General features: G+C 38.3%; 1 protein-coding gene across 4 annotated transcripts; it reads right to left on the bottom strand.

Moving 5' to 3' along the window:
• Positions 1-21,090: 21,090 nt before the first annotated feature.
• Sgf29 (SAGA-associated factor 29) lies at positions 21,091-114,681 on the bottom strand. 4 transcript variants are annotated; one of them, XM_067147919.2, is made up of 6 exons: positions 114,522-114,681; positions 95,271-95,445; positions 75,152-75,286; positions 65,156-65,437; positions 42,341-42,572; positions 21,091-21,980 (listed from the first exon to the last, which is right to left on the bottom strand). In XM_067147919.2, the coding sequence occupies exons 2-6, from the start codon at positions 95,310-95,312 to the stop codon at positions 21,790-21,792; spliced, it is 882 nt and encodes a 293-aa protein (XP_067004020.1). In that variant the 5' UTR covers positions 95,313-95,445; positions 114,522-114,681; the 3' UTR covers positions 21,091-21,789. The 4 variants fall into 4 exon arrangements, with proteins under 4 accessions (XP_067004020.1, XP_067004021.1, XP_067004022.1 ...); XM_067147920.2 differs by having other exon boundaries at positions 65,156-65,434; XM_067147921.2 differs by having other exon boundaries at positions 75,229-75,286.
• Between the last annotated feature and the right edge of the window lie 446 nt (positions 114,682-115,127).

Here is a 115,127-nt window from a genome sequence, read left to right as displayed (position 1 = left end):
GTTTTTTGATATTGTTACCTGTGGAGAAATGTCCAAACTTCTTGATGAATGGCAAACAAAACAAGGAGAAATTCACTCAGGTTAGGAAACTGCACAATAACAGAATTACATAATATTTCGGTGGTGACATCTTCTGATTAAAGTTCCAAGTTCGTGTAGTTTCAGTTTTCGTTCATTAGAGGAGTTCATTAGGCGCTAATTTTGAATGCGCGATGTTGAGGTGTACCTCCCGGTACACCTATCATAGGGATGGAAAATTCTAAATTCCCATGGAGGGAATTAGATATTTTTCACCAATAGAGCATGTCAAAAACATATCAGATGTAAGGCTTTTCAGGCGTTTGCTCTATTAACCAGCGTTTCGTCTTAGGTCTGACATTAGACTCGTCAGAGTGGGATGTTAGGCAAAGATATCAAGGATAATTACTTGTAGAGTGGGATGTGTCAGACCCTACCCACTAATGCTGGGTGTATGCAGGTGAGATCAGAAGCCTATATGTGAGGCACAGTCTGATAATTGCATACGGGAGATTAATCTTCACAATGGACTTATTACCCGCCTAGCAATTCCGAATGGAAAATTCTAAATTCCCATGGAGGGAATTAGATATTTTTCACCAATACAGCATGTCAAAAACATGTCAGATGTAAGGCTTTTCAGGCGTTTGCTCTATTAACCAGCGTTTCGTCTTAGGTCTGACACTAAACTCGTCAGAGTGGGATGTGTCAGACCCTACCCACTGACGCTGGGTGTATGCAGGTGAGCTTATCAGAAGCCTATATCTGAGGCACAGTCTGATAATTGCATACGGGAGATAAATCTCCACAATGGACTTATTGCCCGCCTAGCAATTCCGAATGGAAAATTCTAAATTCCCATGGAGGGAATTACATATTTTTCACCAATAGAGCATGTCAAAAACATATCAGATGTAAGGCTTTTCAGGAGTTTGCTCTATTAACCAGCATTTCGTCTTAGGTCTGACACTAGACTCGTCAGAGTGGGATGTGTCAGACCCTACCCACTGACGCTGGGTGTATGCAGGTGAGCTCATCAGAAGCCTATATGTGAGGCACAGTCTGATAATTTTCCCTGGAAGTACCTACATAGGAAAGGCAGTTTTAGAAATAGCAACAATTTAGATGTACCTGTGCCTTGCTACAGTGACTTGTCAGCATGAAAGGCCAACAATGTGGCAGTGATATTATACAAGTCATGATGTGCCAAAAGAAGTCTGTGACTAGGTTTGCTCAGTGTTTCACATATGCATGTAAATACAACATAGTATGCTGTGTGGTATAGAAGTTATAATGGAAGATAATACCTGGACATGCTCCATAGTGTCTTAACATAATGTCTGAATGATGTTTATTCGAAATTCACTACATGACCTAATATTTTAATACAGTATAGTCTCGATTATCCGACCTAAACAGGACCTGGAGTATGTCGGATAATACAGAATAACTTTGAAAATGAACTAAAACAAACAGGGAGACTATACTGTATTACATGTTTTACGGTACTCTATTTATTTACTTATCAATTCAGTTGTACAGCAGATGCAGTATTGAATGAAAACATTCCAAATGTCTTACAAAAAGAAACTTGTCAACAATGTCTGCTTGCCTGCTGATTCACGTTTTCTTGGTGTGTGATCCCGCCATCGTCGATAATCCTTCACTGCGAGTCATTGTTTTCTCCATTTGTTCTGCAATGCCTCGTTCTACTTCATCATCCTCATTTTCGTTAGCATTCACAAAACCAATAATATCAGTGTCAGTTAGTTCAAACAGCTGATCTTGTGCACACCACTTAGATCTCTAGTCATAGCATCCTCACAGCCAGGAATGCAATTCAGTAAGAGAACAATATTTTCCATGTCTTCTTGTACCTCCCCTGTGAACCATGTGACCTCGCCGTGGTGGGGAGGCTTGCGTGTCCCAATGAAGCACGTAGCCAAGCTGTAGGAGCAACCGTATCGAATGGGTATCTGTCAAGAGACCAGACTAACGAATGGTTCATCGAAACGGGGGTAGCAGCCTTTCGGAAGTTGCAAGGTTGGCAGTCTAGATGATTGATTGATGTGGTCTTGTAATAATGCTTAACATGGCTTAGCTGTGTTGATACTGCTACACGGCTGAAAGCAACGGGAAACTACAGCCGTAACTAACTCCCGAGGACATGCAGCTCGTTCTGTATGAATGATATACTGATGATGGCTTCCTCCCGGCTAAAATATTTCGGAGGTAAAATAGTCCCCCATTGGGATCTCCGGATGGGGAATACACGAGAGGGCGCAATCATCAGGGAGATGGATACTGACATTCTGAGAGTCGGAGCGTGGAATGTTAGAACTTTCATTTGTTGTGGTAGGTTAGAGAATCTGAAAAGGGAAATAGATAGACTAAAGTTAGATGTAGTTGGTATAAGTACATTGTCAGGAAGATCACAATTTTTGGTCAGATGACTAGAGAATTATCAACACAAATTCAAACAGGGGAAATGCAGGAGTTAGTTTAATAATGAACAAGAAAATAGGGCAGTGGGTAAGCTACTACAACCTGCATAGTGAAAGGATTATTGTCATCAAGATAGACACCAAGCCAATATTCACCACAATAGTGCAGGTCTATATGCCTACTAGTTCAGCGGATGATGAAGAAATCAAAAGATTATATGAAGAGATAGAAGATTTAATACAATATGTAAAAGGTGACGATTATCTAATTGTTATGGGAGACTGGAATGCAGTGGTAGGCCAAGGAAGATTTTTTTTTATAGAGGCTTTACATTGCACCGACACAGATAGGTCTTATGGCGATGATGGGATAGGAAAAGCCTAGGAGTTAAAATGAAACATCCGTGGCCTTAAATAAGGTACAGCTCCAGTATTTGCCTGGTGTGAAAACGGAAAACCACGAAAAACCATCTTCAGGGCTGCCGACAGTGGGATTCGAACCCACTATCTCCCGGGTGCAAGTTCACAGCCGCGCGCCTCTAACCGCATGGCCAACTCGGGCCAAGGAAGAGAAGGTAATGCAGTAGAAGAATTCATGTTGGGACAAGGATATGGAAGAGGAAGCTGGCTGGTTGAATTCTGCACCGATCATAATTTAGTCCTTGCTAACACTTGGTTCGAACACCACAAACGACAGCTGTATACATAGATAAGACCTGGAGACACTGGAAGGTATCAAATAGACTTCATTCAGAAACCAGATGTTGGATTGCAAGACTTTCCCCAGGAGCAGATGTGGACTCTAATCACAATCTGTTGGTCATGAAATGCTATCTGAAGTTGAAGAAATTGAAGAAAGGAAGAAATGCAAGGGTATGGGATCTAGACAAGTTGAAAGAAAAGAGTGTGAGGATTTCTTTTCAGGAACATGTAACACAAGGACTAAATGAAAAGGCTGAAGGAAACACAGTAGAGGAAGAATGGACAGTCATGAAGAACGAGATCAGTAAGACTGCTGAAGAAAAGTTACAAAGAAAGATCAACTAAGAATTAATGGATAACTCAGGAGACAAATGACGAAAGTACAAGAATGCAAAAAATGAGGGCAGAAAAGAATACAGGCAAATAAAGAATGAAGTAGTGTTGCTATAAAATGCAGGATTGCTAAGGAAGAATGACTGAAAGAGAAGTGCAAGGATGTTGAAGGTTGTATGGTCCTAGGAAAGATAGATGCTGCATACCTGAAAATCAAGGAAACCTAGAGGAAAAATAGGTGTATGAATATTAAGAGCTCAGACGGAAAACCACTTCTAGGGAAAAAAGACAAGTCAGAAAGATGGCAGGAAAATATCCAATAGTTGTATCAACGTAAAGAAGTAGATGATAGGATTCTGTAACAAGAAGAGGCTGTTAATGCTGATGACATAGGAGACCTAATTTTGAGGTCAGAATTTGACAGAGCTTTGAGAGACCTAAGTAGGAAGAAGGGAATTGATGACATACACTCAAAATTACCGACTGCCTTAGGAGAAACCAGCATGGCGAGGTTATTCCGTTTAGTGTGTACGATATATGATACAGGAGAAGTGCCACCCAATTTTTAGCAGAATGTTGTTATACCTATTCCCAAGAAACTCGGTGCTGACAAGTGTGAAAACTACCGCACTATTAGTTTAGTAACTCATGCCTGCAAACATTTTAACACGTATCACTTACAGAAGGCCAACGGCCGCAGCCGTGTTGAAACACCGGATCCAATAATAATAATAATAATAATAATAATAATAATAATAATAATAATAATGTTATTTGCTTTAGGTCCCACTAACTACTCTTTTACGGTTTTCAAAGACACCGAGGTGCCGGAATTTAGTCTCACAGGGGTTCTTTTACGTGCCAGTAAATCTACCGACACGAGGTTGACATATTTGAGCCCCTTCAAATACCACCGGACTGAGCCAGGATCGAACCTGCCAAGTTGGGGTCAGAAGGCCAGCATTTCAACCGTCTGAGCCACTCAGCCCGGCAACACCGGATCCCGTGAGATCTCCGGAGTTAAGCAACATTGGGTGTGGTCAAGGTGAAGAGTAAGGGAATGGAGGAGCGGAAAGGAACTGGCCACCCTACCGTAGGTAAACTCCGGCTCAGGCACACCTTTGCGGAGGTTCGAACCTGCCTTCGGGCAGAATACATCCATACCTTACCTTACTTACAGAAGAATGGAAAGACAAGTTGAAAATGAGTTGGGAGAAGATCAATTTGGCTTCAGAAGAAATGTGGGAAAACATGAAGCAATCCTCACTTTATGTCGAATCTTAGAGGACCAAATTAAGGAAGACAAGCCCACATACATGGCATTCGTAGGTCTAGAAAATGTATTTGATAATATTGATTGGACCAAGCACTTTGAGATTCTGAAGGTGATCGGGATCAGATACCGAGAAGGCAGAATTATCTACAATCTGTACAAAAATCAGTCTGCAGTGATAAGAATCGAGGGCTTTAAAAAGAGGCAGGAATCCAGAAAGGAGTGAGGCAAGGCTGCAGTTTAACCCCACTCCTTTTCAATGTTTACATAGAACAGGCAATAAAGGAAATCATAGAGGAATTTGAAAAGGAATCAAAGTCCAAGCAGAGGAAATCAAATCCCTGAGATTTGCTGCTGATATTGTTATTTTATCTGAATCTGAAAAAGATCTGGAGAAATTGCTGAATGGTATGGACAAAGTTTCGGAGAAGGAATACAAGATGAAAATAAATAAGTCCAAAACAAAAGCAATGGAGTGCGGTTGAACAAGGTCAGGTGATGCAGGAAATATTATGAAGCGTGTTTTTTAAGTAAGGTCCGTTTTGTTGTAGACACTAGTAGTTCGCGCGCATATCGCAACGAGTGAGTGTGTCATGTACCGGCATGCTTCGGGAACAACTGTACTCAGTTTCAACTCTATAGCTAACCTGTACGGTTCTGTTCTGTGCTTTCAAAATGTTTAAGACTATCAACTCGCCCGCCACGTGTGAGGTTCGGTCAGTAATATGGTTTTTGTCAGCAAGGAACCTGTCTGCTGCAGAAATTCATCGACAGATTTGGGAAGTGTACGGTGATACTGTTGTGAATGAAAGCAAAGTGCGTAAGTGGGTATGACAATTCAAAGATGGCCGTGACAATGTCCATGACGAGGACTAGTCCGGTCGCCCTTCTTCGACTACAGACGATTTGGTGGCTTCAGTTGAAGCGAAGATTCGTGAGAACAGGTGCTTCACAATAACAGGACTCTCGAACGAATTTCCTGACGTGTCAAGATCAGTGCTTTACAACATTGTTTCCGAACACCTAAGGTTTAGGAAACTGTGCTCCCGTTGGGTCCCAAAACTTCTAACAGAAGACCACAAAAACCAAATATTTGAGTGTGCGATGAAGTTCTTGACTCAATATGACGAAGAAGGTGACGGCTTCTTGAGTCAGATCATAACTGGAGACGAAACATGGGTTTTGCATATCACGCCCGAATCGAAGAACATGGAATGGAGACACACACACACTCGCCTGTAAAGGTGAAAGCCAAACAGACTCTGTCCCAGCGCAAAATCATGGCGTCGATGTTTTGGGATAGGCATGGTGTTTTGTTGGTCGACTTCATGCAACGAGGAACCACTATCGATGCAGAAGCATACTGCCAAACCCTCAGAAAGCTACGCAGAGCGATTCAAAACAAAAGACGCGGCATACTGACAAAGGGAATTGTCCTCCTCCATGACAATGCAAGACCTCACTGCAGGTCAGACCCGCGATTTATTGGACAGTTTTGGCTGGGAAGTTTTAGACCACCCACCCTACAGTCCTGATCTTGCGCCGAGTGATTACCATCTGTTCCTCCACCTCAAACATCACCTCAGTGGCAACTATTACAATGATGACGACGACGTGAAAATGGCAGTGAACTCTTGGTTATTGGAGCAGGCGGCAAGTTTTTATGAAGGTATTTTAAAATTGGTTACGAGGTATGATAAGTGTTTGAACAATCTTGGCAACTATGCCGAAAAATAGAGTGAAGTATGTACTTTCTGAAAATAAATTTTTCCTTTTTTGAAATAACCTTTTGTTGTTTACTTATTTTCAAATGGATCTTACTTAAAAAAACATGCCTCGTAGATTAGGAAATGAAGTCTTAAAGGAAGTAGTGTAGATGAGTATTGTTACTTGGGTATTAATATAACTAATGATGGTACAAGTATGGAGGACATAAAATGCAGACTAGTATAAACAAAAATGGCCGTAAGAAAAGAAATTTATTCACCTCAAACATTGAGATAGGAATTAGAAAGATGTTTTTGAAGACTTTCGTCTGGAGCGTGGCATTGTATGGAAGTGAAACATGGATGAATAACTAGCTCAGAAAGAAAGAGAATAGAAGATTTTGAAAAATGGTGTTAAGAGAAGAATGCTGAAGGTGAGATGGGTAGATAGAATCACGAACGAAAAGATATATTACTGAATCGAATTGGTGAGAGGAGGTCGATTTGGCTAAATTTAACCAGAAGATGAGATAGAATGATAGGGACACATTTTAAGACACCCAGGATTTGTACAGCTGGTTTTTGAGGGAAGTGTAGGTGGTAAGAATGGTAGGGTTAGACCAAGGTATGAATATGACAAGGAGATTAGAGCAGATGTAGGATGTAGTAGTAGTTATCTAGAAATGAAAAGGTTAACACAGGGTAGTGTGTTATGGAGAGCTGTATCAAACCAGTCTCTGGACTGATGACTCAAACACACATAAATCATTAAAGCTACAATACACTGTAATGCATTTTCAGTTCAATGACTTATGCCACACCCTGTATAAACATACAGACCAGATTACCATACCATGAGCAACAAACTTTCAATTTTTTTAAAAATTTTAAATATTTCATATCATAATTATGTGTAACTTCACAGTGCCATTATCATTTCAATTGTATTTACTAAAGCCGCAGGAACACACATACATTGACCAATCAGTGTGGGTAGAAGAGACAAGGACATAAGATTCTCCTGTTCTATGGCCTTCAGTAAAGACCTTAGATGTCCTGACAACACACTGTCAGACTTCATTAAGGGATATATATGAATGTGTCACTACCTTTCAGATGAGAAACTGCAAAATACTGGGAGCGCAGCATTCAAATAATGCAAGCATGCATATTTGCAAAGGCTGAGTAAGCGAATGTAGGGATGCAGATAATTATGCAAAGATCCTGGGGAAACCGATAGAGATACTTTCTAACATTTAGAGGTATGTTTCAACATCTATTTTCCAATTGAACAATGATGAGTAAAATGACTTTGTGATGATCTTGTACATTTTTTCCAGTATATTTATCCATTTATTACAAAAGCATTTACAAACAAATCAATCATCACATTATGGAGAAAAAGATTTATTTTTCTACAATAAATATTAAAGGCTGCCAAAATTACAGTCAGGACATACAGTTAAAATGAACTCTTCATACAAAGAAACCAGTGAAAGGTATCTATTAACAGAAATACACAAGTCATTTTATAGCAAGGAGAAATATCTTACAAAATATTTTTACAATATGTTAATGAAAGCAGAAATTTAGGTGCAATGCACATACAGAATATATTGCTCTTTTTCAAGTCTCTTCCATGTAAACATATCAGTGAAAATTGTTGCAGCATGTGTGATCACTAGAGGTCACAACTGAACACTAGTCTTCTCTATCTTGTATAATTTCCATGATACCAATTTAATATATAATTTTAATAATACTACACAGCAAGAACACATGTTTCTTACAAGACCCAGGTGTTCATTCCTTGTAATATTTACCTTGAAATGGAATGGGGGCACATTCTTTGAAGTATTTGCAAAAATAGTCCCAGATGTATGATGATGCTAGTCTTCTTGGTAATAGTTCACAGGATTACCTATTACAACACTGTCGTCATAGGGCCATGAAATGTCCCATCACACTTCCTTATGACACTGTGCAACACACACATTGCTTGAATGATCATAACTTTTGAAGGGTCACAACATATGGAATATTCAGGGCCCTGAATTTCAATGTCAGCATACCGAAAGCACATTCTATGAACTTGCTCTGAAATAATAAGTATTATTCTGCATTCCTCCAGGTAGTGGAGCTAATTCAGGTAAATGGAGATGTTCTTGTTGCACAGCTTGTCCAAATCCACCCTACTGAAAAGCCCGTCCATCACTGTTTTGTGCATACTCACCAATATCTACAGACACAAATAGGTCATCCGCATGTACTACAGCTAACAAGAATCCTTTACAGTTCACAAAGACAGAATCTAAATTTGGTGGGGCTTTTATTGAAATATGTTTTCCATCTATACTCCCCGTACAATTGGGAAAATTCCACATGGTGTAGAAACATTGAGCTATACCGATCCATGTCTCTGCACTAGGTGTAAGCATGAACTCTGACTAGCTGTTTTCCAACATAATCTGAGAGGTTTCATGCGCAATATTCTGTGTTGTGGAGTGTCCTTTCAGGAAACTGAATGATAGAGCTTTAAATGAGCATCTAGTTGCATAATAACTGTAAATATATAAGAAATGCTTAGACTACTATGTTGTTATGTATTCATGCTTTTGTGAAATTTTAAACGACTTGATTTTTTTATTTTATCGATGTAATATAGAGATACTCAGCTGGCCACCCACTGAGGCTAGCCCAGTGCGGCCGGGCTGGTGTGACGTAAATGCGGCAGCTCATGTAGTATGTATATGTCACAGTGAAGTGAGAGAGTGAACACACTTAGCAGGAAAGTGAGGGAGCATTGATGTTCGATTGTGATTATGAAGCTCTCCTCCACTACTCAGCGAAGTGCTGATTGGGATACATTATTTAAAATAAAACTCTGTAATCGCAACAACAAAACATGACCTTTCCAAGATATTCCGGTTTGATTTATACTGCGCTCGATATAAACAGTCGGTTTTATTTTCTTATATATATTCATTCAAAGAAAACTGAAACGTTATCATTTTTGTGTTACAATCTACAAAAATACAGGGTTTAAGCATACAAGCTACGAGTTACAATTCCTTGGAAGGCAACGACAGTATTTTCTATTTAAAAAAAGTAAAATTCCTGTTATTCATTAAGAAAAAAGTAATATAATTACATAATGCAACAATGACTTTTGCACAGTGTTGTGTGACTTTCCCTGTTCATTGACTTTCTGAAAATAGCATTTAAAATTTATCAGGCTTCCGGTGATAATAGCTAGCCCCTAAATGGCTAGAGGGAGTTTCATTACAAGTGAGGACATAGATATTTACTATCCAAGATTAAAGTACAACAACGTAAATGTATCTACCAAATAGATATACACTAAGCCTTCAAATAAATAACTTTGTTGATTTTATTCCCGGTAAGCACGATTGGATTGTTGGTGAGTTTATCAGATAATTTAAACCCAAACAACCACAAGCCACAGCTTATCCACCTTAACTCCATATTATAACTGTTTTAAACTGCCTCTTAAAATGTAATAGTGAAACTGTAATTCATTGCATACATTATAAGAATATTTTAGGTTATAGACCTAACTTTTTATTGTATCCAGTCAAAATACATAAACTGCAATGAACATAAATTATTTTTTTACAACATAAATTGAAAATAACATGGATTTCTGTCCTCTTTCTTTCATTACTTTCTACCTCTATTTCAAACTCTGGTATCGCAGCAGTGATCGAGTGACTGGGAAAACTTCACTTAACTTTCATGGCCAGTGATGCAGCCACGTCACTGTGTTTGAAAAGCATACACTGTGCTCGATGCCTACCATCCCACCCACTTACAGTGGTGGGCACCTCGTAGGGAGGAATGCCCAGCTTGAGCACCTCTGATGTAATATATATCATTGATGTTTCAATACCTATGTTGACTGTTTTGGTTTTCAGAAAACGATTGCAAGAAGTGGTGGAAAAATATTAGGGTACGGTACTCCAACTATGATAAGAAAAGAATCCAGCCACCAGATTCTGGAGTTAAACCGATTAAGGAATATTACCTGCACCACATCTAAAAAACTTTAAGTATTGCCCTTGCAAAGGCAACATACCGCTGAAACAAAATGAGGAAGAGGATAATCAAGCGATCTCCAATGAAGAAGGTGATGAAAATGAAGAACATGATCAGTGGCTAGAAGATGATCTACCCCAATCTAATCTTTTGGTAACATCTCCTTTTGCTATCGTTCCTCACAGAAAGCGTTCTCCACCAGCAACCAGTGAGAGATGTAAATGAGACTGCTTACAACAACTTTGAAGAAAGAAGAAAATGTCTATCAAAGAAGAACATTGCCAAAATCCCTGACTCAGACATGACATTTATACAAAGCATTTTGCCAGACATGAAATTCATGAATGTTGATCAAAATCAGAAATTTAAAATAGGAATTCTTTACTTAGCAGAACAAATTCTTGAACAATGTGCCTTTAACTAGTCCAAACATGTGTAGTACGTTATACAAACATGGTGAGAAATCCTACAAAAATTCTGGACATGGTCAATTTACAGTATATGTTCAATTCTTCATCATGTCGAGTATTCTATTCTTCCTTTCCTTTTTTCAACCATAAAGGGTGCAGTCAACACATCATCATCATCATCTGAAGAAGACCACAAGAAAGCTATGTGACGTCTAAGTGTTTTCGACACTTCTACATGCTTTGTTCACATCATGTCCAAGTCACACCTCCGCCTATCATATGAGCCGCATCTTCTCTGTGTGCATTGAACCTCATAAAATAATAACAGGTAGTAAATAATTATCATTTATTTTGATATTAATAATAATAATAATAATAATAATAATGATAATAATTATGGAGTGTAGCCTCTGGAGAGGCCTGATGCAGGTCTTTCAAGTTGACACCTTATAGGTGACCTGCATATCTGTTGTGAGGATTGGGGGCTATCTATGATGCATTCTAATGCATTAAAAAAAAAAAAAAAAAAAAAAGAAAACACACAGAGAGCCCCTGAGCCATCGGAATTGACCAATGAAGTTTAAAATCTCTGACCCGGGTGGGAATCGAACCTGGGACCCCTTGGACCAAAGGCCAGCATGCTAGCCATTGAGCTGGACACTTATTTTGATAAAAATATATCAGGGTTTTTCCTATAACAACTATAATTCTGAATCAGACCATGGATTTTGAATAACTGAAAATACTAGTTGCTTTATGTCGCACTGACACTGATAGGTCTTATGGCGATGATGGGACAGGAAAGTGATAGGAGTGGGAAAGAAACAGCCGTGGCCTTAATTAAGGTACATCCCCAGCACTGAATAACTGAAAATACAAATACAGTTCAACCTGACTTATACGTATATCAAGGGGAGCAGAAAAAACTACTTGTAACTCAGAATTACTTAGAAATCAGACTTACACAAGACATCACATATTTACTGAAAAACCAATGGAATAGACCTACATGTGTAAATCCTTTTTAAATAATAAACACATTAAGACAGAAAATATTATTATTTTGAACTTGGTCCAGCCTTACAGAAATCAGATAGTTTGTCTTGTTTCACTTTTCTTGCATTAAGAGTATAAACCTCCTTTAGCAAACTTAGTAATGAATTCAAAGCATTTTCACTACAAATTTTAGCACTGATGTAACGCCTACATACATCGATTGCACTTAACACTTCACTCAGTTCAGGTGTTTCAAAATTCAAGTTGTTATCTCCATCTTCAATGTCACTACCGCTTGTAACTGGTCCATCACCACCGCGTTGTTGGCATACATCAGCAATAATCTCTTCATCCGGTAGTTCTCCACATACAACCAGATTATCATCGAAATATACAAAAGTATCGAATTCTACACGCTTCGGTAGCGTTAGCTCATTGCCAGGCAAAACTTCTTCCCCATAATCATCATTAGAGGCAGCCTCTTCTAATAAGACACCAGCTTTACGGAAACAGATGCTGGTTGTGGAGGATGACACTTGCTTCCAGGCAGCCGAAATAAATTCCATGGCTTGTAGCAAATTAATGGAGAGAAGTTCATTTCCTGCATCACTCACTGTTATTAAATTTCGAACCAGCATTTTTCTATAATGCATTTTGAAATGTGCAATGATGCACATATCAAGCGGTTGTAGAACACTGGTACAGTTAGGAGGGGAAAATTCAACTCCGACATTCTCCAGAACGATTTGAGGTGGATGTGCTGCACAACGATCCAGAAGAAGAAGGATCTTCTTCTGTTTCATTTTCATTTTAATGTCCAGTTTTTCAACCACTATTCTATTGGATTCATTTTCCGTAGTTTTTGTTTTCGCACCCTTAAAACACCTCAGATTCTTTGATTTTCCTATCACAAGTGGAGGAAGTTTGTCAGATGCATTGGTGGCGAGAAGTACTGTTACACGAATTATACTTTTCTTCCCTCCATGGCATGAGTCACCTTTTTCAGCTAATGTTTTATTAGGAAGAGGATTGTAGAATAGGCCGGTCTCATCACAGCTGTACGTGTTTGGAGGCTGATAATCGCTTACGACGCCCGGCAGAACCTCTTCTTTCCAGTGTTGCACAGTGACGTCGTCCACGAATTGTTCTCCCTTTGATTCCTTGACGATCTTTAAATCCTTGCAACCATCCTGATGAAGCCTTGAAATCATCAGTGATACTCAACATTTTAGCTAAATCTATCGCCTTTGCCTTCAGCATGTTGCCACTAATTGCTAGAGCTTCAGCCCGCTTTTGCTGGAACCATGTGAAAAGTGCTTTCTCCAAATCTACGTACCATCCTTCTTGCTGACGGCTGCGCTTTGCTGATTTTGAACCCAGTTTTAGGAACTCATCCAAAATAGCGTTTCTTTTACTGATGGCTGTACATAGCGCGATCTAAGTAATCCCTAAGTCTGAAGCAATTTCCATTTTTGTTTTGTGTGGATTAGTGTCCACTTCTCGTATAACTTTTCCTTTTTCTGTTCTCCATGGCTAATCAAAAGCAACTGAATGATAAAACTACTGTTCAACAGTGAACACCAGATACCGGCGCCGTGGACATTTTACTTCTCCATTGTTCCCACGAAAGAAATTCTCATATCCAAACAAATTTACTGTATATTCTTTTGTTTCCGCTCCAAAACCGCCCACTTTGTTTATAATGTATCTTAATATTTGGCGGCGTGTCAAAAACGACAAAGGTAGAGGAGTGAAGCGGACTCACCTTTGTTAAGCCGCCAGTAAGTAAGCGTCAACAATGTCACTCAGCGAAACTCTTTGTGTTCTGTTTCAGCACCGAAACCTGATCGCTCTACTTCCGCCTATGCTGGCAAAGAGGAAACTTCATAAATACAGTAGTTAAAAAAAGCATTTTCTCTTTACAACTACGCAAAACTCAGTTATATTTCACCGACACTTAATACGTATAAAAGCGAATTACGTATAAACGGATTACATATAAATAAGGTTTAATTAACACGCTTTTAAATTATATTTTGCCGGGACCAAAAGGAAATTATGTACAAATACGAGTTACGTAGAACAGAGTTACGTATAAAGCAGGTTCAACTGTAATCATAACCGGGTTTCACCCTCTCCCTTTCTACTACTGTATGCCACGTCATTCATTTCGTCTCATTAACTCCTCTGAAGAGGGTGATGTCAGGAAGGGCATCCAGTCATAAAAAAATTGCTATGAGGATTCATCTCACTTCATACCCGACTCCGTAGAGAATTGAGACTAGGGTTGGACGTATGTACATTTATTATTAACTTATGTGTCACATGATTTTCTAGTATTTAAGATGATTAAAAGCCGAAAACCATGCTGGGATTTGACCTTCCATCCTTGAGCATAGGATGCATGAACGAAAACAGACTCTTCCTCCCATCTCACTAAGAATCTCCTGCTGAAATGTTCTTCCATAACCTACAGATCCTCTTCTAAACAAAAGACATTTTGCCCTCAATTTCTATCAACCTCCACAAGTAAATCGCTTAAGACCTGTGACATTCATCAAAGTGATACCCAGTTTCAACATATCATAATAAGAAAATGTACACTATCCAAGGACAAAATGATTGCTCAACCAGCAATGTTTTTACAAATTCTAGATCAAGAACTGGGCTGGTTTCCATTAAGCACTCACTTCCTGTCCACACAGACATATAACAAGAAAAGCACATAATATCACAGTCATTCTCCATTCCGTTGTACATTCACTCCCAAAATTCTTCTTGTTGAGTTGAACTGCTGAAGACATTTATAGATCTGATTCAATGTATTTTCCAGCAGGAGAGAATCTGCAACTGCACATCAGTTCACTTCAAGTGCAGGGACAGGGTCTGAACATAATATCACAACGGACACCATTTTCTGTATTTCCTTCCATGACTAACCTCTTCCACACCTGTCCTCAGTGTTCTACCAATCTCCAGAATGCTTGCCAGATTACAGATTATTTTGCAGAGGACTCTTCCTCTAACCAGACCCGTCATTGAGGGGTAGTGTTCCTGCCTCTTGAATGCCAGCCAGGTCAGGGAATTTTTACTTGGATTTGAGGGATGCTTTAAGGTTCACTTAGCCTAAGGAAGAAGAATTAAGGACCTATCTGACTGTGAGATGATGGCCCCGGTCTGGAAAGCAAAGAATAACAGTCAGGAGTATTCGTTCTTCTGACCATGCATCACATTGTAATCTGCAGATCTTCAGGTTAAGCAATGCTTGGTAGGCCAACAACCGCCAGGGCTGTAGTGCCATGCAGTTTGGTTTGGACTCCTTCTCTTTACTGACTGATGAAATCATTCTTTGTGTCTATTTAATCTCCTCTAAGTGTATCTTGCCGACATCAGTTGCTCCCTGCTCTAAATTTCCTTATTTACCTTGGGTGCTGAATTATAGAGAGAAAAAAAAAAAGAGAGAGAGAGAATACAATATCAATGAAGGTACAGAACAAGGAATGGAGAAAGAGATTTGTAATCAAGATTACATGAAATCGAGAAGGCACTTGCAAGATATGTCCATAAAATAAGTCCACACTAACAAAAGGTACTTACAAATATGACCATATACTACAAAGTTCGTTGTTTAAGGTCCTGCGTTCAACCGGTCCAAAAACTGAAAGTCCTACTACAAAGTTGTCCACCATACAATGACTTCTTATGTACAAAAAGGTCCAACATATGAAATGGTCAGAAATGAACAGAATTACAAAGATGAAAATGACATTCCACCTTATCTAAGAGTCATCTAAAATATTTGAAATTACATATTGACCTTCAAGAGGACGATCTACATGAAGATGAATTAAAGCTTTCTATCAATATAAATACATCAAAGTTTATTAAATACTAGTATGAAAGCCTGTTCACCAACCAAAATTACTATGTGAGAAGTAATTTAAAATTTCAAATGACGATGTTGTATCTTATGAATAAAACTTGTACTAAGTCGGCAGTCATACCATATAATCCCGAATACCACCTGCAATTTTTTCCCCAAAATAATGGTTCTAAATCTTGCGTGCGGGTCATATTCAAGCCGTTCATTCTCGTAAATATTTATTACGTTTACATGGAGTACTGAAATAGATTTGAATACGGTTATCGTACTCAATATACTACATGTAAACGGGCATTCACGTCTTGTTGTGTTTTAGTTGCATTCTAGAAAACAAGATCGATTTTTTTTCAATACTGCTACAGTGGCATGTAATCGCGAAATGTAAGGTAATAAAATATGGTAAATCAAAGAATATGGGTAAATATGAAAGCCGCTGCTGCGGATGCTCGATAGTCATTTGTTTCACAAGTGTTGCTGGCATACTGGGTGAGCGAATAGCTGATCTTGCGGGATATCGTACTTTGTGAGAGTCAAAACTGTTGGTTACGGAAGTCTACCTCACTCACATTCGAGTTCCGTATCTGTCCCGTGAAAGTGCTGTCTCGACAGTAAGCGATGGATTCAAAGTGTCTGCGGTCATTTACTGTGCGAGAGAAACTTAAAGTTGTAAGTGAAGCTGAAATATACGGAAAAAAGTGTCGTTGGCAGAAAGTAAGATATTGATGAATCGTGTATTCGTGATTGGCAGAAGAAGGAAAAACTTCTAAAAAGTAACGGCGATCGCAGAGCATTCTGCGGGCGGAGTGCAGTGTTTCCGGAAACTGAAGACTGATTCCACAAATTTGTGATGGAAAAACATGAGTTAGGATATGGTGTTTCTAGTGAAATGTGTCAAATGAAAGCACTAGAGATCTCAAAAGAACTCAAAACACAGGGTTTTACTGCAAGCTGCAGATGGATCCGAAACTTTTATCGGAGAAAGGGATTGTGCATTCGGAGACGTACGTCTATTTCATAACGTCTCCCTGGGGCGTATGAAGAAAAATGAATGGCCTTTTAGCATCACATTATTCATTTGAGGAAGCAAAATTCTTATTTGTTGTCGCAAATTGGGAATGCTGACCAGACACCTGTCTATTTTGAAATGCCGTTGGAAAATACAGTGCATACAAAGGGTTCTAAAAGTGTAACCATCAGAACAGGTGGTAACGAAAAGCAACGATGTACGGTAATGTTGTGCGTATTAGCAGATGGAACCAAACTCCCTCCATATGTGGTTCTGAAAAGGAAAACACTTCCAAAAGGAAACTTGCCGTCCGGTGTTATTGTTAGAACACGAGTCCGGCTGGATGGACAGTGCGTTAGTTGAGGACTGGGTGAAGTGCGTTTGGCAACATCGCCCAGGAGCTTTGTTACAAAAACGAAACATGCTTGTGTTGGACAGTTACCAAGGACATACAACTGACGCCATAAAAGATATGATGAGGAAAGGAAAAACCGATCTTGCGATAATTCCCGGAGGACTCACCTCTATTCTGCAGCTGCTGGATGTGTGCGTGAACCAGCCTTTCAAAACTACAATGAAACAGTTGTACACCGAATGGATGTCTGATGGTGATCACGTGTTAACATTAAACAGACGCGTGAACAGGCCTGAAGTGGGACTAATATGCAGCTGGATCAAGACCGCATCGGCGCGCATTCCCAATGATCTAGTATCCAAAAGCTTTAAGAAATGTGGAATTTCAAATTCAGTGGACAGTAGTGAGGATGACTATTTGTGGAAAGATGCCAGCGACGAAAGTTTTTATGGTGAAACTTCAGATGACGATGGTGAATTGTGAATGATCCGAGTACTAGTACTGTTGATGTAGATGTTGATTCCCATAGGGAATCAGAAATAATTGTTCCGAATGAGTAAATTTATAATACCAATATAAATGGTCCGTTATTGGACATTATAAATTTTCCAGCTAACTCATTCCTGGTTGCCAGCGTTTCGCCCCCGTGTGCTAGGCTGGGCTCATCAGTTGGTACCTAGCACACCTACCAAGACGCTGGATAGTGCATACCTTGGAGGCCACTGCGTAGGCTAATTGTAGCCACCGGCAGTGCCAATGCACTATGAGAGACATTGTCTCATTATCAAAAATTGATGCCTGCTTGGCCATCAGATGATGTAGATGTTGATTCCCATAGGGAATCAGAAATAATTGTTCCGAATGAGTAAATTTATAATACCAATATAAATGGTCCGTTATTGGACATTATAAATTTTCCAGCTAACTCATTCCTGGTTGCCAGCGTTTCGCCCCCGTGTGCTAGGCTGGGCTCATCAGTTGGTACCTAGCACACCTACCAAGACGCTATGGGAGTCAACATCTGCATCATCTGATGGCCAAGCAGACATCAATTTTTGATAATGAGACAATGTCTCTCATAGTGCATTGGCACTGCCGGTGGCTACAATTAGCCTACGCAGTGGCCTCCAAGGTATGCACTATCCAGCGTCTTGGTAGGTGTGCTAGGTACCAACTGATGAGCCCAGCCTAGCACACGGGGGCGAAACGCTGGCAACCAGGAATGAGTTAGCTGGAAAATTTATAATGTCCAATAACGGACCATTTATATTGGTATTATAAATTTACTCATTCGGAACAATTATTTCTGATTCCCTATGGGAATCAACATCTACATCATCTGATGGCCAAGCAGGCATCAATTTTTGATAATGAGACAATGTCTCTCATAGTGCATTGGCACTGCCGGTGGCTACAATTAGCCTACGTAGTGGCCTCCAAGGTATGCACTATCCAGCGTCTTGGTAGGTGTGCTAGGTACCAACTGATGAGCCCAGCCTAGCACACGGGGGCGAAACGCTGGCAACCAGGAATGAGTTAGCTGGAAAATTTATAATGTCCAACAACGGACCATTTATATTGGTATTATAAATTTACTCATTCGGAACAATTATTTCTGATTCCCTATGGGAATCAACATCTACATCATCTGATGGCCAAGCAGGCATCAATTTTTGATAATGAGACAATGTCTCTCATAGTGCATTGGCACTGCCGGTGGCTACAATTAGCCTACGCAGTGGCCTCCAAGGTATGCACTATCCAGCGTCTTGGTAGGTGTGCTAGGTACCAACTGATGAGCCCAGCCTAGCACACGGGGGCGAAACGCTGGCAACCAGGAATGAGTTAGCTGGAAAATTTATAATGTCCAATAACGGACCATTTATATTGGTATTACTAGTACTGTACCGATTTATTTACGATTTTTGTGATGATTTTATTAATTGTAAGCTGTTTGAATTTATATTTATGGTATATTTGAAGAAAATTAAATAGGTATGTAAGTTATTTGATTTTTTACTTTTTTTTCTGTAATTTTCCATCTAAAATTTAGGGTGCGGGTCTTATTCGGTGGCGGGTGGTATTCGGGATTATACGGTAATTACTGCAGATGATGACGTCAATGTTGCTACTAGCGTCAAAATGACAATCTCACTTCACTGAATGATTTTTATTGAGAAAGAACCAAGAATGCAGAATTCCCTCTTGACCAAATAATCTCTCTGCCATGGAAATAGCAACAATGAAACATTCATGATCAAAATTGGTTAGACATCACTCCAGAAACTCAGTGGCAAGATTTCTATCTCGTGGTTACAGATGGAGGTAATATCGTTGGATTGCCAGAATGGTGATCATTGTATTGCTTTTAAAACCTCTATCTTGTGCCAATTTCAGCCTTCTAGACGTTCTCAATTTCTTAATATTGCCATGGAATGCGACACAACAGAGCACAGTCGACTTATTGCGTCTCCACAGTTAGCTCAGCGCTCATAGATCAAACTTGAGCCAATAGAGCTGTGCAGAGTTGTGTGGATCAACGTGGTGAAGATGATATAATTTCGCTGAAAGAAACTATCGTTCTTCAGAAAGTTCAAACATACTTGTTGTGAGAGGTTCATTGTATTTCACTTGTAAAGGAGAGATAATAAGCTATTTATGATTGCTGTTTCAATTGCTGAAAAGTTCTCATTTTTTCAATATTGATGTGAAAGACAGTTAGAGGGATATATATTTATAGATAGATCTTAAACGTATTCCATATTTTCCCCATGTTGGACATTACCTTATCAAAATATGACATATGGATATTTTGTATTACGGATATTTCAGTTTAACTGACCTTTTACCAACAAGGATATTTTAATTCTGGACCTTTTTGAATAGGGTAATTTTAAGGAAGTGAGTGGCTTCCATAGGGGCGCATTACCAAACAGTGGACATCTTCATATAGTGGACCTTTTGAAAGTGCACCATATCTCTAATAACTGACAGAGGCTACCAAGAAAATGAAAAAACTGAATAATAACAAACCTTACAAATTAATTAGAAGAGGGAGGAATGCCCTGCCAACCTGGGCCCAGCATACGGTACGCCAGGCTATGCCTGTCACAAGCCAGGACAAAGAGCAAGTGACAGAGGTAACACATCTTTCATAAATCATAGTCCAGCGGGCTCGGCTGGTAAAACCTTGTAAGGGCCTCTTGCTAGGGTTATAGTGAAGTCGTTAATGTCAACTTTGGTAGAGAAGGAGAGCTTCGGAATTGTGCAGTTGGACGCCAAGGTATTTCAGTACTCAATCTGCTGCCTTGTAGATGAAGCTAAGGGAGTTCACCCTGACAAAAGCCCTTGGCTGTGTTAGGCATAGCAAGTCAGCAGAAGAGGAAAAACAGGGATTACTTTCAATAATACTACAACAAGTCTCAAGATGAGGCCTATTCATTCCCACACCCAGCCTGCTGGAGTAGAGAATCAATGATGATGATGAGAAAAGTGCACAAAAAGATGCTGACTGATTTTATAAAACTCTCTTCTCTATTTTTTTAAGGTAAAAGAAGCTAAAAATACTGCAGTTACAGGATGTACAATGCATGCAGGACATATATATAATTTTTAATTGAGGGGCCCAACATTGGTTACCAGGTTGCTGAATAAGAATGGTTTGTGTATCAGAACAAGAACATTTCTGGCATATTACTATTACAGAAGGAGAAGGGAAAATTAACATATAGGATGAGAGTGCATGATATTCCAGTGACTATCCAGGGTTGTTTAAAACATCTTCAGAGTACTCATTTAAAAGGAAGTGTGAAGAAGGATGTTCTAGGTATGGCTGTTACTAGCTTGCTTTCATTCAACATACTCCCAACAAGGGATGACAGAAAGTAGACCAATCTGTAATAATTATTGAACTTCATGACTGTTGCATTTAACCTACATGGATGCATTCTTTATCTATTCTTTTTGTACACATTACTTAGGACATTGTGAACTTAAGTCATTAAGGGTCAAGTTTCATGAATTTAGCAAATAACTTGGTAAATTTGTAACAATTTCCTTTCCAGTCATTATGAAGATTCTAGAACTGAAGCCCTGAAGTTCGTATGTCTGCTATCCATAGCAGCAATACAATTTTACGGTACGTAATGGAAAGGGACTACACACTAGATAGGAACACATGATGTACGAATCAGAACTACAAAACAGGAGTTCTGATCCCTGCCTTGGTGCGAGAAAACAACAACATGTACCAACATTAAAGGTGAATCATGACCATATTCAGTGACTGAAATACACTACATGTTCACAAGGTAAAACCTGAGTACTATATAAAACTTTAAAAAGTTGCATATGTATAGCTCTTTTAAGTTCATTACATGTTCATCACCAAACAAATTCCTCATCATTCTCACATGTTTAAAAAATGCTTGTCTTCACACGATCAATAATTTCTCCTCACACTTTACAATACTGTCTAACAAATGCACTTTCAAGTTCTAAGTTTCCATGCCCTCGTTTCATGCAGTTCAAAGTAAAGCCGATGATGGCTTGCTTTCTGCTGTTTCTAATTTGGGTAATACTTCTGGAGTTGTCTCCATGGCGGACTGTCACGGCTGGCCCTTCCCTTTCTTGTCCTTGATGGAAATGACATAGCGTTGGGCTACTGTTAATGGAGGAGAGAAGCCATCTGCGTAAGAAGAATCTTCAAAAAGAACCTCATATTCTTCTGTTGGAGTGGTAGGAAGCTGATTAACAACAGCCTTATAAAAGCATGTTGTCTGTGGATAAAGTGCCATCACTGTGAAACATAACATGATAATAATTAAACATAATTTTAATAAACAAATTTTACTCCATTAATAAAATTACACTTGAAAAATAAAAATTTGTTGTCTTAAAGTTTTCTTGGTATAAAATTCTAATTCAACATTTTCCATTATGTCTTACTACTGCTTCTCATATGTTAGGTCAGGAGAAATCCTGCTACCGAATGTGACAGTACACGGTAAGACCTGCGACTGTGTGGCCGAGGGTTGGACGGCCAGTACTAAACCTGACAACCTAAGGGTGAACGAACGGCTATGGGTGGAAGAGTTCCCCTTAGGAGGTTTGATGAAACCTTTGTGTAGGAAATGACACATGAATTCATCAACGAACTGCTGCCTTGCAGACTTGGCAGGGACTGCTAACGGCTAAGAGAGAAAAAAACCTCGACAGAAAAATCCTCTTCAATGATAGGCCTAGCAAGTCAACTGGAAGAGTACTTTGCAAATTGCTTTCAACCAAGAATGAGCCTTGGAATGAAAAATAACTCAACTAAAGACCAACCTTCAAGTACTTCTGGAAATAATGATGACTCAAAAGAGTCCGTAGTTCATCCAAATAGTATAAGAAACACCAAAAGGAGATGAAATAACAGAAAAGCCAGCCTCACAGTTGCTACCTTGAACACATTAATAATGAATGGTTGATGATGATGATGATTGTTGTTTAAAGGAGCCTAACAGCTAGATCATTGGCCCCTAATGGTACGAGATGGAACAAAAGGACATGATAATTAAAATTTTAAAATACAGTATATCCAATGACAAGAATTTAAAATAATGATGATGAAAAAAGATTATGAGATTAAAACAATCAGTGGATCTAATTAGCAATACCTTTTTTTCCTAACGAAATTGCACCGGGAGGTACACCCGCCCTGTTTGTTTAAATGAACTGCCTTGAAGAATGCTATCTACCATCTAAAAGTCGCAACAACTAATACAAGAAGTTTGGACTTTCTCTACAGATGTTTCTACTAAAAAAACGTATGCTATGCCCTCTAGTGTGATAAGGAACTATTTTTTTATTTTAAGGTTTACTACACTGAGTTGATTATTATTTGTTTTTGGTGTGTTAAAGTTTACAACACTTCGATCTCTTCTCGCCAACTTAAGATGTTGGCCAATAGAAAATTTTGTATACCGGTATTTATTTTTTAGCCAATCAATCTATGTCTAGTATTTATTTAATCACCCAATAAGAATTGGGGGTGTGTCGGGCCTTAGCCAAGAGCTCTCTCGAATCTTCCTCTCAGGTATAAAAGCTAGCACCTTTTCGACCAGATGGTCTTATTCATTGATCCAGTCTACTGTGTGTATGTGGAAAATGTATAATGTCCAATAACGGACCAACTACATTGGTATTATTAATTTACTCATTCGGGACAAATATTTCAGGTTCCCTATGGGAATCAACATCTTTATCATCTGATGGCCAGGCAGGCATCAATTTTTGAAAATGAGACAAAGCCTCTCATAGAGCATTGGCACTGCCGGTGACTCCAAGTAGCCTACGCAGTGGCCTCCATGGTATGCACTAGCCATGTGTCTTGGTGGGTGTGCTATTTACCAACTGATGAGCACAACTTAGCACACGGCGGCGAAACGCTGGCAGTCAGGAATGAGTTAGCTGGAATATTTATAATGTCTGATAATGGACCAACTATATTGGATCTCAGCTTGCCGGGAAGTGACCCACGCACTGTGATTTCGGAGCCGTGTCCTGTGGCACATATGAAATGAGACATGTAGGATCAAACACCGAGACTGCAACGAACTGCCACAGACTTAAAGTACTACTAAGGTGCGCCTTCAAAGCCAGTTCGTCTGGCATGAACTCTTCTGCCTCCAAGACCGTTGGGAAATGGGAGATTAACGGATTCCTCCTCTGCTTGTTTTGCCATTGAGCCAAACACTTGTGATGTGTTCCAGTGTTATTTCCTACACTGAGAGGACCATCAACCTACATAAAGGGGTGCATCCACCCAAAGCTGTTGACCCCTTTAGGGAGTCGAGTTATTTACCACCACTCGACACTCAGCTTTTCAATATGGAATAATGAGGATAGTCTCTTGCAACTCAGCGTTCAGTCGGTGACTGTACGGACTTACTCCATTACTGCAGCGGAATATCCAGCCAGACATTTACTGCATCAATGTATGCTGATGCTATTAACATTTTTTATGTCAGTAATACTGTTGATCATTTAATCTTGGACATGAATGCAGATCTTACACTTCTAAATAGCTGGTTGATGTTAAAAAGTTATCATTACACACCAAATAGATGGTATTTATGATATTTCATAAACCTAGAGCAATCATGTCTATTTCTAACCAGATACTAATTGGAAACAATATTATTCAGCCAGTGTACAAAGTAAATTTCTTGGACTTGAGGACAGATAACGACCTAAGTTGGAAACAGCGTATTTCTAGTTTATGTGATAGGATTACTCCAATTATTGGTGTGTTTAGGCAACTCAAAGGAATCCTATCAGTTTCTGGACAGACATCACAGTATTATTCTTTCATACATTCTCACATAACTTATAATTTTCATTTGGGATCACAGGTGTAAACAGATTTGAAACCACTGAAAGTTCTACAGAATAGGGCCATTAGAAATTTGTTAGGAGCACAGTATTTAACACCAACTAAAGTTCTTTATGACCTGCCTAGGATACTACCTTTGGAATTAGAGATTAAGTTCAATATCGATATTTTCAAAAACGTTGACAGTAAAATTCATCTATTAAAGAAACTATTTAAAATAGTTTATGCTGGGCCCACCTTGTCAATACACTTTTTCTTTAATAGATTCAGACAAGTCAATAAGGATAAAATAAATACCTATTATAGTTAAGTTTATCAACAATCTAATTCATAACAATCATATCATACAATATAATAGAGATTTACATCAACATGACTGTACTGGCTGGTACACCTATACGCCACACATTTGAATTTTCCGCCTTTAAGTACTCCTCTACTGGAGAAACTCTGAACTTTAACAACTGTATCAACTCATAAGTTTTCTCAGATGTCACTGCAGTAAATTTTGTGATTACGAAGTTGTCAGTACTATGTGGAGTTCAACTTGTTTTGTTTTCTATTGATCAAGAAGTGTGGACATTCTCTGATAGATGTCTCTACAAAAAACTATGACCATGCACCCTGGTGCAAAGTGGAAGAACTTTATTTGAAGAAATTTTGTATTCATAAGTTTGTTCTTTACTAAATTTCGTTCTTTCATTTGTGGGTTGGCAATATAAATCTTTTCTTTCCACCAGTTTTGAAGTTAGCCAATCAATTATTTCTGTAATTAATTTTTGACCAATCGTGTCTTTCTTCTCCAATTCTGATGTGTAACTTTTAGCCAGCCAATAAACGACTGTGGGTGTGTCTTAATTATTCATGAAAGGTCTCGAATCTTCCCCGAGAGTATAAAAACTGCTGATTTTCCTGTCTCTCGGCCACTCGAACATCTAGCCTAGTGTATGGAAGTGTAGCAGGAGGCGGGAAGCGCCTCTTTCATCCGGCAGCAGCTCTTCAACAAGGTAATGGCCACTTAACCATCTTTATTTCTTGCTAGCTCAGCAGTTTAACCCGCGGGGAAGGTCCGAAACCTTTATTATGTAACCTATCTTGAAACATGTAATTTGCCGTCGCTTTTGTAAAACTTCACATATCTTTAACTGTAAAACGGGGATAGAGAGTGCTTTACCCTCTTGAGCTCCCCTTCATTTTTGGTTTGAGGTGACTATGTTTTGTAACTGTTTCTTCCCTTCTGTAATGTATTAAAGTTTTCTCATAAGAGTCACCTCCATAGTTTGGGATTAGCCCCTGTTTCTTCGGCCTAGTGCCTCTTAGGTTTTAAAAAGGTTTCATGCAGGAGTGCAAGTACACGCCTCCATTCTGTTTTGCATTTTGGGCCATTTACTTAACCTGTTCTTTTTCAACGAAGGCCCAGTAGGTTGGGTACAAGATACCCCCGTTTCATTTGATGTAAGCTGTGCCTTGATGGCAATTTTGTGTAAAAGTCTGGTATTGCCTTTAATAGGCTTGAAAAATTGAGAGCGGGTCAGCTCTTTCTTGTATTTTGGATATGTGCCTCTAGGAGGCTTGACATTGCCAGGTGGGAGCAAGTGCTCCATGCAATAAGGGGATTTCTGCCCTTTGGTAATATGTGGTTGTGAGCTGAGAGCTCAGGAATTGTAAAAAGGGGGCTTGAAGCCCAGATCGTTAAAGTATCTCTAAATCTTGGCTTTCCTGGTCTTGTACCTGATTTGTTAACTTGTTGTTATTTGTTGAATGTTCAAATTTTAGGTCAAAATTGTTAAGTTTTGCTAATTTTGAAAATATAACCTTTAATTAAATTTTAATTAATATCTCAGCTTTGTAGTTAGACCATTCCAGCCCGCACCTTCTTTCACCTCTGCATTCCAGGGTAACCCCGTAACAATGACAAATGCAAAAAAATTGAATATTTATACCTAATTAAAGCATATTTCTACAATTAATAAATTTAAATTTAAACAAAGGAAATTATTGTGTCAGTCTTACCTGGTCTAAAAAATATAGTGAAACCTCATTAGTGCATTTCTCATTAACACGTTTTCATGCTTAGCATGTCGTAAATTCGAAGCCCCAATTTACATCGTATTAAATCTATATAAAAAATACCTCTCTTATCGCATCAAGAATTTTCGCTATTACCGCTTAGTACGATCACATCTGTCCTAGATCTGAAAATGTTACTGTATTTGTCATCTCTTCTGAAAGAAACAGAGACTTCCAACTCGGGCAAGAGATGTTGCCACATTTACGTGATTACGGGAGAAGGCCTTCCTCAACTTCAAAGGATAAGTTGCACTTTCGGGGAGCAAGTTGTCAGCCTCAGGAATGTTCAGTTTTGCTTGCTCGTTAGCAGCGAGATTGCTGAATAGCAGAGTAAGCCTGTTTGTACTTGTATTTCGCATTCCATTCAGAAGGTAGAAATGTATTTTGTGTGAGTGGTACTGTGAAGTACAGCTAATATTTGTCATGTGATATGTTAGCCCATATCTGGATTAGGAACATAATTGTGTGAAATTGACTAGCGAGGTGCATATTTGTCTTGTGATAGACTAGTTATGGATACAGAAAATGTTGTAAAATTCCTTAACCCGATGAGGGCTACGCCCGCCTATAAATGCAGCATGGTTTTTTACTCTTTTGTAATTTTGCCCACACAGCATCCGTTTTTATTATTTTCAATTATATGCGAGTATCCCTCAACAATATTAAGTAAGAATGCGGATAGGTTGAAGTTTTGTCACGCCTGTTTATTAATTCTAAAAAGTCTGGTTTTACATGGACATTAATATGCCAGAAATAAGTATTTATTTCAAAATTTTATTGATATAAATTGACTCGTTCCATGTTCAAGATTGAGGTTATATGTGAGAATAATGACTATGTAAAACAAAATAGCACATTACGTCACTCAAATCGCACTTTCTACATGAGCTTGAATTTATTTATCATTGAAACGTCTAATCAGATGTTTTTAATGAAAGAAAAGCATTTTTGAGTTTAAAGACCGCAAGCACTGATTGGAGAATCAGTGTTTCATCAGCATGAATTTGCTGGTCAAATCTGATGGGCGATTGATCGTTGATCAAACACTGATTGTTGTTTATGTAACTCACATAGGATGACTGACAATCAAATCTGCATGGATTGCCAATCAAACTCCAGTCAAACTTTGATAGGGTTTTCTGCACCCGGGCATAAGAGTGTGACCAGAAAATAAGTTTAATAACTCACTGCTCCAAAATAAAAGGCTTCTACTAACATTTGTTTTAGAAAGAGTGTGATCCGCAATGTCTGCAATAATACTTCGATATTTTTGTTGGGCCCTGTGCACATGTTTTCATATTTGGACGAAGTTATGCATTCGTACAATAAACGACAATTTGCTCATTTCAGGATTTTCCTGCATTCTGGTGGCCAAGACATCAAACTTCAATATAAAAACGAGAAATGCCAACTTTCTTCATTAAAATTTCCTGTAAAATAAAGAAAAACCTAAGCGCCACACCATTTAAGTACATTACTGTGTTTTGCATTTGAAGACCAAGTATCATCTTAAAAGGCAATAGTAGACCAATCGACTAAACATTCTGCAATTGTAGACCAAAGCTGTCACTTGGTCTATAAATGCTTTAGTTCTTAATATTGATGCTTAGTTCTGGCGGGCTTTTAGTTTAGGAATGAAGGTTGTTTTACTTAATACTGTATTCGGCATCTGCATTGTTTACCAGCTGCAGTAAATTTTGGCGAGTGGTGTCAAAGAATGCATATTTCCTTCTTTATAATCCCACTTCTGTATTGTTTAGCAACTGCTGCAGTATTTACAACTCCCCTAGTAAGCTCTAAACATGCATCCTTCAAGAGGAGAGATGTTAGAAGCATTAGGAATAACTGTCATGGAAACGGTAAGATAGATTTTTCATATTCCTATTATAAGGTTTATTATAATAATAACAATAACAATAATAATAATAATAATAATAATAATAATAATAATAATAATAATAATAATAAGTTTTATAATCTGATATTTGATGTTTTTCAGTATCTTTTTTAGGCATCTTCACAAGATCTGCCTTCTGATAAAGAGCATGTTGAACACCGCGTTCAAGAAGTAACTAATCCCGCACACTTTCAAACCAATTTTCTTATACCTACTGAACGCAGCAGAGGTGTTTCTGATTTACATGATCAATTTGATCGACCTCAAACGGACAAGATTCACTGTGAAAGTAATACATTTTCACCTTCAGTCAACCAGGACCTTCTTCCTTACTCCATGAAACGGCAATATGTCGTATCCCACAATAGTTCAATTTTACAGGAGACACAAAAAACATTGCAGGATTTCAATAGTACATCCTAAATATATCATGAAAGTGTTTTCTTGATTCATTCTAGTCTAGTTTGAATGCTACACTGCCCAAATGGAATGTTTTACAATTTTCTCGAATGTACGTGGGTTATGACATTTTGAATCAAAAAATTTATAGAGAATGTGGGTTACGACGTTTTTCATGTTGTACTCTCCTACTTATTTACTGTTTCTAAACAAAATATAAACGCTAATAAGAGATAATAATGGAATATTCTAAACACATACTGCATAAAATAAAGTGGATCAATAATAAAATTCTATTTAATCGAACATGAACTAATGTAATATATTCAAAATCTCTCAAGGTTACTGTGTGAATATAATATTATTAAACTATATTGAATAATTAAACTTCCTTTCAAATAAGAGAATTAGTATTACGTAAGTAGACTATTCATTGATTAACTAGCAAAATAACACAAAGTACAAATATACCTACAACTTCAGAAATTACAGATAACTTCACACTGTTGCTTAAGGAAAGTGTTCATTCTAAGAGTTTTCTCTACTTATCAAGGGCGGAAACATTTTAAGACATTTACCTACCCTGCACAATGAAAATAACAAGAGAACGTACATTATGAAACTAGTAGTAATCTTCTGTACCAGTACTTTTAAGTCAATCACTACACTTAATCATGAGGGAATGAATCGTAGAAGGCATGGCAGTCTTTTGGAAGAAGTGATTTCAACTGCTGCAGGTGATGATACTTGTGGGAAGAAATTTTCCGTGGTTCGGTGTGGAGTGAAGGCCATTCCACTGGCATTTTCACTTCTTTCCGCGGTGGGGCAGTAATTGCCAGTCTTCTTCAAAATTAACTTTGTACTCAATATCCCAATTTGGACTATACTTGTGACATCTGATGTCTGTTACCTTTCTCTGCCCGGGCCTTATGCTAAGAAACGTGTAAAAAATTTTAAAAATGGCAATATTAGATATTTACTAGTAAGTGTTCAATTCGTACGATCACGTTGTTTAAATGCGCTAATGATATTTTTGTTTACCTGTGCAGGGGCTTCTGTGAATAATCAGTGAAAGCATCAAAGTTTATCCATTTGGCCTCATAAGGGAAAGCAAATCGTTGAAGAATTTATTTAAATGCTCCAGTTCTCTTTATGAGCTGTAGGTCTGTCACTCTTCCTGTTCTTCACTGTGACTTCATTTGAAACATACATTTCTGCTGAATTTTTATTCACCAAATTTCTCACAGAACGTTCTCTTAACCCTAATGTAGAAAGGAACATTTTCTTGCAGACAGGTTCCTGAGTACCATTCTTTAATTTCAAATAATAAAGGAAGTTAACACTTCTCCGAGATTCTTCTTCAGATGTGTATCGCCGCTTTGGTACTAATGTCTCAACATTGTTTGCAACAAATAACTTTCGCTGCTCCACGACATTATTGACCAAAATTCTTGAGATATATAATTTCGCTCCTCCTCAGAAATGTCATCACACTTTCGTTCTGCACATTTCCTACATGATTCAGAGTTGGATCTATCGCCTAACATTCTTTCATTTATGGGTTGGTCCTGTACAACATTAATCTCTTCAATCGTATAAGCTATGTATCTCTTCCCTTCCATTCGTAGCCTTTTCTTTAAATTTCTACTCCAGCACTTGCTATTATCCCTCTTTTGCTTTAAAGAAGTATCATGCAGGGAAGGATAAAATTCTGTATCAGAAGGCATATCTAGAGCATCTGGGTTAGCTGCTATGACAGAAATGTTGGTGTCTGTAGCAGAATTTTGTTCTTTCCTAGGTTCTTCCAATTCCATGAGTGCCCCTGCAATATCAGCAGCTAAAGCAGAATGTGCAGTAATGCTGGAATTATTGCAATTATTTACAGTTTGTTTGGAACAGTAACAATCTCTTAATTTCGCTAGAGGAATCAAGAACTGGAATGTCACTCATCTGAATTAAATCAAGCAAATCCCTATCATCTGCTTCCAGAACATAAATATGATTTTCTGGATATGATATTGTATTACTGCTACTAACCAAACTATCATTTGTAATACGCGACTGAATCGGTACTTTCTCAGGGACTTCAAGCATATTACACTGTGCTTGATTCCCAGGCCTAAAGTTTTCAGATATTGATATAGGTTCACAATCAGTCTTATTACGATGTAAGTGGTTTCACATGAGATCACGAGTGGCTTACTACAAAATATCTACGAAAACAAACAAAACGGCTGCCTGCAATTTGTCGTAACCCTCACATCTGTGGAATACGACATTTTGTCACTCATCGAAAACATCATCGGGGATACAACATTTTGTTTTCCTTAAAAATAAAATAGAAATATTTATCTGAGGGATATGATATTTTTACTGAAGGTAAACCCACAAGCCTGAAAATGGCAAAATGGCAATTTCGCTCAAATTGAGGGTTACGACATATTGCCGTTTCATGGACGTTATGATATTTCACTTCCAGTTGGAAAACAATATGTAAATGGTTCACCTGAAGTTGTCACATTTGATGATTTAATGTCAAATTTGAGTTCCAGTAATAGTTCTGATGGAACAGCTCAGGAATCTGTTGAAATCGAAGTGTCCAACCCTGAGCTGAGTGAATTAATAGAAACAAAATTAGGGAATGTTGGGGAAATAAGCCACCTGGCAAAGATGTACGTGTGTTAAATGAAGTGTTTTCTAATGAAAAGCCTCAGAAGACTGTGATGATATTCCACGCTTGTACCATAAGTGTTCAGATAACAGTATTCTGTCAAACAACATTTCTATTATAAATTAAATATCTCCTAGCACATCAGGAAATAACTTACGCCAAAATTGTGACGAAATGCTGGAAACTGGCATCTGCAATAATTTTGCCAAAAAAGGAGATACTGGGACACCAGATGTGGAGATGGAATTGGACACTAGCGGTGCTATTTCAGATGGCCGACCAAGAAAAGGAAGAAAGCGAAAATTTAAGATCAAATGCGACAAATTAAGAAAAGGAAGGTGAATACCAATCAAGTCTACGTCAATACTAGTGGGACCGAGCTCAATAGCTGCAGTCGCTTAAGTCTCTTATGAAGCTAGATGCCAAATTATAGCAGGAAAGCTTAAAAGGGTCAGTATTAAGCGGAAGAGAGCAGTAGGAACTGAGAAGCGGAATGCCAGAGAGTATTTTCTGTGCAATAAGAAAGTGTGTAAAGCAATATTTTTACAAACATTACGAGTTGCAAGAATTGAAAGTCTGTTAAAAGGAGAAAAATAAAACTTTGATTTCCACCTATTCAATACATTAAAAGCAATTATAATATTAGGCTCTCATCCATATTTTAATGTTTAATTGTTAAAACATAGGACATGTTTTGTTCATATTTTGAACATCTTCAGCTATAAATCTTCTTACAAGGTTAAAATGATAACATCGTTCTAGAGCTTACACTTATGGTTTGCCATTAACAAACTTATCCATAATAAACTTTAAAAACCTCTTAAATATAAAGCGTTTATATATTACGTCGTCTTATTGAAAATAATATGACTATTTATTGAGTTTGAAACTTTAAAACCTTATTCTAATAATTAAAATACAATGCCTATAGTTAGTCTCTATATAAACACATTTACAATCTGTTAAATTGCTGAATGTCTTAAAAGTATTTGTTGTATACACATTAAAACATTTTGTTACAACTGGACGTAAACGTTTTCACATGTTGTACCATATGGAATTGAAATCTTAATACACTCTCAAAACAGCTGAGTTTAGGTGTGAATATTATTCTTTTTGTCATAAAATTAACAAAAATGATGCGCATTGAATTTTGTCCTACTTTAAATATTTAACTTCGTAAATGCAGCCAAGAATAAGAGGGCTACATGAACAGACTTACTTACATAAATTTGGATGAAATTACCATCAAAGCTTGTCTGTCACCATTTGACTGAGTCCCTGCTTATGTCTATAGGATTGCCCTACACTGGTTAAAACTACAAGCAATTTGTGAATACGACAAATTGCAACAAAATATTTAAAGTAGGACAAAATTCATAACCTATAATCAACAGTGCGCATCACTTTTGTCAATTTTATGACGAAAATAATAATATTCACGCCTAAACTCAGCTGTTTTGAGAGTGTATTAAGACTTCAATTCCATATGGTACAACATACGAGAAAGTTTACGTCCATTTGTAACAAAATATTTTAATGTGTATACAACAAATAATTTTAAGACATCCAGCAATTAACAGATTGTAAATGTATTTATATAGAGACTAACTAAAGGCATTGTATTTTAAATATTAGAATAAGGTTTTAAAGTTTCAAACTCAATAAATAGTCATATTATTTTCAATAAGACGACGTAATATATAAACGCTTTATATTTAAGAGATTTTTTATTATTATAAGTTTGTTAATGGCAAACCATAAGTGTTAAGTTCTAGAACGATGTTATCAATTTAACCTTGTAAGAAGATTTAGAGCTGAAGATGTTCAAAGTATGAACGAAACATGTCCTATGTTTTAACAATTAAGCAATAAAATAAAGATGAGATCCTAATTTCATAATTGCTTTTAATGTATTGAATAGGTGGAGATCAAAGTTTTATTATTCTCCTTTCAACATTACGAGTGTCAAGTTGTGTTGTTGACAAAGCTTTTAAAAAAAATGAAGCGATGTGAAATCGTGGATGGGAGAGGGAGTGCTGGAGGACATAATAAACTACCAGAAGTATGTGAACACATTTAAAAATTTCCAAAGTACAAATCACATTATTATCGTTCTCAAACAAAGGAGAGTATTTAAGTCCAGGTACTACTCTAGATGTCATGTACGGTCTCTACTGTGACAACTATGTGAATCTTGTATCTTTAGCACTATGCAGAAAAATTTCTAACCAAGTTCAACCTAAAGTTTAAAACACTAAAGAAAGACACATGCAATACATGTGATGCTCTTATCATGAGGATAAGTAATTCATTGGGATTGGATTCTTCAGTAGCAAAAGAACATGAAAGTCATTTAGAGGAAGTAAACCTTGCAAGGAATCTCATAAAGCAGACTTTCATGCAGGCTAAAAAGACACGTTGTGAGAAACTGAATGCATTTCGTTTGATTTGGAAAAAAAAACATTACCACTCCCAAGAATACCAACAAATGTAGTGTTTTATAAACGCCAACTTTGGTTGTATAACTGCTGCATTCATGATTCTAAGGAAAAAGAATTTTGTTACGTGTGGGTGGAATGAGATGCTTAAGAAAACACATACTGACTCATGTATCACCAGACACAACACATTTGATACTCTGGTCAGATTCCTGTGGGGGCCAAATCAAAATATAAAAATACAGTAGCTTTGTTTCTGAAAACTATTCTAGAAGAACATCCTAGCCTACTGACTATCACACAACGCTTTCTAGTTCCTGGGCACAATTTCCTGAAAAATGATTCGGACTTTGGTGATACTGAGTCTGCACTGAAGTTCCAGCAACGTCTCTATGTGCCAGACGATTAAATTAAAATAATGAAGTCTTGCAGAAAGAGAAATCATTTACAAGTCTTCCAAATGGTAAAGGGAGATTTTGTAGGTACATCTGCAATAAAAGGAGTGATCACAAACAGAAAGAAAAGTGTTGAGGGTGAAAAGGTAAACTGGTTACCATTCAAGGAAATACAGCACAGGAAATCAGAGCTTCTGTCAGTTTTTGTGAAAAGTGATCTAAGTCAAGAAACCTACATGGAAATAAACATTGGAAAAAGGACTGGTCTAAAATCTTTCGGTGACAGCTTACATTTCTCAAGAAAACTGCTTAAACTGTGACCTGAAGGAGAACCAATAAGCTCAGAAAAAATACGTGATCTGAAGTCCATGTTTCACTTGATCCCTAAAGACTGTTTGGAGTTTTATTTATAGTTAGTTAGTTGTCCTACCATAGCTGATAATACTGAAGGTTTTTAAGGAGAGCCTGATTTCAAAATAACTTGTGAAGTCGTTTGAGAAGGCAAACTTGACTGTTTTTCCTACGTTGATTTTACTATTATAATTTGCATCATTTAGTTGTCAAATTCATTTTTTTTTAAAGTGGCTTTACGTCGCACGGACACAGATAGGTCTTATGGCGACGATGGGACAGAAAATGGCTAGGAGTGGGAAGGAAACAGCCGTGGCCTTAATTAAGGTACAGCCCCAGCATTTGCCTGGTGTGAAAATGGCAAACCACGGAAAACCATCTTCAGGGCTGCCGATAGTGGGATTCAAACCTACTATCTCCCGGATGCAAGCTCATAGCCTCAACTTGCCCGGTAGAACACTTATTAACACTGTTTGAACTGAGGGGTTTATATACTTTTGAGTGTATCTTGGTTTGTTTATGCGATTGTGTAACACAGGATCACACTTTGTGAGCAATCTGATGACTGCTAAACAATTTCCAATTTCTTCTTTCTGTTCCTGAAACGCTACATTATTGGATGCCAGTGTTAATGTCACATTCTATTCAAAATATGTTCAAGGACTTGTGTATGTATGTTCTCACTTTTCTTCAATTCTGAATCAATTGTGTTTTTCTTATGCCATGAACTAAAATCAATGCATGCATTCAACGTGTGTAACTAGTTTCTTGTTGCACCATACCTTTGGTTAACCATCTCCAAGCTGAAGAAGATATCTGTCCTCCCACGAGCCAATATGTTTTACAATGAACGGAGTCATTTTTTGATGAATAACACAACCATCATCATCATCATTTCCCAACTCCAGTTTTCCGAGTGTGGTGTACAAGCGCTCTCCATCTCCTTCTGTCTTCATACATCTTCTGTTCCAGTACATCCTCCCATTTGTATCCTCTCTCCTCCACATCTGATCTTACAGTCTCTATCCAACGTTTTCTTGGTCTTCCCTGTGGTCTTCTTCCTACGAGATTAAGGTCAATATATTTTCTGGCAGGTCTTTCCCTGATCATTCTCATTATGTGCCCATACCTCTGAAGTCTGCGTTTCTTTATGACACTGTTAATAGGAACCTCAATACCAGCTACTTTCCTATTCACTTCATTTCTGATCTTGTCCTTTCTAGTAGTTTGGTTCATGGTTCTAATGAATCTCATTTCAGTTGCTTGGATTCTACTGAAGTCTTTGTTTAGTAGGGTACATGTCTCTAAACCGTACGTGAGGATTGGTACGAAGTAAGTGTGGTACATGATTGTTTTAGCTTTTTGTGGTATTTTGCAGTCCCAGAGAAGATTTCTGACTTGACTGTAGAAGTTTGATGCTTTCTCTGTCCTGCTGAGTATTTCCTGCCTAAAGTTTTGTCTTTCGAAATTGTGCTTCCGAGGTACTTGAAGTGGGAAGCTGATTTGATTTTTGCTCCTTCCAGAAATATATTTGAGCTTATTCCTTCCCTGTTGATGGTCATTTCCACTCTCCTTGGTTTGCTCATCTTCAGTCCAAAATTTTTGAATGTGTTGTTCCATTCATTAAGTTTCTTCTGAACTTCAGCTTCTGTCTCTCCCCATAAAAGCACATCATCAGCAAATACAAGGACGTTTGGTTCACTGTCCATTTTCCTGATACATTTGATGACCTTGTCCACTACTATTACTCACGTTTCTTCTTTCTTCTTTGGGCACCATTTAGATATTCATTCTTAACTTAATTGGCTTCATTTTTCAGTATCTACAGAATTATACTCTGTAACCCAAAGTTTCAGTTAAGGTAATTTATTCAATTACAACATAGAGAAATATATAAACACAACCATTCTCTCCAAATTCTTTGCCCTGTCAATGTGAATTTTTTCAAATACTTAGTAGAAAAGATCTGTTATCCTGTTTAGCATCTTTAGGGAAAGGCCTTGTAGGCAGATATGAATTCTGTCTAAAAGTATTTTGTTTAGATTCATTGTCTACATCTAACTCATAAACTGCATGATCATTTGAATAATTCTCTGATATTGAGAGAACTAATCATATTTATGGTGATTTTGTCACAATCTTCTTTTTCACTTTCACCACAATCTGCTATCTGTTTCTGTATCACTTTTCATTTTAAAAGTGCACCCATCTGTGACACTGCAAGAGGGAGCACCATCTGTAACTGTTCCACTAACATCAGAACTAGGAGAAAAAACACCACTTATCTTCCCTAATTTGTTTGTTGATTTTTCTTAACTCACGTTTCTTCTTTCTTCTTTGTGCACCATTTAGATATTCGTTCTTAACTTAATTGGCTTCATTTTTCAGTAACTACAGAACTATACTCTGTAACCCAAAGTTTCAGTTAAGGTAATTTATTAAATTACAACACAGAAAAATATATAAACCAAATTAAAACAAAAGCTCTTCAAATACAGTTTTAAAAATATCACTACTCACAACTGATAAGCCCATAATTAACTTTGCACAAAGAGAGCATGTTCAAAACAGAGTCAGCTATACAAATTTCTTATTTGCATTATACACTGTTGTTGAATAAATGTGAAAAATGTAAAATGTTCAGCAAAATTTGTGCACAATACGATTTCAGGCACACTACACAAAGTATCATTTTCTAAGTAAAATATGATAGTTAGGTATCAATTTTCATTGTTGTCGTAATTTTAAAATACAGTAGAAGTCCGCTATAACGAGTACGGCATATAACAAGAACCCCGTTACAACCATGACTTTTGTCTGTCCCTTCAAAATTCCTATATTAAACTGTGTATTATCTTTCGGTTACAGCGAGAACCCTATCACTGACGCATCCGTTATTACGAGCGATTATGCACGCTCAATTCTTTATGCACCCAGTCACAATACTGCATGCGATGGATAATCTTCGGTTCCGTATCGTTTTCTCGCTATGCCCACCAGCGAGCTCTCTCGTCGACATTTGAAGGCAAGGAAGATAGGAAACTTAAAAGGGTCCACCTTTTCAATACAAAATTGTTATAGTTTATTACAACATATATTTACATTTGGAACTAGTTTCGACGCTGTTTGGCGTCATCTTCAGCCAAAATGTGGGAAATAGGCTAGCATGTAGACATTTATATACACAAGGCGTTATAATAAACATTACACATCTTGCAAGGAGATAAAAACAGGGACAAATATAGAAACAAATGAATCGTTGAGAAAGCAAAAGTTATACATATTAAAAATAACCTTAACCACACATCTTGTAGTGCGAAAATATTCGCCTTGAATGATTCCTGAATACAAAACACACGCACACACATTTCTGAAGAGCCAGCAGGCAGGAAAGAGTAAAGTGAAACCTTAAGAGTTCTTCTGAGAAGAGTTCATCATTTTTTTTTTTTAATTTTTTTTTTTTTTTTTTTTGGTGTTCCGACTAACTAATGAAGTTTCCCTTGAGTTCCTGATAAATACACACAACAGGAAATTCTCCTTCACTCTCAACAATTGCTATAAAGACCAACGGTAAATTTCATTTTAAATATTGTGCAGAGACGTGAAGGAATGATCTTGAACATGATATAACTTCTTCATTTAACCCAATTTTTTCCACAAGGTGTTACATTCAACAATACACATCTTACGAGGAGATAAAAACAGGGACGAATATAGAAACAAATGAATCGTTGAGAAAGCAAAAGTTATATATATTAAAAATAACCTTAACCACACATCTTGTAGTGCGAAAATATTCGCCTTGAATGATTCCTGAATACAAAACACACGCACACACACTTCTGAAGAGCCAGCAGGCAGGAAAAGGTAAGGTGAAACCTTAAGAGTTCTTCTGAGAAGAGTTCATCATTTTCTTTATGTTCGGACTAACTAATGAAGTCTCCCTTGAGTTCCTGATAAACAATGGCAATGTCGGAGAACATGTCTTCGTAATAACTGCGTAAATAACATGTCCAATAACTGTTGTTAACTTGTTAAAGATAAGTGCTGAATAAACGATCGCTTAATTTTAATGCTAAATACCGCAATTAAGTAAGAATGAGATAGGCGTACACCTCAAGATATGACAGAGTGCGCCATTGATTACGAGGTTAGTTTATATTTTCTTGCGTCCGTTAAATTACGGAAAGGCTATTATCATGTAAATTTGTAGCGAGAAGGTTATCATTTCTCTACTTCATCATTACAGATAAGTTAGGATATGTGACGCTATTTGAATAACAAAACTGAAACGTCCACAAAATGCGATCGATCATCTTCGGTACGGTATAGTTTTTGCGCTATGTGCATTTGCGAGCTCTCTCGTCAACATTCGAAGGCGATATTGGAGTCAATTAGTAATACCCGTCGACTGCTGTTCTCAAAAGAAAATTTGAAATGAAAGAGGGTAGCACGTTTTCGTAATAAATGCGTAAATAACGTGGCCTATAGCAGTTGTTAACTCGTTAAAAATAAAGGCTGAAGTAAATGATCTCTTAATTGTAATGGTATACCGTATACTGAAATTAAGTAAGAAAGTGTTACACCTCCAGATATGGCAGGGTACATCACTGATTTCAGAGGATAGTTTATATTTTCTGGCGTCTAGTTAAATTTCGGAAAGCTATTCCCATGTCAATTTTTAGCGAGGAGGTTATCATTTCTCTACATGTGTTTCAAATAGGTTTTCATGATACATATACGGTTAGGTTAGGTGATGGTGTTTGAAAAAGAAAACTGAATTGTTTGCCACAGAAGCCTCTGGAGTGATACCGTATTTCTCCGAATCCAAGACGACTGTTTTTTTCTCAGAATCTCATGTGAAAAATCAAGGGTCTTTTGCATTCGCGGTTTGATTAGTAATGAACACCACTGGCAACTACCGCAGTAACCACGCTGTTTCTTTTCACCCCCCCCGCGCGCGCTCACAAAACTTGTTGACAATAAACGACCACCTCTTTATCACAGGCCTACATCGCTAGCCGCGGTGACCGGTCGTACAGTGCCTATGTGTAACGTCACTGGATCTCGGGAAATAGTGAAGAGAGAATGACACTCTATTATCCTCTACAAAAACGTTTCTCAAATCTGCAGAATGGCATCAAAACATGCGAGCCTTCGAATTCTTAGAAAAGCCACGGCTACTCAGAGGCAGAGTTATAACGCGTCTGCTGTACCTGAAGCTTAGTAAAATTATGCTTTATAGACAGCAGGAGTATTTTCGTGATGGATCGTTGTATTGTAAGGATACGTGGAATAGGTATTGCAGGCAAATTTTCAATGGGTTCTCGTCGATGTTATGATGCCAATTTTAAGTTAATGGCTATTAAACACTCGGAAAAGTATAACAATTGTGCAGCCGCAAGAAAATATGGCATAGGCCTAACTAAAGCCAATATTAGGCGCTACCGTGAAGACAAAGATAGCTTAAAAATGCGTACTGCACAAAAAATTCTTTCAGTGGCGCGCACCAAGGACGCTTTAAAGAGGTTCAAGATGAAATTGTGAGGTATGTGCACAAAAATGCATGGGCAGAATTGCCATACCGCCGCATAATAAACTCATTTGTTAACTTTAGAAGTCCGCAATCAAGACCTATACATCGCTAGCGGTTGAAGTTGACCGAATCTGGCAAGCAAGACGTGCGTGTAGTGGCAGCCAGTAATATCTGACGCTGAGTGAAAGTACGGTAACAGTTTTATAGTAAGCAAGAATATTTTCCTGATGGATCGCCGTATTGTAGAGACGCGTGGAATGTATACTGCCGGCAAATTTTCAACGAGTTGCCTTCGATATTATGATGCCAATGTTAAGGTAATGGTTATTAAACCCGCTGAAATAAAGCATAACTGTACAGCTGCAAAAAAATATGGCACAACTAAAGCCAATGTTCAGCATCAACAGACTAAAAATACGTACTGTATAAGAAAGACATTCATATGATTTTACAAAGCACTGCGTACTGTATGAGAAAGACATTCATATGATTTTACAAAGCACTTTTTAAGCCTGATTAAAAATTTTTTGAAGGAAAAAGTGGGGGTCGTCTTGGATTCAGAGAAATACGGTAATATATATTTTTTCGGATGAAATTAAACACACACTTTCACGTAGTATCGGATTTTGAAAAACAACAAACAAGTAAGCCGCAGTGTGGATATTATCCGCGAAAATTCAAATTTTGAACGAACTGATTGCCATTTCATACTGAATTTAATGTGCATGGGGGTTTTCCCGACTTTTACAAAAAATCGGATATAACGACAATCCGCTATAGCGAGTAAATTTTTCGCCGTTGTGAATTCTCGCTATAACAGACTTCTACTGTAATTTGTTGCAGCTCTTTTGGGAGGAGTGTGCCACGGTTTTACTAGAGACGGCAATGGCAAGCATTATTTACAGCCGTGCTGTGTTACACTCAACACAGTGTAAAGTTCGTGCAACTTTTAGTGATAACTGGTTTTAGGGGGTTGAGGAGTAAGCTCTCCCGGTTCCGGTAATACTGCCAACTAAATGGAAATGAATTTTCTAAACCTTTATTATCTTAGGATGAGTTCTCTGAAAAATCACTTCCACAATCGCCACTGCTATCCGCAGTATTATTAATTTTCAGACATATCACTTCCACAATCGTCACTGCTATCTGCATGTCTATTTCCATGACACCGTCGTGCCTCCAGTATTCCTCTTCCAATTCTTTCACCTTTCTGCAATACCCCTCCCAATATGCGGCAGATACTAAATGGTATGCCCCGATGGTCTGTTGTCATAAGTTAACTGCTAACATGTCTCTGATAATATTGCGTCGTTTGAATTTGTGGTTTATTTTTGCCCATGCCAATTCAATGGCGTTCAGTTCACAGTTGTACGGGGGAAGACGAAGGACTATGTGACCTGTTTCACCAGCCACAACGTCAACAGCATAAATTTTATTAGGCGGCCTGTTTTCCTCAATCATGTTCAATCCAAACCTATATTTTGACTTTGCTGCATAAACAACAACAGTACTAGTACATAAAGTGTACGCCAGATGTCTCACGACGATGCATTATCAATTCATAGTTTGTATTTCAAAGGTTGCCAATACGAATCTCGAAGATAACTGAGGTCTACTGATTCAGCACTAGGGAGCCCAGGTATCACTAAAAGTTGCAAGTACTGTTTTAACTGCTGCTAGATGCAACAACATAGCAATTAATCTACGTACAAATTGAAAAAAAAAAAACTACAGTATTTTGACTAATTCTAAAACACCGCTGTGATCTGACTTTCTGATCATTTCCATTCAAAGTGACCTTAGGCTAGATATAATATATCATTTTTATTATTTTGCCCTTGAAGGCCCAGGTCTGCTCACACTGCCCTAGCGTTATGCCCTTGTGACAGATCTTGTCTTGCTTAATAAGAAAGGGTAGCATAAGAGTTACACCAAGCTACTAATACAGCTCAACCAAATTTCAGGAACATTCCGTGATGTTTTTATACTAATACAGACATTTATCGATACTATTTCTTACCAATAGATCCTTTAGGGAACAAAGCATGTGGATCTGTTTCGGGATTTGCCCTCATAAGTGGCAAAGGCACGACTCGCCGCCTGCTCATTAGTATATGTCGATCTTTTTGTTCTTCATCGATATCATCCACTTCATACTTGTTGGTGGCTGGATTAAAATTAACTACTTCTGCAAGTATCCAATTGTCTCCTTCTTCAGCACCTTTCACTAAGGCTGCAACCATGTCACCTGTCTGAATGAAAACAATGCAAATAAGTCAATCTTTAATAATAATAATAATAATAATAGAATTAACAAGATATTTTGGAGCAGAAGTATGTTATGACATAGGCTAAAAAAATTCAAGCTGCTTATTTGCTTAAGAAAAATAATAATAGGCTTGATGTCATGTAGTACTAAAGTTCAACATTCCTGATATAAAAATCTGAAAGATTGATAGAGCAAAAGTACGAAAGTAAGAGAGTTCAACAATGTAGAAGTTAAGTCTCGAGACCAGATTAGGGGATGCAAAACATTATGAATAAAGAAGTGTAACTATTCTTCTAGGTTATACATAATCAAACATAGGAAGCCAGGGTGAAGAAAAGGAACACAGTCAATCAATCAATCAATCAATCAATCAATCAATCAATCAATCAATCAATCAATCAATCAATCAATCAATCAATCAATCAATCAATCAATCAATCAATCCATGATCTGCATTAAAGGCTGTCATCCTGGTGGTAATTTATCGAACATTTCCCCTGATAATTTATTCCAATCCATCACTCCTCACGCCCACGAATAAACATAGACCTGTGATATATGAAATTGGCATCCAAATCCCTCTCATCACTTCTAGAACAGACGAACACCAAGGTACGGACCTGCTCACAAGCTGAACGCTAGAATAATCGTCTCCCATTATGATCAGCAAACACACTTAGGCCATCTCTCTCTCGCCCCTTAAAAGCCACCCCACACGTGAGACAATGGAATAGCCTACTATCATTATGACAATCAATGTGTCTCTTAAGAAAAACGACTGCTTAAATGCACTCCCACAAATAGAACAACCAAAGGGCCTATCCCTGCTATGTGTAACGCTATGCAACCCAAGAGAGGATTTAACCTGAAGGAGCTCCAAAGGAGCTTTAAAAGAGGTCCCACAAATGGAACAGAAGTCGATCCCCACTATGGCTGCTAGTGAGTATCTGACAATGACTATCTGACTGTGTATATTGTTACTCTATGGAATTTAATTACCTATGTAATCTAATTATTGTGTATTATTGTGTATGGCCAGTGGCTGCAATAAATTATTATATCATTTCTAGCCCACAACCACGCTGGATTTTCAATAAGGCCGATTCAGAAGAACTTGATAAATGTGCATGTCAAATACCACTTATACATGTAGCTTATGAAAGATTTGTAGGAGCTATGATATCTGCAGCAAAGAAAAATATCCCTAGAGGCTTTTGCAAAGAATATATCCCTGGATGGAGTGAGAAAAGTGAAAAACTTTACCAGCAATTTCTTGAGAACAGTGACCATGAAATTGCAAATCAACTCTTACAAAGTCTAGATGCAAAAGGTGGGAAAAATGGGAAGATAAAGCTCACTTGACTGCACAAAATAAAGCCAAAAAGCATGTTCTCTTATAAGGAACCTTGGAGATGGGAAAACTGCACGGATGATGTAAGAAATCCATTCGAACAAGATCGCCTCTCATATAGTCACGACTTCCAAAAGCAAAAATCTTACTAAGGACGTAAAGAAAGAAAGGAAACTCCTTAAATGTAGCTCCCCAGTGGCACAACCCAAACCATTTAGCGTGGAACAAACAAACACTACCATCAGTGACACTAAGTTAGGTAAATCTCCTGGTGAGGATGGCTTACACCTGGAGTTCTTCACTCATTATGGAGAACATGTTTGCACCTGGCTGACAAAATTCTACACTGATATCCTTGAAATCGGCCAAATACCAAAGTTCTTCAAACAGACAAAGATCACACTAGCCTGCAAAAAAAAAAAAAAAAACACCTCTTTTTGTGCAGTAAAAACGAAAATAGGTGGGTCTTATGTATTTCTTAATGCAGAATTCGAAAAAAAAAATTACTTTTGGCGTATCATGTCTGGTTTAGTGGCAATTTTACAAAATGTTATTTTGTTCTTACGTAAAATTGTTGATACTTACTATTGATTAAATATCATATATTAATGTAAATCTCAGCTTGCAAAACGTAATCATATTTTACATGCATTAAATACACATAAATGCTGCTTTGTAAACAAGTAGATGGTTTGTATTATACACTGACTGACAGAGCAAATGCAACACCAAGGAGGAGTGGTTCGAAAGGGATGAAAGTTGGGGAAAAAACAGAGACGGCACGGACGAATAATTGATGTTTATTTCAAACCGATATGCAGGTTACACAATGCGCACGGCATTGACTCAGTAGGATGTAGGACCACCGCGAGCGGCGATGCACGCAGAAACACGTCGAGGTACAGAGTCAATAAGAGTGCAGATGGTGTCGTGAGGGATGGTTCTCCATTCTCTGTCAACCATTTGCCACAGTTGGTCGTCCGTACGAGGCTGGGGCAGAGTTTGCAAACGGCGTCCAATGAGATCCCACACGTGTTCGATTGGTGAGAGATCCGGAGAGTACGCTGGCCACGGAAGCATCTGTACACCTCGTAGAGCCTGTTGGGAGATGCGAGCAGTGTGTGGGCGGGCATTATCCTGCTGAAACAGAGCATTTGGCAGCCCCTGAAGGTACGGGAGTGCCACCGGCCGCAGCACATGCTGCACGTAGCGGTGGGCATTTAACGTGCCTTGAATACGCACTAGAGGTGACGTGGAATCATACGCAATAGCGCCCCAAACCATGATGCCGCGTTGTCTAGCGGTAGGGCGCTCCAAAGTTACTGCCGGATTTGACCTTTCTCCACGCCGACGCCACACTCGTCTGCGGTGACTATCACTGACAGAACAGAAGCGTGACTCATCGGAGAACACGACGTTCCGCCATTCCCTCATCCAAGTCGCTCTAGCCCGGCACCATGCCAGGCGTGCACGTCTATGCTGTGGAGTCAATGGTAGTCTTCTGAGCGGACGCCGGGAGTGCAGGCCTCCTTCAACCAATCGACGGGAAATTGTTCTGGTCGATATTGGAACAGCCAGGGTGTCTTGCACATGCTGAAGAATGGCGGTTGACGTGGCGTGCGGGGCTGCCACCGCTTGGCGGCGGATGCGCCGATCCTCGCGTGCTGACGTCACTCGGGCTGCGCCTGGACCCCTCGCACGTGCCACATGTCCCTGCGTCAACCATCTTCGCCACAGGCGCTGCACCGTGGACACATCCCTATGGGTATCGGCTGTGATTTGACGAAGCGACCAACCTGCCCTTCTCAGCCCGATCACCATACCCCTCGTAAAGTCGTCTGTCTGCTGGAAATGCCTCCGTTGACGGCGGCCTGGCATTCTTAGCTATACACGTGTCCTGTGGCACACGACAACACGTTCTACAATGACTGTCGGCTGAGAAATCACGGTACGAAATGCGCCATTCGCCAACGCCGTGTCCTATTTATCGTTCGCTACGTGCGCAGCACAGCGGCGCATTTCACATCATGAGCATACCTCAGTGACGTCAGTCTACCCTGCAATTGGCATAAAGTTCTGACCACTCCTTCTTGGTGTTGCATTTGCTCTGTCAGTCAGTGTATTTTTAATGTATACTGAAATTCGTTAAACTGAAGCATAAAGAGCCTATTTAGTTTCGGCTGTACAGTTGCTTTTAAATGAATATAACCGTACCTTGAATAAAAATTACATGGTTAAACATACGTAGTTTTGTTACTTACATTATGTGCAGGTTAGATTCACACCTCCGTCTTTTTCTGTTTTCCGTGGAATTTCCGGGTTTTTGAAGTTCTTGAATGATCTCTAGAAGGGTAGTCTTGTCCAATCAACCAACAGTAATCGGCTATCATATTCACATCCCAACGTCCCTGATAGCATCGTTCTGCATCTCTGAGACCCTGATGAAACCTTTCACCTTGTTCTTCACTGACAGCTTCTAAATTTGGAGGGAAATAATCCAGATGCGAAGCTAAGAAATGAAGCTTAAGGCTCATATTACAATCGAGTTCCTTAAACTTAACCAACATTTTCCTTACAATTTCTTTGTATTGAGGGTCCTTAATGTTGCCAAGGAATTTAGTCACTACATCTTTGAATGCATTCCATGCCTCCTCCTCAATTTTGGTCATTGTATCTGTGAAATTTTTATCCTTTACCAGTTTACGAATCTGTGGTCCATCAAATACGCCTTCTTTGATTTTTGCATCTGATAATGAGGGAAATTTAGAGGATAAATATTGGAAGCCTAGGCTACTTTTATCTAATGCCTTGACATACTCTTTCATCAATGCTAATTTGATGTGCAAGGGTGGAAGTAGAATTTTTTCACGGTCAATAAGACTTACATTCAAGACATTTTTGGATCCTGGTTGTAGTTGTTACCTTTCTGGCCAGTTCACCGTATCCCAATGTTTATCCCGTGTCCTGCTAACCCATTCGCATAGGAAACAGGAAAATTTTGTATAGCCTTTTTGTTGTCCCAGCAACAATCCTATGATCTTCAAATCACCGCAAATTTGCCACCCATGCTCATGATATTTAATATTTTCAAGCACCAACTTTAAGGTCTCGCATTTTTCAGACATTTTTGTGGAGTGTGCAAGGGGTACGGATGCCAGAACATTTCTATTATAAAGCAAAATAGACTTTAAACTTTTTTTGGAAGAGTCAATAAAAAAAAATGCCAGTTACTAGGATCATACTCTTTCTCTCACAATTGATGTAGAAAATTTGAAACATCCATACAAAATACAAGTTCATCTTCTTGAGTGTAATACTTTTGGAATTCTTTGTCACAATTTCGGTACCAGGAAAATGTTACACCATGTGCCAACATATTCTTTCCGCACAATCTTGAACCAAGAAATTCACATTTTTCTTTGGTTAGCTCAAAGTCCCTTATCTGATCATTCAATTCCGATTGTGTGAATTTGTTTGAAGGTGTGTCATATTGATGTAGCTCGAAATCTATTTCTTCGTCGTCAGATTGCAATGCAAACAATAACAAATCGAATCACATAATTATATTCTAAAAAAAGTTGCGCGAGAACATCTCTCAACATTATATCTTACGAATTAATGCAGATACTAAAACACCAAATTGCATCAAAATTGCAAAAAAAATAGCATCATTTTCGGAATCAGGGCAGCGATTTCCATAAGAATTACATATTTTCTATTTTACCGCAAAATCATGTTGGCTAGTGTTATTGCCATACTGAAGAAAGATAAATCAAGTGAAAAACAAGAGAGCTACTGCCCTATTGCCTTGCTCAGCGTTGCATACAAACTCCTAGAAAGACTTCTGCTGAACAGAAGAGGCCTTGATATACTCAAGGAAATTCCAGTGGAACAGGCAGGCTTTAGACCACAGAAAAATACAACAGATGAAGTTATATCTCTTACAACCTACACAGAAGCAGGCTACCAAAGAAAACTCAAGACTTCAGTGGCATTCATAGACTTAACAGCGGCCTATGTCACAGTCTGGAAAGATGGAGTACTCTAGAAGTGCCTGAAAGTTATCCGGTGTAGAAAAACTGCATGACTTTTGAACACCGTATTGAGTCAAAGACAATTTAATGTACACAAGGGGAAAGATGTAAGTAACGTAAAGATCGTTGAACAACGGACTACCTCAAGGGTCGGGTCTTGCTCCTTTGTGTTTAGTTTATACATTGCAGACATGCCGGAGACACTTTCAAGGAAATTTGGATACCCAGATGACTGGTCAATAGCTGTCAGATACCAAACAGTTGAGCACACGGAAGAGACCTTGACAGAAGACCTTAAGAAGTTGACACACTACTTTAAAATGTGGTGATTATAAGCAAACACCAGCAAAAGTGAAGTTTGCTGCTTTCATCTAAGCAACAAAATAGCTAATAGGGAGTTAAAGGTGTACATGGACAACCAGCAAATGAGACACAATAGATACCCTAAATGTCTAAGGGGTCACATTGGATAGAACAATGTCTTATAAACATCATCTTCAGAATGTTGCTGCAAAAGTAAGAACGCACATCATAATTCATCAACTATGTGGAACAACTTGGGGATCTACAGCTGCAACTCTGCAATGCTCAGCTCTAGGGTTCGTATACTCGAATGCCAAATACTGTGCTGCTGTCTGGCTAAATAGTGCCCACACAAATATCATACTCAACTGAGCACCACAATGCATCTCATCACTGGCACAATCAAATCGACTCCCATACAGTGATTAAGTCATATTCCTCCTCCAGATCTCAGACATAAAGATGTTATCCTAAGAAAATTCGACAAAATAACGAACAATCCAGAATTGCCGATACATGATGATATCAGTGATACAAATACTAATTGCCTGCATTCAAGAAAATTACCAACAAGAGATACCATGACAGCAACTATCAAACTTCCGTTGAATGGCACAAGAGATTCAACGACAAATACTACCCAACAATGCCTCCTGTGAAGATGCCACCACCTGGTTTCATCCTCCCTCGTAGACTATGGTCCACACTGAACAGGATTCCAAATAACCACAGGAACTGTGCAGTCTTCCACTACAAGTGGAACAGAATTTCAACGCCCGAGTGTGACTGCGGTGCTACACAACAGACAATCCAGCACTTTATGAACAATTGTAAGACAAGAAAGTATAATGGCAGTGCTAGTGACTTTGATCTAGCGATCCCAGAAATGATAGACTATATCTAAAATTTAGATATACGTATGCAGAAGTGTAGATCCTAGCCAAGACAGACACTGTATCTCTAGCATATGATAAATAAATAAATAAATAAATAAATAAATAAATAAATAAATAAATAAATATAAAAATAAGGTAGGAAATCATTTATAAATAGTAATGTTTACACTTGTTACAGTTGGCTCTGCAAGAATAGCTATTACATGTGCACAGTAATCTCAAGGGGATTTCACGGGAGATAATACCACACACGTTCAGGCTTAGATGGCATGGCATCATACAAATATGAATGAAAGCAATGCATGACATACTCACTTAGAAAAGAAGTTTAGCATATCACCTGGCATATAATTATTCACATGGTAACACACACAGAGATGCAGAGGATGACTGATTATGCTGAGACCTTTCCAGAGGTGGAACCCATGAAGTAAATATAGGGGAAAAGGCAAGGACATTTAGAAGGAATAAGAGGATCAATGTTGAACAAATATATTTGGTTTTAAAGCAATAAATGATCCAATTTAACAGGTTCAGTATTCTTGTACAAATAAGATGCACATAATAATAGCCCAGTAGAAGAGGTTAAATATGATCTGGAACCTCTAATGTTGGAAGGACCGGGCGAGTTGGCCGTGCGCGTAGAGGCGCGCGGCTGTGAGCTTGCATCTGGGAGATAGTAGGTTCGAATCCCACTATCGGCAGCCCTGAAAATGGTTTTCCGTGGTTTCCCATTTTCACACGAGGCAAATGCTGGGGCTGTACCTTAATTAAGGCCACGGCCGCTTCCTTCCAACTCCTAAGCCTTTCCTATCCCATCGTCGCCATAAGACCTATCTGTGTCGGTGCAACGTAAAGCCCCTAGCAAAAAAAAAAAAAAAAAAAAAAAATGTTGGAAGGTAACTAATATCTGCTCTTAAATCATTAACCAAAAGACCTCTAGGACTGATGGAATTCCAGCTGAATATGGGAAGCTACAGAAGAAGGTTCAGTCAAATTTTAATAGCATTATTTCAGCAGATTTGGACCTTGAGCCAAAAGTTATTAATAACTAATCGTTTCAATAATTTCTTCTTCCTCCCTGCCTAAATGCAGCAGTGTACACAGAGGTGCCCAGAGATGTACTACCCATATTCCTGGAACACATCCCACTTGCCCTTCATCAATGGATGTGGTTCCAACATGATGGAGCCCCCCCCCCTCACTTTGGACAGAGGGTTCGTGAACAACTAGATCATTTCTGCAAAGTGTGTAGGAAGAGGAAGTCCTGTTTCATGGCCCCCTCATTCACCATATCTCACCCCACTTGATTTCTTCCCATGGGGCCACGTGAAAAGTCTTTTGTTGTACATGAATGAGACACCTGTCAAGACTGAAGAGAATCTCTTGGCAAGAATTCTCACTGCCTGTGACGCTGTTCAAACGACACTGGGGATATTCAAACGGGTACAACAGAACTTGGTGCAATGAAGAAAAGCCCGCATTGACACAGAGGGATGCCATTTTGAACATCTGTTGTAAATGGAGCAGGCTTGTGAAACTTGTGCAGGTAAACGGACTTAAATTAGTAGAAAGTTGCTAAACTTTTGACTATAGTTTCCGGAAATATGGTACCTTTCTCAAATCGATCCATTTGCCGTCCTCCATCATCCCTGAAAGTTTGTAACATCAGCACGGACACACCCTGTATACTCTCTCCTCATCTGTTCAACTTATATGCTGAATACATCATGAGAGAAGCTGGAACATATGAGATCTTTTGTGGATTTAGGATGGGTGGTCTGAAAATAAACACAAATGCAATGAGAAGAAGGCTTCCACCTAATCAATACTCATTTATTAAATTAAGAATTAAAACTACAGGACCAGTTTCGACCTTTCTAGGTCATCTTCAGCTGGTTACACAATCACATATAACATACCATGAAATCATAAAATATAACTAGATCTAACAAAGAATGTCATACGATGATAACATGTCAAAATTATTCTCATGATTGGGGGCAATCGTCGAATTGGAACTTGGTATTCGCTGTCTTTTCATGAAGAACATACATAAAAACACATTCATGAAAGTTTGGATTGTTCATAGGCATAAGTTTTTCTAAAATTAGATGCTAGCTTTGTAAAACATATAAGGTAACACAGAGAGAGCATGTGTATTGATCACAGTATGTTAGTCTTGTGGGTTACACTTCCTTGTTTCCTGAACCTTCAGTTGTACTCTGTGATAGAATCTTGTTACTCAATGTTAATTTGCCTTAATTAAAAAAAAAAAAAAAAAAAAACTTATTAGTTTTGTCTTTGAGTCTTGATAAATAGACATTATGAACACTTGATGATAACTCTAGGAAAAAAAGTGTCAAAATTCAATGACCTGCATTGCAGGTATAAATTACACTTTAAAAGGTCAGATTCTCAAGTATGAGTGTTGCGTCACCATATATATATATATATACGAAACATAAAAACACATGTGAATGCTGAAAAACAATATATGAGACTTGAGCGGAAAATGTAGATTTCTAAAGCGGGCACACATAAAATCTGTGCTGTTTGTGTTGGAAGGTAAATCATAAGGTCCTGTGTTGAATTTTGCTATATGGCATTTGACTGGAGTAGAGGCTCCTTCCCTTTGCAGTTGTGTGTAGATATAACAAATATCTGTGAAAGATAAAAGTGAAAGGTGAGTAATTCTATTTTAGTAATTGGGAATGCCTATTAGTCGTGTGGAATGAATGCGTATATGTGTACTTACTGTTGTTGTTGATTTGACGCCATTATTGTACAAACATGTATTATTACTATAAAATATTTTAACACATTTTAAACATTTTAACACATGTTTTATTCCTACAGTTATCATTAAGTGTTCATAATGTCTATTTATCAAGACTCAGGGACAAAACTAATCAGTTTAAAAAAAATTAAGGCAAATCAACATTGAGCAACAAGATTCTTTTTTTTCTATTTGCTTTGCGTCACACCGACACAGATAGATCTTATGGCGACGATGGGATAGGAAAGGCATAGGAAGTGGAAGGAAGCGGCTGTGGCCTTAATTACGGTACAGCCTGGTGTGAAAATGTGAAACAACTGAAAAGCATCTGCAGGGCTGCTGACAGTGGGGCTCAAACCCATCATCTCCCGATTACTGGATACTGGCCGCACTTAAGCGACTGCAGCTATCGAGCTCGGTGAACAAGATTCTATCACAGTGTACAACTGAAGGTTCAGGAAACAAGGAAGTGTAACCTACAAGACTACCATACTGTGATCAATACACATGCTCTCTTTGTGTTACCTTTCTTACATGTTTTACAAAGCTAGCATCTAATTTTAGAAAAACTTATGCCTATGAACAATCCAAACTTTTATGAATGTGTTTTTATGTATGTTATTCATGAAAAGACAGTGAATACCAAGTTCCAATTCGACGACTGCCCCCAATCATGAGAATAATTTTGACATGTTATCGTCGTATGGCATTCTTTGTTAGATCTAGTGATGTTTTATGATTGCATGATATGTTATATGTGATTGTGTAACCAGGTGAAGATGACCTAGAAAGGTCGAAACCGGTCCTGTAGTTTTAATTCTTAATTTAATAAATAAGTATTGATTAGGTGGAAGCCTTTTTCTCATTGCATTTGTGTATAACATCAATACGGAAATGAAACTTATTGATTATGATGAAAATAAACAACCTATGTTATGCAGATTACAACACTTTGATAGCTGAAAGTAAGGATGACCTGGAAGCTCTTGTACTGAAAGTGAAACAGCAAAGTGAGAAGATGGGACTCCATCTAAATACTGTACTTGTAAGAAAGATTCTTACAACAGGTACACCTTCAGATATCAAGATGCACGACGAAGTCATCACAGTGGTAGATAATTTTTATTTGCCGTGTTCAACCATAAGCAACAATGGCTCTAGCAGTTCAGAGATTCACCAATGATTAGCACTTGGCAGGGCAATATTCCAAGGCCTACATGAGATCTTCAGGTCATCAGATATATCTGTGCATACCAAGGTCAGAATGGTTACGATATTAGTCCTTTCCACAGTAACATATGGATGTGAAAGCTGGACCATAAAGAAGCATGACAGAAAGCATACTGATGCATTTGAGATGCATATTTTATGTATACCTTGGACAGTCACGAAGATGAACCAGTAGATCATTCAGAACAGGTGTAGCTCTTGAGGCATTTATTACAAGGTTACAACTATCTTATTCTGGGCATACTATGAAGCAGTCTGAATCCTTGGAGAAGGCAATCATGCTTGAAATGGTGGAAGGAACTCGGAGACGAGGATTGCTGGCATTGAGATGGATAGATATCAAATGAGCAATGAATGTGCCCTTGCAAGATCTGAAAGGCCTTGCAGACAACAGAAACATCTGGAGACAATGCATCCATGCAGTCGCCAGAAGTTAATGTTGACTTGATAGCACCTAGTCAAGTCAAGTCAATTCAAAGACTGCTTTACAGACAGAAGGGATTATCTATCCAAAGCACACATAAGGCAATACCTTACTGAAGAAGTCAACATGAATTCAACCTCATTTCTGTCAGAGGTTATGAGATACTGTGACAGTTTTGATTGGCCTGATGGCACGAATATAAGAGACTGAGTGGTATATCTTGGAGTTAGTACTCTTTGCATTCAATGGATGTCACCTGCGGACGTAGTACTTCTCTAATTATTTGTTTGGTCATAATTTAAGCCATCAGACTTCGTACTGGTGTCGGTGGTTTAGGAATGAACCTGTTTGAGAAAGAAAGAAAGAAAAAAGAAAGGAAAAAAGAAAGAAATAGAAACGTGCCTCGCAAGCGTACGATAAACCTGAAGACTGTCATCGGCTGTGTCCAACTTAGCAAACGACTAGTGATACTATTAAATAGCGTACTGGAAAGGCAATGTGTATTCCAATAATAATAATAATAATAATAATAATAATAATAATAATAATAATAATAATAATAATAATAATAATAATAATAATAATAATAATAATAATAATAATAATAATAACAATAACATTTCTGATTATCTTGCGAGTAAAACAAATGTGGGAAATTATTATCACAGTTATGAATTTGACAAAGTTTCCGGTCTGAGCACGCGTGTGCAATGCTTCAAGGACTCTCGCTCGCCTGCTGATGTGGGAAGTAGGTTACTGGGTCAGTGAGTCGCTAGACGTCAGTCTTCTTCGACACACCGTCCAGGCGAAGGACTTGGTTCGATAGCAGATGGTCATACCTTCCGTGGGATCTGAAGAAGTAGAACTTTGATTTCAAGTAACTGTATGCCCTGCAAATATATCACTTGGGCTATTCTGTTTGACAATGTAAGACGTCAAGTTAAGTCGGGTTTCCTTTAGTACAAATTCTTTGGACAATATTTCCAGGAATTATTAATTTTTATTGTGCAAGTTTCAGCTTGAATCCAAGAAGAAGACAGCTACAAATTTCATCATGGTGATGTTACCTAACGCTGTGTATGCGAGTGCTGAGATGGAGGCTTAAACCATGAGACCGTAGCTGACAGTGATGGGTTGAGAGGAAGTCACATATAATTGTACTATTGAGGATGACCAGCCGTCCAGCATTATGAAGACATCGTAAAGCTAAGTCGACGCAATTGTATAATAAATATCTGTTCTGTAGTGGGATAGTTAAGTAGTTAAAATTGGTTAATGGTCTTGCATTTTGGTATAGTTGTGTAGTTGTAGCACTGCCATATTGTAGTATTAGTAGATGATCTTCACATACGTTGTTTCCGTTAGAGAGGCTTGGCATAATATTGGATGGTATATGTGATTTTTGAATTATGTTCGGCGAACCAGTTCGTAATAATTTTTATGATTCCACTTTGTAAATTCATTCTAGACATGACTGGCGGAGAATTGTCTCAGAATCTTCGACAACGTAAATTAGATTTTCTCGGATGTACAGTCGTCGCACAGAATCGGATTATAATTTTAAGCAGTATTTGTTGGAGCCTCTGTGGCTCAGACGGCAGCACATCGGCCTCTCACCGCTGGATACCATGGTTCAAATCCCGGTCACTCCATGTGAGATTTGTGCTGGACAAAGTGGAGGCGGGACAGGTTTTTCTCCGAGTACTCAGGTTTTTCCTGTCATCTTTCATTCCAGCAACACTCTCCATTACCATTTCATAGCATTTATCAGTCATTAATATCACCTTGGGAGTGGCGACCCCATTGTAATAATAGCCTATATGGTTCATTCATTACATCCCTGACCCGGTCAAAGACTGGAAAACAGGTTGTAGGTTTTCATTTTTTTAGTATCTGTTGGAATATAATTGTGTGCGATCTTTAAACTTAAGTCTTAAAAAATGAGTCCATTACTTTGAATCAGAACCTGTTAACGTGGATGCAGAGGAGAAATAGTTAAATTGAAACACGAGAACCGGTAGATGGATTGGATCTTCGAGAATTCAAATATCTATATATATAAAATAAGAGTTTTGTCTGTACATTGCTCAGAATTTGAAAAGAATGGTATTTCTGTATCGGTCATGTCCACAGTAACAAGGAAATGCACTTTTTACTTTTCCGTAATTTCTGTCTGTCTGTCTGTATGTACACGCATCACTAGAAAACGGCTAAAGAGAACTTAATGAAAATCGGTATGCAAAGTCGGGGAATAAGTCGCTACAATCTAGGCCATAAATAATTTTATTTATGCTGACAGAAATGGTAGTTTAGGGAAAGGCCTAAAATTTAATTTTCAAATATTAATGTTATTAGTGGTCCTATCGTAATGAAAATTGGCATTCAAAGCCGAGGAATGAGTGGCTACAATCTACACTATAAATAATTTTATTCACGCTTAGTGAAATGGTAGTTTAGGGGAAGGTCAAAAAATTTAATTCTTGAATATTTACGTCATGAGTGGTCCTATCTCAATGAAAATTGGCATGCGTAGTCGGAGAATGAGCCATTATAATCTAGGTTATGAATCATTCTATCCACACTGAGTGAACTGGTAGTTTAGGGGAAGGCTTAAAATGTAATTCTCAAATATTTAAATTATTAGTGGTCGTATCGATAAATACTACATAATCAAAGTTGTATAGAATTAAATTTCCGACCATTTATGTCTTATACATTTTTACCGTACCGACTGTGAAAAGACAGATATTCATGAAATTGTAATTTTGTTGCTAAGTCCATATCAACGCCAAGCCACGAGAAAATGGGTTAACAGAATTTAATGAAAATCGTTATATAGAGTCGGGGAATGAGAAACAACAGTCTAAGTTATAAACAAATTTATTCACCGTGGATGGAATTGCAGTTTAGGGGAAGGCAACTAAAATTTAATTTTTAAAGGCCTATGTTATTGGTGCTATCGAAAAGTATTACATAACAAAAGTTATATTGAATACAATTTCCGATCATTTATGTTTTAATCAGTTTTACCGTACCGACTATGGTAAGAGTGGTATTTCAGAGTCGGAAGAAAACTAAATGTGAAGACCTACAATATCAAAAGCGCATAGCATTGATCAACAGTGACATTACATTGACCATTGTTTGATGTGATGTTCTTTGTCTCTTACGCTGCCTCTCAACTCCAATAGATGGGATTACTGCTGCGTACTGAGTATAACAGCCTGACCGAATATTAGCGGAAAATAGCCGGGGAGATAGAAAACTTTCTTCTTTAGCATGCCATTCCTCTGGTTCATACATTTTCTGATACAACTGGTACGTAACACACAGGTTCATCATAGTATTCCAGCTATGCGATCCCTAATCGGACGCACTGTTTTGAATGAACAGCGTGCATACTTAAGGCAGGGGCTCACTTAGTAGTAGTAGTAGTAGTAGTAGTAGTAGTAGTAGTAGTAGTAGTATGGCCTGGTATAGAATAACAATTTAGGCCTATTCCAAATTATAGCACCACAATTCACTAAATAACTCAAAATTCGACCCTGAAAAGAGCCGTTTCTTAATCAAAGCTTCTTCCTCTTTACTTTTATTAAATTCTACATTCATTTTATTCCAAACTAGCAGTAAAGAGTGGGTTTCTCCTCTTGCTTGGAGGAAAAATTTGTCTCCAAGTCAGATAGATTTTTCCGTCGCCAGTGTAGTGAATTAAGATTTTCCGACTCACCGAGCACTCCTAGGAAAAGGATTAATAGAAGGGCATAGTTTATGCCGTGGGAGTCTAAACTATTCGACCCCCTCCCTGCCGAAAAAAGATGAAGGGTGTTCATGGATCACGGCTATCTGCGGCTTTGATCATTCCAGCTCTGGAACTTTGGACTGTTAGATCGCCAGCGTAGTCCTGTTCGTTAAAAGTGAGAAAATGTGCAGTTTTTCATTTGATCGAGTATTTTATATGATATTTTTATATGACTTCAGTTAGGAAAACCACAAGGTCAGTCTCTCTGAGAATCCAATCCCGTAGCGAAGCACGGGTACATCAGCTAGTAATTGTATACGTGTAGGATTTGTTGCATGATGAGATGAATTTGTGACATCCCGGGGCGGATCACAAATGTATCGTCGTGTGGTATGGGACATTAATGTAGACTTCACGATTATTAATGTGGTAATTTGTTTAATTCTGTGTCTTCGAGAGAGATTAAATTGTAGTGCATAATGGATGTATTTCTTCAAGAGTAAAGTCACGCCATGATTATAGGAGATGATTATTGAAAAAAATGACAGTGAGGTATTGTAATATTTTGAATATTTGCGAGATTTTGGATAATTAGAGTCCGCGTATATGTGATTTTTGACTACATCTTCGAGGAACTGTGTCTAATTAGGTTATATCCTGAAATCTCCTTAATTTGTAACTTTAATATTTGCGTTAACTCACAGTGGTTCTGGAACAATCTTCGAGATCTTTCCCAAATTCGAGACCTTTCTTGAATATTCGAGGACTTTCATCCAGGTCATCTACCTGAATATTAGAAACTTTGAGGTACACTTAACCATGCTAGGAATATTCGGCTGTATTCGGATGTTATGATCATCTTCCGTGTTGCCAAATGTGTAAATATTGTAATATAGTTTGTAGATCTTATTGTAACGTAAAATTATAATCATGGTTATGGTACTTTGAGTTCATCTTGTACTTTATTGTCTCAGATGTTATTTTGCCATGTGGGTAGTGTTACTTTCTTTGATATTCGCATCCAAGAATTGTGATGTGGCATTTCAGGAGTTAGATTTTGTGTTAGGCAGACCGTTTAAAAATGATTGAAATGATACTTTCAGACTTTAATTTACTTGTTTAATTTTGCTAATCCAGTAAGGGATTGGAACTGAACAGATAATTATTTCGTTGAGTCGATTAAGTTTAAGGGGAAAATGGAATCAAATTATGTAACAATAGATTGAAACTTTGGGTAAATAATTGAGAATGTGATATAATTATCGTACAAAATTTTATTTTATTTTTTCTCTTTTCTAATATTTCAGATTGGATCGTCAGAACCCAGATCTTTCAGTTAGTTACAGGAAAATAGTTGAATTAACAAAATTATCAAAATCAATCTGTAACTTTGATTTGTTAGGGCAAGATAGGGCAAAAAATCATGTACCACCCCATTTGACTTATTTTGTTTGTATGTCAAGAGCTGTATTTTAATTTTTATAAGCAATCATTTCCACAATCATAATTTTTAAAGGATGACAAACTGAGACTTTTTTTTGTTAATAAACCATGCCATATGTGAATTTTACACTGTATTTTCTTTATTACATGCCACAATTTCAATTTATTTTCCTATGCATGCCACATCCTTCGTTATATTACTTAGGCGTCCTATTTGCGAACTGAGCACCCCTGAGGTGTCTCACAAGGAAACATCGCCAATGGTTAAATTGCCGATCGCGATGTAATTTGGAAAACACATTGAGGTACACGTAAAAACGATGTCGGCATCAATTTTGGGTGCCAACATTCATTAGGGCGTTAACTACGGGGCCTAAAAGTTACGACATTTCAAATTCCGCGCGATCAGCGATGAATACCTGCTGGCCAATGCTAAGCCTGCATACTGCGTGCTTGGAGACACGCCTCTGCACCTCCTCCCCTCCACGCTCCAATTGGTTCGCCACCGCATGTTTCCCTTCACCCCTCGCCAACCTGTTTTCTTAGCTGTCGAAGAGAACCGGTGCTACACTTTGGGTACTCTATCAGCCTTCCTCATATCTCTCCTTTGTAATTTCTACACTGTGTTAGTCAGTTAACGTTTTCTGAAAAGTTTATGAAAACGTTTGCACCTGGCGAGTTGGCCGTGCGGTTAGAGGCGCACGACTGTGAGCTTGCATCCGGGAGATTGTGGGTTCGAATCCCACTGTCGGGAGCCCTGAAGATGGTTTTGCGTGGTTTCCCATTTTCACACCAGACAAATGCTGGGGTTGTACCTTAATTAAGGCCACGACCACTTCCTTCCGACTCCTCGGCCATTCCTATCCCATTGTTGCCATAAAACCTATCTGTGTCGGTGCGACGTAAAGCAATTAGCAAAAAAAAAGTATGGTGCCTGTTGTCAATTGTGTTTTGTTTTGCTTTTCTTTTCACTATTTTTTAATGTTTCGTATAGACCAAAGATTGTTTTTGTTTACTATCAGTTACTGGCGGGGAGTTTGCCCGATGTAATGTATACGGAGTCATTTATTGTGTTGCCTTGTAATTGTTTGTTGTTCTACCAGTTCATACAATAGCCATTTAACTTTTTGCGTATATAACTGCCATTATACCCAGAAGACTGTAGTGTGATACTTTAATATCGGTACATGTTGATATCGGTCAGCCATAACGCAAAAGTACCGGTACAGTAAGACTACAGGCCTGCCTGTGATTACTGTAGACCTACTGCATATATAAATGCACACCTTTTTTATTTTTCAAGGCTTTTCGTATTACGTCAAACTTTACTACATTCCATGTCATACTCATATCAAAGTTGCCTATGCATTAAATTTATTTATATTCGACAACCATTGCTGCAATTGAAATGTGTTGTGCCTGTCACTGCAAATCATAAATTAATCGTTCAGTACAAGCACAAATAAAAACATTCTACCTATAGGCCTATTCCTTATACCAGAGTACGCAATACAGAAAATACCAGTAGTTTCAAACTCGGAGTTTATAATTGTTGTTGTTGTCGTCCGCGATGTCGTTTCGTTATGACACAACTGATAGCGTACACAAAATGCGTGGGTGAGGGGGGAAGGGGACATAAAAAGAAGATCTGGACCTATAACCAGGTTTTGATATCCCGGGGTACCGAATCTCATTACATTCAATGAGATCCTCTACCCGGGCACGTAATTTCTTTACATAAAAAGGTATTTAACGTTGTTTAAAGGTGGGAGATTTATTTAGTGGTGGGCGATTTAATTTAATTAATTCCATATGTATGTCAAATCTAAAGGACACTACCGACAGCTTTAAGGCGTTTTAGAAGTAAATAATAATTTAAGCGTAGGTAGGACGCAGTACCCTATCCCACGTTTGACCACGCCCGGTGGTACTTAACTCGGAGTTATACCCACGAATGTGACAACTCACCGGAATTAGCAGAAATGAAAATATGACGTTTGAATGAAATACGGGTATATTAGTGTGGGTTATCATTATGTGTGAAACGGACCGTTATTTAAAGGATTTCAATAATTATAATACGAAAAGAAGCAAAGTATAGAGCCGGTCCTGTTGAACAGCTAAGCAGCCGGCAAGTGCAGGGTGAAGGGAAACGTGCGGCTGCGAACCAATTGGAGCGGAGGGGGTGCAGAGGCGTGTCTCCAGGTACGCAGTGTGGAGGCTTAGCATTGGCCAGCAGGTATTCATCGCTGATCGCGTGGAATTTGAAATGTCACAACTTTTAGGCCCCGCAGGTAACGCCCTAATGAATGTTAGCACCCAAAATCGATGCCGAGATCGTTTTTACGTGTATCTCAATGTGTTTTCCAAGTTTCATCGCAATCGGCGACTTGACCATTGCCGATGTTCCCTTGTCAGCGTTCTCCGGCTATTGACTAGTATAACGGGTGCAATACATACAATATCATCAAATATTTTATAACAACAGTCGCTAAGTGACTTCTTATATCTAACATGAAATGCTGAATAAAAGATATATTACAACAATTTAATAAAGGAACTGATTTATCATTAGTCTTACGTGATACATAGTCCCTATACTCTAAATAGCTGGTCAACAAATCTGAAAATTTTTAGTCTCTAATAGGAATTTTTGTTTTACGTCGCACCGACACAGATATGTCTTATGGTGACGATGGGACAGGAAAGGCCTAGAAATGGGAAGGAAGCGTCTGTGGCCTTAGTTAAGGTACAGCCCCTCCATTTGCCTGGTGTGAAAATGGGAAACCATCTTCAGGGCTGCCGACAGTGGGGTTCGAACCCACTATCTCCCGAATACTGGATACTGGTTGCACTTAAGCGACTGCAGCTATCGAGCTTGGTCTAATAGGAATTATCACCAGGATTTACATTAGTGAAGAATGGAGAATAAGCTCCAAATTACCATAACAAAATCTGGATACATTAACTTCAATTTAATAACATGCACAACTTGGTGACACGACTGGAGGTTGCTGTCATTAGGTAGCTTAGAACAGATTCAAAATATTTGACCATTTTCGTTCCCTTAGTTGGTCCGTATTGACTAGTTTCATATAATGTACAACGGGTGATTGTTTGGTCCAGCCTGTCAATATATTATCAATATCTGACTTTTTTACAATGTTTTACATGTACATGTGTCGGGAGCCCTATCTCCCTCCATCAGCGTTTCTGTACCAATATCTATATCTTGAGATATGGGAAATGTTGATATTGATATAGAAATCACTGATGAAGGGAGTTAGGACTTCCAAAACATGTATGTGTGAAACATTGTAAAAATTCACATATTGATAATATATTGACAGGGCAGCCCAAACAATAACCCGTTGTATATTATATAGCTTACAACAGTTACTCGAATCTTCCCTCAAATTTACACCACTTGTAATCTAGTAATCTGGGTATGCAAAAGGGTTGACATCAAAGCAGTGGGGGGAGGGGAAGGGGAGGAGGGGGGGGGGGAGAGATGGAAGAATGGAGAAAAGGCATACAAAGAAGAGGAAAGTAAGGAAGACAGGAGAAAATATATGTATCTACACTGCCATCGGCACTCTTACAGGCCAGACTGCACACATGTCTGCCACTTTTAGAAGGTCGACAGTGTGAGTTTATATGAATACGGCATAAGTCTCTTATGTTCACGCTTTCGTTTGAGTTCAGGATCACAGCACACAATTACTGAACATGCACAGTACTTCCACAAAGAGAGGAGCAAATGAGGACCAGAAGAAATTTAGTGTATCAGCTAGAATAAATAAGTATAAAAGCTGTGCTGTCTCTCTCTCTCTCTCTCTCTCCCCCCCCCCCCCCCCCCCCCCTCAAAATCACTTTTGTGCCGTGGATGTTAGGAATGCAGAGGAGAACCAGCTTATTGCCGCAGTCCAATGTAGCACTTTATCACACAGGAACCGACTTTGATTTTGGCAGGTGAGCTTATATATTCTAGCCGGAAGTTTGAGAGAGGTCCAAGTGATTTGTAGCTGATTGGAAACAATCAACCTCATTGTCCGTATTGATGTACAACATAAATGGACAAATCAACAACTGTTCCACCTAATCGATCGATTTTACATTAAGCAAATTCGTAAAAATTTTTTGCTAGGGGCTTTATGTCGCACCGACACAGATAGGTCTTATGGCGATGATGGGATAGGAAAGGCCTAGGAGTTGGAAGGAAGCGGCCGTGGCTTTAATTAAGGTACAGCCCCAGCATTTACCTGGTGTGAAAATGGGAAACCACGGAATTCGTAAATTAGTAGTACATGTTTAGTTTAATCCTTAAACATCATCAGCTACAAATATGTTCAGGTGAAAATCTTAAAAACAGCTATAAAGACGAAGTCTTCATATATGGTCTTAAAAAACACCAGGTGAGTTGGCTGTGTGGTTAGGGTTATGCAGCTTGAGCTTGCATCCAGGAGATAGTGGGTTCAAGCCCCACTGTTGGCAGCGCTGAAAATTGTTTTCCATGGTTTCCCATTTTCACACCAGGCAAATGCTGGGGCTGAACCTTAATTAAGGCTACAGCCACTTCCTTCCCACTCTTAGCCATTTCCTATCCCATCATCACCATAAGACCTATCTGTGTCAGTGCGATGTAAAGCCAATTGTAAGGAAAAAAGTAAAAAAAAACACACTGAATATATGATGAACAGGGGAGGGGGAGAGGGTGTGAGGAGGGGTGACTATATGCACTGATTAAAAAAGTTTTGATCATTAAAGACTAAACGTAACAATATACCCAAACATTCGTTAAATGGGACTTAGAATGATCTCGCAATCTCAGATGGTTAAAAACTGAGACCTATAAAGCATCCTCTTGTGTCACCATATCCTTTGACAAGTTGTTGATCATCTCAAATGTGATGAGACTTGTCGTTATCATGTGGATTTTAAAACTTCATTGAGCAGTTGTTGTGAGATGTTATGTAATTGATTGTAATGGTGTGATTGTTGGTTTGCAACTCGATCTGCAACCAAGGAACGAAAATGGGAACGTGAGTGTTTGACCAGCTACTGCAACAGTAACTTATGTATGAATTGATGTGAACTCGCCCTTAATAACTGAAGTGTCCCTTTAATCTTCGCTACTTTGGGAGTGATCTCACATTCGTAGCTCCAGATTTATACCTGGTGGAGTAATGGGGTGTGTTAGCTGGAACCTGCTCGCTATTACAGGGAGATGGGTAGGGGGTGGGGGGAGGACGTATTCTTGGCCTGTTTACTGTCCGTTACTGCTTCACGAGGGGAGGAAGATACCGATTGGAAACCTGGGGACTTGAGCCATTTTTTGTTATTCACTACATTGTCGTGCTTCCTACCTAATATTTTCAAATAAATGAAAATGTGTTCATACAGGGGATCCTTATACTTGATTATATCATTCAAATTTTTATCCTTGTTGACAAGCTGTTCCAAGTAGATACCGTATTTTCTCGCACAATTAATGCCCTTGGATAATTTACGCATCCCAATATTTTAGGGTCCAAAGTGGAGAAAAAGAAATGTTCACGTATTTGACGCACCCACTTCTTCAAACATCCATCATGCAGCTCTGGATGCGTTTCGAAATAAAGATGTCCACTACTCAAGTAACAGCCTTCCTATTGCAAAACTGGGCATTCAAAATACAGGGCAACGTGCTTTTATTAGCTGGCAGGAAATCTCACTGCACTAGTTCAGTGAGAGAATCAGCCCAGAAGTGACTAGTGATGCTCTATTCCAGTCTGATACAAACATATTTTACGAGTCTTTCAGATATGGGACATTCTGTGATCTCAAAATTGTTTGGTAGTCCACAGTGAGCAAGTATTCGAGCAATACTGCATCATACAAACTCGCGGTGATCAGTTACGCCGAAACATACGGGAACAGGGCAGCGGGCCGCAAGAATTCAGTGTTGGAATGCAACGTGTGCTACCACGGTAACAGAGAGTGCACTTCAAGCGACCAACAAGTCTCGCAAAGCATTTTGCGGACCAAAAAAGCGGCAAGTTTCAGCAAGTAGAGGAGGATCTGCTTAAATATATGATTTCGTTATGCAACGTTTTTTTGGTTTCACAGCAAGAATAGGCAACTTGTTTAAGTACTGAACTTCAGTTAGAAGTAAATTTCTGTTTGAGATGTACATTTTTTGAAAGAGTATATTTTTAAAAAAAAGACAATATGGTGTAAGAATGTACAAGGAGGAGGAAGAAGTACAAATTCATTAAGAAATAATTCTTAAAACAAAACCAAGTAGTTTACATATCTTCATTTACATACAACACATCACACTACAAACTACCACAGAAACATGCTACATAACAAATAAACTGCATACCTTTGCTATATATGTAGGCTCTGCAGGAACAGCTCCACAGAGAGCAGGAGGTTTTTCACCAAGTTTCCCTACCCACAATGGTAAAGTTTGGGCAGAACTCTGAAGCATTTTCATAAGAGCCCCACGTCGTATTGTTTCTTTGTTTCCTGCATTTCTTGCCTGAATTCGCCTTTCATTCCTAATGGCACGTATCTCGTACAACTTTGAAAGGGCTCGACGAATTAGCTCTTCTTCCTGAGCAGCATCTGACAACGCTGCTGAGTACAGGCTTTTCAGTTTCTGCTATAAACAAAAATTATCAACAACATTTCACAAAATATTTAAGCTCTTTAGGGTTTTTCAATCGTAAAGTTACCAGCGTTTCACCCCAGTGTAGCAGTGGGCTCATCAGTTGGATTGCTACACAAATGAAAAAGCCTAAAAAGCTTAAATGTTTTTAACATTTGCAATCGATGAAATTTAATTTTGGTTTCCTTCTAGGAACCTTATATTTGATATAAAGGCCAAAGGCAGGCATTTATACAAGTGGAGACACATGCTTCCCCTAGTGCACTTTCACTGCATTGTTCTAAAGAGGCATGCAGTGGTGTCTGAACAGCACACTAGCCACCAGCGTCTTAGAAAGATGTAGCAATCCAACTGATGAGCCCACTGCCACACTGGTGCAAAATGCTGGTAATTCATGATTGAAAAAGCCTAAAGAGCTTAAATGATTTTAACATTTCCAATCAATGAAATTTAATTATGGTTTCCTTCTAGAATCGTATATTTAAAAGGTGTACATTTACAAAAGATTCAAATTCATTTTGATAATTTCAATGGAACAAAAGTTGGCTGTGCCAAGACTATCAAAGAGAAATACAATTACATTCATTCTTTACATTCACATATCTCTGACCTCATGACATTCATGATATCCTCTACTTTTTAAAAGTACAATCAAAAGTTCCACTTCTACAATACTAAAACAATATGTTCAATTGGGGTGACATTAACAAGTGTCAGGACAAGTTTTGTCCTTTCTAGACATCAGCTGAAAATACTTGTAAGATAGGTAAAATAGACAAGGCCACAAATACACATCAAAATATGATTCGGGTTACTGAATTCAACAAGTTTAACTACTCAAAGAATGTTCTTAAAATTCTGGAGCTCAATTGCTTTTTATTCTGTTGAAATGAAGATAAAATTGTTGAACACAAGTAATTATTTCATTAAAAGTCCGATGACTGAGTTCTTATGTTGCCATGATAATGTGATGTTGATAAACAATTGTTCAACACTTCATTTCAACAGAACAAGAAAGCAATTGAATTCCAGCATTTTAAAAACATTCTTCAAATTTTATCATGTACTAGCTGATGTACCCATGCTTCGCTATGGGATTCTCAGAAAGACTGACTTTGTAGTTTTCCTAACTGAAGTCAACATAGGTCATTACAAAAACGTTAGTAGGAATGTAGCATTTAAAAGCAATGGTATCATATAAAATACTCAATCCCATGAAAAACCACACATTATCTCACTTTTAACGAACAGTACTATGGTGCTGATCTAACAGTCCAAAGTTCCAGAGCTGGAATGACCAGGCCGCAGACTGTCGTGAACACTCTTCTGCCATTATTCAGTTAAATATGTACACTGCTCATTCCAATCAGTGCCTCAGAGTAGGGATTGAATAGCTCGAATGGTATGATGAACCAGTGTGTTACATATCAGTATCATCAGTAAATATATAAACCAGAGGAATAGCATGCTAAAGAAGAAAGTTGTCTAACTCGCCAGCTACTTTCCGTCAATATTCAGACAGGCTGTTACATCAATGTTCAGACAGGCTATTACACTCAGTACGACCGGGCGAGTTCGCCGTGTGGTTAGGGGCACGCAGCTGTGAGCTTGCATCTGGGAGATAGTGAATTTGAACACCACTGTTGGCACCCCTGAAGATGGTATTCTGTGGTTTCCCATTTCCACACCAGGTAAATGCTGGGGCTGTAGCTTAATTAAGGCCAAGGCCGGTTCCTTCAAACTCCTAGCCCTTTCCTATCCCATCGTCGCCATAAGACCTATCTGTATCGAGGCAGCGTAAAGCAAATAAAAAAAATACTTGGTACAAAGCAGTAATTCTATCTATCGGAGATGAGTGGCCACAGAAGACACAAAGCACATCACAACAAACAATGGTCAATGTAATGTTCCTGTTGATCAATTTTATGATCTTTTTATATTTTAGGCCTTCATATTTAGTTTTCTTTCGACTCTGTGATTTATAAAATTCTCAGACTGTAGTTCCTTATTCTCCGACTTTACATACTGATTTTAATTGAATTCTGTTATACAGTTATGTATAGCCTAGATTGTCGCGAATTATTTCCTGACTTTGCATACAGATTTTTATTAAGATATGACCACTAATAACATAAATATTTGAGAATTAAATTTTAGGTCTTCCCTCAAACTACCATTTTTATCATCGTGAATACAATTATTTATGGCCTAGACTGTAGCGACTTATTCCCCGACTTTACAAACCGATTTTCATTAAATTCTCTTCAGCCTTTTTCTCGTGATGCGTGTACATACATTTATATATGTATATATATAGACAGACAGAAATTTCCTCATTACTGTGGACACGACTGATACAGAAATTGCATGAAACTATTTCCACGCTTTTTACCCGTATTCAACTTACTACTAACAGTTACAATTCTTGTAACTCAAATCCGATGAAGATCGGTGAAAACTACTAACATGATGTATTCAGTAAACCTTCAATGCGCATCTTTTAATAATGTTGTGGTTTCTCAACTAAAACGAAAATACAACAAAGGAGAAAAACATCGCAAGTTTAATCTTCTAACATCACTAATTTAAAAAAAAAACCTTAGCACTAAATAGTGTTAGAAAAAACTGGGAACCTACAAGAATTTTTTTTTAGCCAAATCTTAGTTGTTTAGAACATTACTATGACTTGGATATCAATATTTTATGATCAATGTCTAGTCCATCACAGATATATTTTAATTGTTAATTCTTTTTAATTATGTGTTATTTAGTCATAATATTTTATGGATGTAAAACAATTTTAACGAACAAATTAATTATAAGAAGGTTCAATGTAAAGATGATCATTTAAAAAGGCTGAAGATGCTCGATATAACAAGCGAAACATATCCCTGTTAATGTTTGTATTATAATAAAATGTCCTTCTAGAGAAAATAAACATTTTTATGTATTGAATTAGGAGGAAAATAAAGCAAGAATTCTAACTATTGGTACAGAAATACCGTCCTTTTTAAATTCTGAGCAATGTACGTGCAAAACTCTTGTTTTATATATATATATATATATATATATATATAGATTTTAACTTAACATATTCAGTAACCTGAATCGTATTTTACTGTGTATTTGTGACCTATCTTACTTACCTTACAAGTATTTCCGGCTGATGATGTCCAAAAAGAAGGATAAAACATGTCCCGACAATTGTTACTGTCACCCTAATTAAACATCCTTTTTTAGTATTGTAAAGGCAGAACCTTTGACTGTACCTTGAAAAAGTATACTATTGACAATATGGACTTTGCAATGAAATTAATTTTATGCAATGATAACATGATAGGACTTAAAGATCAACTGCTTCAACAACTCGAACCTTAAAACTGTAACATACAGTAACATTTCCTTCCTAGTTTCTCACACTCAACTTCCAAATAGACTGGCTCTTATTCAACTTAAACAGCCTGTAACTTTAATTTCCCTGAGGGTGGGGGCAGCAGAATACATCTGTGCTATCCCCTGGCTGGCGTAAGTGGGGCCCCAGGGGTTCTCAATTTGGGAGCATGGGTGGCAACAACAGAACCCTAGCTGAGTCTGGCACTGTTTCCACTTAATTGTACTAGTCTCCTCATTTTAATCTTCCCTTTCCAAGCTCTCTTGGTCAACTCCTGTTTTCTTCTGACTCCAAAGGTATTAGGCTTGCAAGGCCTAGGGAGTCTTCTCCTCGTGCCCTTCGTGGACCAGATTGAAATTTTTGAAAGAATACATAAATATTTGCTTACAACTGAAAAACATCTTTAATTAACTAATTATTGTAAGGTCATATTTGAGTAATATATACGGGGGCAGTCTAATGAAAACCGAACACCCCCCCCCTAACACACATTCCACACAAAAGGTGGCAACACTGTTGTTATGTATCGATACTGCCATCGCTGTGGTAGGAGAACTGCAAAGTGACAACCCACAGGTGCATGCAATTGTTAGGTTATGTCTTTGTATATGCACAGACTGGTCTAGTATGTTCGTTCAGCTGTGGAAATGGAGCCAAGTAAAGAAGAGCAGAGAAATGTGGTTCATTTTCTGGTGGCGCAGCGCTATGAAGACACTTTGCAGAAACTGCAACAATGCCCTGAAAAGCTGCTGGATGAAATCATTCTGTTGCATGATAATGTTCGCCCCAACACTTTCAATCTAGCGAAGGTTACGCTTCAGTGATTTGGTTGGGAATTTTCACCTTGTGATTTTCGCATTTTTGGCGACCTGAAAAAAGACATTCATAAGCACTGGTTTCATTCGGACGAGGAAGTGCAAGAGTGGGTGCGACCGTGGATCCGTCAGCAACCTACCTCTTTCTACAAAACTGGAATTGATCATCTTGTCTCCCAGTGGGTTAAATGTATTAACGCTTTTGGTAACTACTTTTGAATAAAACCATTCCATGGCCACGTTGTAGCGGGTGTTCGGTTTTTCATTTGACTGCCCCTTATACATGAAAAACATACCATGGTTTGCGACAAGTAGGACTGTTTCATAGATAATACAGGTTTCCACGGTATGATTCAAACCCTCCATCTAGCAAATGTAAGCTCACAGCTACCTGACATGAACCATGTAACCAACTTGCTTGATCTCATGCAACATGCCACAGCCTACTGTATGTCTAAGAAATTAGCCTACTTATTATGCATGACATCATTGTCAGACCTACTTATCTCTCTCATTATATAAAAATCCTTTAGCTACAACTGACAATTTAAAACACCCCTGGGATTTGGTTCCAGAATGAAGTCTCAAAATTCTTTAATCTTGATATCTTTTATATTGAAGAAATCCACACCAAAAATAAGTAAGATGATTTTAGACATTTTCTGCAGTTGAGATTTAGTAAAAGTTGGCATATGCACTAGGCCAAATACTTCATTCATATTAACAGTAACAGATGGCACTTATTAAGAATCTTTTATTTTTGTATCTTGTTGTTAAACACTTTTTGTCTTTTCATAGACCAAGTTTATAAACAGCATTTAATTTCATCATAAGTAACATAAATTAGCTGTAACTCTACAATACACAACAAAAGTATTATAAAATAACACTAACTCTATAACATTATCATCTTTTTGTTGCTATTGGCTTAACGTCACACTAACACACCAAAGGTTTTCCGTGATGCAATATGGCTACTAGCCAGCATGACCTTGACTAAAATCACAGAAAAGTTTCCTAAGTCAACAGAAGCACTAGCAGACACACCACAGCAAGCTCGAAACTGACAAGTGATGTGCAAGGTACAATAGTACAATGGATTAGCTGACACCAAATGAAACTTTTTCTCCTGGCCTACAGAGATGTGGACATGGAAGTCATTCAATAGGTTATGCTTGAGTGTTATGAGGTGCAAAAGCAATCTTTGGAAGTGAAGTTACCATGCTGAGCCTGTCAGGTGTAATTGTGGAGTAGAGCAGACAACATCTCATTTACCCGAGTGCAGACTGTGTTCCTATGCATGTTTTATGAATAACCCTAAAAGAAACACCAGAGGAACTCAATGTTACAAACTTATGGGGAGTGGAAGTTTGAAATGGATTGTCTAAAATATATTGTACATTTGTACGATACAATTTTAAGTTATAATAATAGCCTGTAAGTTACAGTAGTGCTTCTGACATGACTGTATGGTATATATGCATACATACCCCTTAGTCCTGTTTCCTGATACGGGGTTGGGGATGAGGCAAGATGAAATTATATACCATGAATCATAACAAGCACAGTGTCTGGGTCTTGATGAAAATCATTACTGAGGGTCTTCAAGCAGAGTTTCCTAACCTTAAACATGTCCATATCTTTTCCGATTGCTGTGCAGAGCAATTTAGAATTGCTACACTCTTCTTAATTTAACCTACTTTCTCCTGGATTTTGGAGTTGATGGATTGTGGAACTTTCTTGAAACGTCACTTGGCAAGGGAGCTGTATTCGCAAATATAAAGACAGGAACTTTCCACCTAATCAATACATTTATTCTATTATAAGGTACTTAAAATATGCTAATATGTCAGCGATTGTCGAAGATGGGTTTAAGTACTAGTTTTAAAATAATCTTCTACCAGGGCATCCGTGACAATAGAATGATTGTGAGTAGCATTATCAAGTTTGCATGAGATCCTTATAAGTGCATAAAATGTCTCCTAAGAGCACCTTTGAAAGTGTGAATAGGACTTATCCCTCTGATAGTTTCAGGATACACTCTTTTTTCTTTCGATTTATCAGAACTCTTTATCTCTCGTGCAGACGGTGTCAAAGGGTGAATTATTTCTACTCCTTCCTGAAACAATCAAAGTGATAAGTGCTATTCACACTTTCAAAGGAGCTCTTAGGAGACATTTTATGCACCAATAAGGATCTCATGTAAACTTGATAATGCTACTCACAATCATTCTCTTGTCATGAATACCCTGGTAGAAGATTATTTTAAAACTAGTACATAAACTCATCTTTGACAATCACTGACATATTAGCATGTTTTAAGTACTGGTACTTTATAATAAAATAAATGTATTGATTAGGTGGAAAGTTCCTGTCTTTATATTTGCGAATACTTTAACCATCAATACGGACAATGAAGTTAATAGATTATAATAAGGGAGCTGTAGATGGTATTCGAGGAATTATTACTTGCTTGGCACTTAAAGGTGCCTAACATCTAGGTTATCAGCCAGAGGAATGATTAAATGAAATGGAAGGCAATTAGTAAAATCATGTCAATATGTTGTGTCTTGTGCCAAGCAGTTTTTTTTTTAATGCACCAGAAATTCCATAAAGGGTGTAACAGTTCTTTTCACCTCAGCTGAAGATGTTGCTGCAACGTCTAGTTGACTTAACACAAGGTGGAAAAGTGTGAAAGCAGTACCACAACACCACATATTTAACTGTTTTCACTCAGTTGAGCAGGGTGTTATCAAAACAGTGTTAAAATACCGTGGAGAGATGATGTGATGCCAGGAATGGCGCAATGCAAGCCTAGTTGGACCAGTGAGGAGAGAGAAAGCACAGGTGTAGTACAACATTACGATAAGTTGAAACATTTCAACAATTAATAGGAAGGTTTGAGAAGAAATTTGACAAAAATATTTTTACACTTGATCATAATATTCAATTCTTTAAAAAACAATCTCATGGTGTTCTTTCAAACATGTTATTGTGTTTTTAATTAATTTTTTAGGTAGAATCTGTTATTAAATATTTTCCTGTTCAGGTATTTAATTTTATTTAAACTGCATTAGTTTCAACAGACTGGAAAACCTCATAGTTATAGCATAGCGAATAGAAAGAGAAAGTGAGAGCACTTCGACTCGCTTCCCATTATAGCAATGGAGAAACTAGTGGCTACAGTGCGGAGATTTGCCACTGCAGCGCAACGATTGCTTTGGGTGAACAGATGGCATTGTTTATACTTGATGCGCACGTTTTTACTTGTAGCAGGAGTGAGTTTTTTGGGTGTAATAATTATATTTTGGAATGTAGTGAGTGTGAAAATGCTGTCGTGCTTTGTGCCCGGGTGTCGATTTGCTTACAGGTCAGGTGAAGGTAAAATGAGGAGCATTTCTCTCAGTGGGCTAGAGCGATTCCAAGAAAAGACATGCAGCTTACGTAAGTCTAGGATTTGTGAGTGTCATTTTTCGGAAGATCTTATTGTAAAGGTAGACTCGTTTATTATTAATGGGGAAAAAGTTGAAATTCCAAGAATAAGGTGGAGCTTAAAGCCAGGAGCTGTCCCTCACATTTTTCCTAACTTACTGTCCTATTTTAACAAGTCCCTGAAAATTCGAAAATCCCCATTAAAACAAGAGTTACTCAGAGAACATGTTGGCAATGACATTATTAACAGTAGTAGCTTAGAATGTAATCAACTAAATTTTCCCTCAACATCTAAAATACTTAATAGTGACGATAATGTAAAAATAAAAGAACTGGTCTCAGTTTGCCCTGTGAAGTATCTGATAGTGATGTTGATGCTTCTAGAACTATTCTAAATTTGAGTAGACAAGTTAAAAACCTTGGTAGGAATTTAATTAGAACCAAAAAGAAATTAGTTGCATGCCGAGCTAAATTAAAGCAGATTGCAAATAAAGTCAATGTGTCAAGTGAAGCTGAAGACAGTCTTAAGTTCCTTAGCAAGAAACAAAACATAATTGTGGACACAATGCTATAAAAAATGTAGCACCAGCCCGAAAGGTATGCGCTATTCTAATGAATTTATATTAGATGGTTTGCTTTTGAAAATCAAATCTCCTAAGGGTTGCCGACATTGTTTGAAACACTAGTAACTTCCTCTCCCTACCGAAACTAATTTGAGACGACTATGCAAAAGGTTAAAATGTAATTATGGTATTAATGGAAATGCCGTGAATGCAATTAAAGATTTTTATTTAAACGAGCAAGACGAAAGCAAGTGACTAAGTATACTGATTTTTGATGAAGTGAAATTGAGAGATAGTTGACGGATTTGTTGATTTAGGAGACGAAACTCCCTACGACAAGAAGAACATCCTTGCCAATCATGTGCTTGTATTTATGTTTGTCCCTTTGTTGTACAGCTGGAACCAGCCTGTAGCAGTGTACGCTAGCAAAATTGTAACTCCTGGAGAACTATTGTCAAAAATAATAATTCAGGTCATAATTCAAATGGAACAAGCTGGAGTGAAAGTAATGGATTTTACGTGTGATGGAAGTCGGTGTAATAAAAGGGCGTGGACGAATTTGGAAATTTCAGGGAAGAATGATAAAATAAAATGCTCCATTGAAAACCCGGCAAATCATCAAAGGCGAGTGTGGGCATTTTCTGATTCCGTGCATATTTTGAAGTTCATACATAATTATTTCCACCATAACATTCTTTGGCTGTATAAAGGCAAAGAGGTGAATTACAACTTTTTTTTCTCCAAGGTTTCGGACAACTAACGCTTTCGAGGGCGAGTTAAAACTTTTTGTATACGTATTAGATAATGTGAAATGCGTAATAATTTCAACTATATCTCAATACTTTGTAAGTCATTTCAGAATTACTGATGTTCAAGTCTTTTCAGAGGATAACATTAAGCCATTAAATTAGTGTGATTATCAGCTTCCTCTATTCAAATATTCCTGGATTGTACACACATGGCACATGAAAGGGAATAATTCAAAGGACATTCTGGCAACTGGAAATCTTAGAGAATTTATTTCGTGTACGTTTTGTATATTGTATTAACGTGAGCAGCGCTGTTCACCCATAGCTACACTAGCGCAGTCTGCTGCCACCGCCTATTAACTACAAGAGAGCACTCACTTCCTCTTTCAATACGCTATGGTTATAGATTAACTAAGTTGAAACTGTAAAGAAATGGCTACCATTGCAACAAAGTAAAAGGAAATCAAGGAAGTAAAAATGTCTCCATTTGGTAAAAATAGAAAATGAATTAACTACCGGTACTTGATAAGAATTTGTCATCTTCACCAATATATGGCTGATACGATGATACTCTTTCATCACTGATCAATGGAAGGTCAAGAGCCCTCTACAAATACTGGTGTTGTCAAAAATGTACACATTTTAAAGGCTTAGAGCAAATGAAACCATGGCCACAAGAAATTTTTAAAAAAGTTACATGGAAACATCCTTTTCTTTATAAAAATCAGTAAATAATGGAAATGGTTTCAACACATTACCTGGTAATAAGGAGAAACTTTTTCTTCTTGACTGATTTTCTCATGAGCTTTGGTTATGTTGTTCAGATTATACTCACTGCGTACTCTTTCTTCCTGAATTTCATGCACCAGACGATATAAAGCTTTCAAACGTTCCTAAAAATAAACAAAATTGAGTTTTCTACCTACTGAATAAATTTTCACTCTATTGCTATAATCATACATCACAAATTATTAAATTAAAATCATCATTTTATGTTCACATGACAAAAACAGAAGGTCTACACATACTAAAAAATCATTTCAATACAGTTTCTCTCCAACAGCATTAAGATATCAATATAAAAATCCATCCGTCCATCCATTGTATCAAATATTGTTCTTTTAAGACAAAAATGACTAATTAGGTCTTCTTTATTTTTACCTGACAAATCATTCTAACGCTTGCTTGATTTCACTACGTAAATTACTCAATTATTGATTTTAATGTTTCTCAGGTCTCACTGGTCTTCTACAGATAAAATAATAATAAAAATTGTATCGAGCAGTTTAGAAGGTGGAGCACCTAGGAGGAATCTCTCTCTATATTTGATACAAAAATGTGAATAATTGGATGAATCACGTGTTTTATGACAATTTGAAGGGAATTTGCTTGTTTAAAATTTTTTAAAGTAAATAACTGGAAGAATCACTCATTTTATGACAATCTGAAGGGCATTTGCTTGATTATAATTTTAAGTAATTGGATGAATCACAAATTTTTTGACAATTTGAAGGGCATTTACTTGATTTTTTACCACCAATGGTTTTACTTTTGATACAGTGAACAACATTTTGATAGTTTCTTTTCATGATGCATCATCACCATTTTCATTTCCCGTTGTCCAGCTCCTGCTAGGTCAGGGTGTTGATGGCACTTCTCTACCATGCCTCTCCTTCCACCAGTCCTCTTCAGTAATTGTATTCCAGTCCAGTCTTCTTGCTCTTATGCTGTTCTTGACAGAGTCTATCCATCTTGCTCTAGGCTTCCCTCTTGCCCTCTTTCCTTCTATCTTAGCCTCCAATACTTGTTTTGGTATCCTTCATGGTGTGTATTCAGCTATAATGTTTACATTCATTGTTATGATAATCTTTAATGTTTTGGGATGAGTTTAACCAGATAATTTTGTTGTTTTTGATATTTTGTGGTCGTCAGTGAGGTTTCTTATTTTGATATATGTTTTTAATACCACATGTACCAACTGACTTGCTATGAGATTGTTTTTTTTGCTTTTTGTCTCTTTTTATACACAAGTTTTGCAGCTGTATTTGGTTAAACTGATACAATATTGTGGGTTCGGAATGCACTGCTATGTGCTTGCCCATTTTCGTTCTGTACTGAACATCTCTTCAAGCCTGAGAAGGGATTTCAGTTGTTTTGGAGTGGAGGTGCAAACTGCAATAATGGACTAGATTTTACTGTGAAGGGAAACCTGGTATAGTTTGTAGAGAAGGTCTACCAGGTTAACGACAGAATTATGAAAATCAGACATGGCCTGGAGAGTGGAGTGCAAAATTTTATCCAAGTATATGCACCTCAGACAGGTTATGCAGAAGAGAGTCTAGAAGAGTTCTTGGAGGAACTGGGGAGGTGCATTGAAGATAAAGGAGTGGTGATAATGCTGTTGCTAGTGGCTTTACGTCGTACCAACACACATAGGTCTTATGGCAACTATAGGATAGGAAAGGGTTAGGAGTTGGAAGGAAGCGGCCGTCGTCTTAATTAAGGTACAGCCCCAGCATTTGCCTGGTGTGAAATTGGGAAACCACGGAAAACCATCTTCAGGACTACCAACAGTTGGATTCGAACCCACTATCACCCGATGCAAGCTCACAGCCGTGCGCACCTAACCGCACGGCGAACTCGCCCGGTGTGGTGATAATGGGAGAAATGAATGACCACATAGGGACAGACAGGTAAGGTAAAGAAGAAATAACTGGTTCTTTCAGTTATAGAAATAAAAATTCAGAAGGAGAGTTACTACTAGATTTTTGTGACAGGAATAGATTAACCCATTCTCATCATATGACGAGCTGTGGTCGCGTGCGGTGTTTTGCTGCACGAATTGAACGAGGAGCTCAGCTCGCAATGATGCAGTCCCTCGCTTATCTTCGTATATTAGATTCCCTTTGCAATATAATTTCTAACAATACAAACTGTAAGGAACTAGAGGCATGTACTGTTGGTAAACAATGCTGTCTGTATTTCTGTGTGAGACTGGGACTGTTGAATAACAGTTTATTTTAATTGGTATTCAGTATTCATTATACAGTAGAATCAGCTTCGCGGCAATGACGAGATTGATGATGATGATGATGATGCTTGTTGATTAAAGGGGCCTAACATCTAGCTCACTGGCCCCTAATGTTACGAAATGAGACGAAATATAATGAGAATTTGAAAGTTCTAAATCATTCACTGACCAGAATAAAAAACGTGATGATGAAGAATAAATGGATAGATATGAATTTAAAACAATCAGTGGATCCAACCCGCAATGCCCCACTTTCCCAGAAACTATCATAAACAATAGTATTACTGACCAAGGGACTGCTTCTAAAGCACAATCCTGAATCAAGGATGCTTGTTGTTGTCGTCTAAGGGGATCCAAAATCCAGGCCAACGGCACCTCATAATGGTACTTATCACTAGTAAAGTAGAACCATGGTATTTGTCGTGTTGCGGTACTAATCAAAAGTAGCGTAGACTCACGGTGTTCCACACATTATAGCACTACTCACAAGTATTGTACGTCGCACAGGTAACGCAGACCTATTGTGTTTCTCACCTAGGTGTATTAATCTCTGTGTTCCTCCCATATTGGGTACTAGAGATGAGATATCTATTAGGATCAACCTATTCAATACTAATTACGTGTTGATGTTACTAATAACTTTTATTTAACATGGCCGGGCCGAGTGGCTCAGACGATTGAGGCGCTGGGCTTCTGACCCCAACTTGGCAGGTTCGATCCTGGCTCAGTCCGGTGATATTTGAAGGTGCTCAAATACGTCAGCCTCATGTCGGTAGATTTACTGGCACGTAAAAGAACTCCTGCAAGACTAAATTCCGGCAACTCGGCGTCTCCGAAAACCGTAAAAGAGTAGTTAGTGGGATGTAAAGCAAATAACATTATTATTATTATTTAACATGGGACCGGTTTTGACATTTAAAATGTCATCATCAGCCATAAAATAAATCACAAATATATAAGCAATGACATAATAATCAAAACTATTGTGGATACACATTGAAATATGTTCATTAAAAGACTTTAACCGTCCATTCAGACCATGTGTTAAGATAAATCGCCATAACAGAAGAGCAATGGCATAATAATTAAATCTGGCGCAGTGACACATTGAAGTATGCATGTAGTCTCTCACTATTCAAAGAATAAAAGAAGGTTCTTCGATATGTAGTCTTTGTGGATCCGTTCAATAGAAGGCTCCGACAGGCTTCAAAAGTGAAGAGTCATTTAAAACACTCACACTTGCTATGCGTCAACCAGAACGTCGAGAACTTATTGGAATCACTTGGTATGTAATTTATACCTGATAAAATTTTAATACTGATTTATATGAAATCAGTCAGTGGTAAAAGACGTTAGTCTTATGAGGAGGAGATATAAAATGTTATATGTGGTAGGTCTGGAGGGGAGAATGCAGATTGGGGGAGAAGAAAAAGATCTTGTTAGGGGAGTAGTAGGTTTAAGGTGGGTCTTGTGAACAGTGTGGTGGGGGTTTGTAACGTGATAGCTAACTGTATTTCGCGCTAAATATTGACCTCCTATTAGGAAGATTAAAATACTTAAATACTTTAACTAAAAAATCAAACAGAATGTTAGTTATTTCTGAGATTTCGTTCAGATTCGAATTGAAGTTGAAGAAATGGTCTAAGTGAATGAAGCAATTTTCTGCGACGTCAAGAATAGGGCCTTTGTCCATATTCATGAGCACCTCTATATCTTGTTGTATGTTACTGAAGCTATGCTTTGAATCTTGAATGTGCTGGCCAACTGTCGAGTATCTATTATGTTTTGTAGCATTTACATGCTCCATGTATCTGATTTTGAAGTTCCTCCCTGTTTGACCAATGTACGAGGATTGATAGGTTTGACATTGGAATCTGTAGACTCCCGATTTTTGGTAAATGTTAGTCTTGTTAACTGAGCTGGTATATATGATATCCATATTTCTATTGTTAATCTGATATGCGATTTTGGTGTTGTGTTTCTTCAGAATATTTGTAACAACGTAAATATCTTTGTGAACGTGAAGGTTGAATAATAATCAGGTTTAGTTTTCTCTCTAGTTAGAGTTGAATTAAGGCGATATTTTCATTTGTTGATAATGCGCTCTATAAATGCATTGTCGTAACCGTTATATTTCGCTATGAAGCAGATTGTATTCAATTCTTTATTTATATTTACTGTATTAAGTGGTATACTGAATGCCCTGTCTACCATACTGTTGCAGGTAGCATACTTGTGTGCTTTGGGATGAAAAGATTTTTTCTCGATAGTAGTGGCTGTCTGTGTTGGTTTTCTATAAATTTCGTATTCTATTGATGAAGGAAGTCTGTTTAACGTGAGATCCAGAAAATTTATGCTTCTGTTTATCTCAGATTCCAGAATGAACTTTATCTGCGGATCAATATTGTTTAATTTGCTACGAGTGGTGGCTGCATCAGTAATTCCTTCATCAAGGATAACGAGTGTGTCATCCACAAATCTGGCACAAAATTTTATGTTCGCGAAGTCACTGTTGTTGTTAATTGCTGTATGCTCTAAATGGTCAATAAATATCTCAGCTAAAATTCCTGAAGCTGGTGATCCCATAGCTAAGCCATCCTGTTGGTATATGCAATTATTGAAACGGTGTTGCTCATATAATGGTACTAATCACAGACCTGTGGGGTTTCTCACAATGGTACTAATCGCGGGTACTGTAAAACAAATACTGTTTCACCCTTTGTTGCTACTAATCACAAACCTATTGTGTACCTGTGGGTCTTCATCTGCCCCCACCCCCTACAGGGGGTATAAGAGAATGAAAGCACTTGTAGACATTGTTTTAGATGGCAATTATGGCAATAATGGTGTTCTGGAAAAAGAATCAGAGTTTGAGGACAGTGATAACAACAGTGACCGTTGCTGAAGTGAGCAGAATATTGAAGAAAGTGAAAGTGCCACACCAGGTTCTTCCAAATGCGCATGGTCGGTGACACAAATGAATCATAGTGATACCTGCTCTTTTTTGAAATTATTTCACATGAAACATTTGAACCGCAGCCAGCAGTCACTCAAAGAACAAAGAATGGATAAGTCATAACCTTCAGTGATATGAATGAAAAATTTGAGCGAATTATCTGCATTTTTAAAATTGTATGCATGTTTTTGTGTGACAGGTACGCTCAAACTATGGGAAAGCAAATTAAATCTGATTCTACAGTGAACAATGAAGCCATATATTGTGACATGAATGGGTTAAGAGCAGGCAACACATGGTTCAGAAAGAAGAACGGCCAAACCATAACCAGATATGGATGGGGGCAGAGGAGAACAAAAACAATGACTGACCTGATTTTAGCTGAGAGAGAGAGAGAGAGAGAGAGAGAGAAATGCAGACAATTGGAAGCTATTGGAAGATTTTGAAGGAGACCATACAACTGTAGTAGCTAAATTAAGACTTGGTAAAATAGTGAATTTAAAAGAGAGAAGAGAAAGAAAAATAAAGGTATATAAATTAATAATAATAATAATAATAATAATAATAATAATAATAATAATAATATTTGCTTTACGTCCCACTAACTACTTTTTTTATTGTCAGAGACACCGAGGTGCCGGAATTTTGTCCCGCAGGAGTTCTTTTATGTGCCACTAAATCTACTGACACGAGGCTTACATATTTGAGCACCTTCAAATACCACTGGACTGAGCCAGGATCGAACCTGCCAAGTTAGGGTCAAAGGCCAGCACCTCAACCGTCTGAGCCACTCAGCCCGACAGGTTTGGAAATTAAGATGGCAGGGGAGCACAAGAGAAGTTCCAAGAAAAACAAATTCCTACAGGAGAGGTTGTCAGTGTTGAAGAGGAATGGGCCATGTTCAAACAAGGAATGCTGAAATGTGCAGATGATACATATGATAAGAGTATAGGATGCTAAAAGGTTAGTTTTTTCCACCTATTCAATACATATAAATTTTATAAATTAGGAATTTATTATTGATTCCACTTGAGACATGTTTCGCCCTTCATTGAGGGCATCATCAGTCAAAATATCACCTCAAGGTAAAAAATCAGGTAACTGGTTAGTAGTTGACAGTACAAATTAATACATATTATTAATACAATTACAAAAATTAAGTATGGGAAATAGTTGTACAAAAGTGATGATGAGTATTGGTGGACTAAGAAGGAGGCTCAGTCGGTAATACGCACATGCGGTTAGCAATGGCGGCGGGAGGGGTGGAGAGCTTTTGGGGTGGAGAGCTTTTGGTGGGGGGAGGGGCATGGGCGGAGTCATGCGCAAAGGTGAGCTGTCAGAATAGAGGAAGGTAGAGTGGAGGGGCGAGCTTGTTGTGTATTGGGAGTGCAGGTTGATGTAGTGTTGGTTTATAAAAAGAGGGGGGCGGGGGTATAAGGAACCGAAAGTTACGCGGATAATATTGATGCCTATTTGTTAATGTGATGAATGTTATTTGCTTGTGTTGGGTGTTGTATTGTTTTTGAAGGTCGAGTGGTTATTATTTCTCGTGTTGTATCGGTGGGGTCGTGGTGGAGGGGGAGGTGCTTGGGTGGGAGGATGTGTGGGCTTGCTGTCGTTGTGTGTGGGGGAATTGGTCGGAAAGGGGGAGGTGGGGGGTAGGGGGGTAATTGTCGACATGCTGGGTGAGTTAGTTAATGTGGTATTGAAGATTTTAGACAAGTTGTTGCCTTGAAAATTTATTTTTTGTAGTAAGGTGGGAATTTGTTCATAAAGGGGGTTTTTTATATCTATTATCTCGTTGAGGTTTTTATCTTTGTTGAAGTGTTGGTCTAGATAGATGTATAGGTTCTCAAATTCAGTCATTAGTTTGCCTTTCTCGACTTTTTTTTAGGATTGTTAAGTCTTGTTCTATTGTGGTGAAGTGGTGGCCAGTGTCCCTCATGTGGGTGCTCATTGCGGAAAATTTATTATGTTTTTGGGCATTGTAGTGTTCTAAATAACGGGTTTGGAAGCTTCGGCCAGTTTGTCCGATGTACGAGGAGTTGCATTGTGAACAGGTGAGTCTGTAAATACCTGAGCCCGCGTAGTGGTTTCTTCTTGGGTTGACAGAGTTCTGGTTGAAAAATATGTTCTGGTTCGTGTTCTGCGTTTTGAAAGCAATGTTGACTTCGTGCTTTTTTATGGGGTTGGCTATCTGGTGGATGACTGGATTAGTGTATGTGAAAGTTGCGTATTTGTGTTTATTGGGTTTTGTTGGGGAAAGATTAGTTGTTAATTTTAGTTTTACTTTGTTGATGATCTTGTTGATCATGTTGGTGTTGAAGCCATTGAACTTGGCAATATCTGTTATGTAATCAAGTTCTTTTTTCAGATTGGTAGGTGAAAGAGGAATTTTTAAAGCTCTGTATATTAAACTGTAGTAAGGGGCTTGTTTATGGGAGTTTGGGTGTAAGGAATTATTGTTTATTGTTAGTGGGGTGAAGGAGGGTTTTCTGTGTATTCGAAACTCAAATGCGTTGTCCATTCGTGTGATGTTGATGTCTAAAAAATTGATGGAGCCGTTGTCCTCATCTTCTTTTGTGAATTTTATGTTGTTGTCTAAAGTGTTTAGGAATGTGAGGATGTTGTCGCTGTTGTTGCACTGTTTATCGATGATTACTAGTGTGTCGTCGACATAGCGGAGCCAAAGATGAATACCATTGATGGAATTTATAATTTTATTGTGTTCTAAGTTGTCCATATAGATGTTCGCTAGAATGCCAGAAATAGGGTCTCCCATAGCTAAGCCCTTTTGATGGTAAATCTTGTTGTTGAACGTGAAGTAATTACTGTTCAAAATAAAGGTTAATATTTTAATGAACTCATCAATTTCTATTTTGCTTAGTCCACTGTGTTTGGAGAGGTTGTTTTTTATGATGTTGATGGTTTCGAGAACTGGGATGTTCGGATACATGTTGGTGATGTCAAAGGAACATAGAATGTGGTTTGGTTGCAGTGTAAATTTATTCAGGGTTTGACATAGGTCAATTGAGTTCTTGATGGGGTTTATGTTGTTGAATTTGTAGTGTTTTTTGAGAAAGTAGTGTAGAAATCTTGAAGTTTTGTATGTTGGACTGCCTCTACTGTTGATAATTGGTCGGATGGGGATGTCTTTTTTGTGGGTTTTGGGTAAGGACTTGGCTGTGGGTAAAGTTGGATTCATGTTGACTAGTTTAAAGATTTCATGGTCATTTAAGAGGAAAGTTGAATTTTTGAGAAGGGTTTTCAAGTTGCGTTGTACTTTTGGTATAGGATCCTTGTTGATGGTGGTGTAGGTTGTGTCGGAAAAGAATTCTTCAGTTTTTTTGATGTAGTCCTGTTTGTTCATGAGTACAGTTGTGTTACTTTTGTCGGCTTTCGTTACTATAACGTTATTGGTGTTTATTTTGGTCTTTAAGGCATGGATTTGTTTTGAGAGGGTAGTGTTTTTGTTGGTTTTTAACTCATTAACTAGGGAGGGCAGTTTCTTTTTTATTTCGTGTCTGACGTCATTTTGTTTCTCTGTGGTGATCTGTTTACTAATGTTGGATTCTAATTCTGCAATAGTGGTGGTTAGGTCATCGATAGTATTGGGGTTAGGCCAATTGTGTTTTAGGCCTCTGTTTAGGAGGTTCATTTCTATGTCAGAAGGTGGTGTCAGACAAATTGATGGTGGTAGGGGTGTTGTTTGAAATAATGGATGTAGTATTATTGTTCTTATTGTGGTTTGATGTGCTTGGTTTGGTTCCCTTCAGATGGGCTAGTTTGAGGTTTAATGTGTCCTGTTTCTTCTCTAGTACGTTGGTTAATTTATTGTCAGTATGTCTTAGGAAAGATTGCCATTCAAGAGGGGATAAGTGTTGTGCAAGGGTTAAATGTGTTCGATAAAGCTGTAAATTTAAGAATGATTTTTTCCTGTATAGTTGTTTAATCTCGTCCTTCAACCAGATGTTGTTGACTTTGTTTTGGGTGATAGTCGAGTTTTGAAACGGAATGCTTTTCCTTTGCAGTGGTCTCAAGAATTTAGGTACTAAATTTAGCTTAACACATTCTTTAAGGAAATTAATGTCTTTTGAAATTTTGCCGATTTTTACCTTGAGGTTTAGGTATTTGTTGGTTTTCTTTGTAGCCTGGTTGGCTTTGACGTTGCAAGTGATAAAAATCATTGCTATCCGTATTGAAGATACTGAATGTAGGATGCTAAAAGGTTAATTTTTTCCACCTATTCAATACATATAAATTTTATAAATTAGGAATTTATTATTGATTCCATGACCCATGACCCATGAATCTCCATCCACACTGACCAGTCTCCGTACCGATCTCGGCACTGCAACTGAAAAACTTCCAGCTTGAGGCCTATAAAACCTCATTTGGCTATGAAATATTTCCCTACCCCCGGTGATTTTAACTAAATTAAACTGCTCTACATATTTCTGAAATGTCAATACTAATTCCTTCTTCCAACCTCTAAAACATCAGGATGCACTTGGTACCAAAAAAAAAAAAAAAAATTTATCCTTGCACACCAGCTGCTCTTTTGTAATTATGTATATATTTGTAAATTCTCAACTATCCAATTAGATAATGTAATTACTATATAGTTACCAACTATTGACATTAGTTTTTATTACAAACATTTACGCTGAATGTTATAATGTAAATATTTTTAAAACTTTATTTCAACTGTTCAATTGAACAATGTAAATACTGTATAGTTACCAACCTTTGACATTAATTTTGGTTACAAACATTGACGCCGAACACCACACCTTTTCTCCCTTAATTGTTTTAATGTAAATATTTTTTAACTTTTTATTTCCCTATGATTGCGTCAACTGTTTCTCCAGAGCACCACTGCCGAACTCTACTATGTTAATTTTAGGCATTGGTGCTGACTTTTCATCTATAAACCTATATGTTCAACCATCACTTTTGTACAACTATTTCCCATACTTAATTTTTGTAATTGTATTAATAATATGTATTAATTTGTACTGTCAACTACTAACCAGTTACCTGATTTTTTACCTTGAGGTGATATTTTGACTGATGATGCCCTCAATGAAGGGCGAAACATGTCTCAAGTGGAATCAATAATAAATTCCTAATTTATAAAATTTATATGTATTGAATAGGTGGAAAAAACTAACCTTTTAGCATCCTACATTCAGTATCTTCAATACGGATAGCAATGATTTTTATCACTTGATATGATAAGAGTATCCGGGAAAAAGAAGGAAAAGGAGACACCCTGGTGGAATAACAAAGTACGGGATGCAGCGAAAGAAAAAAAAAATCATGGAGGAGCTGGATACGAGGCAGAAGTACAGAAAGTAGGCAAAAGTATCGTGAAGCTGAGAAAGCATGTCAAAATATTGTACAGAAAAAAAAAAAACAGAAGTGCTGGGATAACCTCACAGAAACCTTGCAAAAATATGTTAAGAACAGTAAGAAAGTGTTGTATGGATTGGTTAAAGGCAAAGTAAACATGGGAGAAGATATAAAATTTTTAAGGACAGATACAGGACAAATTCTGACACAAAGAGAGGATAATCTCCAGCGATGAGAGGAGTATTTTGCTCAATTACTTAATATCAAATTCAAAGAACTGGAGGAAGAGGAGAAACATGAAGAAAAAATGATTAGAGGAAACCAAAATGAAGATATAAAATGTTGGAATTAGAAGGAGCTATAAACATGAAAAGCTTTCCTTTTGCTAGGGTTTCTGATAAGTTCACCTGCATACACCCCAGCGTCAGTGGGTAGGGTCTGACACATCCCACTCTGATGAGTCTAGTGTCAGACCTAAGACAAAACGCTGGTTAATAGAGCAAACGCCTGAAAAGCCTTACATTTGATATGTTTTTGACATTTTTGACATGCTCTATTGGTGAAAAATTTCTAATTCCCTCCATGGGAATTTAGAATTTTCCAGTGGCTTTATGTCGCACTGCCACAGACAGATCATATGGCGACAATGAGATAGGAAACGGCTAGGAAGGGGAAGGAAGCGGCTGTGGCTTTAATTGAGGTACAGCCCCAGCATTTGACTTGTTGTGGAAATGGTAAACCATGGAAAACCACTTCAGGGCTGCCGACAGTGGGATTCAAACCCACTATCTCCCGGATGCAAGCTCACAGCTGCGCGCCCCTAACTGCAAGGCCAACTCGCCCAGTAAGATGAAAAGTGGCAAAGCATCAGGTGTAGGTGAGGTAGCTACAGAGATGATAAAGGCAACATGACCAGTAGGTTTACATTGGATATATAGATTATTTCGAGTGATATGAAAGAAAAAAAGAAGTACCGGAAGATTGGAGGAAGGGTGGTAAGAAAGAATATAGTAAATATAGGGGAATCACCCTCATTTCACCTGTTGCAAAGATCTTTGAGAGGATATCAGAGGGAAGATTGAGGATGAAAGTAGAAAAGGAAATGGAGGAAGAGCAATATTGTACGGACTTAGAAGAGACAGATAACTTTTGAACTAATTTCTGCATTAAGGGACATGATGGAGAAAAGATGGAAGTTCAGGAAGGATTTAGTGATGATATTTATAGATACTGAGAAGGCATATAATAGTGTACTATGGCAACTGGTCTGGGATGCTTTGATAAAAAAAGAAGATAGACAGAGCAGATGTACAATTGATCAAAGCTATGTATGAAAAGTGTGTACGTAGTGTAAAGACTAAGATAGGACAGACAAACAAACTGGTTCAATGTAAGAAACAGGACTTCAACAAGGATGTGTATTATCCCCTCTACTCTTCATCACAATCATGGATGAAATCCACAGGAGTATATAAAAAAAAAAAAATTAAAAAAAAAAGCAAAGAGGCAACAACATTAATCTTTGCAGATGACATAGTGATATGGGGAGAAATGAAATGGAAGTACAAGAACAAGTTACTGTACGGAATCAGGAGATAGAGGAATATGGTATGAAAATAGGTGTGGACAAGTAAAAGACTGTAGTGATGATGAGAGGTAATAGAGAAGGAAAAGGGAATATTGAAGTAAATGGAAGACAATTAGAAGTTGTCAAAAGCTTTAAATATTTGGGGAGTATATATACTTGCAGAAGATGGGAAAAATGAATGATGAAATTGGAAAGAGAATCCAACAAGCCAATGAGTTTTACCAATGCGTGAGAGGTACTGTGTGGAACCGGCACATCCCAGAGAGATGCAAGAAAGTTCTGTACTCAATGTATTACACACTAACACATGACACATGGACAGCAACAAAACATGATGTAAGTAGAATCCAAGCAGCCGAGATGAAATTCCTTAGAGGAATAATTGAGAAGACACAAAGGGATAAAATCAGAAACATAAAAATCTGAGAGAGAATTGAATTCCCTCAACTGCAAGACAAGATAGAGACCAGTAAGCCGAATGGTATGGACAAATGATGAGACTGAAAAAGGATAGAGTTCCAAAGCAAATATTTACAGAGAAAATAATAGAAGGAAGACAACAGGGAAGGCCCAGAACAAGGTGGATGTATATGGGGAGAGTATACAGAAGAGAGAAGTAAAAGTGGAAGAAATATTAGAGGAAGGAAGGGAGTGGAGGAGAGATAGACAGCTGTGGAGGTCATTGATTCACAACGTGATTTAGAAGACTGGAAACAGGAAATGAAGAAGACGAAGAAGAATTAACATCTGAACACGTCCTAATACAGTGAATGTTTATTTCGACCAAATTGATACACTTTGTTATAAAAAATAACGCACTCCACAACACTTCAATGATAGCAGTCCATGGCCGGCTAAGCTTCAAAGTACTGTCTTTGCCAAACAGAATGTTATTTGAAGTTAGATTCACACAAGCTCTTCATTAAAATGTAACTTCTATCATACCTAAACAAACGGACTCTTACAGAACATCAACTTCTTTGCATTTTCCCATTTATGTGGGGTCTGCCTTCTTGCAATGTTTACTCCACTTCAATTGATCTATAGCATCCCGAGGGCTGAGTTTGGTGAGCCACATGTCATCTCTCACCCTATCCAGCCAGTGTGTTTGAGGTTGCCCTCAAGGTCGGTGATCCTCCACGTTCAGTTGAAGAGCAGTCTTTGCAACTGAGGTTTTACTGCTACAGAGTACATACCATCGCAGGCATGATTCACGCATTTTCTCTGTGATTGGGGCAATCTTAAATTTCTTCCGCACAGCATCGTTCCTGATATGGTCTAGTCGAGTTAAGCCATTGGAGCACCGCAGCATCTTCATTTCCATTGCATGAAGTGCCTGTTCGTGCTTCAATGTTATAGGCCAGCATTTAGAACCATAAAAGGCCACCAGTCTAATCACTGTGCGGTATACTTTAGATTTTAGATGCAATGGAATTTTCTTATCACACAGGACTCCAGTAACTTGGCGCCATGAATCGTACTGTAGTGATGGGTCGAACTAGCTCTTTTGAGGGAGCTAGCTCATTCGCTCCCGCTCCTAACTGAGAGTCATTCAAAAGAGTCGACTCTTGGGAGCGAGAAGGTAGGAGCGAGCCAGGAAGTCAGAGGCCGCTCTCCGCTCCAGGTTCGTTCGTTCATTCGTTCATCCGGTTTAGGGCAGACGGCTCTTTATGACTTCCGGGAACGAACGATATAGCACAAATAGTTTATATTTTCCACAACAGATGGCAGCACAACGTCCAGTTCAGAAAGCTACTCTTGAAATAAAACAAATAAACAACTAATATATGCACTCCTGGCAACATTGGCAAATAATCTAACGATAAAGCTTTACATACAGTAACGAAGAAATGTTTAACAAAAATGCAGTATTAATGTATAACATCTAATATTACTTTGCCCATTTTCCTTTCTTTTTAAAATGATGCTTTTCAAGACTGAATGCACCGTGACGAGACATATGTTCATGATATTGGCAATACTTACACGTTAATAAATAATTGTTTAAGAATGTAATGGGATGTAAGTTACTATAGTATACACTAAGCCACTAAGCCATTCATAAACGCCCAAAATAGCGTGATTTTACATTTTCTAGATTAATCATAACTCCCATTTTTATTTGAAGGAGCGAGAAGGCGCGAGATAGTTCACCTTTTCCACAACAGATGGCAACACAGTGTACAGTTTGGTACGCTACTCTTGGAATAAAACAAATGTACATTGCTGGCAACATTCGCAATTAATCCAATGATAAAGTTTTATACACAGTAACGAAGAAACGTGTCACAAATATACAGTGTTGATTGATGACATCTAATATTACTTTGCCTAACTTCCATTCTCCTTAAAATGATGTCTTTCAAGATTGAATGCACCGTACGGGACGTATGTTCGAGATATTGGCAATACTTCCGTTCGACCCCGGCAATCCAGATAAGCATAAGAAGAATCTCTATTCCTGTGCACGTAGTTTACATTTCACTCAAAAGATGTTATCAGAATATCCTCTTTCGACACTCCGCGTTGGAAACATGCAGCGTATGAAACATAGCTGATTAAACGCGATCTTTAACGAAAATAATGGAAACTACTATCAGCACAAATGTACATATAACCAAGTATACTACAGTACGCATAGCATTTTGCCTATTTTTCGTGTACAGTATGGTCACACTCTCTTCTATTTTTTTTTTCAAGAACGATTAAACCGTATGACTCGTATATGCTCGATATATTGGCATTCCTTACACTATCTAAACTTACTTCTTCTTCTTCGACCACTTTTCCCACACTTGTGGGTTCGTGGGTGCGAACTGTTCCGCAAATGTGGATTTGGCCCTGTTTTATAATAAGTAATAATGTTACTGGCTTTACGTCCCACCAACTACATTTACGGTTTTCGGAGACGTCGAGGTGCCAGAATTTAGCCCCGCAGGGGTTCTTTTACGTGACAGTAAATCTACCGACACAAGGCTGACGTATTTGAGCACCTTCAAAATACCACCGAACTGAGCCAGGATCGAACCTGCCAAGTTGGTGTCAGTAGGCCAGCGCCTCAACTGTTTGAGTCACTCAGCCCGGCTGGCCCTGTTTTATGACCGGATGTCCTTCCTGATGCTAACCTTATGCGAAGGGATGTAATCAATATTACGTGTTTCTATGGTGGTTGGTATTGTGGTGTGTTGTCTGAATATGAAGAGGAAAGTGTTGGGACAAACACAAACACCCAGTTCCCGAGCCAGAAGAATTAAATTCCCGACTTGGCCGAGAATTGAATCCGGGACCCTCTGCAGCGAAGGCCTCAGTGCTGACCAACCAGCTAAGGAGTCGGACTTCTTACACGTCAATAAATAATTATTTGAAAATGTACTGCGGTATACACTTTGGTATGAGTTATTTAGCCTATATTTTAAAGCCAAAACTAGTGTTATTTTCTATTTGCCTTAATTCGATTTAAAACTACGGTATATTATTTTATCCACTGTACCGTAAAACCGAAAGATTTTGGCAATATGTTAATTCATAACTACGAACGCATTTAAGAAACAGGTGAGGACTTGTCAGAGTATTTCTTAATTATTTCAGACAGAATAAAACTACGCCGTTTCTACTTGCCGAGTGGTATATTCAGTATTCTGGATAGTAACTGTTTGTTCGTGCTTAGTTGAGGTTAGTTAACCCAAACTTCGTGTCGTTTATTTGCCCCTAACCTACTGGATCTATACTACGCCCTACATCCTTCATAGATTATGAGTGCATACAGGAAGTGAACAGGTAAGTATTGCTCAATAACATGTTGTTTATTTCATTTCATTGTTTCGTTACGTTGCAAGTTGCCAGAACTATGGCACAAAAACGTACCTAACAAACAGACCACAACCACTGCACTCAGAGCACTGACTGAATGCGGGAAGAGGCTAGACTGGGCAGCCTATAAAAAAAGAAAGCGGCTTCTGTACGTCACGTGATTATCTGAGGCATGGCATTGGCTAGAAATGAACGAGTCGATGTGACGAGCTAGCTCTTTCTTGGAGTCACTGTTGATAAAAGAGTCGGCTCGTGCTAGCTCTCAGGGAGCAAGGAGGGAGCTAGCTCATACAAGAGTCGACTCGTAATTGAACAACTAGCTCTCAAGGAGCAAGGAGGGAGCTAGCTCTTACAAGAGTAGACTCTCATTGAGAGAGCTAGCTCTCTCCAATGAGTCGTTCAAAAGAGTCAGTTCGTTCATGAACGACCCATCACTATCGTACTGCAGTCTGAGGTGATGCAGGACCCAAGATATTTGAACTGGGTCACTTTATTAAGTTGAACCCCACCCACAGTGACCGTGCCAACAGTTTGGTCACCACATTCCAGGTACTCAGTCTTCTTCAGATTTAATTTTATCCCAAATTCTTTAGACAAATCCTCCACTCTTGTACTTGCTGTTCGAGGCCCTCACGTGTTTTGTTAGCTAACATGACATAGCCCATATATAATAATGTCCATGGATGCTTGGTCTGGATGACATTTGTGATGGCGTTCATGCAGAGTATGAAGACAAACAGGGACAAGGCTGATCCTTGATGGACACCAACATTGATTTGGAAGGTATTGGACATTCCTGCTGCACACCATACTGAACTTGTGGTCTTGCGGCACAGAAGTTTCACCCAGTTGACATAGGCTTCAGGTACATTGTGTAGTCTCATTGCCAGCCAATTGAGATCATGTGGTACTCTGTCGAATGCCTTTTCCAAATCAAGAAAGGCCAAGCGAACTGTCTTCCTTTTCTCGTGATGTCTTTCCATTAATGGAAGGAATGCATGGATGGAGTCTCTAGTTCCGCTGTTTTTAACAAAGCCACACTGGTTAGATGAAACAGTGATGATGTTTCGTAATCTCACATCAAGAACACGTTCAAAAATGTTCATAGTATGGCATAAGAGGCACATAGGCCTATAATTTCAGTAATCCTGTATATCTCCTTTTCCTTTCCAAATTGGAATTGTGATACTGGTTTTCCAGGCCTCTGGTACTATGTCCTAAATAATAATCTTGTTGAAGAAGTCAGTAAACAATACTACACCTTGTTCTTCCAGAAGATTTCATACTTCGGCAGGGATTCATCTGCACCAGGCGCTTTCCCAGACTTAATTTTGCTGATGGCAGTGGACACTTCTTCCGTAGTGATAGTGGGCACTAGGCTGTGAATGGGATCAGATGTAGGTAGAGCAAGTATAAGAGTGGAAGATGCGTCTTGAAGAATTTGGGATGAAATTAAATCTGAAGAAGACAGAGTACCTGGAATGCAGTGACCAAACTGATGGCAATGTCACTGTGGGTGGGGTTCAAATTAATAAAGTGACCTAGTTCAAATACCTGGGGTCCTACATCACCTCAGACTGTAGTACGATTACTGATGTCAAGACAAGAGTCAGCGCCGCATGGATGAAATGACGCCAAGTTACTGGAGTCCTGTGTGATAAGAAAATTCCATTAAATCTAAAATTTAAAGTCTACCACACAGTGATTAGATCGGTAGGCCTTTATAGAGGTAGGAGGTGTTGCATGTATCCTCAAAATACTTCTTCCAGCGACGTAGTATGTCATGTCTCGTTTGTCTGGCCAGGTTTCATCCCGCCACAGTAATAGAGTAAACTGTGCAGCCAGCATCTCTACACCAGGTGTTGGGAAATAACCTAAAACCCTGAAGAATCCAACGACTATGGGTGGAGGAGCTTCTTTGGGAGGGTGGTGGTTCCTCAGTTGGAGGAAACGCCATTGAAAATCACCATGCAGCGTCTGTACTCCATGTTAGGAGCGGCTGCAAAGGGCGTCTGTTTCCCATGTTAGGGGCGGCCTCAAGAAACCCTGCCAGTAGGTATAAAATGCCCTTGACGACAGGCAGAGCGACACATCCGTTGAGGTATTTTTTTTCCGTATCAACATGCAGTTGACTCCTCTTTGAGTCTTACAGAATCTCTAGCACACTAAATAAAGACAACGAATCCAAGGATTATCCAGCAGTAATGCACATAAAACAGTTAATATTCATATCAGTAAGGCACGTCCCTGCTAAACATTGCCAAAACCTTGCCTCCAAGTATGCAACGACTTGCAATTCTCCTTTAAATGCAAGTTACATTGATTACCCAACTGAAAGGCCCACTGAAGGCTTGGACAGGGTCAAAGGCAATTCCTGCACAAACAAGCCTAAAAGAACATCTTGACAGTCCTCACCATTGAAATTATGTGGAAAAAAAAAAAAAAAAAATCCAAAATATAATAGCAAAAGAGAACATCAGTGAATTAGATGTCTTAACTTCTGAGATATTGCATTTAAGGTAGTTCTCTGTATTCAAAGAAATATGCATACAAACTGCCCCAATATAATTTCTGCAGCAACCCAAAAAAGGTACCAAGACAGGTAATGAATACTGGAACTTGGACAACATGCAATGTTTCAAAAGAAGAGATAGAGGAATATATCCTGGCATAATCGCAATATCGGGATCCTGCGGGCGCTTCTGTGAGTTTGTGGCACTAAAAATGCTAACAGGGAGCACGGGTAAGGAAGCCTCACAAAAAGCATTTGGAGACAAGACTATGAATTGTGATAAGTTCTGCACATGCTCTTTTGCAAGTTGCAGTGGGTGGTGCATGAAACCACCACAGAGTCCAAAGAACTTCCACCACCACTGGCTAACGTCAGGGTGTAGCTCCGCCTGAAGACCCTAATTACTCACTCACGCCCCAGTCAGGTGAAATTCTCACACCTGCTAGACTAGGCCAATTGAGCAGAAGGTGTGTTACAGTATTTGATTTGCAAAAATAGTTTAGATGCACCTAATCAATACATTAGGCTAATTTGAAATAATAAGAATTAACTCATTCAAATTTTTTCATCTTAGAACTAGTTTCAATCAGCGTAATGATTATCTTCAGCTAACAAATCAATTAACAAGATAAAAAACAACCAAGAGATGACTACATAGATACCTAAAAACCATGGCCTATGCACTGTTATCCGATACTGTGTGCCATAATGTGTGTATGTACCGAATACTGGGAGTTAGAACTAAAGAAGTTTCTCAGTACTTGGTTGAAATTATGAAAAAAATGCACACACTCCAGTTTCCTGCTAACAACAAGCAAGCTCAACATTCTATGTGACATTTCTATCTTTTTACCGTAAGCCAACCGACCTACAGTTTTACATGGATCAAAACTATAAGGAAGTGACTTCCATTCATTCTCACTTTCACTGAAAACAAGGTGAACCTCAGCTGTCTTGGTGGGAAGCTAGTAATAAAAATCATACCTTTCTGACAAGATCCAAATCCTGAACATGTAACTCTTGGGCTGACAATCACATTATTTTAAAACCACTATCATATTCCTCATTCTAAGCTATACCAGAGGTTAAATACAAAATGATATCAGGCAAAGCTACCACCTGGTCAATAATGACACACAGCTTCATTTATCAGTTTTGAGACCATACTAACACTGATTTGGAGCAGGAAATGCTAACACAAGTGTCATAAAAATAGCAAGAAAACAATAAGACAACAATAAAAGATAAGGAATGTAGAAAACAGAATGAACAAATTTGCCCTCATGTAATCTCCAGACCTTAATTATTTGGATGCGAAGTGCCCTCCCACAATTTAGCCCTGATGAAAAAGATGAAGACTATCCAGCATACAAAAATGAGCAATTCTGCTCCTAGATTTCAAGTTCTGAGGCTTCATAAGAGTTCATAAATGTTTTATACATTGCACTGTAAGTTTATTTTATACTGCTTCAAATCCATCGATCTTAAATTTTGAAAATTTTAAATTCTATTATCTGGATTTTTGCATATCGGGATGACCCTTAGTACCAATTAGTTTGGATAATTGGGTTTCTACTGTACAGTGTTTATCTACTATTTTTTCACATGAAATATAATCTACTTACTTGTACTTGAAAAGCTGCTGCATCTGCTGAATATGCCATCATATTTGTAATGTATAACAGACCTCTTTTTTATTCAGAATGAAGAATCATGTGTCAAACATCTGGATTTCAAAAATGTATATTGGCTCAAAATTAAGACATACATCCAGGAAATCAGGACAGCACCAATTAGAACCTGAGAAACAAATACAATAACAAAAATCAAAAGGACTCGGAATAACAAATTCATTTATTTTGCTATGGGCTTTACGTCGCACCGACACAGATAGGTCTTATGGCGACGATGGGATAGGAAAGGCCTAGGAGTTGGAAGGAAGCGGCCGTGGCCTTAAGTAAGGTACAGCCCTAACATTTGCCTGGTGTGAAAATGGGAAACCACGGAAAACCATTTTCAGGGCTGCCGATAGTGGGATTCGAACCTACTATCTCCCGGATGCAAGCTCATAGCCGCGCGCCTCTACACGCACGGCCAACTCGCCCGGTACAAATTCATTTAGGTTTGGAGAAATGGGTTTGGGAATTCCCAAGCTCACCACAAATTAGTATAAGGTCTGGTTTACTACTACTGCAGCTATGTTTTAAAATAAAATAATTAAGAGGTATCACACAATTCATATTTATTAAAATCTATATATTAAAAAAGTTTACTAAAAGCAGCTTTGTCCAATCCGTCCATCTGTTCTACACACGAATTTGGCTTCATTTTTGTTTCATTCTCTTTGAAATTATCTGCCGGTGAATCATCAAGCACTGATAGGTCTCTTAAGTTCAGTCAGCTTTGAGTAATCATAAAATCAAATCATTAAATGATCACTTCAATACCTGCAGGAAAAGGCTTACCCTCGCCCGCAATACATTCTGTACTTAGCGGGTTGCACACAGTTAAGGAGCAATATCTTTACATAAAGACAAAGAGACATAAAGATATCGGCGAAACTATGTATGAGATTAAAAATGACTGCGACTATAAATAAACCTACAATTTCAACTAAACTTGGTACACGCATGACTTTATACTATCTGGAGGGAAATACAGAGGGAGTAAGATACACTTAACACCACTAGGGGTGCAGTGGGGAGGGAATGACATGTAAAAATAATAGAAAATGACCTAGATTAGTATTGACTCTACAGTTGTCGGAATCGCTGAGATGAATAGTGACACTCCGGATGACATTTAAGTCCAAGTTCAGCCATCGTTGGCATAGGGGTGAGAAGGGGTGAAAAATAAATGTCCAAAATAATCTAGATTATGTATGTGTATGTCCCAGCACAGCTCTCAACCAAATTTGGTACACGTATGACTTACTATCTGAAGCAAAATACTGTGGGGGTTAGACACCCCTATGGTTGGGGTCACTGAGATAAATTGCAACACTCTGGATGCCATTTAAGTCCAACTTCAGCCTCCATCGGCATGTGGGTCAGACGAGGTGAGAAAGGAGATGTCCAAAATGACTGAGATTAATATTGAATTCACGGTTTTCAGGTAAGATAAGCTGATTGGCGACTGTCCCAATGGCAGTTGGAATCGTGTACATCATATCAATAACGTGACGTGTAAATACATGCAGTTATCACTGATTTTTATTATTTGAAAGGATCAACTACTTCCCAGACAATCTGGGATGCCACAAGGACAAAGTTCCACATGAAATAAAATATTGGTAATCTAAAACTAAAAATTTAAAACAAACACATAACAATAACTCTAAAGCTACAAAATATTTTGTAAAAACCTAGTGAGTGACTGCACGGTTTGGATTACGTAACCGTCAGCTTGCATTCTGGAGATAGTGGGTTCAAATCCCACTATTGGCAGCTATGAAGGTGGTTTTCCGTGGCTTCCTACTTTCACACCAGGCACTTTTGCACCGATACAGATAGGTCTTATGGCGACGATGGGATAGGAAAGGCCTAGGAGTGGGAAGGAAGCGGCCGTAGTCTTAATTAAGGTACAGCCCCAGCAATCACTTGGTGTAAAAATGGGAAACCACGGAAAACCATCTTCAGGGCTGCCAACAGTAGGGTTTGAACCCACTATCTGCCGGATGCAAGCTCACAGCTGCGCACCCCTAACCTCACAGCCAACTCGCCTGGTAGGTTCCTTCTTCAATAGTAATCAACCTATCAGAAACTTGCAAAACTTTTCTCTAACCAATTAAAATTGGGGATGTGTGCAGGAATCAGTAAGGGTTCTGGAAGCTTCGTCTAAAAAAAAAAAAAAACTATAAAAGCCGGGCGCTGTATTTTCTGAATTGCTTCAATGTGAGGGGGGTGTATTAACGTGAACCAGGAGGCAGAGGCATGGGCGGTGTTAGGAAGGCCCAGCAACTCAAGGTAATTGCAGAATTTTCATGAACATGTGATAGCTCTTGCAGATAGCTTGAGGGGAAGGTTTCAACATCTTTTATTTAATGTAAATTTTTAAATTTGGTGGTTTAAATATAGAATTTTTGGCAATTCTGAGGACTCTGTTCTATTCCCTACTGAGAAATATGTAATGTAAGGGAACAAAGAGTGATTACCCTCTGTCGGTTCCCATTCCACCTGACATGGGGTGATTACAGTTTTCAAAACCTCTAAATTCATTTAATCATATTTGGCTTTAATATTTCTTACTTAGTCACCCCGGTGTAGAATAGGTTTAGCCTCTGTATCATTGGGGTATAAGCCCACTTAGGGTTTTAATTATTTCTATAATGAGGGCAGTGTTTTGCCTCCTGTCCTTTTATTTCTGGCCAGTCATGTTCAACCTTTTCTTTTTACACTAAGGCCACTTAGTATGGGCAATTGCGCCCCTGCAAATTTATTGGTGCGTGTAGAGTTTTTTTTTTGGGGGGGGGGGTGTGAGTTCCCTTTTAGGAACAGTGAAACATATAACTGTTGAGCAATAGATAAGCCCACATCAAGTTAACGGTATGTAAATACTTTAATTGAGGACAACCGATAGGGTGTAAGTGAGCCATAAGAAAATTGATGCCTCTGCGAGGCTGGACTATGATTTAGTTGGAGCACAGACTCCTGTGAAGTGTATTTTTCTGGAGCTTTCCTAGCTCTTATAAAATGTTGTACCTGGCAAGAGCACTAACACTCTTTTCTATGTAAATTAACCAAACTATTAACAATTGTAACTTTGGTACCTGATTTTCAGACTTTAAAGTCCTTGATATTGCTAGAGCTGACGAGCTCATTAATACTGTTGTTCATTCAGATTTCCGATTTATCAATTTTTTAATTAGGAAAAAAAAGAGGAAAGAAACAAAATTATAAAACTGGTTGTGTTAAGTCCTGCTCTACTTAATTCCTTGTCCCAACCCTCACGGTTCTTACCCCGCTGTGATCCACGATATTTCCTTAACAATCACAATAAAGAAATCTACAAATTTCACTTCACACGTAGTTAACAGGTAATACACATCCTAAACGTAAACGTTCAAAAATATGCCCAGGGAGCAATTTTATATCAAGACATGTTATCTGACCTGTTTATAACGAATGCTAGAGATCCTAACTTCACAGCCAACTAATTTTGGTCAGAAAGATAGAAAGCTCCTCATGGCATACGGTAGTTTCCAGTGACAGCTGAAAGTTTTACGAGGAAATAAAGTGTCAGCAGAACATTTAAGAAAAGAATTCCAAGAAATTATTCCCACGTCAAATTTATAATGCCAATGAATCTGGACTTTATCGGATGCTACCCAGAAAGACGTTGGCTTCTAAATTAAATGAATCGGCAAGAGGTTGTAAAAGGGAGGATGGTTGCCTAGTTGTACTTCCTCTTAAAACAATAATCACCACCACCACCACTGTTGTAAAAGGTGTAAAGATCAAATTACAATTATGGCTTGTAGCAATGCATCCAGGAGAGACAAATTCCCTCTCCTGCTGATAGAAAAATCACAAACTAAACGTGCTTTTCCTCTCCTGCTGATAGGGAAATCCCAAACTCCGCGTTTTGAAACATGTCAAATTGATCCCGGTTACAGTGGTATAAAAAAAATAAAAAATAAATGTGTACTGGGAGGTAAACCTCAACCCCACACATTTAAAAGAAGCGCCTTAATGAACTCTATCTATCAAACAAAACGTGAAACAACTAATGCATGAAGTTGGGACATTGACCAGAAGATGTCACCATCCAATTATTGAGTTATGTGTTATTTTGAATTTGCCTAAATTGACTGGATTTACTTGTTTTGTTTTGGTTTACGTCAAGAAGTTTGAACTTTTCTCCATAGATGTCATCACAAAAACTGAGGTAATGCACTCTGGTGCAAGGTAGAAGAATTAATGATTTAAAGAAGTTTTTTGTTTATGGGTTTTCACAACTAAACTAACTTTCATTTATTTCTATATTTCAATGTTTGCAACACTTCCTTCTCATTCCGCCAGCTTTTGAATCTGGCCAATCACAAATTTTCTGTAATTATTTTTTGGCCAATAATAGGCTTCTTGTACCTTTTTATTCGGCGACTATGATTTTGAAACCGTTTCTCTTTTCTGTAAAGCATTAAATTAACCTTCACTCTAGTCACCTCAGTAGCTTGGGATTAGCCTCTGCATCATCGGGCTGCGAGCCCAATTAGGGTTTTATACTTAATTTTCTAGGAGTGCAAGTGTACGCCTCCATACATTTTGTGTTCGGGCCAGTAATTTAACCTGTTCTTCTTTCCACGAAGGCCCAGTAGTTTGGGTACTAGATACCCCTGTGTACGATATTGTAAATTGTAGGTTTGGGCCTAGAGAGGCCAGGAATTTGTAAAATTTTTTGGTAAAGTTGCCTTGAGTAGGCTGTAAGAAATCGGGAGCCAGTCTCCTTTGCTGAATTTGGAGAGATTGTAATCTCTTTCTGGTTCTTGTGTAATATTGAGTGGGCCTTTGAAAGGCCGTATTTGTAATCTTTGGAGCAAAGTGCTCTTGAATTGGGAGATTCTCTCCTTGTCCAACTAAACACAACATTTGCGATGTTGCAAACTTGTAAATTTGGAGCTGGAAGCTCAGCATTTGTAATTTCCAAACTGCTATTTGTACCTGTAACCTTTTTATTTCACTAAGTGAAAAGTTTGTTAAATTTGTGATTTGAAAAGAAATATGACCTTTATTTAAAGTTTTAAGTTAATCTTTGAAATAGTAGATAGACTCATTCAGCCTGCACCTTCTTTCACCTCTCTGTGATCCACAAAACCACGGTAACAAAAAGCACGGATGTACAGGGGCATTTTCAAAAATTGGTTCCACAATGATTTTGTACTAAGAGTGAGGAGATATTTGGAGGAAAAGGTCTTCCACCGAAGGCCAGATTGTTTACTGACAATGCACTGTCACATCCGGAAGTGGAGCTGCACGTCAGTGGTGACTTCATAGTGAAGTTTTCCCTCCTAACATAACAGCTCTGTTATAACAGATGGATCAAAGTATACTGGAGAATATCAAATGTGTATACAGAAGACAGCTACTGGGTAAATTAATTGAAGAAGAGGGAGAAGTTAGTGTGCTTTCTGTACTGAAATCCGTAAATATCAAAGATGTGATTTTTATGGTTGCATCTTCTTGGGATCATGTTACTGAACTATCAATTAAGAAGTCATGGAAAACAATATGGTCTGCTGTTTGGGATGCTACCACTGAAGTTTCTGAAGTTGTCAAAATGTCCAAATTCCTTGAAATATTTGCAAACATTCCTGGTTGTTCGAAGGCAGGAGATAGTGATGTAAATGCTTGGATACAGAATGACAGTGATATTGGTTACGGCATGATGACTGATGACAAAATTATTGCCACCTGTGATACAGAAGAGGACAGTGATTGTGAATTGGAAAACAAAAGTGTCATTTATGCGGAGGTAATGGCACAACTGGAAAAACTAATGGTTCATCTAGAACATCAGATGGAAACAACTCCAGCCGAACTGATGTTGATGAAACGTCTACGCGACCGTGCTGCTCTCAAATTTGAAACAAAAGAAACGTACACACTATTTTAGTAAATACAAGTGAGTACAGTATGCACTGTATTGAGTTTATATGCCAAAAGCATTTTTTAAAGTTCTTGTTATCGTCAAAATAAAGGTTTGTATACAATGTATGTATGTTCAGTCCGTCAGTGATTCCGCTGGTGGGATCCTCAACAGCTCTGCCATCAGCTGTCATAGATGGCCTAGGCATCACTGAAGAGGCGTACTAGGGAAATGAGGTGTGAGGTAGTTTCCCGTTGCTTTCCTCACTGAGCCAGAGTTGCCATTACATATCAGTCTGCCAAGCCCACTGAAATGCATATACCAACCGACCCTATGAGCAACATTTTCACACCATTCATAGCAGGGACTGGTTGCATAAGGATTGGCATTAATAGCATCGCTCATACCTCAGTCATTTTCATATTGTCAAAGCCAAGGATAACACAGAGACAGATCTATGAAAGTAACAAAATTGCTCTAGCCTATACTAGAAGACATAGTGCACTGTGAACACTAGGTCCTGACAGCAAGGGCATTTGTATACAATAGTAGCTTGTATTCATTGATTTGTTTCCAGATTACCTGGATTTCTGATAATCCATATTACTTCCGGTCCCACCTAATCCAGATAAACAAGGTTTTTGTGTACTCAGTTTTGGTGACATTAAGGAGTCCAAACTGCAAAAGCCAAGTTCCAGTTCTAGCCTGGTCGTTGCTATAAGCATCATGTCATCGGCGTAATAACAAGAATGAAAAGGATTGGTAGCAATGCAGAACCCTGATGCATGCCCATCCTCAATGGGTAATCGTTTAAGATGCCAGCTGAACACCTCACATGGCTGGTGCAATTTTGGTAAAACACATGTACCCAATTGATAAGGAGCTCTGAAATATATATTTAAAAATTCCTTGAATTTTGTGTTTCAAAATAGTCCTTACCTACTTCTGATCGAATTAAAGTGACACTTTTGAAACTCGAAACATAGTACATTAAACTTGGGTAAATTTGAAAAACAATGAAACCATACTCTTTGCTGATGATGTTGCATTGGTAGCATCATCAGAACCTGATCTTCAGTGGTCAGTATTTAATCCCCACAAAGGCTCTTCAAAATTCGATATGATCATTTCACCACATGAGCAAAATAATGGCCTTTAAGGGGAAGGACCCTATCCCCAGTAAAATCTGTTTAGATAATAAAATTTTGGAAAGAGTCAACAAATTCAATTATCTGGGATACAATTTATCTTACCAAAGGGAAATTGATATCTCTGCAAAAATAACCAAATTTACCAGAACAACAGGAATAATAAATCACATCATGAACCCATCTCTTGTCCAAAAGCACACTCGCTTACATCTTTATAACACTTTGCTACGGCAGTGAGGCATGGACAATAAGAACTCAAGACATTTCCAGAATTACAGCACGTGAAATGATCTTCATGAGCAGAACAGCAGGCTATACAAAATGGGATTGTATAAGAAATAAAGATGTGCTTAAGGGACTGAATGTGAAACCGTAATCAATTACATCTATGATTACCAAGAAAACTAGAAACGTTCATGTTCATAGGATGGAATCTGGAAGACTACCAAAGGAGATCCTACGCTATCAACCAACAGGACAGAGATCTATAGGATGTCCAATGAAGCGATGGAAAGATAATGCAAGAGCAAAATGGGCCACATGACCCAAAACTTGGAAGGATGATGATGATGATGACGTAACCTCTCCTGCTCAAATGCCAACCTCACCTTCCCGGGATAAACAAACCTGTTCCCACAGACAAGGCTCTGTCGACCGAATCACAGTGGTATAACCGTTACATCAATTACGGAGGAAATGCTGTATTTTCAGCTAGTCCATTAGCTGAGAGGTGGCAGCCCCACCAATGACCTTACTTCCTTCATGCTAGGAACCCGTCAGAAGGACATCTGACTGCTTTCAAGTCCTGCAAAAAGAAAATGCGAGACCGTAACGGGAGACATGGCCCCAATACTTGGAAGGAAGATGATGATGATGAAACCAAACACATACCTGTAGGATTAAAAGCGTTACAAGAAAAATTATACAAAAACACATTACAGATTTTGGCCTAATATTTTATACATATAGCAATCAAGCAGCTACATTAGTACGATGTGCTGGAGCATTGTCTTGATGCAACAGCCAAGTGTTGAGCTGTGACCTTGGATGGAGCTGCTTGAGAGCCTGCATGACCTGAGGCAGACTAGTCTCGCTGTACCACTTCGCAGTAACTGTCCTTTGTGTTTCTAGCACAACCCGAGTCAGGATGCCCCGTTTAGTGAAGAATACTGCAATCATCCTTGAACTTGACTTTCGCACTGTCACAGGAGCACCCTCATCTTCAAAACTTGTTCTGAGATTTTGTTGGGGCATCGTAATAATAAAGCCAAGTTTCGTCACCTGTAACGATGCTATCGACGTTACGCGAAGTCCCATTTTCAAACTGTTATAGCATTTTTCGGCACCATTTCCCTCAATGTGCCCTCTGTTCCTCTGAAAATGAATGTGGCACCCAAAGCGAACAGACCTTTCTAACATGGAGATGGTCGTGTAGAATTGAATGAATAGCTGGTGCAGGGATATGGAGGGTCTCTTCTACCTGCCAATATGTCAATCGCCTCTCATGCTGCAACATTTGGGTTAACTTCTTGCCTTAATACCAAAGCTATTGTCAAAGAACATCTAATCTTGAGTTCGTAAATTGTGTATCTAGATTGTCGGATAGATAAATTTTGTGCAAAACTCACCTTGTAAACGTTTCCTTTGAAAATTATATTTTGAAAACGAGACATCACCGTTGATTTTTCTCGAAACTCGCAACTTTCATTTTCCTATAAACTCTGGTAAGTGCCCAGTCCCATTCCACATTCCATGTTTATAGCTGCCAAGTTGTCCAACCTGATATTTGTCTCTGTATATCACGGCGCAGTTCCGCTGATGTTAATTGTTGTGTCTAGGGTTTGAAAGGTACCGTGTAATTTGATTTATTTTCCTCCCTTTTAAACGGTGTATCTGTGTAATCGCCCAGTACCGGTTACAAAGATTGTTGTATAAAGCTTCAAAAACTTCAGGCAAAATAACTGATACTGCTTGTTTTGATATTCTAGACAAATATGTAAGTGAAATGTACGAGTCACCAGTTGCTAGTAATCTTCAAGTTATACCTAGCCTGTCATTAGTGGAGCCGGCTTGGTAATAATCTGTATAATTTCTTGCAATTTTAGGCCCAATTACTGTCAACAAGAACTGAAAGTCATGTGGGGGCATTCTCAAGAAAATGATGAAAGCCTGCTGCATCAAGAATTAGAAGTTGTGACACAAGCAGGAGAAGGAGGAGGGAAAGGAGAAGGTGGTAGTGTTTCACGTTGGTACTAACAATGTAAGACAAGCAGGTATAAGTACCGACATAGTTGGGGATGTGTGGGATCTGGTAAATGCAGCACAGATGAAGTTTAAGGAAGCGGAGATTGTTATCAGTGGAATACTGTGTAGGAGGGATACTGACTGGAAGGTGATTGGGGATTTAAATGAGACTATGGAGTTGGTATGTGGGAAACTGGGAGTGAAATTTCTAGATCCTAATGGGTGGGTAGGAGATAGGGATCTGCGCTCAGATGGAATTAAAAGGTCAAATAAAATGTAAGATTTCTCTGAAATTTCATTTAGATTGAAGTTAGGATTCAAAAACTGTTCCAGATGGATAAAACAATTTACTGTAATACTGAGCAGGGGCATGTTTGTATAACTTTGAGAATTCTCATGATTTCGTTTATAATAGTGAACTTATGGTTAGTACCTCCCCTCTGAACCATGTGACCTTGCCGCAGTGGGAAAGCTTGCATGTCCCAACGAAGCAGGTAGCCGAGACGTGGGTGCAACCATATCAGATGGGTATCTGGTGAGAGACCAGACTAAGAAATGGTTCATCGAAAGGGGGGTAGCAGCCTTTAGGAAGTTGCAAGGGCGGCAGTCTAGATGATTGACTGATACGGTCTTGTAATATTACTTAACATGGCTTAGCTACGTTGATACTGCTACACGGCTGCAAGCAATGGGAAACTACAGCCGTACTTAACTCCCGAGGACATCCAGCTCTCTCTGTACGAATGATGTACTGATGATGGCTTTCTCCCAGGTAAAATAGTCCCCCATTTGGATCTCCGGGTGGGGACTACACGAGAGGGGGCGATCATCAGGAAGGTGGATACTGACATTCTGCGCGTCAGAACGTGGAATATTAGAAGTTTGAATTGTTGTGGTAGATTAGAGAATCTGAAAAGGGAGATGGATAGACTAAAGTTAGATGTAGTTGGTATAAGTGAAGTACATTGGCAGGAAGAGCACGAAAGGCAGGAGTTGATTTAATAATGAATAAGAAAATAGGGCAGTGGGTAAGCTATTACAACCAGCATAGTGAAAGGATTCTTTTGGTCAAGATAGACACCAAGCCAATGCCCACCAAAATAGTGTAGGTCTATATGCCTACTAGTTCAGCGGATGATGAAGAAATCAAAAGAATACACAAAGAGATAGAAGATTTAGTACATTATGTAAAAGGTGACAAGAATCTAATTGTGATGGGAGACTGAATGCAGTGGTAGGCCAAGGAAGAGAAGGTAACATAGCATGAGAATTTGGATTGGGACAAAGGAATGAAAGAGGAAGCTGGCTGGTTGAATTTTGGACTCGTCAAATTTAGTCCTTGCTAACACTTGGTTCAAATACCACAAATGATGGCTGTATACATGGATGAGACCTGGAGACACTAGAAGGTATCAAATAGACTTCATTATGATTAGGCAGAGATTCAGAAACCAGCTGTTGGATTGCAAGACTTTCCCAGGAGCAGATGTGGACTCTGACCACAACCTGTTGGTTATGAAATGCCATCTGAAATTGAAGAAATTGAAGAAAGGAAGGAATGCAAGGAGATGGGATCTAGACAAGTTGAAAGAAAAGAGTGTGAGAGATTGTTTCAAAGAACATGTAACACAACACAAAGACTAAATGAAAAGGCTGAAGGAAACACAGTGGAGGAAGAATGGAGAGTCATGAAGAATGAGATCAGTAAGGCTGCTGAAGAAAAGATGGGAATAAAGGAAAGATAACACAAGAGGACTGTTGTTGTAATGACGAAAGTACAAGAATGCAAAAAATAAGGAGGGCAGAAAAGAATACAGGCGAATAAAGAATGAAGTAGATAGAAAGTGCAGGACAGGTAAGGAAGAAAGGCTGAAAGAGAAGTACAAGGATGTTTAAGGTTGTATGGTCCTAGGAAAGGTAGATGCTGCATACAGGAGAATCAAGAAATCCTTTGGAGAGAGGAAAACTAGGTGTATGAATATTAAAAGCTCAGATGAAAACCACTCCTAGAGAAAGAAAACAAGTCAGAAAGATGGCAACAGTTGTTTCAAAGATAAAGAAGGAGATGATCGGGTTCTGCAACAAGAAGAGTCTGTTGATGCTGATGACATGAGAGACCCAATTTTGAGGTCAGAATTCAACATAGCTTTGAGAGACCTAAGTACGAACAAGGCGCCAGGAATTGATGACATACTCTCAGAATTACTGACTGCCTTAGGAGAAACCAACATAGAGAGGTTATTCCGTTTAGTGTGTAAGATGTATGATACAAGGGAAGTGCCATCGATTTTCGGCAGAATGTTGTTGTACCTATTTTGTAGAAGGCCGTTGCTGACAAGTGTGAAAACTACCACACCATTAGTTTAGTATCTCACGCCCACAAAATTTTAACACGTACTATTTACAGAAGAATGGAAAGACAAATTGAAACTGAGTTGGGAGAAGATCAATTTGGCTTCAGAAGAAATGTGGGAACACGTGAAGCAATCCTCACTTTACATTTGATCTTAGAGGATCGAATTAAGAAAGACAAGCCAACGTACATGGCTTTCGTAGATCTAGAAAAGGCATTCGATAATGTTGATTGGACCAAGCTGTTTGAAATTCTGAAGATGATCGGGATCGGATACCGAGAAAGGAGAATTATCTACATCTATAAAAATATCAGTCTGTAGTGATAAGAATCGAGGGCTTTGAAAAAGAGGCAGCAATCCAGATAGGGGTCAGGCAAGGCTGCAGTTTGTCCCCCCTCCTTTTCAATGTTTACATAGAACAGGCGATAAAGGAAATCAAAGAGGAATTTGGATAGGGAATCGAAGTCCAAGGAGAGGAAATCAAAACCCTGAGATTTGCCGATGATATTATTTTACCTGACTCTGCAAAAGATCTGGAGAAATTGCTGAATGGTATGGACAGAGTTTTAGGTAAGGAGTATAAGATGAAAATAAATAAGTCCAAAACAAAAGTAACGGAGGCGGTTGAACAAAGTCAGGTGATGCAGGAGATACTAGATTAGGAAATGAAGTCTTAAAGGAAGTAGATAACTATTGTTACTTGGGTAGTAAAATAACTAATGATGGTAAAGTAGGAGGACATAAAATGCAAACTAGCACAAGCAAGGAAGGCCTTTCTTAAGAAAAGAAATCTGTTCACCTCGAACACTGATATAGGAATTAGAAAGATGTTCTTGAAAATTTTGACCTGGAGCGTGGCATTATATGGAAGTGACATGGACGACAACTAGCTCAGAAAGAAAGAGAACAGAAGCTTTTGGAATATGGTGTTAGAGAAGAATGCTGAAGGTGAGATGGGTAGGTAGAATCACGAATGAAGAGATACTGAAATGAATTGGTGAGAGATCAATTTGCATAAATTTGACCAGAAAAAGAGATATATGTCTTTTCACAAGAGCTTAATCCTGATGTAAACATGGTATGTCCATATCTCCGCCAAAGAAAGAGTTGTGATTTGCTGAGTGTATAGTACCTACCTCCACCCTGACAACGTCTCATGTTCGGATGTACAGTGCTGCGCATCGCATAGGACAACAGCGCAAAGATCTGAACTTCTGAATAAACGACTAAACCTGGATTCTGTTCACTTAGTTTATTGAACACATTCACAGTGCACTGCCTATGGTCACTTCTCTGCAGTTTTCCATTTTTGTGCCTCACTACACACGATGGTCCTACCTCTTGCTCCATTTCTCTCACTAAGAATACCAACTAACTGACTGCTGGAAGATGCAACACCTTATCTCCGCATTGTACAGCTTGAGACATTCCCCCGCTGCGAGAAGACTTCCTGTATTACACCACGCCTTGTGCCTTCATTTCTAGTTATTTAATCACAATTTTTTATAAAAGAAGCATATGTATATACCAGTATATATGACACACACATTTAAATTTGATTACGTACTCTTGCAGACTCTCTAAATGTAATAAAATAAAATATAATAAAATTAATGTGATGTACTACTTTTCCTTAGGCTCGCATACAGTCGAGTGAGTGCGATGGTTGCTTTTCCAATCAACTACAGTAGAGTCTCGTTAATCCGAACTAATTGGGACCAGAGTCTGTTCGGATTACGAAATTTTTCGGATTAACCGGAAAATATTTTCTAATAATAATGTTGTTATTTTTACGTCCCACTAACTACTTTTACAGTTTCCGGAAACGCCCATATGCCGGAATTTTCTCACGTAGGAGTTCTTTTACGTACCAGTAAATCTACTTAAACGAAGCTGACGTATTTGAGCACCTTCAAATACCACAGGACTGAGCCAGGATCGAACCTGCCAAGTTGGGGTCAGAAAGCCAGCGTCTCAACCGTCTGAGGAAAATAGCTTCTACAATGCAGTACAGTACATTCTGTAATTTGAAATTTTTTAGCAGTTACATTACATTATTAAAATACGGCATAAATTTACAGTAGGGTAGTTAAGAACCCGTAGAGGAGAAAATGACAATGAAAACGACATTAGCGAGTGGACAGAAGCTGACCATCATCAATTACAAACAAACCAAAAAATTGTAGCTATGGTGGAGAAAGAATCTGGAGTTGATGAGGAACAGAGTGACGAAAAACACCACAATGAACAACTAGTGTCACATTCAGAAGCCGCGGCCACCTTAGAACTTGCCATATGCTATGTCGACCAACACTCTGCTGATCACTGATGTGATGTTTATGAGACGCTGGTTTAACACTGCATCTTCGAGTAGGTTCCAATCACAACGGCAAAAGAAACTAACACACTTCATAAAGATAAACGACCAGTGATTGATAGTTTATGATGTGTAATTATGATTACATCAAGTTATTCTAGTAAAATATGACTAATAAAATGCAAGTAAACCTTAATTTTATAATATGTTCTTTCATTTCAATAAAGAGAATTTTTTAAATCGAGTATTTAAGTTCGGATTAACCGGACTTTTGGATTAACGGGACTCCAGTGTACATCTATGTCCACGTGTAAAGGAAAGGTGCTCTGCCTATTTGTTTACATCACGATTAAACTCTCTTGAAAAGCGGTTTGGAATGATAGGGCACATCTTAAGACACCCAGGACTTGTACAGCTGGTTTTTGAGGGAAGTGTAGGTGGTAAGAACGGTAGGGGTAGACCACAAGATACGAATATGACAAGCAGATTAGAGCAGATGTAGGATGTAGTAGTAATGTAGAAATGAAAAGGTTAGCACAGGATAGGGTGCTATGGAGAGCTATATCAAACCAGTCTATGGACTGATGACTCAAACAACAACATGGTTAATATGTTAACACCCTGAAATACAATAGATTTTCGGCCATGGGACAGCACATAGATGATAGTAACCATAAGTTCACTAATATCAACCAAGACATGAAAATTCATAAGTTATACAAAAAGGCACCCTGCTCAAATATTATGGAAAATTGTTTCATCCATCTGGAACAGTTTTTCAATCATAACTTAAATCTAAATGAAATTTCAGAGAAATCAAACATTTTGTTTGACCTTCTAATTCCTATCTTTAGTAATCATGTCTCAGATAAAAATAATTCTTTCTTTTACAATCTCTTTAAATTCTCCTTTCAGCAGCAGTCTTTCTTTCCGCATCCTTCAGCCCCACCTTAGACACCCCTTCTCTCCTTCTCCCTTTCCTTCTTTACCCCCTCCCCTCCTCTCCTTATCTACTCCTTTGTTTACACTGCTTGCTTCCTACAACATGTCAGTGCTTGTTCCGTGTCCACTCCTTTGTTTACATGGCCTGCCTGCTTCCTCCAGCAAGTCAGTGCTTGTTGCTAATTCTGGTTATCGTTTCCAGATTTACTTCTTTACCTTAAGTCCTAAGTCAACTTAAAGACATCATACTATGACAAGATCATAACCATAATTTTTGTTATCTATATATATAAAATAAGAGTTTTGTCTGTACATTGCTCAAAATTTGAAAAGAATGGTATTTCTGTATCGGTCATGTCCACAGTAACAAGAAAATGCATTTTTTTACTTTTCCGTAATTTCTGTCTGTCTGTACACGCATCACGAGAAAATGGCTGAAGAGAATGTAATGAAAATCGGAATGTAAAGTCGGGTGATGAACCGCTACAATCTAGGCTATAAATTATTTTAATCAGGCTGAGTGAAATGGTAGTTTAGGGGAAGGACTGAAATTTTATTCTCAAATATTTATGTTATTAGTGGTCGTGTATTAATGAAAATCACTAGACAAAGATGGCAAATAATTCGCTACAATATAGGCTATACATGCTGAGAAAAATGGTGGTTTAGGGGAAGGCCTAAAACTTAATTGTCAAATATTTATTTTATTAGTGGTCGTATCTTCACGAAAATTGGTATTCAAAGTCGGGGAATAGGTCCCTTTAATCTAGGCTATCTATAATGTTATTACACTGTGTGAAATGGTAGTTCAGATTGAAGGACTGAAATGTAATCTATATATATAAAATAAGAGTTTTGTCTGTACATTGCTCAAAATTTGAAAAGAATGGTATTTCTGTATCGGTCATGTCCACAGTAACAAGAAAATGCATTTTTTACTTTTCCGTAATTTCTGTCTGTATGTATGTATGTACACGCATCACGAGAAAACGGCTGAAGAGAATGTAATGAAAATCGGAATGTAAAGTCGGGTGATGAACCGCTACAATCTAGGCTATAAATTATTTTAATCAGACTGAGTGAAATGGTAGTTTAGGGGAAGGCCTGAAATTTTATTCTCAAATATTTATGTTATTAGTGGTCGTGTATTAATGAAAATCACTAGACAAAGATGGCAAATAATTTGCTACAATATAGGCTATACACACTGAGAAAAATGGTAGTTTAGGGGAAGGCCTAAAACTTAATTGTCGAATATTTATTTTATTAGTGGTCGTATCTTCACGAAAATTGGTATGCAAAGTTGGGGAATAGGTCCCTTTAATCTAGGCTATCAATAATGTTATTACACTGAGTGAAATGGTAGTTCAGATGAAGGACTGAAATGTAATCTATATTTAAAATAAGTGTTTTGCCTGTGCATTGCTGAGAATTTGAAATGAATGATATTTCTCTATCTGTCATGTCCACAGTAACAAGGAAATGCATTTTTTACTTTTCTGTAATGTCTGTCTGTCTGTCTGTACACGCATCAATAGAAAACTGCTGAAGAGGATTTAATGAAAATCGGTATGTAATGTCGGGTGATGAACCACTGCAATCTAGGCTACAAATTTATTTTATGCACGTTGAGTGAAATGGTAGTTTAGGGGAAGGCCTGAAATGTAATTCTCAAATAAATTATTTATGTTATTAGTGGTCGTATCGATAAATACTAGATAACTAACATAACTTTAGTTATGTCGTAAGTTAGTAGTAGTTATGTAAGAATTTATTAAATTTCCGATCACTTATGTCTTATACATTGTTACCGTACCGCATATAATCAGAGATATTCGTGAACTGGATTTTTGTTACTAAGTCCATATCAGCTCCGAGTCACGAGAAAGTGGGTAAACAGAATTTAGTGAAAATCGGTATGTAAATTCTGAGAATAAGGAACTACAGTCTACGATATAAATAATTTTGTAAGACACCCTAATATCACAGAGTCGAAAGAAAACTGATGTGAAGGCCTGCAGTATAGAAAGCACATAAACTTTATCAACAATAACATTACACTGACCATTATTTGTTGTGATGTGCTTTTTGTCTTCTGTTTCCTCTCATCCCCGATAGATAGGATTACTGCAGCGTACCGCGGTTTTTTAATTTGCTTGACGTCGCACCGACACAGGTAGGTCTTATGGCGACGATGGGATAGGAAGTGAATAGTGGTGTGAAGGAAGCGGCCTTGGCTTTAAGGTACTGCCTGGTGTGAATGGTGTGAAAATGGGAAACCACGGAATACCATCTTCAGGGTTGCCGGCAGTGGGGTTCGAATCAACTATCTCCCGGGTGCAAGCTCACAGCTGTGCGCCCCTAACCACACAGGCAACTCGCCCAGTCGTACCAACTGTAACAGCCTGCCTGTATATTGGCGGGAAGTAGCTGGGGTGTAAGATAACTTTCTTCTCTAGCATACCATTCATCTGATTCATACATTTTATGATATATCTGGTACGTAACACACTGGTTCATCGCAGTATTCGAGCTATTCAATCCCTACTCTGAGGCACTGACTGGAATGAGTAGTGTGCATATTTAACGGACTAATGACAGAGGAGTGTTCACAGCAGTCTGCGACCTGGTTATTCCAGCTCTGGAACTTAGGACTTTTAGATCGGCACCGTAGTACTGTTCGTTGAAAGTGAGAAAGTGTGCGGTTTTTCATTTGATCGAATATTTTATATGATAACATTGCTTTCAATCGCTACATTCCTACTGACGTTTTTGTAATGACCTATGTTGAATTCAGTTAGGAAAACCACCAAGTCAGTCTTTCTGAGAATCCCGTAGCGAAGCACGGGTACATCAGCTAGTTATATATATTTTAACGTTATAATTATTCGTGCAACACTGTCTTTGTCTAGTATACATGTTTTAGTTATCACATAATCTGTTTAATTTTTATTTGGCTGAAGATGGCCATTAAGTGGCTGAAACTAGTCCCAAGACTGATGTAATATCATTTAGGCCTACTTGATATTTGTATTGTCAGTAGAAGTATATAGAGCATCAAGGATCCCACGAGACTATCTTTCAATACGGCCATGATGTTATTTTACGCCGAAGTCCTTCCAGTAATAACATATGGGCTGGAACTCATTTGGGAGTATCTATCAGTATTGGACCTATGAGTTATTGAAAATGTTAAAGCTAGATTTCTGAAAAGAACTCTTGGAATTTCCAAGACGTCTCCTTGAAGAATGGCATATCAACTTGCTTCAGAACATTTCTACTGGAGGACTTAAAATTTACAATGAAACTCCCATCTACGAGGCAGAAAGAAGAGCTTCTACACAACAGGAAAAAGAAAAAAGCTGACATAGATCCAGACTTCTACTCAACAGGCGCTACGCTCAATCGGAGATGGGCAAAACCGATTAATATTACGAGTCTTTTAAACAGGTCGGCAATACATGAATTTCACCATATGCTATATAGCTGATCTGGCTTCCACAAACTGTCTGTGCAATGTGTGGTAAGCCTTGTAAATGATACCATTTCAGCAAATGCATCAAAAGAGAAAGATCCCTAATGGAATACTGTAAAACCTAATGTACATTTGCGTCCTACACAAGAATTACACAACAATAAAAAAAACAAGATACTAATGAAATAACTACACTACAATTCTAAACTGTACTTCCTGATGCCAATAACATTTATACGCCCGAGTTTTGCTATTCAGTAAATAACATAAATCTGTAGGTCACAGGAATACCGTAACCGTAATGCCAGAGGTATCTTACAATCATGGTAATGTAATCTCTCCTATAACCCTACAGTGCTGACATTATGTGTAATGGATCTAGATAAATATAGATAGAGTATCTATATAAACCCAAGAGAATTCAGTATATTTTTCCTGTTCTTTAAACAGGCTCATTCCATGCTATTCTTTCGTCATGCTCTGTGTTTAATCCCGAGATCCGATATATCTGCGCACGATAATACCCAATAGATATTCCTGAAATAAATTTAATCTTAAATACAATGGAAACATAATAAGACTTCAGTGGTTTTTGGGAAGGGGCTCATCAAATAGGCCTACAGTACAGGCAAAAGAAAGGTTAATGTACCTATGAAAAAACAAAATTTAAATGTGTTCAATGTTGAATAGAGCACTTGAAAATGTATTTCAGTCTGCAGAAATCCACAGCAGACAGCATGTCAAAACATAATAATAAACATTACCAAATCATCTTCTAAAAGCTTTTTCAAACCTTACAAAACACTTACGAGAGTAAACAAAACATCAGTACGTTTATAACAACAACCAAAGCACATAATACGCCACAACTACGCTCTATTAAAGGCGATATTCACACCAATACCAACGTCGAAGGGAACGAAGGTGACAGTACTAGATCGACCTTATACCGGCATCATCCTGATGTAAACATACGATAAACCAAAGAACAACCAAAGAGAAGAAGTCACTCTCAGTGATTGTCTGGCTGCCTTCTTTCTTTCTTTCTTTCTTTCTTTCTTTCTTTCTTTCTTTCTTTCTTGATATTTGGTTGGGCTCTGTATGTAACTAACACCCAGTTCCAATACTTTGTAAATGAAACACTGTCGAACACTCAAATATTTAGTTATGGTGACTAAGAAAAACTTTATCTCACAGTACAAAGATCACTGGTATGGGTGAACATCGACATCTTGTGGGTGTAAGTGTAATAGACATAGGAGTAAGCACGGGGACACAAGGTACTATATCTTCACGCCGAAGTGACCCATCTTGGCGTCTTCTACTTTGACATACGGAACGGGTCTACAATTGGGAAGGACAAAGGATAGAACACAACTAAAGGATCTAGTATTAAGGATGGAATAACACAAATA

The sequence above is a fragment of the Anabrus simplex genome, chromosome 5 (genome assembly GCF_040414725.1).
Source record: "Anabrus simplex isolate iqAnaSimp1 chromosome 5, ASM4041472v1, whole genome shotgun sequence".
Taxonomy (NCBI): domain Eukaryota; kingdom Metazoa; phylum Arthropoda; class Insecta; order Orthoptera; family Tettigoniidae; genus Anabrus; species Anabrus simplex.
This window is presented reverse-complemented; position numbering and strand designations above follow the sequence as displayed.

Bases quoted from the DNA above. Each gene is read 5' to 3' on its own strand.
- Sgf29 (XM_067147919.2), bottom strand. From the start codon at position 95,312: ATGATGGCATATTCAGCAGATGCAGCAGCTTTTCAAGTACAA. The intron at 75,287-95,270 runs GTAAGTAGATTA...GTTTATTTTTAG, and splicing joins CAGCAGCTTTTCAAGTACAA to GAACGTTTGAAAGCTTTATA. The intron at 65,438-75,151 runs GTAATGTGTTGA...TTTTGTTTATAG, and splicing joins AAGTTTCTCCTTATTACCAG to CAGAAACTGAAAAGCCTGTA.